Raw genomic sequence first — 131,419 nt, forward strand, 5'->3', positions numbered from 1 at the left:
CTCCCGACTCCGGAACCCTACTGCCTAGTTGGACAGCGATCCCAGAGGCAGGTTCTTTATTGGCCGGCTCACATAAGATTGCATCTGAAGTCCGTTGCCGCTGTGAAGAGGGACGGGACCTAAAAATGGTTATGACACCCGAAAATTTTCAGAGTCCGGATGATTGAACGCAATGTCTGAGCTTCACAGTGAGAAAAACTTTCAGCATGAAGTATGGCACTACCTACGAGTGGGACAGACTAAGGACAGATCTAGCAGCTCAATACTGTGCATTCATGAGATGCTACGGGCCATTAGCAGCAGCAAAATTGTATACCACTGCAATCTATAACCTCATGGCTGGGTGCCTTCCTCAGACCTGAATTATCATCAAGCTGGGAAACCAACCAAGTTTAATGTGAAGTGTGGAAGGGTGTGCCAGAAGATACACTAGACGTATTTAGAGTGGTGTACTCGCAATATGAAAGTACTATACAGGGCTATCTGCATACTAAACACCAAAAGCAGTTGTCTATAGACAGAGCTAAGTGGCCCCACAGCCATCAAAGTACCATAGCCCTATTACACACAGTTGAGAATGCTAGTGGAGAGCTAGGGAATGGGAGGAAGAGACTCCCATAAACATCCTATCCTAAGCGTGGTGAACCAAGCACGTGAGCGCAAGAAACAAAGCTGATGTATTCGTCGCATCCTGAGCAAAAACTGCAGAGTGGACAATACTACTCAAGTTTCTCCCAAGGTCCCACAATCATAATCTCAGTGTCCAACCAATTCACTCCTCCTCATGTGACATTAGGATGCTGCATTAGGACAGAGCAAGATTTTGGCCCTGAAAAAAATCAGGTCATATATCAACGATTTCAGTTCATGTGATGCCATATAAAGCTCTTTCTTTCTTAAGGAAACTGGGAATGGACAATAGATGCCATCATCAAGAATAAAAATGATGGTCTGATTAAAGGTTATTTATTTGAAATGTTAACTCTGTTTCTTTTTCCATAGATTTTGCCTGAGCTGGTGAATTTTTCCAACATTTTGGGCCAAATTTTCCATGAAGTGGCAATCATTGTTGGATTGGCACTCCCCTCCTTTTTAACTTACCTTAGTCTGGAGCTGCACATTTTTCACCCAGACTTCCGGCCTGGGCCTGCTGAGAAATGTGTAGTATATCTGCTCCTGGAGTCTTTCAGTGTAGTGCAGGATCGTCAGGGCAAGTGAAGCCATGGCTCCTTTTTACGGTACTAGCAGCCGTATTCCAGTAGATTTAAATGTGCCAGCCACATTGACAAGCTAGGAGAGAAGGTAAGTGTGTAAGGTAAGTGGGTGAGGGGGGAGTGTGGGTTTTGGGGGGTGGTCAGGTCAGGGGGTGGGGGTTAGTTAGTGGTGTAGAGGATAGTTGTGTGGTTGGGTTGGGAGGGTAGGGGTCAGGTTGGCGGATAGTCTGGGGGCGGGGTGGAGTTGGGGGGGTGGTGGATTAGTCGGGTGGTCACGAGGGTTAGACAGGTATTGGAGGGTTAGGGTAGAGGAATTAGTCGGCAGGTCGGGGGCTAGTTGGGGGGGTTGGGTAGTTGGGTGGTCAGTGGGTGTGGAGGTAGTTGAGGTGTCAGGGTTTGTCACGGGTGATGGGGATGTGGGATAGTAGGGGGTGGGGGGGGGATTGGGGGTTAGTCGGAACAGTGAGGGGGTTCGTTGGGGACGAGGGGTGTAGTCGGGGATGTCCAGTAGGGTTTTGGGGGGGAGGGGCGAGGTGTCAGTACCATATAGTTACCCAGGAGTTAGAACTGGTTTCAATCCTTCTAACTTTTCCTGGGTAACTATTCTGCTAAGAGAGCCAGAACCATCTGAAGTCCGCAAATTTAAATCAGAGTTTTGGAGGGTTCCAGATGCAGGCTAATTGCCCAATGCAAGTTGAAACTTCACAGGCAATTCCTGTGTAGTCCTTGTGTGGGGATCTCCAAGGGGACCCCAGCACACCATCTGGGGTATCTCTGGGGTACAACCCTCTAGAGAATGGAAGATTTCTTTTTTATTTCAAAGAAAAGAGTGATTTGGTTCACAGGGATAGAGACAGGCAAATACAAAATCAGTTTCTTTCCTCATTCTAATTTGATTTTAAAAAGATGATATTGCATTTTAAAAGCAAAGATGCCACGGAAGGAAACAGATTGGTAGGGGTGGAGGAAAACTAGCTGAAGTAGAGGGGGATTCTATCCTTTGGTTGTCTGCTCTTGAGTGAGTGACTGCATGTGAGTTGGACTGGATATAGAGTTAAAGGGAGGTGAATGACAATGGAGCAAGCGGGAGGGTGAATTCAGCAGTTGGTGGTATAGTTCAAAGGGGAAGAGGCAGTGATGTGAGCGAGTGAAGCAATGGTTGGAAAGTGATAGGGTATGGGACAAAATTGCATTTAGGATATGGGGAAGGCATAATTAATTGGGAGTGAAGATAGAAAGTGAGCTACTTGCATTTTTCCTACAACCCTCACCGTAAATACGAACTATATTAACTTCAGTAGCTAGAAGATCAACACCATAAAAAATTGGTTACAAATTCACTATGAGCCTGTTTTGCACTGCTGGCACAGACCATTTTTACCTACCTTACATGTGTCAGATTTATATTATATATTCTTGTATCTGTAACGCCACCATTGGCAGAGGGTGTAATTGCATCATGACAATTTTACATCAGGAAGTTTCCAGTAAAATGTTAGCGTAGGTGTTTAGAAACTAAAATTTAAAATGACAAGGACCAGAAGTCTGCCTTAACGTCTGCATGCCCTCGCCCAATTATCCCATCTAACCCACTTTACCAAGGGAGATGGTGGTGGAGTCACTTGGCTAGTCATCCAGAGGCCCAAACTAATGCTCTTGGGACATAGATTCAAATCCCACCATGAGTCTGGTGGAATTTAAATTCAATTAATAAATCTGGAATATGAAGTTAGTCTCAGTAATGTTGACCCAGAACCATTGTCAACTGTCGTAAAAACCCATCTGGTTCATTAATGTGCTTTAGGGAAGGAAATATGCCATCCTTACCTGGTCTGGTCTACATGTGACTTCAGACCCACAGCAATGTGGCTGACTCTTTACTGCCCTCTGAAATGGCCTAGCAAGCTAATCAGTTAAAGGGCAAGTTGGGATGGGCAACAAATGTTATGTCAGTGAAGTTCACATCCTGTGAAAGTGTAAAGAAAACCCAAAGGACTATACTTGGTTTTGGTTCCCAGAATGTGGATCAACTGGTATGCATTTTGCTCATTTAGATGCAGTTAGGGATATAAACAAAATCAGCAGAGATGCAAGGCAAGCTGCCGATTCATTATCTCACGGTTTATAGTATTGCTCAAGGCTAAAACCTTTGTAAATGTATGATGAGTTCTTCTTAATTAATCTAATGTTCCTTCTAGGTTCTAACCTAGCGTCAGAAGTAAATGAAATGGCTAGCTGCTGGATAGCCCTGTAAATACTCTAGAATGTAGGTGGCTCATTATCTCCTTCTGTGTGATTTGCTGTTACTGCAGGTATGCACCACTGAGACAACACACTGAAATGATCCACACAAAACCAGAGAGACTTGGTGACCAGGATTGTAGTGTCACTGCGCTGACCGGGCAGGGAAGGGAAGTTAAAGTAAACAGAAGAGGGGAAAAGAGAAAGAGACTCCAATTAGAGAAAGGGCTGTGGGTAGCAGACTTTCAGTGAAGTGGGCTCAGGAGAGGTAATTAAGAGGGCTCAGAAGAAGCCCTGAGGATACAAGAAGACAGCTGAAGGTTGTTGACTCCATGCTGTGGGCCACTGGGGTGAAGGTACCCATTTGGAGCAATAGTGTTCTGCTTGGCACAGCTATAGAACTGAAATTATGCTTGTGAGTTGGTGCTTGAGTGCAGACTCGGGAATCCAGGGGAACGGAATGGGTGGTGTGTATGTTGTTGTTTTAAGTTGGATTTCCCTCATCTGTGACACCTCCTCCAATTTCCCTGTGGCTCTGCACTCTCTCAGCATTTCCCATCATCTGTTTCGGGTTGGGGAAGGCACAGAAGTCTTCTGTGAGAACACTGAAGCTTGCGTCAAAATCCTGTCAACATGGTCTGCCCAGACAGAATCAAATGACAGATACCAGGGCGCAATGTCTCTATTGCATCAGTTATACCACTCCTAAGAATAGACACAGTGTGCTTAGGATTATTTAAGGGGAAGGGCCTCCCATGCAGATCTACAGGTATCATACACACTGAGGTGGATTACAAGTTTATAAAGCAATCATTTTACAGACATAGGTAGTAGATATCTGGAAATCGCTTTTCTGCCCTTCCGTGACCATGTCCATTTGCTCCTCATCATTTGTACTGTGCATTTTTGCACTTTACAATCCCTGATCTAATTCTAAAAATTCTGCTGACATGGATGACTATTACAGATTTCAGGTCTGCCTTAGATATTCTCTTGCATTAGTGTGACTGACCTCTCCCTTAAGCCAGCCTGATACCTTCATGATTAAAAGTTTACTTTCACTATTGCTATGATCCTTGGCCACATCCTCAAGTTGTTGGTGAGATCCAGTTTTGGACCAATAATAATAATAATAATAATAATATAAAAACAAAATAATACAGATGCTGGAAATCTGAAATAAAAACAGAAAATGCTAGAAAAACTCAGCAGGTCTGACAGCATCTGTGGAGAGAGAAACAGAGTTAACATTTTGAGTCCGTATCACCCCTTCTTCAGAGCTAAAGAGAAGTAAAAATGTGATGAAGCTTATGCTGTTTGAGGGGGGTGGAGAAGGTGAAGCTGGATAGAAGGTCACTGATAGGTGGGGGCTAAGGAGAGACTGACAAAGATGTGATAGACACAAGACAAAGGGAGTGTTAATGGGTAGTGGTAAGGGCTAATAATGGGGCAAATAATGTTTTGTTTAAAGTAGACAAAGTTTGAGATTCAAGACACTTACTAAGTGAAGAAAGCCACAAGATTCCACAGGTTTTGAACAAACAAAAATAAACTTTATTACACAAGGTCAGAAAGATAAAATAATTTACAATATCTATCTTATACTCTGACATTCGGGGTTAATATGAGGTACATATGAATTAACAGGTAAACTGTGGTCAAACACACCACACTGCACAATAAATGGCAGATGCAACCAAGACGGAGTCCATGGATTTCTTGACAACCCACCCAGACGTCAATAACACTGTGAGTCAATCAATCACACTAAAAATCTGTACCTCTCATGAGGGATTCCAATTGTCACCTTCGAATATCTAACCTTGGAATCCTCACCAAAAGTTGCTCTACTTGGACAGCATCGATAATGGCCCACCTTGTAGGGTTTCAATCTCATCTCCTGAGATTCCGTTCTCCTGGATTCCCAAGTCTGCACTCAAGCACCAACTCACAAGCATAGTTTCAGCTCTTTTGCTGTGCCAAGCAGAACACTATTGCTCCAAATGGGTACCTTTGCCCCAGTGGCCCACAGCATGGAGTCAACAACTTTCAGCTGCCTTCTTGGATCTTCAGGGCTTTTTCTGAGCCCTTTTAATTACCAGAGCCTCTCCTGAGCTCACTTCACTGAAAGTCTGCTATCCACAGCCCTTTCTCTAATTGGAGCCTCTTTCTCTGCTCCCCTCTTCTTTTTCCCTTAACTTCCCTTCCCTACCCAGTCAGCGCATGTGCAAAAGCTCCGAGGCCCTGCTGGGAGTTGAAGTTCCCAAAAGCCGCTCTCAACTTTGAGGGAGTATAGTTTTCATAATACTACCCAATGTCTAGAGGTTAAGACAGGGGGTATGTCAACAAAACCCTGTTATAATTAGTTGGCAACATTTGTTATTGTTCTTCGTACTTACTTTGGAAGTTTCTTGGATGTCCTTGAGCAGCTCTAGCTTGAAGACCCAGCTTCAACTGCATCACCTCAGCATGAACAGCAGCAGTCTGGGCTGGTTCACTGCAGAGCAACAGCAAGGGCACTAGCAAAGTGGCAATGGTGGGATTTTGAATGCTGTCATTCTCAGAGAGGACAGCAGGTTTCTGCTCAGTGGAATCACTGGCACTCTCCAGGGGTAGTGCTTCAGCAATCCTGGTAATATGTTGGAGCACAGATAAGTGGACTGCTGTGAGAGCCTGCATGTCCATTTGAGCATTGAGACCCACAACTGTGAAGGCAGTAGTCTGAGTCTGCACGGCAGCAAAAATGGATCTCATGATCTCCAGATGCTGTATCATGGGTGGGTTTAAGATTGATTAAGAGGGGAAAAATAGAGTATGAGAGTAAACTTGCAAGGAACATAAAAGCAGACTGTAAAAGCTTCTAGAAGTATGTAAAAAGAAAAAGATTAGTGAAGACAAATGTAGGTCCCTTGCAGTCTAAAATGGGAGAATTTATAATAGAGAACAAGAAAATGGCAGAGCAATTAAACAACTACTTTAGTTCTGTCTTCAAGGAGGAAGACACAAATAACTTCCCAGAAATACTAGGGAACCAAAGGTCTAGTGAGAAGGAGGAATTGAAAGAAATTAATATTACTAAAACAATAGTACTGGAGAAATTAATGGGACTGAAAGCTGATTAAACTCCAGGGCTCGATAATCTACATCCCAGGTACTAAAGGAAGTGGCCATGGAAATAGTGGATGCATTGGTTGTCATCTTCCAAAATTCTGTAGATTCTGGAACAGTCGTGACAGATTGGAGGGTGGCAAATGTAACCCAACTATTTAAAAAAGGGAGGGAGAAAACAGGGAATTACAGACCGGTTAGCCTAACATCAGTAGTAGGGGAAATGCAAGAGTATTATAAAGGATGTGATAACAAGACACTTAGAAAATATCAACAGGATTAGACAAAGTCAACATGAATTTATGAAAGGGAAATCATATTTGACAGCTTTTTTGAGTACATAACTAACAGAATAGTTAAAGGAGAACCAGTGGATGTGGTGTGTTTGGATTTTCAGAAAGCTTTTGATAAAGTCTCACATAAAAAGTTAGTGTGTAAAATTAAAGCACATGGGATTGGGGATAACATATTAGCATGAATTGAGATTAGGTTAGCAGACAGGAAACAGAGAGTAGGAATAAATGAGTCTTTTTTGGAGTGGCAGATGGTGACCAGTGGGGTACCATATGGATCAATGCGTGGGCCCCAACTATTCACCATATATATCAATGATTTGGATGAGGAAACCAAATGTAACAGTTCCAAATTTGCTGACGATATGAAACTTGGTGGGAATGTCAGTGATGAGGAGGATGTTAAGGGGCTTCAAGGCAATTTAGATAGATTGAGTGAGTGGGCAAATAAATGGCAGATGCAGTATAACGTGGATAAGTGTGAAGTTATCCACTTTGGTAGGGAAAACAGAACGGCAGAACATTATTTAATTGTGATAGATGGGAAATGTTGATGTAGAAAGCGACCTTGGTGTCCTTGTACACCAATCACTGAAAGCAAACATGCAGGTACAGCAAGCAGTTAAGGTGGCAAATGGTATGTTGGCCTTCATTGCCAGTGGACTTGATTACTGAGCAAGAATGTCTTATTGCAGCTATACGGGGCCTTGTTGAGACCACACCTAGTGTATTGTGTGCAGTTTTGGTCTCTTTACTTAAGAAAGGATATACTTGCCATTGAGGGAGTGCGGCAAAGGTTCACCAGACTGATTCTTGGGATGTCAGGATTATTGTATGAGGAGAGATTGGGCTGACTAGGCCTGTATTTACTGGAGTTTCAAAGAATGAGAGGAGATCTCATTGAAACATAGAAAATTCTGACAGGGACTGACAGACTGGATGCAGGGATGATATTTCCTCTGGCTAGGGGGTCTAGAACAAGGGGTCACAGTCTCAGGATACGGGATAGATCATTTAGAACTGAGATGAGAAACTTATTCAATCAGAGGGTGGTGAACCTATGGAATTCTCTCCCACTGAAGGTTGTGGAGGCCAAGTCATTGAATATATTTAAGAAGGAAGTAGATAGATTTCTGAACTTTAAAGGCGTCAAGGGGTACGCGGAGAGTGCAGAAGTACAGCGTTGAGATAGGGGATCAGCCATGATCATATTGAATAGCGGATCAGGCTCAAAGGACTGAATGACCTACACCTGCTCCTATTTTCTATGTTTGCAAGTGCTGTTTTGGAGTTGGCCATGCTGGAAATGATGGATTCCAAGCTTTGTGTGAAGTCCTTTACCAAACTCCTCCATATTGCTTGACAGTGACAGCAGCATCACAATGCACCAAGTTTCTCTGTATGCATGCTCATCAATCTTCTCCTATTGTTACAATCCCAGCTGATGTTAATACTGGACAAGTTAGAGCCTAGAGTGAAACCGGGCTTGATAGATCCTAACCTTTTCTTTTTAGAAATCGTGGAGGTAAGTTACTGAACAAATTCACAGGAGTCTGCTAATAAACCTTTAATGCAAAAAATAAAATATCTATTAAAACAAGAAAAGTGAATGATATTACACCAGACAAAAAGGTTGGAAAGATCTCAGTACAAACACAAGAAGAAGATTCAAATTCCCACTGTCCCTTTACCCCAACAATATCTTTACAGATACATAAACCAGTGAAGAGTTACCACTAGCTTGACACAAATACTTCTTGCTTAGGACTGGCACAGTTGCAAATGGTTTTCTTCCAGTGAATTCCTGAGCATTCACTTGATGCTTTTCATCCAACTCGTATCTCTTCCCGAAACATCCAAAAACCGCACTCTAAACTCACTGTTTCTTCAACTGCAGAGCAAACAAATGAGTTCCAGTGGCACCTCTGCTAAACTGGTCACTTTATTGGGTCTTGTAACTGATTATTCAGTTAACTACTGTCCCAATGGCCTGGTGTTTTTTTTCTTCTCAGAGAGCTTAAAATTCCTGCCTTCTCTCTCTGATACACAAACTCAACACTCCCATCTCAACTCCTGTCTTTTCTGTGTCTGTGTCATTGGGCACTGTCACTAGGCAACAGTAAAGCTTTTCTACTTTGTGTTCTTTTTCCAGAACCACTGAACTTTCAACACATTTTAACCCATTTCTTTAACTTAGGGGGCTGTAAGACTTCATTAAAAATGTATGTATACAAACAAGCCCAAAAGACCTGGGCCTGAATTTTTAAGTCGGTGGGTGGGCTAGGCGGGAGCGGTTATGGAGCTGACCGCTGCCCGCAATTGGCTCCGCGCCGCAATTTTATGTGGGTGTGCTAATTAAGGCCCGCCCAGCGTAAGACGTGAGCCATAGCGCTCAGTGCTACCTGTACGGGTGGGGGGAGGAGGGAGAGTCGGGGCCAGCGCTCTTTTGTGCATGTGCGCAAAGAGCACTTCAATCTCCCTGAGGCACGGAGCTGCCTCAGGGAGATTGAAGAGCTTTTGAAATAAATAAATAATTGGATAAAAAATTTAATTAAACATGTCCCCTCATGTGACTTTGTCACATGAGATGGGACATGTTTTTATATCGCAGAAGATTTTTTATTTAATTATTAAAAGCCTTAGGAAACCTCATCCCACTCGTGAATGAGGTTTCCTAAAAAACGTGAAGGCCGCTTGACCTTTTCGCCTGCCCGCCAACCTTAAGGTTGGACGGGCAGCATAAAGAATTACATTACTTAAAAGCCTTAATAGGCTTATCAATTATTGGTAGGTGTGCAGCCGACTCCGGTGTGCACCCGCTGAATGAAACATCGTGAGACAGCGCAGTGACATCAGAATGCCCACCTGACATCATCACGTCATTTTATGTGCCGACATGTTGGACCCGCCCCCACACGCCAACTGAAAAATTCAGGCCCTGAAACCTTTCAGTCATAGGTCTATTCAGACTTCCAGGTACCAAGGTTCATAAACAAAACCTAAGTGAAACTGAAACCATTTTAACCTTTCTTAACCCACATATGTTCAACTTAGAGCCATAGAGTCAAAGAGGTCTACAGCACAGAACATAAAATTGCGGCGTGGAGCCATTTGCGGGCAGCGGTCAGCTTCACAACCGCTCCCGCCGAGCCCACCCACCGACTGAAAAATTCAGGTCTACAGCCTTCGGCCCATTGAGTCTGCACCAGTCAAACAAGTGCTTAACTATTCTAATCCCATTTTCTAGCACTAGGCCCATAGCCTTGTATGCCATGGCATCACAAGTGCACATCCGACTTAATACATATAATTTAATACATATATTAACTTAACATATAATTCAACTTAAAATTACACAGTGTTCATATCAATATAGACAGACTGACAGAGGCACTCATCAAAGTCCCCAGTAGCAGAAATCATCTGCAACCCACCCTCTGGGGAGTTGGGCAATGAATTGTCCTTTCCCCGTGGCCTGGCTGCAGGCTTGTCCTGCCCAATGACTCACCATGGGCCGATCCTGATTCTATACTACCCTCTAAAGCATGTGCAGTGTCAGTACCTGAGCTAGTGTCCGTGGCTGTCAGGTGAAGTGTCGGTGCTTCTTCATCAGGGGTTTGATGCATCGCACCCTTCATGCAGAGACTGCAGTGGCTGGTCAGGAGGTGGTTCTTTTGTGTCTGCCATAGTTGAATAGCTGAAGGTCTGCACTGGTTGCGAAAGCTGGGCCTGAGGTTGGCATCATTGGAAGATGTTTGATAGTGAGGTAGAGCATCTGAATGTTAGGCATGAATTCTGATTGTTAGAGACTGCTGATGGGTCAATGATGGGGCTGTGGTGCATTGAGCAGCATGAGAGACTGGTAGTGCTGTGGATAGGAGAGGTCCTTTGAAGCTGCATTCACTTACCTTAACAACCCACATGAGGTCATTCAGCTTCTTACAGCACTGCTGCCAGGTCCTTGGTGCCAGACCCCTTGCATTGTCCTCCATTCCATTATCAGGGTGTATCTTGAAGATCTCCCAGCTTCCTGTGGAAACTGGCCTCCTTCTTCCTCTCAACCTCCTGGGCTAGGGCCTCCACTGCCACATCTGTGAATCTGGGAGCTCTCTCTCTTCCCCACTGCTCCATTAGGGGTGTTTCTCTTTATAGCTAATTCCTGAAGTGACAGTTATCAACTTCCTTACAATCTGTGCAGATCCACTTTAAGAGGACCAGGTTGCCTCTTGGAGACTGAAACAGATGCTAACTCCCAGGCTGCTGGGTCCCCTGTTGAGTGTTATCACTAGGCTATGCCCATTTATTTTTGAAAATATGGGCCAGCATTTTCCCCTTGGCGATTTGGGGGCAGGGCCCGGTCACCAAGGGGAAAATGACACGCGATGACGTCAGGAGGAATCCCCGATCTCATCCCAGTCCATTTAAATTTTTAGGAAGGTGGGTGGACAGCGAAATCAGCTGTTCGCCCACCGACCTGTCAATGGCCAATTGGGGCCATTGACAGGCTATTTAAAGTAATTAAAGACCTGCCCATCCAACCTTAAGGCTGGCGGGCAGGCCAGGAGCCCCAGCGGGCTCCAGATTATGGATGAAACTTCATCCACTGGCGAGATGAAGTTTCATGTTCATATTGTAAAAAATTAATAAAGTTTATGTGGTCTTCATTAACATGTTCCATCTCGTGTGACATTGTCACATGAGGGGGACATGTTAATAATTTTTTAATGTTTCTATTTTTAACGTTTTTTCCACTGTCAGTATTCTCCCTGAGACAGGACTTTGCCTCAGGGAGAAGTGCGCTCTTTCGCGCGCATGCGCAAAAGAGCGCACTTTGACAGCTGGGGATTCCCTCCCCTCCCCGCACAGGAAACGCATAGCGCTTCCCGTCGGGGATACTGCTGTGCGGGCCCCCACTTAAAATGGCGGCAGGCCCTGTTTCAGTGGCGGGGGTTGGCTGCCTGCCCGCCGCCAAGCCGGTGGGGCCCGCACACCATCCAAGGGCAAGATTCTGCCCATGGTTTTTCAACTTGGAATTTTGCAATTTTAACTGAGAGAGAGCAAACTGCTTAAAAATGCAAGGCCACATTCCAAGTTGAAGGTGAGAAAAAAACAAATCACCCTCAGAGAAGTGTGAAGAGAGAAACATTTCCTATAATCTAGATAAGAAACAAAACTTGTAACTGTCTAAGGGTTTGGAAAAGGCATAGTGTTGTGAAAAAGAAACGTAAACCTTTGTCATGACCAACCCAGGAGGTTGAATAAAGGGTAGCCAATTCACCCCTTCTCACCTGGTCATAAGGGTGTTCGGTCAATCAGCAACATGGGCCACACTCAGCTGACGCTACGATAGTTCCAGTGAGGAGGCAGCATGAAGTTTGCATGGTGCCTGCTTCAACGGGACTAGGGATCAGGAATCACACATCTTGCGTGTAAAAATGGGAACAAACCAATTTTTAGCCTTAGACTTTATACAATCAAAATATGCATACTTTAAATAAAAAGTGCACTGATGTACTGATATATTTTGCAATGTTTATTTATTCTGATGATAGTTTCCAGTTTCAATAAATAGTTGAAATCCGCATTGTTAAACTGAACTTTGAAAATGCCAACATGTTAAAGGTAAAACTAGATTTGATTTCCCCAGCACTATTGATTTAATATTTAACAACACTGCATAGAAGCAATGATTAATGGGAATACACTCCTGAGGGAGGGGAATGTCAAATTGCTTTTATTGACTTTCGTTTCTCCCAGAGTCCTTTGTGAACATATCAGTTTTTCTGAAAACTATAAGTAAAAGCACTCTAGAATATTAATAATTCTTTGTGTCACCCAAATTATGCCGCAGGATAGCAGAGTACAAATGCTTTAAGCATTGATCTGAAATTGCTCTTTCCTTTTTAAAATAAGTTGGTTATTGCCTCTGCTAAAAAAGAGGGATGCATTTCAGATGATTCTGTTCAGAATTATGTTAGTATCCCATGTAATTTCAGGGCTTAATATGTTTATAGCTGACTTTCAGATTTCATCCTCTCTATCTTTGTACCTTGCATTGCTGTGGTAGCCGAGCAATGTAGAACTTATTCAGTTTCATACTTGTGATGAGAATTTTTATTCCGCCACTTTTTAAATAATCATCAAATAGAAAGCTCAACCATAACTTGGGAAATTGACTGCGGAATAATGCTGCGTGCTATGTTTTATTTATTGGTTTTATTTATTTGAGCGGTTGTAAGAAGAAAGAAGTTGCATTTATTGTGTCCCTCAGAAACATCCCAAAGCAATGAATGAATTCACAATGAATTACTTAAAGTACAGTCGTTTTTAATGTGTTACAAAAAGAATTTTCCAATAATAACAAACTTGTAAACTAGTGATTATTTCATTACACATGCAAATAAAGAAAGAACTTACATTTATATCGTGTCTTTCACAAACTCAGGACATCCCACAATGCATTATAGTCAATTAAGTATTTTTTTTCTATTTACTCTTTCACAGGATGTGGGCATCGCTGGCTAGACCAGCATTTATTACCCGTCTGTAATTTCCCTTTAGAAGGTGGTGTTGAGCCTTCTTGAGTGGCTGCAGAGCATGTGTTGTAAGTACAACCAGTGTGCATCAGCTGTCCTTGGTCTTCTAGGTAGTAAAGGGTGCAGCTTTGGAAGGTGCTATTGAAGGAGCCTTGGTGAGTTGCTGCAGTGCATCCTTAGATGGTATACACACTGCTACTGTGCACCGGAGGTGGAGAGAGTGAATGTTTAAGGTGGTGGATGGGGAGCTCATCAAGCAGGCTGCTTTGTCCTGGGTGTTTTGAGTTTGTTGAGTGTTGCTGGAACTACACTCATCCAGGTAAGTATTCCATCACACTCTTGTCTTGTGCCTGCCTTGGACAGGCTTTCAAGAGGCATGAGGTGAGTCAATTACTGCAGAATTCCCAGCCTCTGACCTGTTCTTGTTGCCACTGTATTTATATGGCTGATCCAGTTCAATTTCTTGTCAATGGTAACCCCCAGGATGTTGATAGTGTGGGATTGAGTGATGGTAATGCCATCGAATGCCGAGGGGAGATAGGTAGATTCTCTCATGTTGGAGATAGTCATTGCCTGGCACTTGTGTGGTGCCAATGTTACTTTTTCTTACTCTTTCATGTGATGTGGGCACCACTGGCAAGGCCAACATTTGTTTCCCATCCCTAATTGTCCCTTGAATGAGTGGCTTGCTAGGCCATTTTAAGAGGGCAGTTAAGAGTCAACCACACTGCTGTGGGTCTGCAGACCCAGTCACATATAGACCAAACCAGGTAAGGATGGCAGATTTCCTTCCCTAAAGAATATTAGTGAACCAGATGTTTTTTTTATGACAATCAACAATGCTTTCATGGTTACTATTACTGAAACTAGCTTTCAATTCCAAATTCCACCAGCTGCCATAGTGGGATTTGAACCTGTGTACCCACAGCATTAACCTGGACCTCTGAATTACTAGTGTTATGACATGGCAAATGATGTGTGCCAGGCATCAAATCCACGAGGAAAACTTGATCACGCAGTTGCAATGTTTTTGCAATTTGTATTTTATTTCGAGATACGTACCCTGAATTCCGTAGTAATAACCAAGACTCTAGAGATTTTTACAAAACTAAATTAAACATTTATTAAAAGGTTTCAAACACACACATAGGTCTACAAATTACTACTATAATAACTCCTAAAACCCCTAATTAATCTGGCTTCCAGTTACACCCCCATTAAGGCAATGGTAAAAAATAAATTTAAACAGATCCAGGCAAGTCAAACACAATACCTTGGGCAGTAGAATTCAAAGTGGCTTTTCCTCGCTTCGGTTTCTGTAGACAGCAGGTTAATGCACAAATACTGGAAGCTTTTCACACTTCTGGTACATCTTACAATGCCTTCCTCTCTGACACGTAGCCTCTTCTCCTTTATACATGTTTCTCCCTTTTAATGCAAATTCCATTGTTCCCATATTTCTTTGGAACTTTACATTTCTCACAATATAAATCAAATCATGGTGCTAATACTAGCAGTAACCTTTGGGAAAAATAAACACACTACTTGGCCTAGCTTCTCTGGCTAGGTGTAACATCCTACCACCTCTTTGAAATTCAAACTACCTTGATTTATCTAAAAATGCAAATTCTCCTCACTTCACCTTCTAAAACTTCAGCAACATTTACTTATTTAGCATTTCAAACCAAGCTTCTTTTGATGAATCAAAAACTTCCAGACCAGCTGTCTCCAATTAAATCCCACACACAAAGAAACTATCCAAATCCCACTATTAACCGACTTTCACAATAAATCACAATAAAGTTATGAGAATTATTATACTTTCATAACACTAGTCCAATGACACTACCATTGCACCACTATTTCCCCACTTACCACTTATCAGCACAAGCCTGGATGTTGTCCAGGTCTTGCAGCATTTGGGCACAGACTGCTTCTGTATCTGAGGAGCTATGAATGGTGCTGAACATTGGGCAACAATGCTGGCCTTGCCAACAGTGCTCACATTCCGGGAAAGAATTTAAAAAAAGACAAGATTGATAACTTATTAAAAGGGGTTTTCTTTTGTTGCAGATATGAAACTAAAAAATGTACATTATCATTAGAACACAGCATAACCTCTGTATTATGACTTCGGGAACTGTTTGTGGCAGGATCTACCAAAACTGCATACAGGGGTGGGTTTTAATTTTTACTACACTTCTTAAACCGCAGCAAGGAATACCATTGAAAAAATTTCCAAAGACATTAATCTATAAATACATCTAGATGATTGATATTGTAACAGACAAAATTTCATATAAATATTTCTGACATTAAAACAATGAACAGCTGTTGATTCTTGCTTTGTCATTTTTTTTTGTTTCCACCAGCTATCATTGCATTTTTCCTTCCAGATGGTACATGCCTAGAGATATCTGGCATGGTATTCTGTTTAAATTCGCTTAAGCAATTTTTGTCTAATTTGAGATTTCAATTATAATTTATTTGGCTTCTCATTTACAAGTTTTCTTAGTTGTATGTATTTTCAAGCATTAAAAAAATGATAAAAATTATTTTACCTAAAAATGTAAAAGCATGTAAATATTTTTGTGAAGAATACTCTGAGTACATGTCTAACTGAAACATAAAAATAACGCTTATTGTACGATATTTAGGTGTGGTCATTGAGGTATATGTGTGGATGACAATTGCTTATTTTAAAACTGCAGTTTAAAAATTAAACCAGTACAAATATTTTATATATTTGTATGAGTTCATTTGTATGATATTTTAAGAGTCCATTTTAAATAATTAATAATTTAAAATGTGCAGAAGGAATATTATAAGAATGCATTCTCATAATTGAATAATAATTTGGTCTAATATTTTTGATATAATTTCAGTGGCAACAGGTCTAATAATTTGGATCCAGCTGTTACGCTAGCCATCTGACTTGGAATTAAGTATGAATAAAAGATTAAAAATCTAACTAATATTGCTATTCTTTTTCCACCATTGTTATTCGACTACCCAAAGTAAACGCTACTGTTGAACTTACTCTAACACAGGCTGCGATGTGATATATCAAGTGACTTGTGCTTTAATACACTGATCCAATAGAAATACGTAGATTTATCTTAAAGAAATATTATAATATGAAAAACAAAAATAATTTTATAAGAAGCAAATGTTTCTAAGCTAATTGCAACAAGAGAATAAATATGTCAGTTTAATTTTTCAGCCAATGCAAATATGTTGTGAGTTTATAAGTTAACTCCAACAGGAAATAGAAGGGCCGGATGAGTAAGCATCAAGTTTTAAAAATATAACTGTGGATCTATACGTTATTTGGATGTAGGGCAGGAATTCACTTTGTTAAAGAGTGCCTTCACTTTCCTTTATTATATACATATACAACAAATCTTATAAAAATTAAGAAGTCATATTATGCTATAAAATCTGAAAAATAACATTGCAAAGATGTTCACTGATCACTTAAACATAAGCAAATTCATTGCTTTAGAAAAATAACTTCAATTGAAAAAAAAAGGCTTTGGAAACTCAAACTTGCCAATGCTCTTTTAAATAGAGCAGCCAAATATCAGACCTGGTAAAGGTGAAAATAAAACTCATGATTGCAAGAGATAGACCATTTTTAGGACTGTTGATCTGCATTTTAAAGATTAGTTCAACCCCTTTCAGAGAGTAAGACATTTTAATAATTTAGAAACAACTGAAGCTGCCCTGCCCTGTACCACTATGATCTAAGTGCAGCAATGCGTCTCCCACCATCCCACCCACCCAATCCCGTTAATTTGCGTGTAACTGATTTACATGGGCTTCATGCTTAAATATAAATATTTACCCAGATCTTCCAGTCTCTGTATCATCGGAGACTGGATGTCCCATCCAAGATGCGCGTCGGGACCCTGCGGAAGTCCTGATATGCTGACCTCCATTGGAATTGCCTGGCAAGTTTTAACTTCCAATGGGTAATTTCCCTGCTCCCCGGGACCCACCGTGACTGTCTTTGACTCTGAGCTAGAGTCAGAGACTTTCAACAGTTCTGTGGTGCTTATTTAAATAGTTACCTAGGAAATGTTGGGCAGATTAAAACAGAGGTTCCCAAACTGTGGATCATGAACCCTAGTGGGATCGCAGGACAGGCAAGTGGGGTTGCAAGCTCTGAAGCAGCAATGGCGGCTGTGGGGTGGACACTGAGATTTGACAGTGCTGGGAATGCCTGCAATGCCCCTTTAAATGTGTGTGATTTTTCTCCCCATGGGGATGGTCAAATCCAATGAACTCTGAGGCTCGATCATTTTCAATAACAGAGCCTGCAAAGTTGTAGGTGTCTTGGGTTTTTTTTTTGTGCCTGTATCCCTGCTGTTTTACCCCTCAACCAGCTCAACAACTCTCCCCCTACGATTTCACTCTGGGATCATACCAAGTGTGAAGCATTAAAACAGGGTCACAGCAGAAAGAAAATCTTGTAAGCACTGGATTAAAATATAGTCTAACTCCTTGCTAACTCCAGAACTGACCCCCAATCACTCACACTGGCACCCCGACTCCTCCCGCCCCTAACACCCTGACTATCCCCTGACACCCCAGCTAGCACCCAAGACCCCCAACCATCTCCTGCAACCCCGACTACAGCCCTGACCACACAACCAAACCTAACTTGACTATTCCTTGAACCCCCAGACCTGACCGTACTACCTGGCCCAGCCTGACTACCCCTTCCAAACACCTAACCAGACCTGACTACCTGTCACCACCCAACTACACACCCAACCCGACCTGCCTAGTCCCCAACCTGACCACCCCTCCTGATCTGACCTGACTATCTCCCGACCCACCTATCCACTTATCCACCTACCACCATACCAATCTGCCAACTCATCCACCCTACTGATTCACTAACAGTCACAGTGAACCTTTAAATATGGCAACTAGTGCCGTAAAAAGGGGGGGTCTCAAGACTTCCCCCTGACTCTACAGCACTGCGATAGTGCATCCCAAGGAGGCTGAACTCCGCATTTCTGGTAAGGTTGGGCTCAGAACACCTGGCAAGAAATGCTGAGCAGCGTTGAGACGAGGCAAAGCTTGAGTGGAGCAGCAATCCAACGATGATTGATGATCCGAACCTCGGATGATCCGATCCTCGGACGATCCGGGCCATTGCTTTGTGTAAATTTCGTTGACTGTTTGTGCCTCTTCCAAAAATATGTTTGTTAGACTCCTCCACAGCTTATTGATATGGACATTGATATCGTTCCGACCTGTTGCAAATTGAGTCCCGTTGTTCCCTGGGTTTATGTGAATAATGTGCTGCCGTATATTTAAGCCAAAACATTTAGCTGCAGCATGACCTGAAGTTACCTGATACTAACTAAGACTCCTGGAATTTTTAAGTGATACCCCCCACAATTTAAAAAAAAATTATTGTGACCTGCACTGTGCTTAACCAAAGTGCCATGGTAGAAGACAGCAGCCCACTGGCTATTACCCCTATTGATGACCTTGCACTTGCACTTGTTTTATGTCAGCTTTTACATTCCGGTGATGACAAATGAGCTGCGCAGGAAATTCAGCTGCAAGTTCCTACGGGCAAGACTGTCGCTTGAACCAGTATTAATTTCAGCAGCATTTGTGTAAGTATGACCCAGAAATTTGGAACCGTTCTGTTGGCGAGTAAGTTACTGAGATTTACCACTCCATGATGAGGATTGATTTCTCCGTCAAAAATTATATACATTAAACATGCTAATCGCCGATATTAGCGGTGATCACTAAAAGCATATTTGGTCTCCATTAATTTAAAGTAGGTGTGTTAATGTTTTCATATGACATTCCTCTGTACATGTTACGTGTTCATCCACTAATATTGGCAATTATAATTTGTAGGCTATTTTATGTTCTATATTCCAGCAATTGAATTTAAAATGTCTGTAACATCGCAGAAGGCATCAGTGGTGTTTTTTCTAAAATTATCATATTGTTTCATGAGATTCATATAACTTGATTTCTCCATCCTTGTAAACACTCAACTAGAGTCCTGTTATATAGACCTCTTTTCCATTACCTGATGTTAGCACTTGTGTACGTGTACAGCTCTGCTGTAGTTCACTGATGCTTTCATAATAGTTTTCTGTTTGCCTCTCTTGAGTAATCTTTTGTACTTTGCCACTCTTAATAGCAAAATTAATTTTCTTCCATTTCATATTAATTGCTTCGTAGCCTGGTTCAGCTTTTTCTTCTTCTTCTTCATTCCTGCATTTCATTCCCCAGGTCTTTTCACTAACTGAAGCATAACCATGATCATCCCCTGTTATCTGATTGCCTGAATGCCACCGTGGACTCTTGATTGATTCATATTCTGATTCTTCTTCATTCAGATTCCCCGTTGACCAGAAGTGGTAATTTAGGTTGCCTTCTTTTTGAAGTCCCCTGTTTAGTGCTAATGGTATTTCCTTTCTGGGACCTTTTTTTGCTACCTTGGAGTACATTGCTGCAATCTATAAGAAAAAAATGTATATTAGGTAGAGAAGTGGAGGGGCACAGATTCCATGGAAGGAAATAATTAATATTTAAAATTGGTGGAATATGAGGTTCATATTTCATAAGCTCTCATTTCACAGGAGCTGACTAAAATTCCTCTCTGATATTTGCCCTGATATTGGGCTCCTTAATTAATGATGAACAATCGCTTAAACCATCCATATGAAATGCCACCATTTGATTTATGGATTAACAATGTTAAATGAGAGGGGTTAGAACCTCTATTAAAATAACAGAAAAGCAGTTTCTTACAAATTTGTTGTGAACACATGGCTCAATTTCAAAGCAATTATTTCTTTCCTTCCTATTATATGGAATAGTGAATGACCACTTCATAATATTTACATCTGAGTTACTGCGAATTGCACAAACTAAACAAAAAAACAAGGAGGTAACATCTAGTGAGGCATAAATTTGATGTTGCATTCCTAAATGCTTTTCCATTCCAAAGGGGATATGTCTTAAGCATGCAGGTGCAGCAGGCAGTAAAGAAGGCAAATGGTATGTTGGCCTTCATAGCGAGAGGATTCGAGCACAGGAACAGGGATGTCTTGCTGCAATTGTACAGGGCCTTGGTGAGACCACACCTGGAATATTGTGTGCAGTTTTGGTCTCCTTAGCTGAGGAAGGATGTACTTGCTATAGAGGGAGTGCATTGAAGGTTTACCCAACTGATTCCTGGGATGGCGGGACTGACATATGAGGAGAGATTGAGTCGATTAGAATTATATTCGCTGGAGTTCAGAAGAATGAGGGGGGATCTCATAGAAACCTATAAAATTCTAACAGGACTAGACAGGGTAGATGCAGGAAGGATGTTCCCGACGATGGGGGAGTCCAGAACCAGGGGTCACAGTCTGAGGATATGGGGTAGACCATTTAGGACTGAGATGAGGAGAAATTTCTTCACCTAGAGAGTGGTGAGCCTGTGGAATTCGTTACCACAGAAAGTAGTTGAGACCAAAACATTGTATGTTTTCAAGAAGGAGTTAGATATAGCTCTTGGGGCGAAAGGGATCAAAGGGTATGGGGAGAAAGCGGAAGCAGGAGTTGGATGATCAGCCATGATCATAATGAATGGCGGAGCAGGCTTGAAGGGCCGAATGGACTACTCCTGCTCCTAGTTTCTATGTCTCTATGTCTTAAATAGCTGACCATTTATCCTCAGCCTACTGACCACTAGTTCTAGGGGAAACTGCCACTCAGCATTTACCCTCTCAAGACCTCTAAGAATTTTATACATTTCAATAAGATCATCTCTTATTCTTCTAATGTCCAGATAATATAGTCCCATTCTACTCAATCTCTCCACATTGATTCCTAGGGTGAGAAGGTTGTCCAATCTAACAAACCTTTGTTGCACCCTTTCCTTGGGTAAGGGGACCAAACTGTACACAGTATTCCAGCTGCACTCTCATCAAAGCCCTATATAACTACAGCAAGACTTCCATACTCCAAACCCCCCCCACCCCCCTTGCAATAAAGGCTAACATACCACTTGTCTTCCTAATTGTTTGCTGTAACTGCATGCTGACTTTCCGTGATTCCTGTACAAGTGCCCCAATCCTTCTGCATAACAACAGAAGGATTTGGATGTCTGTAGCTAAACAGTTGAAAACACATGGAATTGTTCTCATGCATAACATCAGGTCTGGAATGTTGGCTTCTGGGAAGTTTGAACCTGATGCCCTAAACGTAATGAATTAATGCCTTTTGGATTTGCCATGAATTACACCATTGTTGGTGTAATCCTGCTTATCAATATCTGTGGCTTAGGCATTAATAAATGCTTAACTGCTTAAACACAGCAATTGTGCTGCATGTTTGTTAGTCTATTATCACATACTTATATTTAATGAGAAGTTACAAATTTAAGAATTCACCAAAATAATTAAATGGGAGATTTGAATTAATTTTTGATACAGATGGCAGCTATAATTTGGAATTCTCTATCATAAAATGTTGTTGAAGCAGACTCCATGGGCAGAATCTTCGGCTTGGCGAGCGGGGATGGGGCCCACTTACCGAGGTGAAAAATGACGCGTAGTGACGTTGGGCGTGCGTCCTGACGTCACCGCACGTCATTCCAATTTTCAGTTCGGCATACACGCACCCAAGTCGGCTGCGCATCCGCCGAACTGTCAAAGGCCTATTAAGGCCAGTTAACTATCAATTAATCAATAAACTGAGCTGCCCGTTCAACCTTAAGGTTGGTGGGCAGGCGAGGAGCCCAGGCAGCCTTTGCATTTTTCATGGAATCTCATCCACAGGCGGGATGAGGTTTCATGAAGGTTTTTAAAGGTTTGAAAATTTTAAAAATAAAATCCATAGACATGTCCCAGCTTATGTGACAGTTTCACATGAGGGGACATGTCCTAAAATTTTTTTTTTTCCCTTTAGTAAAATTTTTTACACTTAAACTAATCTCCCTGAGGCACAGAGCTGCCTCAGGGAGATTTCTGCGCTCTTACGCGCGCATGCGACTCAGGCAACACCCCCCGCCTGTACAGGGAGCACTCAGCACTTCCGGGCGCGCATCACGCTGGGCAGGCCTTAATGGGCCTGCCCATGTAAAATGGCGGCGCCCAGCTGATCGCGGGTGGCGTTTGGCTGCGCACACGCCCGCGCCTGCTCTCGCACAACTCCCCCCCACCCAATGGGGAGAAAATTTTTGCCCATAAATTCTTCAAAAAAGGAAAAAGTGGAATACTAAAAGGGTTAGGGGAATGAGCATGAGAATAAAACCATCTGCAGGCTTACATCACCTTTTTTACTTTGTAACATTCGATAATGTTTAAATAATTATATTATTTGTTAAGCTGTGAGTTTGAATTTTCATTTTTTTGGTTATTGCACAATGTTAGCCTAATTTTAAAAGAAGAACAGAATTGTCATTTGAAACAGAGTTTTTGAAACTTTTCTGTGTGGTGGATTTCCCGCTAATACTGTCACACGCCCAAGGACCCATGTCCTAACCAGCTGAGAACATGGTGTCAAATACCACAAAGAAACACTCTGCATAGAGTGTTTTTTAAATTTTAAATAGCACAGGACAATAATGTTAGTACATTAACATTAGTAAATTAATAATTACAAAAAAACACAATTCTAATTATAGAAATTTGATGATCATCCAAATCCCCTGAAACTTCTTTCCAAACGTCCTGAGTCCAGGGAACTAATTTGAAAAGTTACCCTTAGTGAGGTATTTTGGATGTTTATCTGACCGACTGAGCTCTTAGAACATCCAGGGACAGCTTGTCCTGAAATTTTGCATTGGAAGAACTTAACAAGTTTATGCTACAACTGATGCAACATTTGCTGCATCATGAACTTTTGCAAATACATTTTTGGATAGCCCATGTTACTGTTTTAAATACCGTCTGAAATAATATCAGCAAGAATGTTAGCTCAGCTCCGAGTTGTAGCTGAGGTTTCTCATTATTGATTATGAATCCCAGCCTTTGGATGTTGCTTAGTATCTGCTACATGGGGCAGGATTTCCCCCCCGTTGGAGGGAATCACAAAAGCCTCGGAATACCTTGTACTGATGAATTTTCTCCTTCAATTTGAGCCAAAAAAACCTCTGGGGGAGGGTAATATGAGAAAAGGACTGAAGCATGTTTAAAAAAAAAAGATTTTGGAAGACTTTTGAAAATAAGGAAGGTTTCTAAACCTTCTAAATTCTAAAGGGATGATAATGACTAAATTATTAATTTATTTCACTGGAGTAGATGCAGCAGAGAACAACCAGGGGTAATTTTAACCTAATCGACCCACTGGTTAACCGACATGAGCAGATCAGCCACACATTTTACACGCCATCTGACTTTACTTTCCATTGTCAGCATTTTTGTTTTTAAAATCACTTTGCCTTCCAATTAATTGTACTTTAACCTTTTAGAATTCAAATGGTCTCTCTGCCATCCAAAGTGACACTGGACACTAAGGACAAATAATATTCTGTGTTGGCAGCATTACTAAAGTGGATATGATGGAAAATTATTCCACTGGAAAATGTCAGAAGTGGAAGAGGCAAGAAGAGAGCCAGAGGAACAATTTCCTGTTAAGTTTCTGTTGTCTTCCTCTGGTGGAACTTGTGGAAAATCTAGGCTACAAATTTGGTGACTATCCATCCCAAAAGACAATGGTGTATGTATCAAAGAACATAAGAATTTTTTAAAAATTCATTCACGGGATGTGGGCATCGCTGGCTAGGCCAGCATTTATTACCCATCCTTACTTGCCCTTGAGAAGGTGGTGGTGAGCTGCCACCTTGGACTGCTGAAGTCCACGTAGTGTAGGTACACCCACAGTGCTGTTTGGGAGGAAGTTCCAAGCTTTTCACCCAGCAGCTGTGAAGGAACAGTGATATATTTCCAAGTCAGGATGGTGAGTGACTTGGAGGGGAACTTCCAAATGGTGGTGTTCCCATGCATCTGCTGAACTTGTCCTTTTAGATGGTAGTGGTTTTGGGTTTGGAAGGTGCTGCCTAGGGAGCCTTGTTGAATTTCTGCAGTGCATCTTGTAGATGGTACAATGCAGCCACTGCTTGTCAGTGGTGGAGGGAGTGAATGTTTTTGGAAGGGGTGCCAATCAAGTAGGCTGCTTTGTCCTGGATGGTGTCAAGCTTCTTGAGTGTTGTTGGAGCTGCACTCATCCAGGCAAGTGGAGAATATTCCATCACACTCCTGACTTGTGCCTTGAAGATGGTGGCCAAGTTTTGAGGAGTAAGGAGGTGAGTTACTCGCCACAGGGTTCCTAGCCTCTGACCTGCTCTTGTAGCCACAGCATTTATATGGCTAGTCCAGTTCAGTTTCTGGTCAATGGTAACCCCTAGGATGTTGATTGTGGGGGATTCAGCAATTGTAATGCCATTGAATGTCAAGGGTCGATGATTAGATTCTCTTTTATTGGAGATGGTCATTGCCTGGCAATTATGTGGCGCAAACGTTATTCGTCACTTGTCAACCCAAGCCTGGATATTGTCCAGGTCTTGTTGCTTTTGGATGTAGGCTGCTTCAGTATCTAAGAAGTTGTGAATGGTGCTGAACATTGTGCAATCATCAGCAAACATCCCACTTCTAACCTTATGTTGGAAGGGAGGTCATTGATGAAGCAGCTGAAGACGGTTGGGCCGAGGACACTACCCTGAGGAGCTCCTGATGTGATGTATGATTGATCTCCAACAACCGTAACCATCTCCCTTTGTGCTAGGTATGACTCCAACCAGCAGAGAGTTTTCCCCCTGACTCCCATTGACTCCAGTTTTGCTCAGGCTCCTAGGAGCAGAAATAGGCCATTCAGCCCTTTGAGCCCGCTCCACCATTCAATGAGATCACGATTGATCTTCTACCTCAACACCATTTTCCTGCACTATTCCCGTTTCCCTCAATGTTTTCAATATGTAGAGATTCATCAATCTCAGCCTTGAACGGACTGAGCCTCCACAGCATCTTGTAGCAGGGAATTCAAAAGATTCACCACCCTCTGAGTGAAGAAATTCCTCTTCATTTCAGTCCTCAGTCCAAAGCAGTTCAGTTACTTTGCCATGTTACAATCTCATGGATGAACAGTCCAATTTTCAAGTGACAGTCTTTGCCACAGATGTTCTGAACTACCAAGGGCAGTTAGGGATGGGAAATAAAAGCTGGCCCTGCCAGTGATGTTCACATCCCATGAAAGAATAAATTTTTTAAAAATGCTGCTGTTGGCAGCCAGACTGGGGCCACCTCCATCCGGCAAGAATGAAGACGAAACCATTGATACACCAACCATCTCTACTATATTCTAAATATCAATTGAGAAAAAGGTTCCTGACACCAAAGTACTTGAGAAAGCTATGTTGTCAAGTCTAATAACATTCCTAAAACATAGTCACCTCTGGTGACTTGGATGGAAGATGGGCATATTCCAAAAGATCTTTTATGTAGAGAAATTGTAGGTTTAGGCTCAAATTTAAAGATATTTGCAAATGGAACTTGAAAGCATTTAACACCAATTACAATAAAAATGAATCAATTTTCTCATGAATTGAAGAAGGAAACTCTACCTTAAAGTCTTAAGGGCCCATACATCTATAATGCCACTTCCCTGTACAGCTGTAGGTTCCTCCTAGCTGCCCCCTTGCTGTAGTCCATTGAAGAGGTCTCGTTTAGTAGTTAAAGAAAGTAGTGAGTGATAAAGGGATATGTAAAAGGAAGGCATATGGGGTTAGAATTCCTGCTTGTGTGGAAGCCAAACACCAACAGAGACTGCTTGGGCTGAACAGCTTGTCCCTGTGTTGTAATTTCTATGGGCAGAATATTGCACTCGTCAGGCAGGCATGCGCCTGACCCGAACGAGCATAAAATGACGCACGATGACGTCGGGTGAGCATCTTGACATCATCGTGCACTCGTGCGATATTTCGGTTGGGCGCACGCGGGAGTCGGCAGCGCGCCCGCCGACAACTCACAGGCGTATTAAGGCCATTAAAGTTCTAATTGAATGAAATTTTTCGCTGCCCGTCCAACCTTTGGAATTTTTGCAAAACCTCATCCAGGGGCAGGATGAGGTTTCGTTCAGTGATTTAAAAAAATAAAAAATTTTCAAACTAATTTGTAACATGCCCTGCTCATGTGACAGAGTTAAATGAGGGGACATGTTATTAACATTTTAAAATTCTTTATGTTTTACGTTCAGAAAGCTTTTACTGTGCACACATGCGCAAAGTTCCGCGCTCGCCCTCCTCCCCACCACAGGCAGCGCTGCAGCGCGCGATTCACGCTGGCTGGTCGTTAATTGGGTCCGATTCGCGGCCGCTCCTGCTCGCCCCTGCTGAGCCTGCCCGATGACCGGAAAATCCTGGCCTACGTAATTCTGTGTAGGTCAAATTGCTGGTTAAACAGCTCAAGATTTAACATTTGCATTTTGAATACTTTTATCTACAGCTTAAAGACATTCTTTTCCAAGCACAACAGTTCTTAGCAAATACGATTTATTCACAGAATTGAACTGCAACACACGTTAACGGGGTGCCTTAGTTGATAATGTTAATGGGATCAGACTGACTACAAAGCTGTCTGTTTACTTTTCAGTTGTAACAGGAATACTGAACACATTCATACTGAATTCCCCAGGCTCTGCTATTTTAGTGGAGGAATTAGCTATTTTAATCTGAAAGGGTTGATACCTCTATAAAATCAACAGAAAGGAATTTAGCATGTTGCATTTGAACAACAACACCAATAGCAATAATTTCTGTCCTTATGTCACAAGGAGGGACACGCATCCCTCTCTATAGCCAATAAGTCCAATCACTTTTAATAACCTATGTGACAATTTTGTTTTCCGTGCTACGTTGAACTTTAAGATATTCTGGCCCAGAGTGATTGGAAAATGAATCTGGAATGCTGTCATGTAACAATCTTGATGGTTTGATTGCACAGGCTCTTCCTATTCAGTCAAAACTTCTCCAAAAACACAAAGCAGTTCCTTAAAGGCTTTGATGGTACTGCAGTTCTGGTATGAGTGATGGCTCTAGAATGCACAGCTGACACACATTTTGTTGTGGGATCTTGGCAGAAGCATCATAGCCTTATTAGAACTTTGAAATAAGTCCACAAATTATGCAGGAAGTTCAATGTATTAATACTTGGATAGTTTTTTAAACCTGGCTTGCACTGTATCTAAGTTATCCTGCTCATGACATTAAAATCAAGTTCCTGCAAAGAATCCCAAATTGCTTAGCTCCACTGCTTTCATTCAAATAGAGACTTGATTCCATAGATATCCTGCTACTTATGTGGCAGTATGAAAGCAGTAGTATAACTACATCCTAATAATGTGAAATTTGCAAAGTTCACTGTTTTTCATATTGCTTGTGGCGAGGGCAAGTCAGAGGTAGGGCTATGATACTAAAACCCAAATTTTATGACCTGCACTTGCAACTAGAGAAGTTCTATAACTAAAGAAGAACTCTATCCTAGAGGTTCCCTGCGCTGCTAACTCATTGGTTTACACAGATCATGTGATCTTACAACACAGGATTATTCTTAAAGCTACAGTTTTACATTTATCAGAATTATAATTACTACATTCCTCCCCCTTTAACCTTTCTGTATATTTTGTATTTACAAGGATATTTATCTCATGACATTACAGCATTTACACAGGTCATGAAATTACAAGTTTTCAGGTGGTTTCCTGATCTGTGTGGAACATCATAGCTCCACGACTTCAGATTCTTTTGCAGGAACCACATCCTCTGGAACCGCATTAACATCAGGTACCTCATTAGGCACAGGCAGTTCAGTGTCTTCCACTCTGACAGAGACATCGGGCATATCTGTCCTTGGTTGAGTATCTTCAACAGGAACCATTATATTGGCAATGGTTACAGGCGGAACATCATTTTGTTGGGGTATCTCCCTTTTTCTTAAATCATTCACATGCTCACGGGTGATCCGGCCTTCCACCTCCAGTGGTACGACAATGGTCCGGTCACAGAGCTTACTTTACCAGGCAACCACTTCAGTTCTCCACCAAAACTCTTTACAGTGCTTCTCAAACAGTAAACTGTTGCTCACAACTATGCAAATCATGAGTTGCTTTTTGGTTTCCTTGACTTTTCTCTACCTTCCCCTCCAAATTGGGAAGTATTGGGCTTAATCTTGTTCAAAGACAGCGCCTCATCAGTAACTGTGTTGCTCCTGTCATAGTATGGGGGGTCGTTCTGTAGTGAAACAGGAAACGAGCAAGTCTAGATTCCAGCAATTCGCCTGTTAACTTTTTCATTCCCACCTTAAAAGTTTGTACTGCTCTTTCCACCAGTCCGTTAGAGGATGGATGGTATGGTGCAGTCTTCATGTGGTTGATATCATTGATGCTGGCAAATCGTTGAAACTCAGCCTCATTAATGTAGTACCATTATCTGAGACGATTACCTCTAGCAATCCATGGATGGCGAAGCTTTGGTGTAGTTTTTCTATAGTAGCGCCTGATGTTGATGACTTTATCTCATAAATGTCTAACCACTTGGAATGAGCATCTATAATCAGTAGAAACATGGTTCCAAGAAAAGGACCGACGTAGTCTATGTTCAATCTCACCCAGGTTTACCAGGCCACTCCCATGGGTGTAATGGGGCTGTCACTGGAGACTTTTATAGACATTGACATTGCACACAGCGTTGTACCACCTTTTCAATACCGCCGTCCATCCCTGGCAACCAAAGATAACTTTGCGCTATCGTCTTCATTTATGAGATTCCTGGATGGGCACTGTGTAGCTCTACCAAGAGCGGTTCCCTTCCTTATGAAGGAACTACTACTTGTGCACCCCATAAGAGAATACCATCTTGACTGCTCATCTTGTGTCTTTGGTTGAAAAATGGCTTCAATTCATCAGAGACTGGCTGGGACCAACCATGTAACACTTGGTCTCTCATTCGAGACAGGACTGGATCACAATTCGTCTGGTTTCTTATCTGCCTGGCACAGACTGGTGAGGAATCCAGGAAATTCATCACTAGCACAAGCTCTTTGGGATTGGGACATGGTCATTGTTCTCTTGCAAAGGAAGGCAACTTAGGGCATTGGCATTTGCTATATGAATCCCTGGTCTACGTACAAAGGTGTATTCATATACTGCCAAAATTAGGGTCTATCTTTGTATTCGTGCAGAAGCTATGGGAGGTATAGCCTTTTCCTCACTAAACAGACCCAAAAGTGGTTTGTGGTCTGGTACTATTGTGAAATGTTGCTCATGCACATATTGGTGGAATTTTTTTACACCAAAAATAATCGACAGGCTTTCCTTTTCGATCTGAGAATACCCTTCTTCAGCTGTGGTAAGTGTCCTGGATACATAGCCTATCAGCCGCTCTGTACCATCGTCCATCTTGTGAGGTAGTACTGCTCCCACTCCATAGGGGGATGCATCACAGGGTAGCACCAATTCCTTTGTCGGGCCATAGTGCACTAACAAATTTGAAAGTGCAAGAGCTGTTTTACTTTTATGAAAGCTTCTTCTTGGTGTGACTCCCAAACCCAATGCTGGTTTCTCTTTAGCAGTGAATATAGAGGGGCTAGAACTGTTGATAAATTTGGTAGAAATCGGCCTTAATAATTTACCATCCTAAAAAATTATTTAAGTTCGAGACGTTTTTAGGTGCAGGTGCCTCTTTGATTGCTTTAACTTTCCCTTCAACAGGGTGTAACCCTTGGGCAGCTACCCGGCAGCCCAAATAAATGACTTCATTTGCCTGAAAAGTGCATTTTTCCTTCTTCAAGCGCACTTCTGCTTCTAAAAATCGTTTCAGGACTTCCTTCAGATTAACCAAGTGATCCTTTTCTGCGAATCCAGCTATCAGTACATCATCCAGGTAGACGACAACCTGAGGTAGTCCCTGTGGCAAGCTCTCCATTGTCCTCTGAAAAATGGCATAGGCCGAGGAAACACCGAAGGGCAGGCACGTATATTGGTATAACCCTCTGTGGATTATTTATGGTCAGAAATTCATCCAGCTCCAGTTGCTGATATGTGTGACTCATGTCAAGCTTTGTATACATTGTCCCTCCTGTTAGTTTGGCATAGAAGTCTTCAATCTTGTCCAGTTTGGCTGCTTTGTTGACTGTTAGTTTATAGTCCCCACAGATCCGGATGGTCTGGCCTGGTTTAAAGACAGGGACTATGGGTGCTGCCTATTCTGAGTACTGAACTGCTTTTATGACACCCAGTCTCTCTATCTGGTTCAACTCAGTGTCCAATTTCTCTCTAAGGCGTATGGCATTGGTCTTGTTTTCAAGAAGCGAGGGGTTGCTTCTGGATCCACGTAAATCTTGGCCTGTAGGCCTTTGATTTTTCATCCATCATTCAGTCCGTCCTTGAAGATGGCGTCATGTGTTTTTTTTTAGCAGCTCTGGCAGTCCCCCTGCTTGCAACTGGAAGATTTCGGACCAGTTTAATTTAATCTCTTTCAACCAATCACGACCTAGAAGGCTTGGCCCTTTTTCACCTTCTACCACCATCACTGGTAGCTGTGCCGACTGGTGCCCAAAATGAACAGTTACTCTGGTGATACCTTTTACCTGGATTTCTTCGGCTGTGTATGTTTTCAACATAGCAGACGTTCATTCCAAATTTAATTGATGAGCACCTTTATTTAAATATCTGAAAGTGTGTTCTTCTATTACAGTAGTTGAAGGACCCATGTCTACTTACATTTTTAATGGTTTACCATTCACTTGCATTGTGACAATAATTGGCTCTGTCTTCCCAACATTCATGTTGAATAATGAATAAATGTCAGAATTGGTTGTTTCTGGCTCTTCTAAACTATATACTTCATTGGACTTTGATTGTTGATGGAAGCCTGTTTAAATCTCGCTTTGCAATGTTTCAACGTGTGTCCACTTCTGTGACACAAGTAACACTCTACCTTTTTAAATTGCCAATTGTTAGGAGTATGATTGTTTCTACATTGATAAAAATTAGTTTTTGACTTCGATGCTAAGCTGTTTCCTTTAAGTTTTCGGTTGGGGGGGCTGTTTCCCGCTTCGCGGTGGAGTCCCGGCTTTTCAAGCCACTTTCGGCTGACTGTTCCCACCCAACTAGGAGAACGGCGCCATTTTGCGCCCCTTGAATCGCTTGTGAATCCCTTACAGCACTTTCCATCGCAAGCGCTATTTCTAACGCTTTCTTAAAACCCAGATTCACTTCAGCCAGCAATCTTTGTGGAATAGCATCCTCCTGCACGCCACATACCAAATGATCCCTGAGCATGTCATTCAGGGTTTCAGGGAATCACAATATTCCGTTAGTTGTTTTAATTTCACCATGGAGGTAGCAATGGAGTCTCCTGAAATACTATTCCGTAAATTTAACCTGAACCTCTGCATTGTGACTGAGGGCTTGGGTTGAAAATGTCCCTTAATGAGGTCTACTAATTCACTGAAGGTCTTTGAATCTGGGGCACTGGGAGCCATCAAGCTTTGAATTAAACTGTAGGTTTTGCTCCCACAAATACTCAAGAGAATCGCTCTCCTCTTTTCCTCCCTCACGACTTTGCTGGCTTGAAAGTAGAATGCAAGACGTTCTATATATTGAGATCAGTCGTCTGTGACTGGCTCAAAGGGATCGACTCTGCCAAACTGTGGCATTTTGGATGAGTATATCTTCCTTTCATTTTAATGAACTTAGGTGCTCACAATCGCTGGGCGAGGTACATCACCGGATCTGATTTATCCTTGTCACCAGTTTGTTATGGAGTTGATCTTCCAGGCAACTTTTCTTGGTGGACACATTTAACTTTATTTCCAAACAGCAGCAGCAACTACATGTGTGCATCAAACTCTATAACTAAAGAAGAACTCTCTCCTGGAGGTTCCCTACGCTGCTAACTCATTGGTTTACACAGATCATGTGATTTACACACAGGATTACTCTTAAAGCTACAGTCTTACATTTATCGGAACTATAATTACTACACTTTTCCATACATTGTTATTGAAAAAGTTACAGCAAGTTTGGGTTGTACCTAGTACCCAGTATGGATTTATGTTGTGTTATCATAAAGTAAGGATGCAAAGGAATTGAGATAGATTAAAAAAAAGAAAAATATTGGGCTGAATTTTACGAGAGAGGGGTGTGTATTGTTTGCCCCGCCTGTTACAAAAGTCACTTTCAAATCCATCAACTTAAAACAGGCTGCCCCACAGCAATAACATGCTGGAGGAGGCCTAATGAGCAGAGAGTGGGACTTCTGCCCCACAGTGGGAGGATTGGCCAGCAGCTCTAACAGTCCCAGCAGCACCAGTACTCAGTAGTGGATGCTGCCGGGCCTGCAAGCAGGCCTCAGGTAGAAGAGCAATAGATCCCAGACTAAGCTAAGTCCCAGGCTTTTAGGGCGGGAAGGCATCGAGCACCCTAGCGGGAGTGAGGGTGGGGGAACAGATTTTGGAAGTCAGGTGGGGAGACACAAAGAGGGGATATCATTTAGCAGGGGGATGCCCCCAATGTGCTAAGGACAACCCAAAGCTCCCCACCTTCCATCCTGCCTTTTCACCAGTTGTGTTTAAAAAAGAGTTCTAACTCTCGTCCGCCTACCCATGCCGACCGTATTATGGTTTGGACAGTGTGATATTCAGATCAATTGGCTTGTTAATGAGCTTGACTGCCCGTTAATTATTTTTTACAAAAATGGCGGGCAGGGTGCCGATTTCAGCAGCTGTCTGCCTACCATATTTTGGGGACCGGGTTGGAGTGGGTGGGAAGGCGGTGGGCTAACCACTCATCATATTTTACTTGCCGCCCCTCACCGAAAACACACCCAGCCGAAGAATTTCCTTCCACACCTTAACGCACACAAATTAACCTTTGAAAACTCAGTAATGCACTGAAGTGCTAGCCTAGATTATGCACTCAAATCTGTGGCAAGGGGCTTGAAACCACACCTTTAGATTTAAGAGGCAAGTGTGCTACGATTGAGCCAAGGATGACACCTACAGACAAATAGATAGACAGGCAGAAACAAGAGCAATAAACAGAATTATATATTGATAAATGAGTATTGCTGAAAACAGATGCATGCTGAAGAAGTTTTTTGTCTTGCATTCATCAGGACAGGTGCAAGAATACCAAATTTCAAAGGGAATGACAAGTTATATTACATGAGAAAAGGGCTGCTGATTGGTTGGCAAATTGACCCTGATTGGTTGAGACATTGTCATGGTGAGTGCACCTGGAATTGTCCCCCAAGCTTTTGTTTATTCCAAAAAGGGTGTAATGCCTGGACATATTAATTTTTTGCCTGCAGAGGAAAGGTCCCTGTATATGAATACATGTAGCTTCTAGGTGAGCTACATTGCAAGCCCAATTGATAATCTTAAATTGGTTGTTAGTGTAATTCTCAAGCACACTTGGGATTCTTCAGTAAGTGCTGCCCAATCACGGATTCACATCTAATATCAGACTTTATTTTCTGAGTTGTGTAAGCACAGGCTGGTTAGGTATGGTCAGTTTTTTTAAAAATTCATTCATGGGATGGGGGCATTGCTGGCTAGGCCAACATTTATTTTCTATCCCTAATTGCCCTTGAGAACTGAGTGCATTTAAGAGTAAACCACATTGCTGTGGGTCTGGAGTCACATGTAGGCCAGACCAAATAAGTATGGCAGATTTTCTTCCCTAAAGGGTATTAGTGAACCAGATGGGTTTTTACAATAATCGACAATGGTTTCATGATCATCATTAGACTTCTAATTCCAGATTTTGAACTGAATTCAAATTTCACCATCTGCTGTGGTGGGATTCAAACCCCAGTCCTCAGAGCTTTACCTTGGGTTCCTGATCCAGTGACAGTACCATCATACCACCATGCTCCCTTGGCTTCAAGCCCCCCAGGCTTGAGGTAGATTGTAATAGAGAAATCATTAGCAAATTTCCCAACTAGCACGTTGAGGAAAGGGAGTTAGTTAGAGTGCTCCATTTCAAAGGTTAATTTGAGTGTGGGATAATGTGCGTTAAGGTATGAAAGGAAATTCTTACATGCAGCTGCAGATTCAAATATAGCAAACATGTCATCTACGTATCAGAAATATGCAAGGGGTAGGTGGTTAATGGGGTCATTCCATCGAAGATGTATTTCTCATGGAAACTGATGAAAATGTTAGCGAGAGCTGGGACTAGAGGGGGCCAATGACAACACCATCTATTTGGACATACAGTGTCATTAAGCTGAATTAAACTGCGCAAGTTGCCAAGCTCATAACCTCCTACCCCTTACATGTTTCTGATACTTAGATGACATGTTTGCTATATTTGAATCTGCAGCTACATATAAGAATTTCCTTACACACCTTAAATGCATTCCATCCTGTACTCAAATTAACCTTTGAAATGGAGCAATCTAACAAGCTCCCCTTCCTCGACATGCTAGTTGAGAAATCTGCTAATGGGTTCTCTACTACTGTCTACTACAAGAAATACCTGCACTGGTAAATTTAGGCATTGGGATTCCTACAGCTCTATGCACTACAGATTGGCCTTATCGATAATCTCGTAAACGAAGTCTGAGCTATTTACTCGCCATGGAACCTTGATTCTGAAGTAGATTGCATCAAAGCTAACCTGCAGGATAATGGCTACCCCGATCAGTGAGCATTGCTCACTGTGTATCGTGAATACTCATGAATGGTCCTAAGGATGCCAACATTTGGACCTGAAAAGTGCCCAGTCTACCTCAGGTTACCCTGGAAGAGTAAAGTATCACGAAATTTGAGCAGCAGGTGAAGCTAGCTGTTTCATGTTGCTACTAAACAGTGGCAACACCAGTTTTTTCACTAACAGGACGCTGCCGTCAAGCCAAACAGATGTTCTGCCTACCACACAAATGAGTAATGTGTATATGAATTTCAATGCCTGTGTGATGCCAGATATGTAGGCTGTACATCCCACTGTCTGGCAGATCGTATTGAACAGCACATCCCATCAGCTGTGCACAACAGGCAGAGTACTGACCATACACAACCAACCCGTGCTTATAAAACATAATAGACAACGTCGGATTTGGGGGGGTACTCCAAAGATGCGCTGGGGAATCTCTCTCGGAACTTTATAGGTAAGCATTTGCATGGCAATTGCCCAGAAGTGCACACTTCCTCTGGGCAATTGAGCTGCGCTGGGAGCCATCTGAAAATGTGATTTAAAATACAAACTTTGGATTGTTCTGACAGGGTTATACCAATAGTTACCCAGAAAAAGTTGGAAGAATTAAAACCTCTTCTAACTTCTGGGTAACAATTGTAAAGACCCAGACTGATCCCCCCCCATGGGACTCCCCCAACACCCCCAGCCCCCATGGGAATTCCCCACCCATCTCGCGATCCCCCATGGGATTCTCCCCCACCTGACTCCCCCCCCCCATTCCTCACCCGACACCACTCCCCCCCCACCATGGGCCCGACTCACCCCCCCGACCTGACCAGAACCCCCATTCCCCAGGTCTGACCAGACCCTCACCACCTCCACATCTCTGACCCTGCCACCCCCTGAAATTCTGACCTCCCTACGACCCCGAATATCTGACCCTCCCACCCCACCGACTATCCGACCCCCCCACTCCCTCCTGACTGTCTGACCCCCACTACTCCCTCCTAAATGTCCGACCCCCCAGCCCCCACAGAATGTCTGACCCCCCCCACCCCATCCTGAATGTCCGACCACCCCCCCAGCCCCTCCCGAATTCAACCCCCACCCCCCCCACCCCCTCCTGAATGTCCAAACCCTTCCGAAAACCCCACCTCCTAAATGTTATCCACTTACCTTCTCCCTGGCCTGTCAATTTCAATCGGACCTTTAAACTCACCTGCTTTACGGCAGCTAGTGCCGTAAAAAAGGGGCATGTCCTCCTTCAATTCGACAGTGCTGGACTGCGACGCTGGACTTTGGAGATAACTGCGCTGCCTGGATCTCGCCTGGCCTGAGTCGGAAGGTCGGGCAAGCAGGCACGGAAGAAATTTGGCATAGGTAAGTGGGCACAGAATGGCAATATGATGCTGATTGCCACTCCAAGGAAGTTACAGCCTAATGTCTAATGTTAGATGTGATTCTGTGACTGGGAAGTGCTTGCTGAACAACTCTGAGTGTGCTAAGAAATACACTAACAACTAATTTAAGGTCATCAGTCGGCACTTACGCTTCATACAAGCTACATATATTCAATATAGGGAGCTACCCTCTGCAGACAAAAGGAATATGTCCAGACATTGCATCCTTCTTTGAATAAACAAAAGCATGGGGGACATAAGCTCCCTGGTGCATTCACCATGGCAATGTCTCGACCAATCAGAACCAACTTGCCTACCAAACAGTACCTCTTTCCTCATGCAGTATAAGTTGCTGTTCCCGTTGAAATTTGGCATTCTTGCATTTGTCCTGATGAGTGCAAGATGAAAAGCTTCGATAGCATGCCTAGTTTTTCAGCTATATTCAAATTCTGCGCTACCAAGCGACTATTGATAAATAGATATATAAAGGAGATAATCAAACTTAAAATTATATTAATGGAAATAGATAAATAGCTTGGTGGATTGATAGGTAGGTAGATGGGAAGAATTTGCACAATTATAAAATACAAACCTCTTCATCTGTAAGTGATTGGAGTTTTTCATGAGATTTACTGAAGTTGTAGCTTTCCCTCTGTAATTTGGAAAATATTTCTATAAGTACAGTACAATATAACATTTAACACAATTTTCTTGTAGTCTGCTTTAAAACATATGTCATAGTTAATTACAGTCTACAGAGATTCAAATTTGACTACATCAAAAGTCATTATGTTTATATTAATAAATCCTGTACCGTACAGTAGTGCCTGAACTTTTGTCTATATAATCAGCTTAATAAAGTAAAAATCAGTACCAGAAACTATTTGAGAATAGTTAACAGGCAATTCAATAATTCCTGAAAGGATATTATTTATAACAGTTAGGAAAGTGCGATAATCTTAGCCCAGGATAGTGTTGCAGCACTGATGGGGACATGCTTGTTGACAAGTCTGGAAACTCCATTTCGAAGCCATTTAAATTATAGCATTGTTGTACAGGGCAGCAGAGAAAAACTTCCAGGGAAATGGAGGCTTTCGACTTTGCCCCGCTAGACTTGATCATACTGCAGGAAATAAGGACAAGAAACTGAACGGCACTCTTCAAAGAAATGAGACAGCAAGCTTGGCAGGAGGTAACAGATGAGGTCAGTGCCTCCTGTCAGTGAGAGGACCTGGAACCTAATATGGTAGAAAATGACGGACCTAAAGAAAGCTCCAAGGTAAAAAGCCAGAACAATTTTCCATGCCAAGTAGCTTCCCCAAGTACACACGCTACAGTGTTTCTTCATAATCTGTTCCTTCTTTCTTCCTGCTACATTCAAAGCACTCTTTGCATGCTTACCATGCAGGGTCATGGTGCCAGTGCACGAATATAACCTTACAACTTACATCTGAATAAGTAGTCAAACTTAAAGGGCCATCCACATAGCATAACCTTTTAAAACAAACAGAATAATGTCCTTTTGCTAACACAAATGATAGACAGCAGATTGGGAAATGTTTGTTGAAACACAGAAAAGTACAGCACCAGAGGCAGCCATTCGGCCCATCAAGTCTGTCCTGACTCTTTTGAAGAGTAATCCACTTAGTCCCACTCCCATACTCTTTCCTCATGTTCCTGCAATTTCTTCCCTCCTCACGAAAGCAAGTAATTGGAAAGTAAATGGAATGTTGGACAGCAAGTAATTCGGAAGGTTGGCCTTTATTGCAAAGGGGCTGAAGCATAAAAGTAGGGAAGCCTTTTTACCCTGTAAAGGCATTTATAAGACCACACCTAGAGTACTGCACAGAATTTTGGTCTCCTTATTTAAAGAAGTATATATTTGCATTGGAGGCAGTTTAGAGAAGGTTCCTTATGTTGACTCCTAGGATGAAGGGTTGGCTTATGAGGAAAGGATGAGCAGGTTGGTCCCATATTCATTGGAATTCAGAAGATTGAGAGGTGATCTTACCGAAACATATAAGATTCTGAGGGAGCTTGAAGTGTAAATGCTGAGGAGATGTTTCCTCTCATAAGGGAATCAAGAACCAGGGGGCACAGTTTAAAAATAAAGGGTCTCTCATTTAAGACAGGGATGAGGAAGAATTTTTTCTCCAAGAGGGTGGTTAATCTTTGAATTCTCTACCAGCTGAGTCATTGAACATATTTAAGACTGAGTTAGAAAAATCTTCCAAGGGAGTCATGATTTATTGGGGGGGGGGTGGGAGCGGCAGGAAAGTGGAGTTGAGGCCACAATCTTATTTAATAGCAAAGCAGGCTCAAGGGGCTGAATAGTCTGCTCCTGTTCCTATTTCTTATGGTTTCATCTTCCTAAATATTTATGCAATTCTCTTTTGAAAGCTACTAGTGAATCTACTTTCACCACCCACAGGCAGTGCATTTGAAATCTTAACTGCTTGTTGCCTAAGTACATTTTCCTTCATGTCACCTCTGGCTCCTCTGTCACTCATCTTTAATTTGTGCCCTCTGGTTAATGACTGTTCAGCCAGTGGATACAGTTTATTTTAATTTATTCTATCTTAACCCTTCAAGAATTTAAACGCCTTTATCAAATCTCCTCTTCACCTTCTCTACTCTAAGGAGGATATCCCTAGCTTCTCCACTTTATCCATGTAACCGTAATCCCTCATTCCTGGTGTATACTCCTTAAACTTGCAGTATATTGGAAGATAGCATATAATGAGCTGGAAGAGCCCAGAAATTAAAAACACTGATGCCTTTTGAGGTGGCCCTCCTTAGACATCATTGGGCACTGGGGCTTTGGGAGATTAGGGAAATGAGGAGCAGAGGCCACCCCCAAAGTCAGGGTCATACCATCCTGTTGTTATGCTTTGCCACAAGCCCCCCACACCCCCACAACCCACAATCACTCACACAAACATACACTCAGTCATTCAGAGAAACATTGCATACAGTATATTGCAATGCAATACCTCACAGCACCCTGAATCATTCTCAATAATTTTGTAAGCATCAGCAGAACTACAGACACTCGGGAAGATGTGAATAATGAAGTATGGAGGTGGTTCTAGATGAGTCACAGTATAGATATGAGGGTGATTAAGTGCTGATGACCGAGAAGCAGCATGTACCTGCTGCCAGAAATCCAATGAATTCCTTTCTTGGTTACAGTGCCCAGGGGCAGGATTTTCCCCCTGTCGGGCGGGCGGGGCAGGCGGGCCTGAGAGCGGCCGCGCAACTGACCGCCGCCCGCGATCAGGCCCTGACATTGATTTCACGCTGGCTGGCCAAGTAACAGCCAGCCAGCATGAAACGCGGGCTGCAGCACTCAGGGCTGCCGGGGTAGGGGGGGGTGAGAAGAGGGCGAGCGCGGAAGTTCGTGCATGCGCTCGAGTGCACACACAATGAAAGCTCCCTGAGGCACAGAGCTTCTTCAGGGAGTTGAAGATTTAAAAAATCAGAAATAAAAACCTTAGCAATGTTAAAAAACATCCCCTAATCTGACTCTGTCACATGAGCAGGGACGTGTTATAAATGAAATTTAAAAATTTTTATTTAATTTTTAATTGCTGTTGGAAACCTCATCCTGCCCGTGAATGAGGTTTCCTAAAAAATCCAAAGGCCGCTTGGCCTTTTCGCCTGCCTGCCAACCGTAAGGTTGGACGGGCAGTGAAAAATTTCATTCACTTATAACTTTAATAGCCTTAATAGGCCTGTCAATTGTCGGTGGGCGCGCTGCCGACTGAAATATTGCGCAAGTGTGAGATGACATTGGGATGTTTGCCCGATGTCACTGCGCGTCATTTCACACTCCAGTGCGTTGGGTGCCGGTCCACCCACTCTGCGCAAATTTCTGCCCTAGGATTCAGAACTCAGGATTTTAATATCAAAAAATTATGATCTTAACAGGATCATCTGCAGGAATCACAAGTGTTTTAGAAATACAATTACAAAGGATATACGCCACAGCAACAGGCCATTTACCTCAGCCAATCCATGCGGGTGATTATGCTCCACTGGAGCCTCCTGCCATCCTTCCTCATCTAACTATACCAGCTATGCCCTCTATTCCCTTCTCCTTCATAAGCCTGAATCTTGCGCTTGTCGGGCACGTGCGATCGGTGGGCCTGGAAGCAGACGTGATATGCACTTCCGGCCGCGATCTGTCCCCAACCGTGATTTCACGCTGGCTGGCCAATTAACTGGCAGCCAACGTGAAACACACACTGAGATAGGCTCAGCACTTCTGGGGGATGTGGGAAGAGGGTGAGCGCTAAGAAAAGTGAGGGTGCAGATGGGTGCTAGCTGAAGGCTGTCAGCTGCCGTGGAGCTGCCTCAGGGAGCTGCAGTACTGTAAAAATGAAATTAGGTCAATAAACTGCTGCAAACTGTGTAAATACTGCAAATTCAAGCACCTGACCACAGGCTACATAACACCTCATTCCTCAAACGTCTTTTTTTATTTTACTTTACCCCGGACAGTTTATCCCGCCCTGCATGTAGTTTGTAGTGTAAAATCACTGACAACTGGCTCTTTAATGGGCTTGATTGCCTGCTTAATTGCCAGTGGGCATGCTTCCGACTCCCGCTCGTGCCCACTGACTGTAATGTTGCGTGCGAGTGTGATGACATTGGGACGCGTGCCAGACGACTTCTTGCAAGATTTCGGGTCAGGCATATGCCCACACGTTCAATGTAAAATTCTGGCCATATGCTTACCTAGCTTAAATGCATCTATACAAATCACTTCAACTACTCTCTGTGGTTGCAAGTTCCACATTCTCACCACTCTCTGGGTAAAGAAGTTTCTTACAATGCAAGATCTGTATAGGTATATGTTGGAGTTTGCTAGCTGCATAACGTTCCAAGCCTAATGGCAGTATTTTTGTGAATGCTCAGACTGCTACCAGAATCCCTGATCTCCAAACCACAAGATGATCAGTTGTCCAGCTTCAACATGCTGGATGGTTGAATGGACTGAATCTTGACGAAAGCTGTCACAAAGCCTCGGCAGCAGCAGATATCACATGAACTAGTACATGGGGCCACCAGAAAAACTAATGCTCCCATTGAAGGCCAGCAGCCAGGCAGACCATTTAAAGATTTCTGAGGAGATGCATTCAGAAAATGTTAGAAGTTAGAAGTCACATCAGATGAGTAGAGGTATTGTGGGGAAGTGGACTGCAACACTAAAACATGAGACAAATAGATTAATAAATTGCTAACATTGTATTTGTTCAGAGTTTGTATCTGATTGTGTAGAACAAGCGACCAGCACAGCAAAGAAGGCTATTGATAATATTTGAGGAAGAGCAGGGGCAGTGTTGCAGAAGATGCTTGGAGCTTTTTTTGGTGCAATACAGATAGCAAGGAGCAACTGAGGCATGTAACTGACCTTAGACAGGTGCCTAGTGTATCAGTCTTCTTGGTAGTGTTTGCAGCAACATCCTCTAACTGTTTATAGCATGTAATGGCAGTGGGCTAGCAATACAGAGGTTGAATTCAAATCTCACCATACCAAATTATGAAATTGGGTCAGTTGAAAGATGCTTAATTGTGTTAAAGCCCCAACTATTATCCTTCAGGGAAAGGACCTGTCATCCCTACTTAGTCTACCTTGACTCCAGGCCCATACTATATAGTTGACTCTTGATACTCTCAGTACTGCATTGGAATGTCAGCCTAGATTATGTGTTCAAGGTCTGAGTGGGTACTGAATCCACAAGTTTCTGCCCTAGGGAGGTTTATGTTAGCTTAGATCATTGCAATTAAATTGCACAAATACTGCTTCTTTGCTATTTCTGGGGTAGGGTATATTAGTATTAATGAATGGAAAATTATAAGCTGCGTGCACAATTCCCCTCTTAGGTGGATGTAAAAGATCCCATGGCACTATTTTGAAGATGAGCAGGGAGTTTTCCTTACTGTTCTGGCCAATATTTATCCCTCAACCAACATCACCAAAACAGCTTCTGACCCCATTACATCCTTGGTTCAAACATGGGCAAAGGAGCTGAACTCCAGAGATGAGGTGAGAGTGACTGCCATTGACATCAAGGCAGCATTTGACTGAGTGTGGCATTAAGGACCTCTAGCAAAGCTGGAGTCAATGTGAATTAGGGGGAAAACTCTCCGCTGCTTGGAGTCATACCTAACACAAAGGAAGATGGTTGTGGTTGTTGGAGGTCAATCATGTCAGTTCCAGGACATCACTGCAGGAATTCCTCAAGGTAGTGTCTTAGGCCCAGTCATCTTCAGCTGCATCATCAGTGGCCTTTCTTCCATCGTATGGTCAGAAGTGGGGGTATTCGCTGATTATTGCACAATGTTCAGCACCATTCGCAACTCCTCCAATACTGAAGAAGTCCATGTCCAAATGCAGCAAGACCTGGACAATATCCAGGCTTGGGCTGACAGGTGGCAAGTAACACTCATGCCACACAAGTGTCAAGCAATGACCATCTCCAACAAGAGAAAATTTAACCATCAACCCTTGACATTCAATGGCACTACCCTCACTGAATCCTCCACTATCAACATCCTGGGGGTTACCATTGACCAGAAACTGAACTGGACAAGCCATATAAATACTGTGGCTATAAGAGCAGGTCAGAGATGAGAAATCCTGTGGTGAGTAACTCACCTCTTGACTCCCCAAACCCTGTCCACCATCCACAAGGCACAACTCAGGAGTGGAATACTCTCCATTTGTCTGGATGAGTGCAGCTCCAACAATACTCAAGAAGTTGACACCATCCAGGACAAAGCAGCCACTTGACTGGCACCTCTTCCACAAACATTCACTCTCTTCACTGCCGACGAACAGTGGCAGCACTGTGTACCATTTTCAAGATGCACTGTAGAAACTCACCAAGGCTGCTTAGGCAGCACCTTCTAAACCTACAACCGCTACCATCTGGAAGGGCAAGGGCAATAGATACATGGGAACACCACCACCTGGAGGTTCCCCTCCAAGCCACTCAGCATCCTGACTCGAAAATATATCACTGTTCCTGCACTGTCGCTGGGTCAAAGTCCTGTAACTCCCTCCCTAACAGCACTGTGGGTGTACCTACACACATGGACTAAAGCGGTTCAAGAAGGCAGCTCACCACCACCTACACAAGGGCAATTAGGAATGGGCAATAAATCTTGGCCTAGCCAGGGACACCCACATCCCCAAAAATAATTTTTTTAAAATCACATTGCTGTTGTGGGAGCTTATTCTGTGCAAGTTGGCTGCTGCTTTCCTGCATTATAACAGTTAATACACTTCTAAAATACTCACTTGGCTGCACAGTGCTTTGGGATGGCCTTAGGGCTGAGGTAAAAGGCTCTACATAAATGAAAGTTTGTCATTCTTTTTCTCTTAAATGCCCACGGTACAACATTTTAACTTCAATTAAGTTCTAGTAAAGCTGACATTTGGGGCAGAATTTTGCCCTTGGCGGGGGTGCTCGGCAGGGGTGCTCCGGACCCGACCACCGCCCGTGATCAGCACCACACCGCGATTTTACGCAGGTCAGCCAATTAAGGCTTGCCCAGCATGGAAAGCAAGTGGCACCTGTGCAGGCAGGGGGAGGAGGGCCAATGGGCCTAGCGTGAACTTTGCGCATGCGCGCGAAAGAGCACTTCAATCTCCCTGAGGCATGGAGCTGTCTCAGGGAGATGAAGCGCTATTTTAAAAAAGTAATGAAGAGAATAAAAATGTCATAAAACACTTCCCCTCATGTGAGGTAAAAGGTGTCACAGACTCTGTCACATGAGCAGGGACATGTTTTTAATTAAGTGCAAAATTTTCATTTTATTTTTATTTGCTTTAGGAAACCTCATCCCGCCCATGGATGAGGTTTCCTAAAATGTGCAAAGGCCTCTTGGCGCTTTCACCTGCCCGCCAGCCGTAAGGTTGGAAGGGTAGCATAAATTTGAAATTAACGACCTTTTTAATGGCCTTAATAGGCCTTTTAATTGTAGGCAGGCGGGTTGCCGACTCCGGCATGCACCCGCCAAATGAAATACTGTGGGACGCTTGTCCAAAGTCATCATGCGTCATTTATGCTTGGCCAGGTCAGGAGATGCCCACCCGCCGAGCTCAACATTCTGCCCTTGGTATTTCACACATTACCAAAATTCATGATATAAATATTCTTTCCACTAAGTCTTATCAAATACAGTGTAAACATCTGTGGTTAAATTCACTGATCCTGTGTCCTAGTGGAGAACTAAGCTTAAAGGGAGCATGAGTTGGAGATAGGGTTGCAACACTTTAGTGCTGATCCCTGACCTTTGCTCCTTTTGAGTCATGTTCCTTGCAGGGTGGATAAGATTTCTGTATTTATCCGATAGTACTACAAGAATCTTATAATCTTTTACACAGAGACAAACCAAAAGCACATTAGCGGGGCAGGCTAAGGCTATGAAAACAAGCATTGCATGATCATATTGTCCTTGTTCCTCTATTTTCATTTTAGTCGTTGAGATAAAATGGAACTTATAATTTTGTGACATTAATTACTGTGGTCATACCACAAGGTACTGTGATTATACCACAAGGTCAAGATTAGCTTAGTTGAAAAAGGTTCTGTGGCCTATCTTGTCTCATCCTATCATAAAATCTACCTCTTTGACCAAACTTTTAGTCATTTGCTCTAATATCTCCTTATGTGGCTCAGTGTTATATTTTGTTTCATAATGCTCCGATGAAGTGCCTTGGGATCCTTTAGTACATTAAAGGTGTCATATAGATATATATAAATATATAAATTTATATATAAATATACAAGTGTTGGTTGTTGTTTTGTTATGATAGCAACCTCGCTGTCTCTTCATTAGAGCATTTTACTGTTTCTTATTTGAGTCCAGCAACCTGCCCTCGACCACTCTTTTTGGCAATTTATTCCAGCTGTTAAATCTATCCCTGTGGAAAGAAATACTCCCTGACATATGTCCCAAATTTGCTTTCACAAACCTGATCTTTATCTGAGGCTTTGAATGTAATTTCACTTCTGACACCAAGATCCATCAAAGTATTCAAACAGCTAAGTAGCAAACCGCAGAAAGGGTGGCAAAATTGTCACAACTTAAAATGGTGAACAAAAAGCATGAGGTTACAAAGTGTTTCTTACTTATTTAGAACAACAGAGCAGGAGCTGGGTAGGTAAAGTCCTTGCGAGACAAGCAGTGGGGAGTTTACCAGTGATCCTCTGCTAAGTGTTGTAAATTTTAGCTGCGTAAACTTCACCAGTATCCCTACACAATCTTGGGGAACCCCCAATACATTGTTCTTCCAACCTGCACCTAGCCTCTGTGGATTTGAGTACGTAGGCTGTATCCGTATGGGTAGTGCTTGAGCACTCCATATTAGGAAAACGGTAACCCAACAGGCAACAAATTGGAGACTATTAAACATAGTTATGGGTTTGTATACCCAATGAATGCCTGGCTGACCAAACATAAGGCCAGTTGGTAGTTACAGTACTAGAGTGCCGAACTCCTACATGAAATTGGTCTAAGTTTGAATTGGACACATGGCTACTTTGTTGTTAGAGCTAATAAATTGTTCAATGATTCCATTCCAGAATCAGTTCTGGACCAAGGATGTACACATATTGGGCTGGATTTTATGGCTCCCATTGGGAGTGTTTTTGACAGCGGGGGGCACGTAAAATATGTCTGGTGGCTAGCCCACCGTCTTCCTGTCCCCACCCAAACTGACCCCCATAATGCGCTAAATGGGAGTGTGCCGAAAACAGCAGCCTGCCCACCATATTTAAATGAATAATTAAAAGTCAATAAGGCTTGTTAACAAGCTTATCGACCAGGGTAATACGCTGCCCATGCCTTAATACAGTTGGTGTGGGCAGACGGGCAGGAGTGGGCAGTACACTTTTTCTGAAAAAACGGCAGGAAGGACGGGGGAAACCTCATTCTGTGTGCATCGGGGGGCAACCCCCCACCCCCCCAAACAAGATGTCACCCCGCCACTCCCTTCACCGCTGCCTGCCTTCCAAAACCCGGGCCCCACTCCCCCTTTCCCTGGTCTCTGGGACCCATCCCCAAACTAAAAGTGCACAATTTTCTTTCTGTGACATCCATTGCTCTCCTTCATTCTCCTTCCTGCAGCCCCGGCAGTGCCCACTACTGAGCTCTGGCATTGTTGGGACTGCTAGAGCTGCTGGCCAATCAGAATGGCTGGCACTTCTTAAGGGCAGGGCTTCCTCTCATGGACAGGTGGAAGTCCCACTCTCACCTCACTTAGACCACCCCAGCGTTTTAAAGCTGCGGGGCCGGCTTCTTTCCGGCCTGTCAGCTGCCAACTAACTTTCCTTCCGGGGACGGGGGGGGTGGGGTTGTGGTGGTGGGTGTGGTGGGACGAGGGGCGGGGAGTAGCCATGCCTTCCCCCCACCCCCAATAAAATGCAGCCCACTATTCAGGCTCACATGATAAGGCATTGATATTTAAGCACATATGCATAGATCATACCAAAAGCAAGCAGTACAAATAAAGTTTCAAAGAAAAGTCATGTGGGACTCGAAACATTAACCCTGTTTCTCGCTTCACAGGAGCTGCCAGATCCTGCTGAGCTTTTCCAGCAGTTCTGTTCTTATACTTTATACATATTAATACTTAAGGAACAAACTTTTGCTCGGTGCATGGAGCCACAAAACTGACAATTTTTACATCACATTCGAGGCGGAATTTTATGGCCCTGTTGGGGCGGGGGTGGGGCCAGAAAATGTGGCGAGCCATTCAAAAATCCATCGACTTCGGCAGGACCGGAAAATCCCGCTGGTGAGAGGGGCCATAACATTCCACCCTGTATTGTTTTAGGCTGATCACTCCGAACTTTAAAAACATTTTGAAACGCCAAACTGCAACAGGTTTCATCCCCCTTACCGAATCACCAAATTTAGTCTGGAAATCTATTGTCGTTTTTGTGTTGCTTTGAAGTGAGGAGCCCTTTGCAGCAATACAAAAGTGGAAACATGAGACAGCAAGTTTGAATTGAAGTTCTGAATGATTATTACACTTAGTTTAACTGGGTATGGTTCACCAATGTTACCTAAGTTGAATGTCTCATCTCGTCAACTAAAGAGTGACATTGACATCAAATGAGGAGACACCTGCAGACTAGATTACCTTGCTTTCCAAATCAATGAAGGTAGAGTGGATACAGTAGACCAATGAGTGATAACGAGGGAAATTCTGACCATCAAATATGTACCCGCCTTGAAAATAATCCATTGCTGATTTGCTGCCTATTTCCTCTCAAAACAGCACCGACCTCATCCATGTATCATTCCACTGTTGCCAAGTCGCTTTGTTACCCATGTGTTACCTCCAGACATGAGTTCACCATTGTTTTTCTATCCACCTCACCCTGCTATCCGAGCACCACACGACATAAATTCAAAACTCTTCCGTCTGCACCCTGCCCCGTAATAAGTCTTCTCAGCCACTACACAGGTCTTTAACAATTTCTAATGGCCCTCCTCGCGCCAACTTACTTCTATAATATTCTTCAATCCTACATCCCAGCTTACATTCTATGCTTATTGAACCAGGATGAACCCTGTGCCTTCCCTTGCGTTCTCCACCTGTCCCCAAAACAACTCCACCGTCATCACTTGCAGTGCCTTTAGTCATAAGGGCATGCGTTTTGGAATTTTCTTCTGAAACCTTTATGCCTTGTTACATCCCTCGCACCCTCAAAAGCTACCTCAGAGCCTACCTCGACAACTATGTCAATCACCTTCCCCAACCACTGCTTGGGCCTACCTCGTCAACTATGTCAATCACCTTCCCTAACCTCCTGCTTTTTGGAGAGTGTGTTTGTATTAGTCACGATGTTACAGGCACTGCAATTTACTTCTGTTTTCAAAGTCTCACTATTTATTTGACAAATAAAAAAACTACAGAGCAGTTAAAATTTATGACATCCTCAAAAAAATACAGTAGGTTATATGAGGTATGCCATTATCAGTAAAATAATGTAGAACAATTATTCCTAAATGCATGCATTATTTTGTGCAGATTTTCAAAACAGCACAAAAAACTGGTATTACAGCACTAATAGCAGACAATTGTTGAAATTAATCCATTTTTTCTGAGGTGGGTACTCCAAAATGGATTTTAGGTTTGTATATTGGAGTTAGCATTTATTGTAGTTTAAAACCACTTTATTCAACCAGGCATGGTCTCTGATTGGAATAATTATAATGCTATACTAGGCTTGAATGAGATGTCTACTGCAGTACATCTGGAATTTAACCTTTGACACAAGTAATTCTAGTGCTGCCAAATTGTATTTTGATATGGCTTGATTAATTGCTATGTTTTTAAAGGAAATGTTTTCTTCATTAGTTATATTTTTATTTTCATGCAGCTATTCCAACTAAGCAATTGCACCGTAATACTTTAATTCTGGATTTAAACTTGAAGGTTATGACAACAACTTGAAGTTATATAGTGATTTTAATGTAATAAAACACCCAAGATGCTTCACATGAGCACAATCAGCAAAAAAAAATGACATTTGCTTGGTGGTGCAGAACTTGAATATTGCTGTAAAGAGAGACATGTTGCGAAATCACATCGAACAGCAGGCATTTTGTTTTGCAAGTGCAGACTGGTTGAGGACGGTTTGCGAGCTGCCCGTTAGGAACAATTGAAGGAACATGCTGTTTGATTCGATCAGCCAATCGTTGGGGCGTATGGCCTACATTACACTGGCACTGAGATTCATACACAAGGTAGCTCAATTGTATGCTAGGCAGAATGTCTTTTTGGACTGATGGCAGCATCCTGTTAGTGGAAAATACCACATACACAGAAGCCACATAGCACATAGAAGCCGTGTGAAACATCTTGCTTAACCTGTTGTTCAAATTTTTGAGATACGGTGCCTTTCCAGGGTAATTTGTGGTAGACCAAGCACTCTTCAGGTTCGAAAGTGGCAGCCGTTGGCCCATTTGCGAGTTTGCACGATACACAGTGAACAATGATCTGATCAGGGTAGCCATTGTCCCACAGGCTAGCTTTGATGTTCCCTATTTCTCTATCAAGCTTGCAAGGTAAGCAAATAGCTAGGGCCCTATTTACAAGATCGCTGAAAAGGCAAATTTTATAGCATATGGTGCTACACAGGTTAAGCAAGACATTTTTGAGTAAACATTTCCTTTAGTTTTCATAAATAGTTAAAACTGCAATAGGATTTACTCATTTATCTCTTCCTTTGGCACCAACAACACTTGACCCTTTCCATGAGGCCTTGAAGGTGCTGAATGTGAATTATGGTGTCAAGAAGGAGATATCATGAGGGAAGAGGGGGTCTGGTGGTGAATCTTTGTCCCGTCACATGCTTTTTGTTGCTTCAGTCAATAGAACAAGTTGCTTGTTTGGATTCTGCAGCCTCCTGTGATCTGAGATGTAAGGTTCTGTGATTGAAAGCTAGTTTGATGGCACAAATTGTGGTCAGATGGAGTTGTGATTAGAATCTCAAGGCTAGGGGAAGGAATTGAGCATGAAATGGGGCCAATTATTGATGTTGCATTTATGTGCGGTAATCTGATCCAAATCGGATTAACTGTATTTCTACCTAATTTATTGCAAATAATTTATTATATAGGTTCTGGTGACTACAACATCCATCATACATGTTGCTAGCAGTTGGGCAAATACTGAAATGTGATAGATTTTGATAACCTTATTCTGAAACCTTCCATATTAATTTGTACGCCTGAAGTAGCTATACCCAACAATGGAAGATTAGAAACATGAACCAACTTCCCAATTTTTATGGTCATTGTATTGAAAAATTGAAAATATTTTATAAAATATCAAATAGATCAAATCTTCCATTTGGGCAAGATGCTCACTTGATGCTTGTGACACATATCCTCTAAATTCTGTAAATAGCTGATCATTTATGAAAGACGAGCATATTACTTGAGCTTTAATCTGCATGCCAAGTAGATTTGCAGATTAATATGCCGCCCAAACCAACTGGCACTGTTCTGAGTTCAAAAGATACGCACATTTGGTTCATAATGGAGGTACAGTTGATCAAGGACATCTCTCATATTCTAACCGATTTCCTGAACTAAATTTCTGATCAGTACGACATCAGGAATGCTGGAGACAACATGACCTAATGGTCCACTGTATATCAATGCCTTTTGATAGTTCCAAAGTTTCAGTAAGGTTTTGAAATGATTTAAAAATCCACTCCAACCTTATTTTCCCCATTTCTAAATAAATAATTTAGAAAATAATGTGGGGCTGAATCTTATGCTTTCTAGGAGGGGGTTGGCAGGTGAACTGACGAGGGCAGGGCATAAAATTGAACACAATGCCATCACCTACCCGCTCACCCCTTGCAATTTTACACTCAGCATAGGGGGCGCCATGTGGTCCATCTACCTGTGGGCCAATTAATGGCGGCTTAAGGGCCTCTTCCTGCCCAGCTGCATTTTTGTCGCACTGGGCGGAGACCATTGGGCAGAAGATGAAGCCAGGCAGCCTTTACTGCTCAGGCTAGTGGCTGGCAAGGTGGTAGGTATGTACTTCATGGGGCCTGTGGGCCCATCAGAGATCTCCCACGTCAAGGTCCTCCCTGTCCACCCTGGCTCCCTCCCAGGGGCCTACCAGGAAAAAGATTTATTTTTGTCACCATTAAGTCACTATTAAGGAAGAAATACCTTAGAAGGAAACAAGGGGAAGAAACTAGACACTAATAAAAGCGGGATGGATTTGGTTTCCAATATTTGACTGTTTAAATAAATGTATTTTTTTTTCGGTTTACAGTTCCCTAAATTTGAACTTCTTTGAAGACAGGTCAGAGTTTATTTACAAAAATAGTGCAATGCTCTAGTACAGTTTGTACGGCTGCACAACTGCAGGCAATCATTTCTGCGGTAAACATACATTTCCCCTGCCAACTATATTACTGAGAGTTGTCAAATACATTTTGCGAACAGCTGTAGTCTAGCAACAAAAATATGCTTTGGCATACTAAATAAATATATATAATCTCAAATGAAGGCAGGCTTGGTATCCCACAGGTTGCTTAGATTGGCATCACTCCTTTTTCCACACACATCCCACATTCACACACTCAGTGGTACCCTCATACGATTTTTCAACACTTGCTGTGGAATCTTGCATTCCCTAACATGATTCAGATTATCTGGTTTGGGGAACCCTGTTACACAATGCAGCAGTGGAAGTCCTAAAATGAAAATGTGATAACATCAATTTGAATGTTTAGAAAGGAGTTTTCAGGTCATATTTTGTCATCCAACCTTTACACTGCCTACCATTGCTACCCAGAAGGATCATCAAGTCTCCATCAGATTGTCATACCATTGCTAAACCAGGAATAAATGCAGAACTGTAACAAGAGATTAATGAGGTGGCAAGTTCCAACTAATTAGTCAATACATTTTTATTTACTCTTTGATATTAAACCTTTGATGAGAAATGACAATGGATTTGCAGTTTAGTTCTTTAAGCGAGTAAATTTAATGTAAAATGTAAGTTTAATGCTTAAATTGTAGGTAACAATTTACTTTCCTTAACCAGCAATCTTTTCAACTCTCCATTGGCATAATCCCTATTCTTTGAGTTTGTTTACAACCAATAATGTAAACAAATTCTTACTTTATATTTTACTTATGATCTCTTCATTTTGAAATCATGCGCACCGGTTTCTCACAAAAACCCCCCAGTTTCAACTTGAACAATTGATTCTCTTCAGTTCCGCTTTCATTTCTTTATGCACTCAAATGTATTCTATTTGACTATCAGATCTTCCAACTGTTTCAGTTGCTTAGTAACCACCTCTTTCTGGTCTGTCTTTTATGGTTATTGATATTTAAACAAGCTCAGGAACAATACCAAAGGATTTTATTTGCATGTTCTTTCTGATTTTCACTTCTATTTCCCTGCTCACCTCAGCTTGGGAACTGATAAGTTATTCTTCTGTCTGCCAGCTTCAGGAGGATGTGTGGGGTCAAAATTTAAAAAGATTGGCTAAACAAATATGCTAACCTGTAATGCCGACACATTATAGCGAACTCTGAGTGGCTCACTTTCTCTACCTTGACATAGGTCTTTTTGCACCCTACTCATTTTTGTGCATATATTCTCAATCTAGTATGTTCTGGACTACTGGTGTATTAATACTAGCAGCCTGTTCTATCATCTTGACAATGTGATGACACATCAATTACTTCTTGTGTTATTGTATCTCTTGTCCCAACATACTCAATGCAAAATCCTTGCCTTCATTTACAAATCCCTTCACGGCCTTTCCTCATCCTGATTTCTGGAACCTCCACTCGGCTGAAGTTGCAGCCCATGCCTGATACTCCTTTGACTCCAGATGCTTGTGCATCATCCCTCCCAAAGTTTCTCATCTGCTGTCAGCACATTCAGCTTTCTGGCTCCTACCTTCTGTGAATCTGACCATTAATGGATGGAAATCAAGAATAGCAATCCCATAATTTCCTGAGCTGTCTGACCAGCAGCAAAACACCCTGAAGCATGGACTTGGAAAATTGGCTCTTATGCATCGAATTAATAAAAGGAAGATTATGTTCCTCAAGCAGTTTGGAAACTGTACTGTCTAGTTTGCAAAGTTAGCAAATGATGTTCATATGATATTCTTCTGACCAATATATTAGCAGAGGCAATATTAAGGTAAATTGATGAATACTTCTATTACAGTGGTTAACAAATTAATATCATAATAGTGTATTAAGAATTTATTCACTAATCTCACCAACAGTAAGTTCTAGGCTTATGTGGCTTTTATAATTTTATTTTGAGAAATTGTAGGTGACAGTTTGATTGTCATTTCCAAATTGATCAAAATGTAATGGAGGACAACAGAATGGGCTGGTGATCAGCCTGTCACTGCTTCCCAACTTCTGTTATCCATCAAATTTTCAAAATGATAAAGCGTGACAAGCAATTAAATCAAATTGAATACAGCCAGTAAAATATAATTGCCTGCACAAAAAATCTTCAAAGGATTGAAATTATAATATAAAAATAAGCAATTTACTTGTTTGTGCTGTTCAGTTCAGTTAAGTCAAAACGATCAGCAATGTTTCTTAAAAGTTCTTGTCTTATTTGTGCACATACCTTATAACAGGCATTATCAGCATTTGGCTGTCCTTCGGTTAGATTGACATATGCAATCCTCTCCTCCCTACATTCTTCCAGTGATTTTGCTGCTTCACACTCTGTGATAGACTTCAGGCTGCCTTGTATCCCAGAACTGTGATTCTGGAATGTAAAACAGATTAAAGGGTGCTGCCAACATCTGATTGCCATTTTAACAAAAAAGGCACTATGCCAAAAGGAAAAAAATTAAATTTATAAACAAGTCTGCCTTTTAAAAGCAAAATACAAGTTTAAAATATAAATGCATTAGAGCTACTCAAATTGGCTTCTTTGTTTTGAGGAGATTTTAATTGTTTCAATACAGCAGATTTAAGAAGATATTCTAATTCTTAAAATATAGAAGGCAAAGGCTTCCCACTGGCCATTTTTAAAAACTTAACTTAATTTCAACATGGGTAGTATACACACACACTCTGTGGGAGAATAGGTGAATGATTGTGTTGGACTAGATTCATACACCATGGTTCAATCTTAATATTTTTGTCTATACAAAGAGCTGCCATCTTCGCAGGGTCATCAGCACTTCAATTTATTCACCATCACCAGGGAAGTGTATGCTTTTGCTGTTACATGATTACAGAGGTTCACTCCTGATCTAGAATTTTAAATAAACCATGTTGCATTTTGAAAAGCTCCCTTGTTACAGGAAATGGAGGAGGAAAGACATTTCTTCCCAGTTAATTTGATGTGAAGTAACAAGACATCATTGGAATCATCTTGCCATGGATAATGGCTATTAAAAAAATAAGAAAGACAGTAGGGGAATTAGTTTGCTCAAGGGAGAAAGGTCTAATGTAAAAGGAGCATGTTGCTGTATGAATTCCTCTGATAGGTGTTGTCATTTTTTCAATTAAGTAGTGGAAATGGCAAACACAGCCCCTGGTGAGTCTGTAGCGAGATGGCGAAGGAATGCTGTTTGTGTTTCAGAGACCTTTGATATGCTTCACTAGACCTGATATGTCTACGTTAAGAATATTACATTAAAACCATGTTGAGAGCAGGGACATAAAGGTTTAGTGAAAAACTCAATAATATGTTCCTTTTGGTTACGGAATGTCATGGTTCTGAGAGATGAATGTGTCATGTATCATCCATGACCAATGGATGAGATTGAGGATATAACAGAGATTTTTAATAATTCAAGAGTGTTAGTTACATTGTGTATGCTCTGTGAGGATACATCATGATTATTAAAGAATCCTGACTGCATCATATGGCTGTGACACCTTAACATTGTTTGGTATAGCCATTGAAAGGATGATTTGGTGTACAATTGGAAGCTTTCATTTAGGAAAAATGAAATAATTTGTGAAAAACCATAGATTTGTGATTTTAAGTAAAGAGGAAAATTATATACCTCAGTCTGTGAAAAGGCAACAGATTTTCCTTTCTGTCTTAATTGTTCCCCATGGTTACTGGACCCTGGTAACAATACACAGCCATTCTTTACATTTCTCCTTGGTTGTTTTTCCCGTGCACCCTCCTGATTTGGGATCCTTTCTTTCTTCTTTACTTTCCAAATTGAGGCATACTCTGGTGTGTCCATGTTTACGGCTGGTTCCTTCAAACCCTGCGCCAGTTGCCTTTGAGATATTAAAGCTGCTTCCATTTCATTAGCCTCACATTCAGATTTTGATTGCCTATCAGGTTGAAGGTTAATATGATCTACTTCATATTTTGTTCCAACACTCTCATAAAATGAGTCTTCAATAGAGTTCTCCTGACAAGGGTATTTTTTAACTTGTGAATGAACAGAATTCATATCACATGCTTTTCTCAATGTAGGCAGCTTTTCACCAGTGTAGTTATTCCCAGGAATTTTGGGCAGCACTCTGTTCTGTCGAATTCTTGAATTTCCTGCCTCGTCCTCTCCCTCCTCCAAAGGTTCTGTTCCCGGCAGGTGTATATAGTCCATACTGGCTTGCCAGCTTCTGAGGCCATCTACACACAAAGTGATAACATCAAATCATTACATCCAGAAATTCTGTGGACATTTTTCTCCTACATCATTTTTAGGGATGAATTTATGTCAAACATTATTTACTCATATACAGTACTTTTACTATTTGGATATCAAGTAGAATTTGGCAAGAGTGTTTGCGGAAGTGTCCAAAGGCTGAAGAGATAGGCTTTGAGGAGCTTTTTGAATGAATGAAGAGATGAAACAAGGTGAAGATGTGGTAAAGAATTCCAGAGAGTAGTATCATGACCATAAAGCTCTCAAACCGATGGTTTGGTAGTGGTTGAGGGAGTGATGGGGAGGGGGCGGGGGCAAGGCAGCACATGGATGTGGGAGTGCAGAAGATTAAAGCACCCCATTGGTTATGCACCCAAAATCAGGCCATAACCAATTTTTATCCAACAAGACAGCAACTATTCAATCCTTTTCACTGAAAAAAATTAAAATCAGGGCAAAGGGAGGTGGTGTAATATGAATAATGAAATAAATCATGTATCAAGTGTGTTGACTGTGAGTTTGCACTCAACACTGTCACTAGCTGTTGCATTCATTCAAAGTTAAGTTGAGTCCAGATGACAGAGGCCACTTGATCCAAGTAGTTCATTCGTAAAAAGAAACCCAAAAACCTCCTGTGATACCATCTAACCTCTTCACTTCCTTGAATTTTTGTTTCCACTGCCCTAGACAGAAAATCATTTCAGATATTAACTCCATCTGTATGAAGAACAGCTTCAGACATTAGTTCTGAACTTTCCTTTTACCATGTCTCCTTGTCCTGTAATCTTGTTTTAACTTAAAATAGTGTTTAGAATTTACCATTTTTATTCCACTGAGTATAATATGCATTTCTCTGGTTCACTTCCTTTCGAGTACAAAGAGTTCAAGTTTATTTTAATCTTTCTTTCTAACTTAGCCCTCTTACCTCTCTCTATTTGTAACTGTGCTAGGGAAAGTGCAGTTTATATAAATAACAATTTTGTATTTTTACTTACTTTCACCATAGCAAGATATTCTGTTTGGATTGTGTTTTCCCATTTCAGGCGTATTAACAGGTCGAAGCTGTTGTGTATGCCCTACAGACTGAATACAATAACATTTCAGTAAAATATATTTGACCCAATGACTCTACACTATGGGTGGGTTTTTCCAGCCCCACCCGCCGCCGGGATCGTCTGGTCCCACCAAAAGTCAATGGGGTCTCCCGCGAAAATCTTGGCCTACGTCATTTTCACTTAACATATTTTATTATCAAACTATGAGATATTATGGATCTCCTAACTTTTAATAATATAAAGTTAACAATTATATCCATGAACAATATGTTATGACTTACATATGGCAGATTTCGCAAAGCATCAAAAATAATTAGCAGCTTTCTAGCTGAAGAACCAAAGATCCTGTCTCTCAACTACATGGTCATTAGTTAAGGCCTAGGCTTGTCTATTACCAGTTGCCATAACCACTGAAAAGGAGTTTAATCTGATTTAGTCCAGAAAACTGGAAAGACTCTTACAATAGCGAGATGTACTTCATCAAGGTTGTTAGCTTGAATTAACTAATAGCACTTACACCTCGGAGTCAGAAAGTTGTGGGTTCAAATCCCACTAGTACTTGAAAATTTACTTAAGGTTTCAACTTCAATGCAGCACTGAGGAAGGATTGCTGGAAGTGCAGTCCTTCAGGTAAGATAGTAAACCAAGGCAATGTGCGACTTTGGGTGGCTGTCAAAGTAAAATAGAGTTCTCCTGATGTTCTGGCCAACATTTTTCTATAACCAAAACCACCAAAAACAGATTAACTTGACATGCATTCCAACGTAGTTAATGGGACCTCACCTGGCTGATGTGTTTGTCTATAAATAACAACAGTGATTGCAGTTCCAAGTAATTCAGTATGCGTGAAGTACTTTGGGATATTTCTGAGAGACATGTGAAGGGCCAATGTAAGTTCTTTCTTATCAAAACTGGCAAAACCACAGAATAACATTCATGGCATTGGTGGAGTGTAACGCTGAACAGTTTAGTTAGAAATATTGGAAGGGGGACAAAGACGCAAATAGATAACAAATCATTTGATCGCTCCAGGTTTTAAGGTTCAACGCCAGACAACGACCCCACAAATCATCTTTTGCACAAGTGCTGCTATTCTAAGCATTTCTAGTACACAGTGCCACAGCTTTCAATCAATTCACTGTTCTTTGATGAACAAGGAGGTCATTATGAAGGTGTAGGGGTGTCACCCTGCTTTAAAATGGGTTGATGACAGTACTCAACTGTGCCACAAGGTGGGGCTAAATCTCATTCAGCCCAACATTCTGTGATTTAGTTATTCATCCTCTTGAGCTAAGCTCAACGGAGGCGAGTTTCTGTAAAAGCTATCAAAATAAAACAGTGGTTAAACAAAATGGAGAAGTACTTTACTTCTGTCAGATTCACAGTTAAAGTACTTACCATACCAACTAGCTTCACACCATCAATCTTGATTTTCTTTTCTTTGTTGTTTCTGCTGAATTAATACAAGGTATACATTTGTTTGGACACATGCAAAAAAGTACAAAATAATTTATTTCTCCCTTATTTAAATACCAAAATATTCTCTCTCGTGTTTAACCCCTTATTGGGTTTTGCCTAACAAAAGTGCCTAGGGAATCCAAAGGTCTTCTATAAACATAAGAGGTATTAAAAGGATAGGTTGGGCCAATTGCGGACCAAAAAGGGGATTTACACGTGGAGCTAGAGGACATGGCTGAAATATTAACTGAGTACTTAGCTTCTGTATTTACCATGAAGAAGATTCTGCCAAAGTCATCGTGAAAAAGGAAGTACAGTAGGTGAGACACTTGATGGGCTAAAAATTGATAAAGGGGAGGTATCAGAAAGGAGGCTGTGCTTAAAGTTGGTAACTCACCAGGACCAGATGAGATGCATCCGAGGATGCTGATGGAAGTAAAGGTAGAGATTGCAGAGATACTGGTCATAATCTTCCAATCATCCTTATATATAGGGTGATGCCAGGGAACTAGAGAATCGCAAATGTTTACACCCTTGCTCAAAAAAAGGTGCAAGGATAAACCCAGCAATTACAGGTCAGTCCGTTTATCCTCAGTTGTGGAAAAGCTTTTAGAAATGATAATCAGGAACAAAACTAACAATCACTTGGTCAAATGTGGATTAATTAACGAAAGCCAGCCAGCATGGAATTGTTAAAGACAAATTGTGTTGAACTAACTTGATTGAGTGTTTTTTTGATAAGGTAAGAGGGAGGGTTGATGAGGGTAATGCAGTTGAGGTGGCCATGTGTAAAGTAAAGGGTATAATTCTAAAATAGGTGCAGGATTAGCGGGACCCTGAGGATACATGTGCATAAATTATTGAAGGTGGCAGAGCAGGTTAAAAAAATGTTTAATAAGGCATACGGGATCCTGGGCATTATAAATAGAGGCACAGAGCACAAAAGCAGGGAAATTATGGTGGACCTTTCTAAAAATACTGGTTTGACCTCAACTGGATAGTGTCCAATTCTGGACCCCCCTTCACCCCTGTCCCTTCCTGATGCTGGGGCCCACAATCAGGCCCTAGTTCCCTTGAATGACAGACTGTCCCCAGAAGACTGCTTCAGGGTCCCAGCGTGGCAACACCCCTACCCGCTGCTCGATGTATACCAGTGGCAGTCAGACAAGGCCATTAAGTGGGCATTAATTGCCCACTTAAGTGCCCACTTGGGCCTCAATTAGCAGCCGGGCCGTCCATGAGCCTTCCCGCTCTGGAATTAATAGGGTGGAAACGGGAAGGTGGTGGGGTCCCCAGCCCACACTCTCCCACCCGATAAAGTGTTCCCCCCTCCCCCTCCAAACTCACCGCTAGGGGTGGTGGTGGGGGACATTAAATTTTGCCCACATTCAGCACAAAATGGGAGAAAGCAGACCCTAGAAAGCATTGTTTCTCCTTAACTGAACTGCAAAATCACTAATGACAATAATGTTTAACTGTTAAAAGGTAAACATATATCAAACTGCTTATGCTTTCAGCATATTTCCTATGTTCTTTTTGGTAAGGATCATCTGTTTGAGAGAGTAACCTGCTTGCAGAACTGCTAGCACTCAAGCTAACCCCAAGGTAGTACAGAAGAACAGCCTGTCCTGACTTGCTTTCCAATCGCTCTCCCTCACTGTTGCATGAGAAATGAGGCTGCAGTCTGCCAGGCAGCTCCCAAGGGAACATGGCATGTGAAAAACCATTGGCACAGATCTGCATTATAGTATCACCCACACAGCCTTCCTTTAAATTAAAAATTTAAACTTGTTAACGCTATTCATATATGTGGCATTATTGTATTTGAAAACATTTTCTGTGTCTTTTCTAATTCTATGTTAACATCCAATTAAATGTTCTACATGGACAAATTATTGCAGTTGCAGACTTTAGCGCATAGTGGCTCAGTATAGTCTACACAATCCATTCAATATATAAGATGTTACATTCATTATAAACTTCATGATCATTACTGTGAGTACCCCTCCCTTTAAACTGTTACAAAATGTGATGTCAATTTTACAGACTGTTACATCATTCATGAAATTTGCAGCCAACAAGTCTGGGTTGGAAAAAACATATAGATTATTTAATGGCTGTAATTATTTGGCCTTCAGTGCAGTGCAGATAGAAACCCATAGAACATTTTCATATAAAGTACAAAAGAAACAATTATAATCTCTGTAGAGATAACAACAGAATTCCATGCTATTATAATGCAAAAATCAATGTTGGCTCAGTGGACTATATGAAACCTAACTATGCCACTACTAAATAAACCAGCAAAGATCTCATTTTGAACTCCTACCAAAGACAGCAATTAATGAGGGATTTGCTTTCAGAACAGTTGCTGGGATTTGTGGGCCTCTTCTAATAGCTGCTGTGTCTTCAATGCCAATTAACATTTTGTTCAGTTTTGCTCAGTAGGAAATATTGAGTCAATTAACCTTAAAATGCAACTGCTGTGTTCTGAGTGTGTTATGTTATAGGCAATGGAAAAAGTACAGGCAATGTTTTTCCCTTTTCTCTCAAAAACTTAACTTCTTTATATTGACTTGATTGCCATGCCACTGATGTGCATCACACTGTTCACCGCTGTCTAGGCAACTGTCTCTGCTTCAATTGCCTGGAGTAATTCTGAAGCTGAATGATGCCGCTTCTGCTGAAACCTAGGTGTTGTCTTGTTAATGGATTTAGAGTGCAGTCATTATTGCAATTAGTTCTGTAATTTCATTGTTTTGATCTAGTGGTAAGCCTGCCTGACATACAGGGGTAGATTTTGTGAGACAGTGGGTGGGATCATCCCAGAATTGCACTAAGTGCAGTAGCGGGAGTGAAAAACGACGTTTTACCCGCCGGCCGCAATGGCGGGTTTTCTCGCCGTATCGACTCCTCCCCTTCCATACCGCCCTTTTCCTCCCTGCAAAAGATAAGTAGAAGCATTTGCAACAATCTTCAAGCAGCAGTGCCGAGTGGATAATCCATCTTGGCCTCCTCCAGAGATTCTCAGTATCACATATGCCAGTCTTCAGCCAATTTGATTCACGCCACGTGATACCAAGAAATGGCTGAAGGTACTGGATACTGCAAAGGCTATGGGCTCTGATAACATTCCAGCAATAGTACTGAAGACTTGTGCTCCAGGAGTTGCCGCGCCTCTAGCCAAGCTGTTCCAGCACAGCCACAACACTGGCATCTACCCGGCTATGTGGAAAGTTGCCCAGCTATGTCCTGTACACAAAAAGCAGAACAAATACAACCCAGCCATTTACCATCCCATCAGTCTACTCTCCATCATCAGTAAAGTGATGGAAGGGATCATTAACAGTGCGAACAAGTGGCACTTGCTTAGCAATAACCTGCTCACTGACGCTCAATTTGGGTTCCACCAGGGTCACTCAGCTCCTGACCTCATTACAGCCTTGGTTCAAACATGCACAAAAGAGCTAAACACCCAAGTTGAGGTGAGAGTGACTGCCTTTGACATCAAGGCAGCATTTGACCGAGTTTGGCATCAAGAAGCCCTAGCAAAACTGGAGTCAATGGGAATCAGGGGGAAAACTCTCCACTGGTTGGAGTAATTCCTAGCATAAGGGAAGATGGTGTCTTTGTTGGAGGTCAATCCTACAGGACATCACTGAAGGAGTTCCTCAGGGTAGTGTTCGACACCCAATCATCTTCAGCCATTTCATCAATGACCTTCCTTCCATCATAAGGTCAGAAGTGGGGATGTTCGCTGATGATTGCACAATGTTCAGCACCATTCATGACTCCTCAGATACTGAAGCAGTCCATGTCCAAATGCAGCAAGACCTGGACAATATCCAGGCTTGGGCTGACAAGTGGCAAGTAACATTCACGTCACACAAGTGCCAGGTAATGACCATCTCCAACAAGAGAGAATCTAACCATCGCCCCTTGACATTAAATGGCATTACCATCTCTGAATTCCCCCACTATCAACACCCTGGGGGTTAACCATTGACCAGAAACTGAACTGGACTAGCCATATAAATACTGTGGCTACAAGAGCAGGTCAGAAGCTAGGAATCCTGTGACAAGTAACTCACCTCCTGACTCCCCAAAGCTTGTCCACCATCTACAAGGCACACGTCAGGAGTGTGGTAGAATACTCTTCACTTGACTGGATGAGTGCAGCTCCCCAAACACTAAAGAGGCTTGACACCATCCAGGGCAAAGCAGCCTGCTTGATTGGCACCACATCCACAAACATTCACTCCGTCCACCACTGATGCACAGTAGCAGCAGTGTGTACCATCTACGAGATGCACTTCAGGAACTCACCAAGGCTCCGTAGACAGCACCTTCCAAACCCATGACCACCAGCATCTAGAAGGACAAGGGCAGCAGACACATCGGAACACCATCACCTGGAAGTTCCCCTCCAAGCCACTTACCATCCTAACTTGGAAATATATTGCCATTCCTTCACTGTTGCTGGGTCAAAATTCTGGAACTCCCTCCCTAACAGTGTGTACCTACAGCACAGAGTCTGCAGCAGTTCAAGAAGGCAGCTCGCCACAACCTTCTCAAGGCAATTAGGGATGGGCAATAAATGCTGGCCTAGCCAGTGATGCCCACATCCCCCATAAATAAATTTTAAAAGATTATGCAGTCACGGGAATCACGCCACCTTACTGACGAGCGGCCTACAATTTGCCCACTAGACCGTTACCTCACCACTTCCTCACTCCGGGTGCTATATTTAAACTGCAGCCTTGCACACAGTTCTCAGTACTTGTACAGGACTGCTCCAGTGAAGACACGGCCCCAAAAACCAAGAAGAGGGCAGCCCTCTTGATTCAGTGATTCAGCTTTTTGGATGCTGTGGAGGCATGCTGCAAATTCCTCTACCCCCACTCTGGCTGCAAGAGGCCCATCAGTCTCACCACTCCGGCTTGGGAGGCGGTGGCAGAGGTGGTTAGTGTCAATGACGCACATAAGAGGTCGGCCATCCAGTGCAGAAAAAGAATGAATGATCTCATCCGCGCTGCCACAGTAAGTCAACCGTCTCATCAGTCTCAACTCACCCACTTACAAGCCCATCACACATTCACTGCCATCTCACTAACTTCCAGCTCAAGGGACATCACCACTCACTCTCTCACGCACACACTCACATCTCCATCTGGCCTCATCTCCTCTGGAGACTGCCTCCTCATCCCATCCATGGCTCCACTCAGCACATGCACACCTGGCACTCTTCTCATCTGGCCTGGCATGCACCTTGCTTACGCTCGCTCCATCTGTCTTCATGCAGGACAAGATTGCACACAATCAACAGGAGAGGGACCAGACTGGGGGTGGAGTGCCAGGTGTCAAAGTCCACACTCCGTTCGAGAGTCCCACGTTCGAGCTGGCCAGAGAGGATGTGGAATATTCCTCCGACAACGGTGAGGCCGACGGCAAACATCAACGTGAGGATTCTGCACCAGATCATCCCTCTGTCAATGCTACTCTGAGTGCACTGTTCTGTGTGTAACGTGGCTGCCAAGCACTAATAATCTCCACTTCCTCTTGTAGGCACATCTGTCATATCCACCTCAGGCAAACTTGACCCTGACTCCAGCACTGAGAGCACCTTGAATGAGGACCCTGAGGACAGCACCGTTGAAGACCCATCACAGTGCTCACTCATACCCTCCAACAGCGCAGCAACACACACCTCGGCGGGACCTAGATATAGAGCAGCCTCGGGATCACAATGTGATGAGCACAGCACACAATCTGTTCCAAAGCAGGCAGAGGCAGGGACAATGGAGGTCATCACATTTGGTGGACTGCTGGAGGCAAGGAATCTACTGAGTCAGAGTCAGATGACTTGATCCTCAATCAGTTGTTGCAGCTGCAAAGACAATCACAGGAACATCAGGGAGGGATGTTTGGTGCACTCTTCAGATTTCAAGGATGATGGAGGAGTCTGCCTTAAGTCTGAGGTGTTCCCGCCATCATGCTGACACACCGAGGTCAATACTGGCAGGATGGTGGCTGCCATGGAGACCTTGGTCCAGGATGCTGGTGCTGCATGGCTGAACTCTATCGCTGACGCCATATTTGACCTCCAACAGTGTCAACGCGAGAAGGGTGCGGGGCAGCTCGATCTCACTCCAGCTTCACCTTCTCCACAAAGAGTCAGCCATGGGCTGTCAGGCACCCACATGGAGGAGCACCAGCAGCTCGACACTCTGGGGCCATCCACCCAGGTGACTCCGGCAATGGCCAGCCGATCCAAATCCCCTCTTCCTGTGACCCCATCATCTCCAGCTCCATGGGCTGAGGAGGGTGCACCTGGCCCACAGCAGGATACACAAAGCAGGCTGGGGCCCTCCAGGACTCAGCCCTCCAGAGAACATCCGCCAAAGTCATCACAGACAGGGTGTGGCAGTCAGCAGGCTGCCTCCACCTCCGCTGTCGATGTCAGGGGAGCACCCAGACGTAGCAACAGGGTTAGGAAGGTTACGAAGATGTAGTTGCACCGCGTGGGCACAAGTGTTAATCACTTGTACATATTGTTCACTATTGTAAATAAACTCCCAAGGATGTCTCCTTGCCTATGGCTCCTTGTTATGATGAGCAGTGTTCATGTCATTCAAATTTGAAACCTTGGTTCCTGTACAAGATAAAGGCTAAAGACTAAAAGAAGTCCAGGGCCTCTTCCCTGTGTAACCTTTGGAGCAAAGTGATGGTCCAGCTTCACACTCACTGGACACATCAGTGATGCCTACACCTCGATGGTGCTTGTCATTGCTGTCAGAATGTCTTGGGCAGGTGTCACAGGGTTCCGTCATTCTCTTTGTGCTCTCAGCACGTTTGGGGTAAGGCTGGACCCCCATCTCTTCAGCATCTGTGTCCGGTGACGGTGTGGTCCTGAAAGGTACAGGTGATGAAGGCTGCCAAAGGACCAGGTGCACTTAAAGTTTCACAGCTCCGTCTCCATGATATGACCCTAATCACACAGCACAAGCGAGCTGCCATCAGCCACACAGGGGTTAGATGTTCGCAGGAGCAATGTGAAGATCGATGGAGTGTCCTCACTGCACGCCTTCATCATCCTCCTGGAATCTTGTGGCTATTAGAGCCTCCGCTGCATCTCCATGAAATGAGCCTGAGCACTGATGGTATGTTTTTTTTATTCATTCATGGGATGTGGGTTTCACTGGCTGGGCCAGCATTTATTGACCATCACTAGCTGCCCTTGAGAAGGTAATGGTACACCCACATTGCTGTTAGGGAGGGAGTTCCAGGATTTTGATCCAACAACGGTGAAGGAACGACGATATATTTGCAAGTCAGGATGGTGAATGACTTGGAGGGGAACTTCCAGATGGTGGTGATCCCATCTATCTGCTGCCCTTGTCCTTCTAGATAGTAGCGGTCGTTGGTTTGGAAGGCGCTGTCTAAGGAGCCTTGGTGAATTCCTACAGTGCATCCTGTAGTTGGTGCACACTGCTGCTATTGTGCGTTGGTGGTGGAGGGAGCGAATGTTTGTGGATGTGGTGCCAATCAAGCGGGCTGCTTTGTCCTGGCCGGTGTCAAGCTTCTTGAGTGTTTTAGGAACTGCACTCATCCAGGCAAGTGAAAAGTATTCCAACACACACCTGACCTGTGTCTTGTAGTTGGTAGGCAGGCTTTGGGGAGTCAGGAGGTGAGTTACTCGTTGCAGAATTCCTAGCTTCTGACCTGCTCTTGCTGCCATAGTATTTATATGGCTAGTCCAGTTCAGTTTCTGGTCAATGGTAATGCCCAGGATGTTGATAGCGAGGGATTTTGTGATGGTAATGCTATTGAACATCAAGGGGTGATGCTTAGATTCTATCTTGTTGGAGATGGTCATTACCTGGTACTTGTGTGGCGCGAATGTTACTTTGCCACTTGTCAGCCCAAACCTGGGTATTGTCCAGGTCTTGCTGCATTTGGCATGGACTGCTTCAGTATCTGAGGAGTCACAAATGGTGCTGAACATTATGCAATCATCAGCAAACACCCCCACTTCTGATCTTATGATGGAAGGGAGGTCATTGATGAAGCAGCTGAAGATGGTTGGGTCGGGGACACTACCCTGAGGAACTCATGCGGTGATGTCCTGGAGATGAGGTGACTGACCTCCAACAATCACAACCACATTTCTTTGTGCTAGGTATGATTCCAACCAGTGGAGAGTTTTCCCCCAATTTCTATGATTTACTGCTTATGCTGTTTGGCATGCAAGTAGTCTTGTTTTATCACTTCATCAGGTTGACACGTCATTTTTAGGTATGCTGCTCCTGGCATGCCCTCCTGCACTCTTCATTGAACCAGGGTTGATCCCTTGGCTTGAAGGTAATGATAGAGTGGGAGATACGCCAGGCCATGAGGTTGCTGATTGTGTTTGAGTACAATTCTGCTGCTGATTCAGTACAATTCTGTCTACAGCGCCTCATGGATGTCGAGTCTTGTGTTGCTAGATCTATTTGAAATCTATCCTATTAAGCACAGTGACAGTGCCACACAACACAATGGAGGGTATCCTCAATGTGAAGCCGGGACTTCGTCTCCACAATGACTGGTGGTCACTCCTACTGATACTGTCATGGGCAGATGCATCTGCGGCAGGCAGGTTGGGGAGGATGAGGTCAAATATGTTTTTCCCTCTTGTTGGTTCCCTCACCACCTGCCGCAGACCCAGTCTATTAGCTATGTCCTTCAGGACTCAACCAGCTCAGTCAGTAGTGGTGCTGCCAAGTCGCTCTTGGTAATGGACATTGAAGTCCCCCACCCAGAGTACATTCTGCACCCTTGCAACCCTCAGTGCTTCCTCCAAGTGGTGAGGGAGGGCGCTGGTTTATCAGCTGAGGGAGGTTTCCTTGCCCATGTTTGACCTGATGCCATGACTTAATGTGGTCCGGAGTCGATGTTGAGGACTTCCAGAGCAACTCCCTCCTGACTGTATACCACTGTGCCACCACCTCTGCTGGGTCTGTCCTGCCGGTGGGACAGGACATACCCAGGAATGGTGATGGTGGTGTCTGGACATTATCTGTAAGATATGATTCTGTGAGGATGACTATGTCAGGCCGTTGCTTGAAATGGCCTAGGAAGCCACTCAGTTGTATCAAACTGCTTCAGAAAATTCAAACAATAAAACTGGATAGACCACCTGGCATCGACCTAGGCAGCAGAAATGACATACATATCCTGTGCAGTTGACCATGCACAGTCCCTCTCACCAACATCTGGGGACTAGTGTCAAAATTGGGAGAACTTTCACACCAGCAGGGCAAGCCCATCAGAGTTGGGAGAGAGTGGCCCTGGGCATCCTCAGATTGTGTCTGGACCCCAAGAACTCTCATTACATAGGGTCAAACATAAAGAAGGAAGCCTCCTGCTGAATACTACCTACTGTACTGCCTAGGCTGATGAATCAATGTTCCTCCACATTGGGCACTATCTGAGAAAAAACACTGAGGGCAGCAAGGGCAATGAATGTACAGGTTGGGGAGACTTCAATATCCTTACATCCCTGCCAGACTGAGCCTGTAGCAAGTGGTGAGAGAACTGCCAAGATTAGAAAATCTACTTGACCTCGCCTCATCAATCAAACTTTTGCAGATGCATCTGTCCATGACAGTATTGGTGGGAGTGACAATACTATATTCTTTGTGGAGACGAAGTACATCCTTATACTGAGGGTACCCTCATAATGTTGTGTAGCACTACCAACATGCAAAATTGGCTACATTTAGAACAGATCTAGCAGCATCCATGAGGCGCTGTGGGCCATCAGTAGCAACAGAATTGGATTCAACCACAATCTGTAACCTTGTGGCCCATCATATCCCCCACCTTACCAATACAATCAAACTAGGGGAATCGACCCTGGTTCATTGAGGAGTGCAGGAAGCATGCCAGGAGCAGCATCAGACATACCTAAAGATGAAGTGCCAACCTGGTGAAGCAAGTCCTTGGTGAGACTGCACCTGCAGTATTGTGTATAGTTTTGGTCTCCTTATCTAAGGAAGGACATATTTGCTATAGAGAGAGTGCAACAGAGGTTCACCAGGCCAGTCTCTGGGATGGAGGGATTGTCTTATGAGGAGAGGTTGAGGAAACTGGACCTGCAGTCTCTATATGTTTGAAGAATGAGAGGTAATCTTATTGAAACTTACCAAATTCCTACAGGGTGTGACTGGGTAGATGTGGGTAGGATATTTCCCCTGGCGGTTGAGACTAGAAGCAGGGGACAGAATCTCAGAATAAAAGGCAAGCCATTTAAGACTGAAATGAGGAGGAATTTATTCACACAGGGTTGTTCACCTTTGGAATTCTCTACCCCAGAGGGCTGTGGGAGCTCATTGTTCAAGACAGAAATTGATAGATTTCTGGATACTAAAGACATCAAGGGATATGTGGATAGTGGGGAAAAATGGTGTAGAGATAGATGATCAGCCATGATCTGTTTGAATGGCAGAGCAGGCTCAACTGGCCAAATGGCCCACTCCTGCTCCTATTTCCTATGTTTCTAGAAACTTAACCGGACCAGCCATATAAATACTTTGGCTACAAGAGCAGGTGAGAGGCTGGGAATTCTGGGGTGAGTAATTCACCTCCTGACTCCCAAAAGCCTGCCCACCATCTACAAGGCACAAGACAAAAGTGTGGTGGAATACCCTCCACTTGCCTGGACGAGTGCCACCCAGAAAGCAGTCAAGAAGCTTGAACCATCCAGGACAATGCAGTCCCCTTGATTTGTACCCCATTCACCACCCTAAACATTCACTCCGTCCACTACCAATACACGGTAGCAACAGTGTTGTGCCATCTACAAGATGCACTGCAGCAACTCGCCAAGCCTCTTTTGACAACATCTTCCAAACTTGTGACCTCTATCACCTGGAAGGACAAGGACAGCAGATACATGGGAACACTATCATCCCCAAGCTCCCCGCCCCGAGCCGCACACCATCCTGACTTGGAACTATGTCATCATGTCTTCACTGTTGCTGGGTCAAATACCTGGAACTCCCTCCCTAACAGCACTGTGGGTGTACCTACACCAGATGGACTGCAGCAGTTCAAGAAGGCAGCTCACCACCACCTTCTCAAGGGCAATTAGGGATGGGCAATAAATGCTGGCCTAGTCAGCCACACACATTGCAAGAACAAATTTAAAAAAAACATGGTTCTTAACGCACCTTGCTATCCTCCTTTAACACACTCCTTAAAACTAACCTCTTTGGCCAAGCTTTTGGTTATCTATTGTAATATCTCCTTATGGGTCTCGATGTCAAGCTTTGCCTGTCTTAAACTCCTGTAAATTGCACCTTAGAACATTTTATTCTTTAATGGCGCTATATAAATGCAGTTGTCATTGGTTCCCCTTCTTCAGTTTAAGCTAAGTTGCTGCCACTGCTGAATATTCTGGCAGATGATTCATTGGCTCTGATATCTTAATTATTTTAATAAGTACACATATTCCCCAAAGACTTCCAGATAAACACATTTTACCAAGAGAAGTAATTGGACTTAATGCTGAAATCAAAGCAATTACAGAATGAAAATTTCGAGGTCTGTATGATATACACACCCCCAGTAAAAATTTTAGAATGTGAATTAGTCTTCAGATTACAGTTGGGCTTCAGGGGTTCAAAGAACGAATATAAGAAATAAATGTGCATGTAGCTCCAACTGTGAAGATCCCAAACACCACAAATTATTTGGTTAGTTCCAAAAACCTCCATCTACAGAAATCAAATAGCAGTTAGTTTTGAGGCATGTCACAAGGCTTTAACAGAATGGAGGAGTTCAGCTGATGCAATAAGCAGCAAAAACTCTTGCTAGGGCAGATTTTAAGGGCCTCTTTCTGGAATAAACAGGGCAGTAGAATCTGAAAATGACATTGGGTCGCTTACCCCTCATTTAACCTGACACTATGGCAATGCCATATTGAGTAGGATCCTGAGATAGGTAGCTGGAGAAATTGCCCATTTCAAGCAGCAGACCACCTGCAATATGTAAACTGGTGTCCTTGGCAAACATATAGGATCCCAATTGCAATTTTGAGGCACAAAGAGCCAGTGAGTGGCCCAATCAGCTGTCCTTGAAGGGGTCGGTGGAGGCCATTCAAAAAATTGCTGAGGTTTCTTTTTAACTTCCACTCTTGAGGGCCAGGAGGAGCAGAAGTGATTTTCTTAGGCTGATTAAAAACGCCTGGACTCTGCAGGCCCACCAGGCATTAGGGTTGCCAACTCTGGTTGGGGGCATCCTTGGAGGTTTAATTACATGACATCTGACCAAGTAGCTTATGATCATGTGACATTATGATCATGGCATTTATGTTATAATGGCTGTGTTGCTGTAGTTGTCTACCTTTGCTTGGGGATTTGTGACAGCAGCTTTTGTGCGTGAGGTTCAGAGAATTGCAGGAGCTCAACAGTAAGCAGGTGAAGAAGGAAGGCTAAAGCCAAAAAAGAGAGGAAGCTGAAGGTGGGGGTTGGATTCGCCGATGTGAAACCAGACAGGAACTTTGATTCCACAGCAACTAATAGTAATTCACTAAAATTGCGCCAATAACTAAAAATGCTGTTAACACTCAAATTCCCTTCATGCCAACAGTAACACAATGACTCACTGGCAGATTATATGTAACTGGTGGTATTCTACCTGTACCTAGTAGTAAACATTTAGCCGTCTGATATTGACCTTGAAACAACAACCAGGAATTCCTTTGCATGGCACAATGTGCAGTCATGTGACCCACTCATTGCCATCATTATACTTGCCCTAAACTCTACTCAGCACCAACATTTCTAAATCACTCCCTTAGCTCAGATTCAATTAAGGAGAGTCTTCATAGAATTATAGAAATTAAAGCAGAGAGAAGTCCATTTGTCCCCAGATGCTGGCACTCTCTCCAGTGACCAACCTCCCCACCCCCACCACTGATTCTTCTATAATCCTCCTTTCAGATATTTATCCCATTCCCTTTTAAACTGTGTTTTGATATCTACATCAGTATCCCATGCTTTAATATCCCTCAGTTCAAAATCAATGGGTTACCATTGACCAGAACCTGAACTGGACTAGCCATATAAATATTGTGGCTACAAGAGCAGGTCAGAGGCTAGCAATCCAGTGGCGAGTAACTCACCTCCTCACTCCCCAAATCTTGTCCACCATCTACAAAGCACAAGTCAGGAGTGTGATGGAATACTCTCCACTTGCCTGGATGAGTGCAGCTCCAACAACACTCAAGAAGGACAAAGCAGCCCACTTGATTGGCACCCCTTCCAGAAACACTCAATCCCTCCACCACCGACGCACAGTAGCAGCAGTGTGTACCATCTACAAGGTGCATTGCAGAAACTCATCAAGGCTCCTTATGCAGCATGTTCCAAACCCTGACCACTACCATCTAGAAGGACAAAGGTAGCAGATACATGGGAACACCACCGCCTGGAAGTTCCCCTTCAAGGCACTCTCCATCCTGACTTGGAAATATATCGCCCTTCCTTCACTGTCGCTGGGTCAAAATCCTGGAACTCCCTCCCTAACAGCACTGTGGGTGTACCTACACCACAGGGACTGCAGTGGTTCAAAAAAGGCAGCTCACCACCACCTTCTCAAGGACAATTAGGGATGGGCAATAAATGCTGGCCTAGCCAGCGAAGCCCACATCCCGTAAATGAATGAAAAAACAGTTTGCAAATTTTCCTTACCCCTTCTTTTTGGTCCTTCCTATGTAAATCTTTGCTCTGTGCCCACTTGTATTTGGTGGGAACAATCTTTCATTAAGTACCCATTCTAAATCCCAGCTTTCATTTGCCTCCTTACAGGCTGTTCCCCTCTGAATGCCATACACGCCCCACATTGCTGCTAGTCACGGGTCTACAGAAATGACTAGATCCCACGCCCACCCCATTTTCCAATTCCACCCTGTCTCCTCCAAAACTTGAGCCCCAATCTCCTTGATCCTCAGTCTCCCTTTCTTCCAGGCCCACATTCCCTCTTTCTGCCTGACCCATACTCCCCAATATCATCATTCGCCCCGTCCCATTTTCCTCTGTCCTTGACCCCCATCCCTCACTCTCCCCAACACCCATCAACTGACTCTATTCCCATCTTCCTTATTTGCAAAGTGGTTAAGTGGAAAAGAGAAGGTTAAATGGCAGAAATGACACAGGCATGGGACAATCGAGGCAGAATGAAACAAATTAAGATATATGTAATATACACGAGATATGGAAAGGATGCACAGTGAATGGTCAGGTTCATCAGATAATTTGGTTTAATACTATTGTACTGTTAAGCTGGTCGCCAGAAGGTATGTGAAAGTAAGGCAGTGTCACAATTTCCTTAGTTCTGTTGAAAGGTGTCTCATTCGGCTGAACTGGCTGAGATTTGGTATAGATTGGAATAGAAAACTCATATGCTACCTGAAAAGAACTTGGCAATCCTTGAAAGATTGGTAATCTTTTTGTTATTTGCATGGTATTTGCTCAACAGAATTGAATTACCATTAAAGGCCAGGGTTTAGAATTACTAGAAAATGCAGTCCAGCCAAGTTAGGCATTTTTATGGCAGTGTTTTGGAATGAATTCCCATAAAGCTTCAGTCCCAATTATCACTATACAAATTTGCTAATTTTTGCAAGCATCAGTTACCAAACCTTTTAACATAGTAATTAAAATCAACATGAAAATAGTCCTCAGAAGAGAACATAACTGTAACTTCAGATGATAGAATTGGCAAGAGATCAAAATCAAAACTGTTTATTACTTTTGATATTTGTGCAACTGTAACTTTTCTATTTTTTCATAAGAGGGATTATTGGAAACAGAAGCTACTGCCTTGAACCCTTTTACAGTGTCAGCTGTGATTGTAAAAGTGTGTACTTTGTTGGGACAGAAGTTTAAGCTTTCTTCGCTGTTCTTCAATATTTTTGATTGGCCTAGAAAAAAAAATGAAGAACTATTGCCTTTGAACAATGGCCCAGAGTTTGCGATGGTAATGATGGTGAAACTGCCAATGTTTGCTGCCATTATTCCACTGAAATTGACAACAATTTCTGGAGTCTGCACATGTGCAGAATAATATGGAGTGATTCTATGCTTCTCCAGAGCATGCGTGGTTCATGCACTCCCAGACTGCAGTCAATGGGAAATCTATAAACTAGTGTGTATTTTCACTCTTACACAGTTGGTCTCGCTGTAAAATCCCTTGAAAATGTTACACCTCTGGAATGAAGTGTAACTGGGATTTGAATGGCTTACTAACTTCCTGATTACTGCTAAACACTCTCATTGGCCTTGAGAAGCTAATTTTATAATTGTGGAATGCCAACTGTCTCCACAATGAGTAAAAAAAAAACACATCTTTTAAAATTTTGCTTTAGTTTGTTTATGTTTGTTTTGGCTTCCATCGTAATCCAAACAGTATCATTTATTTTGGTACTTGAAAATTTAAATTAAAACTGAAGGATATTAAGTGCTTTTAACTTTCCAGTTTGCAGTGTGTAAGAATACTTCAAAGTGATTGGCTGTTTACCTGCTTGCTAATGTCACAACTGCTGCACACCAAGCCATCTCCTTGGCTTGATGCCAGATTTAACCTGCTGCCAGGAAAGGGGAAAATCACGCCACAGAGACTGCCAGATCTTTATGGGCAGCTTCCTTCAAGGATTGCTTTGTTGCTAACAGTAAAATCTACTTCGGGATTTTATCTACTTATTTACCTGGAGGCTTTCTTGGCTACTAGCCTTCGTGAATCTGGCAAGTTTACTTTGGTGTTGCTACCAACTGCATGACTTCCACACATTAGGAGCCATAGGTACTTGCACTGGAACAATATAAAAACGATTGGAAGAGATTTCAGGCCAGTAGGGGAGGATCTTCCATCCTGTGCTATGTAATAGTGCCCCCAGGTGGCTAACTCAATTCTCACTAACTCTCAGGCATCCGGAATAAAAATCAGTAATGAGATCTGAAGCTTCATTTGCCTTAGGAGAAGAGAAGGAATTTTTCTTAACATAGCTATTACAAAATACATTAGAGAAACTTCAGATTTTTATACATAACAATTACAAAACAACACTTTTGCTTTCAGACCCCTATTATGTATCCTTTACTCATTTTTCGCCTTTTGAAAAGGAATTTCTATTTTAGCAACCTTGGGCCAACTCAGCCAATCAACTGCCATTTTGTCTTCTAAAATCCCCAATTCCTTGCCTTTCCTCCATTTTCTCAAGGACAATTAGGGATGGGCAACAAATGCTGCCCTCGCCAGTGACACCTACATCCCATGAAAGCATAAAAAAAAGTTAATATCCTTACTTCCCAAGTGTCTAGATTCTTACAAATACCTCAGTAGTCATAATTCCATGGTGTTTTGGAGCATTGCATTTCACATTCTCACAACATTGTGTGAAGATTTTTTTATATGGATTTCTTTTAACTGGTTCACTGTGAATTTTAAAATTTCACAGATTAATTCTGAAGTACTATTCTGGCCCAAAAAAAAGGTCAGCATTCAAAGTTCAGAAAGGGCAGAAATCTAGTCATATTTCACATACCAGGCATTACTTAGGCTACAGTTGTGTGGCTCTTTTAGGAAGTAAGATAAGCAGGCATTCCTGATCCAATGAAAAACTGCCCTCATAGCATCAGTGTATCAATATCAAACTTACTTCGTATCAAACACTTTGGATGCCACTGCAGATGTTCTGTGTGCTGGAGATAAACCTCAGGTAGAAGATAATGATCATAGCCAGTTACTATGTGGACCATAAGAAAGACTTAGATGACAATGACTTGTTTTTCTTGATGAATCTGATGATGATTCTGACTTTCAGAGTTTTTCAACAGTATTGTTCATTTAATGTTTCAGCATTACAATCATTTGTTCACATTTTCTGTTGTTATACTGTTTTAATCCAGTACTGTGCTTCAGGTAGCTTAATAAACATTAGCTCTCCATTACAAAAACAGAATTACCTGGAAAAACTCAGCAGGTCTGGCAGCATCGGTGGAGAAGAAATCAGTTAACGTTTCGAGCCTTCATGGCCCTTCGGCAGAACTGAAGCATAGTTAGGAGAAAAGCTCTCCATTCCTGAGTCACTGGTACATGGTTTTCATTTCAGTTCCCAAGTCGAATATGCTTTTGGACAATTTTTTATGCAAAAATAATGTGCAATCTATTGAATAATTTATCATTTGTGCCTGCTTCAAATGTCTAACAGAAAGAGTGAACACTTTTCTTCAATAGCCAGTACTGTCCTCAACTCCTTGCAAGCTTTGGACGCTTTCATCCTGAAATGAGGTGACCCTGCATTTAAGAGGAAGATTGCATTGACCTGATTTAGAAGACGCAAGGGAAATAGGAGCTGTTACATAGTCACTCCATTCTTCACCAGGAAAAGGTTATGATTCATAGGAAGCTGGGGATTATATACATGCAAAATTTGCAAAACAGATGGTTTGCCACTAGCCACTAAAACTCATTTGGCTAGTCATATGATATCAGGGTTATGGGCATACCAACACTAAGAGGATTGTTTAATGTATCTGAGTAGCACCTTTTTTCCACAATACATAACACTGGCAACACTGTTCCCTCTGCCCACTTTGCAGGTTATGATAGAGGGTGCAGTCCAAGCATATGTGGTAGGCCTTAAGACCATTAGCATTCAGAGAAAGAATGTATTATGTTTAGGCAAAGGCCTGCCACACCCAGAGATCTCTTTGGCTGCATTTTCTAATTGTGTGTAGTGTCCTGCTCATCGGTTTCATATTTCTTTTTGGAAACATTCATGTTGTTTCTTGTCACTGCAGAGTGCACGGTTTCTGTTTTGCAGCAATGTTAAATTTGTGGAATAAGTCTGCAGTCAGGTACTGCCCTGATCGTGAAGAGAACTGATGTGAAGTCGAAAGCAGAAAATTTCAAACCAATTGAGTTTGACACCATTTCCAGTACGATTCCAGTTTAATAGGTGCTCAGTGAGTTCCTTTGACCTCCTGAAGTTCCTCTGCTTTGCTTTCAAGTATTTACATTGAACTGCAGATACAACGCTACGTAGACCTGTTCTGGTCAGGAGAATTTCAGTTGGAATCAGGCATATTAAAGGGAGTTGCTTCAATATAAACATGCTATTTACATATATGCAACCAGTAACCCTCCAAGCTGGTATATAGGACATATGTATGCCAATAAACTCTTGTGTATTCAACCAACTTACAGGGACAGGTGTCTGTATCATCCCACTGGTGCTGGGGATCACATCTCCATCCTGAACAGTAAGACCCATATTTTTGCCCCTGGGTCAGGTGCGCAGATTTGATATATGTCCCGGCTGCAAATCCAACCTTTAAAAATGTCCGCCTGCAGGAGGGATTTTCGGTTGGGATTGGGAAGTGCGTGGTGGTGGTACTATGGGGGAAGAGGCTGGGTGGTGGTGTCGGGTGCAGGCTGAAATAGGAGTCAGGGCAGGTGACCTCAGAAGGACAGTGGGGGCTGCTGGATGCGGAGGTGGGCTGGGCGAAATGACTGCCTCTGTGCACCAGCACTGAGTTTAACTAAATAAAAAAGGTCAAAACCAAAAACATCCCTCCAGCTCTCACCCCTCACCCCACTGAAACCACCCACACGCTCCCTATGCCTCATCCATGCCAACCTGTGCCAACTGATTCCTCCTCTCCCCATGGCCTCTCATACCACCTATGCAAACCCATGCCCTCCACTTACTACCATATGCCCTTACCCCCTCCATGCCAACTCACCTAGTATCCCTGGACACTTCCTTGACAGCTTTGACACTTCCCTGACAGTTCCTTGACCGCTGGACAGTCCTTTGAAATTTGGACAGTTCAATGACAGCTGGACCATTCCAATTAGTTTGAGCGTAAAAAATGCATAATCATGTTTAAATTGAACAATCCCAAAGGTGCCTTACCTCTCCCAAAGTTGGCCTGGGATCCTATCCAAAGGGTTACCTTACCTCTTCAAGGGGGTACCTTGGCTATCTAAACAAATTCACCAGATTCGGACCTCCTTTTACCTGTCCTAACCTGCACACTCTGGGTTTCAAACTCCTGGCCTTCCAAGATCCCACTTTAGTAGAGGCAGCTGGTGATTTAAATGACCAGCTGCCTCCATGAATCACGCAAGTGTGAACCCCAATACCATCCCCGCGAAGATAAGAAATGCTGTGTTTGGGGGCCAGGCTTAGAATTTTTGCCCATATCTGTGATTTTCGCCATGACAGAAAGCCTCTTTGTTGTGGCGAAAATCAGAGCCTCAATGTATTTCCTCACACACTAAACAGACAGAAATATAGACTGAATGAGAAACAGTTTACAAGAAAATAAATATATGATCAGCAAAAGTGATAATTATTCCTTACCTTTGGCAGCTATTACAGAGGAATGTGAGAAGCACCAGTAGCAGGAAGGCTCCCCCTGCCACTAAAAAACCACAGAGAAGGACCTGAGGCTGGCTGTCCTGCGTAAAGCCTGTCTCCTTTTCAACCCTATGCCGAGGAGGAGGAGCCATGATCTTCCCTCAGTTGAAATCTTTTAACTGTGAAACAATAAAACCAAGTGTCACGAGGCTGCCAAGTAGTCATATTTTACAACTATCACATGTATATAAACATATAACCTATAAGCTTTATTGCCATTTTTGGACACAAACGCTGACAGTGCAACACTCTCTCAGCACTACACTGGGGTTTCACCCTTGATTTTTGTGCTCAAGCCCTGGAGAACTTGAATGTCGAGCCTTATGACTCAGAGGGAAGAGTGCTAACATCTGAGCCATAGTGTCTCACTAACTTGATCGAGTTTTTCGAGGAAGTGACAAAGATGATCGACGATGGAATGGCAGTGGATGTTATATACATGGATTTCAGTAAGGCCTTTGACAAGGTCCCTCATGGCAGACTGGTACAGAAGGTAAAGTCGCACGGGATCAGAGGTGAGCTGGCAAGATGGATACAGAATTGGTTTGGTCATAGAAGACAGAGGGTAGCAGTGGAAGGGTGCTTTTCTGAATGGAGAGCTGTGACTAGTGGAGTTCCGCAGGGATCAGTGCTGGGACCTTTGCTGTTTGTAGTATACATAAATGATTTGGAGGAAAATGTAACTGGGCTAATTAGTAAGTTTGCAGATGACACTAAGGTTGAAGGAGTTGCAGATAGTGAAGAGGATTGTCAAAGGATACAACGGGATATAGATCGGTTGGAGACTTGGGCGGAGAAATGGCAGATGGAATTTAATCCGGACAAATGCGAGGTAATGCATTTTGGAAGGTCTAATACAGGCAGGAATTATACAGTAAATGGCAGAACCCTTAAGTGCATTGACGGGCAGAGGGATCTGGGTGTACAGGTCCACAGGTCACTGAAAGTGGCAACGCAGGTGGATAAGGTAGTCAGGAAGGCATATGGCATATTTGCCTTCATTGGCAGGGGTATTGAGTATAAAAGCTGGGAAGTCATGCTGCAGCTGTATAGAACCTTGGTTAGGCCACACTTGGAATATTGTGTGCAATTCTGGTCGCCACATTACCAGAAGGATACGGAGGCGTTGGAGGGGGTTTACCAGGATGCTGCCTGGTCTGGAGGTTATTAGCTATGAGGAGAGGTTGGAGAAACTCGGATTGTTCTCACTAGAGCGATGGAGATTGAGGAGCGACTTGATAGAAGTTTACAAAATTATGAGTGGCATGGACAAAGTAGATAATCAGAAGCTTTTTCCCAGGGTGGAAGAGTCAATTACTAGGGGACATAGATTTAAGGTGAGAGGAGAAAGCTATAGAGGAGATGTGCGGGACAAGTTTTTTACGCAGAGGGTAGTGAGTGTCTGGAATTCGCTGCCAGAGGAGGCGGTGGAAGCAGGTACGATAGTGGTGTTTAAGAGGCACCTTGACAAATACATGAATAGGATGGGAATAGAGGGATACAGACTCCGGAAGTGCAAAATATTTTAGTTGACGGGCAATATGATTGGCGCAGGCTTGGAGGGCCGAAGGGCCTGTTCCTGTGCTGTAGTTTTCTTTGATCTTTGTTCTTTGTTCAATGAAGATGTTGCAGTGAAAACATTAGTAGATCTGTAATTTTGATATGATGCTGTCTAATATTTGAAATAGTGCTTAAGTTGCCATGACAGAAAGCCTCTTTGTCGTGGCGAAAATCACAGATATGGCCAGAAGGAGCAGGAGTGCTTTTCTAAACCCCACAAGAAACGCTTACAGCCTCCCACTTCTTTCCAAATTGTAAGGCCTCCCAAACCCACCACGCTATGATTTACCTGCAAGTTCCCCTCCAAGTTACACATCCTCCTGGCTTGGAACCACATCATTTTTCCTTCACTGTCGCTGGGTCAAAATCCTGGAACGCTCTTCTTAACAACATTGTAGGTATACCTACACAACATGGACTGCAGTGGTTCAAGATGGCAGCGCACCTCCACATTCTCTGAGTTTTTCGGGTATTGCTTTTTCTTTATTTTAAAATATTACTTTTTCCTGTCATCTGTTTCTTTATTTTTTTGAGGCTCTTAACCTTGCCCCTTGTTACCTGACCATACCATGTGTCATCTGTGGCTAAATGAGTGGGTTCCTTGAGCACATATGAAAGTTACCTGTGTCAATGCCACTTCCTCCACTCTGTAGGGAGTACTTGCCCTGATTTTGACACTTCTGCCCTTTACCTTCTCGCTTGACTCATTCTGTTCCAGCTGCCGTCATTCTGTCCAGCTTCACCTGCACCAGAAATATCCCCACAATATCTAGGCCTGAGCACAAAACAAATAGAATGCAGTTGGCACTTCTCCCACTGCTGCTACAATACTTATATGTTTTTCAAAGTTTGAAAGCAAGACTCTGCCCTATTTTCTCCCCATGAAATGCACTAACGGTGGTTGCCTTGCAGGCAAATGACTAATACCTGCACAACAATGACACAGTGCGTTACTATCTCTAGCGGCCCTCTCCCACCAAAGTCTGACTTAACAACAAATTTATTTTTAAGCAAACTCCATAAATATACGAAGTGATAGACAAATAAGTGAATTCCATGTTCTTCTCCTTTATGGGCGGTCAGGCAATCAAAGAAAGAATTATCAGCAAGAAATGATTAATTGAAGGTGAAGCACAATCTCAGCATTCAAAATAGTTTGCAAATTTCTGAATTTACATTTCTACTAAAGATTTGTGAGAAAGCTGAGGTAATAGTTATTCTAATATGTAGCAAATGCTAACCCAACTGAGCAAAGATATTCAGTCTATTGCCTTTGTGGACTATGCAGGTGCATAACATGGAAGCTTAAGGGACACATAAAGTTTAAATCCATGTTCCCATTAATTTGCATGCCCAAGCTAACAATCCTGATGTACAGATTTAGGGCCAAATTTTTGCTCCCGGCAGAATCAGTAAAATTCCCAACTCCACAAACCTGACTCGGGAGCAAATGCCCCGGATGGTCTTATTTTCGTTCCGGAGGACGGGTTGTAAATTTCAGGAAATTTCATTTTTCCCCGAATATTACTGTGGGATACTGAAGCAGGCTTGTGGGGGCTGTGTGCGCGTGTGTGCGACTAATTTAACTAAACTGAAGACAGTCAGGGTGCAAGGTTTAAATCATCAAAGGAATGTTAAAGCAGCCAATTTGAAAATGGAAATGAATGAGCTAACATTTGCGTCTTCAGATAAGTTGAGAGGATTAACAGGAAGTTTTACAACTAGCGAAATCATAAATAAATAAATAAGGCAAAGTTATTAAGTTTAGTTTTCCCATTAATGTTGGCCATAATGACAACATGGAAGATTTTTATATTCTGGGAAAGGGAACTTCCAAAGAAAGTTTAGAACAATGGAGTTAAAGATCAAAAGGGGAGAAAATATATTTAAGGAAAGATTGAAAGCTGTATGGGGAGTGGCTATGTGAGAGCTTGAAAGGTGGGCTGTGCGAAGACAAACTTGTGAAAAGCAGCCTCTAGACACCCCAGAGAAGTGCTTGCTTGTTTAAGAAAGCAAGGTGTTGTTAAAAGTCTTGGAATTCCATTGTCAAGTGAGAGGGAGAGAAGCTGTGAAATACCTCCCTTATAGCAACAGTGGGTGCCTTGTGAAAATATTACTGGATGTTTTATAGGTTAAGAATCAATTTGGACTGTTGTCTGGAAAAAGGTGTTTATTTGGGACAGTAGCTAAGTAGAAATCTTTTGGGAAATATTGTAAGACTAAATGTAACTGTGTAACTACAATCTTGTGTGTTTAAGTTTTCTTTTCTTAATAAATGTTTCAATTTAATATTTAAAATCTCCAAAGGTGGTAGTGGAACCTTTGCTTCTGACTTCAGTGCACATACCTTCTCGTATTAAAAATACGAATTGCAAATCGTTGTGATAGCCTGACCAAGTTTCCCTTTGGGATTTGGTCAGTCCGGCAATTACCAGCTGCCATATCATAACAGGGTGCTGACTGGACTTGGGCCCACTCTAGCTGCAAAGAGTTTGGAGGCAGCCACAGGTGCTGTCTGGTGCCAAGGTGGCCAGGTTACCCCATCTGGGACTTTGTTCAAGTTGTAAAAAAAAAAATAAAACCAAAAACAGCCCTCAGGCCCTCACCCCTCATAACCCCTCAGCCCCAACACAGCCCCAGTTCATGCCACCTCAAGCCCCCCACTCACCCCATAGCTCCTCATACCCTCCATGCCAACCTATGCCCCTCTACCACCCCATCATCCCTCATACCCTCCACGTCATCTCATGCCAAACGATGACAACCCCCATGGCCCTTTATAGCCCCTATGTAACTTAGCTTCAACTCATGCCAACTATGACCCCCTCTCATCTCTATGGCGCTTTGTACCCCATACTAACAGTGCCAACACATTCCAACCCACATCCCCCACCCTCTTTGTCCTTATACCCTCCATACCAACTCACCCAGTATTCACCATAGGCAGACCTCAGGAACCATGATGAGATGGTGAAAATAAAGTGTATATTGCACACCATGATTTAAAAAAAAACATTCATGCATAAAAACCCATTCAATATATTTAAATTCTTTCAAGTACTTAATACCTTAGAAAAATAAACATTTCCTTCAAGTAGTTAATCTCTAATGAAAAAAATGTATTCATAGTCCCACATCAAAACAGTTAATCTTAGAAGCATTTGGAGCTATCAAGCAACCCGTGAGCTTACAGGGCCCCCACGGTAATAATGATAGGCTGTGTAAGCAGTCAAGCAGCACTAATCCTATAATGAAATCCTTCAGGCTTATGTCAACAAACACTTAGTGAAATTGCAAGTAGAATCACATCAGGCTGTCTTTTATTCAAAGATTTAAAGGGTTTGGAGAGTTAAATGACTTTGATAGCTACACTGAACTTATCCACTTTTTACAGATAGTCATGTCTAATTTTAACAATCCCAAAGGGCACCTTTCTTTTCCCAAATGGTACCTTACCTCCCAAATAACTTCAGCAGCTTTAGACCTTTACTTCACATGTCTAAAGCCCACGAGTCATGTTTTGGACATTCCGGTAACAAAAACTGCATCTATTTGAAAGCAACTGCACTTTTACATGTACAGCTACCTCTCTGAACTACGGATGGGCAAACCACAACCTGCCCCTATCCTCCCTGCCCTCCTGGCAAAAATAGTGGGTGGCAGGTTCGCAGGTGGGATTTCTGGGATCGGGGCTGTGACACCATTTTGGCTAAGTCTTGGAGACCTTCTGGCTTTGCAAAAAAATTCAGGCCTTAGGTTTTATCTACCAATGAGATAACAGTGCTAAAAATACCTCTTTCCAAACTCCAAATACACAAAATGCAAATAGGACAAACCTGTAAAGAATATACAAAAACAAATAGGACTTCAATGGCCAGCTTGCCAGGGCCCATGGGCAATATTTAGGCACTCCTCATTCAGCAAATTATCATAAAACTTTAGTGACAGATTTGAAGGCCATTACTCATCTTTTTGAACGTTCCAGATGATTTTTTTCTCAAACAACTTCAAAATCACAGGAAGTTAATCTGATCTCAGACAAGATTAGATAGGATTTTGCTGTTCAAATAAATATTTACGAAAGTGAATCCTATGATGATGATTAAATGTGTATTATTAAAAGCTTACTGTGGTTCTGACTCGATAAAGAGGTTCACAATTAATAAGGCCACGACAGAACAACAATATGAGGTACACTGATTGTAATAACCTAACAAATCCTAACAAAACATTACACCATAATTGTACCAAATAACATCTAAGAAAATGAAGTGGTTTTCCCAGAATCCTAATAAATCCAAGAATAAATACACTTTATTCTGCTTGGTATATAGTTCACAGCTTTCAGGGCAAATCCACAAAGTTGCTATTAGAGTCTGTGCACTAAGATAAATGATCAGGCACTATAATCCCTGGCCACAAGCCAACACTAAACTGCCCAACTACATAAAACCAGCAGTCCAATGAAGCAGAACAACACAGCAGTTGGGGATTGCATTGATTCAATGAAACCAACCTGAACAAAGTAAATGCTTATTGAATGATGGGGTTCAGAATGTACGTGTTACCTTGACATCTCCAAAGATAATCATTGCCATTTCAGAGTCATAGAAATTGCAACAATGAAGTTAACCATCCAATTCATCATGCCAATGCCAGTACTAGGTCTTCAACTGAAAATTATCTATTCTCATCCTAATTCCATGCCCTTTGACTGTACTGTTTTGTATTTTTCCTTTACAGGAACTCACTCAAATCCCTTTCAAAGGGCCTCAATATCCACTTGTGGTAAAGCATTCCATTTCCTGACCATGTGTGGAATCGTTTTCCTAACCTTCCCCACTTTATTCTTCAAGTGATAATCCCAAGTCTATAGCTAAAGATAATTCCGGAAACTGAACATATTAAAAAGAAATAACATTGCATAAGATTTTACAAGCAAATAAAAAGCTTTACCAGACACAGGAAAGGAAAAATTAGTCCTTGATATTATTTCGAAGAGGAGCAGGGGAGACATTATCACATTTCCGTTTGTGGGAGTTTACTGTGCACAAATTGGTTGTTGTAATGTAGAAAATGAGGCAGTGATTTCACTTCAAAAATACCCCATTGGCTGTCAAACACTTTGGGACATCCCGTGGTCATGAACAGCGCAATATAAATGGAAGTCGTTCTTTCCTTTCTCCAGGATTTTGCCAAGAGGAAAATGGATAATGCTCAAAATAAATGATAACACTCAAGCCTACTGTATGACTCCTGAAAGTTAAAGAGGTTCAGTTTGTACAATTGGTTCTTCACATTCTAAATATTGCAACATACTGTAGGCATAACGATAAAAAAATGAGAATGCTGGAAACACACAGCTAGCATATGAAAAGAGAAAAGACAGGTTTCAGTTACAGGTGTACACCATCCATCACACTGGCAGTGTTCTGATGAAATGTCAACACCTGAGACGTTAACCTGGCTTTTCTTTTTTTCCCAAATACTGATAAGACTAGCTGCGGATTTCTGATTTCCTTCCTGTTTTACTTTTAGGCTCAGGACTTTTCACAATGCAAGAACATATCGGGAATTTGAGTGAGATGATCCATGAACCTGATTTACAGCTTGCATATTAAAATTAACATATGAAAATCATGCCGATCGCGATTCCTTAATTCCCAATATTCGTTCCAAGTGCCAAGAAAATTACATTTTGCCCCTTACTGTTCAATACATGAAGCAATACTGACATCTGTGGTCTGAAAGGAGAATAGCACCGTTAGATTTTATTTCCTGCCTTCAGGAGTCCTTTCAAATGTGCATGAACTGATTGTTCAAGCGATGTGATTGAAAAATAATAATTTTGACCAAATTACTGCAGTTCCACAATGGCTACAAATAAATATGACGGACAATTCCAGCTCATTTCAGGAGTTCTAATGTCATGTTATGTCAAAGCTATTTTAAAAAAAATCACTTGAAGAATTATTTTCTGACTAGGTCGACACATGATTACTTGGTAAGGTCTTAGAAATGACAGAAACAGAAATTGTTTAGAGTAAATTCCATGAATTATTTGTAACTTTTCTATTGAGATAACTGTCTAGATTACGGAGGTTACTGAATCCTGACCAAATCACTAAAAGTCTTATCCATGGCATTATGCAGATGTCTGCCACTAGGAAAATATATTCAGGATTTCAGTCTTGGAGAGCATCAAAAATGAACAACTTCCCCAAGATACTTCAAGGTTCATAATGCTCTCTGTAGTAAATGTCCCCAATTAAGGAAGTTCACCTGGACCACTAACTGACAGCAGCAACAACTTGCATTTATATGTCATCTTTAACACAGTAAAACGTCCCAATGCACTTCTCAAGAGCATTATCAAAATTTGACACAAAGCCACAGAAGATGATATCAGGACAGATGACCAAAAGCTTGGTCAAAGATGTAAGGTTTAGGGAACACCTTAAAGGACAAGAGAGGGGTGAAGAGGCTTAGGGAAGATCAGAGTTTAGGCCTAAGGCAGTTGAAAGCAGAGCTGCTGATGATGGAGTGATTAAAATCAGAAATGCACAAGATACCAGAGTTGGAGAAACCCAGTCTCAAAGTCTTGAAGGGCTGGAGGACAGGGAAGGGCAAGATCATGGAGGAATTTGACAACAAGAATAAGAATTTTCAGACAAAGCCATTGTCAGACCAGAAGCTAATGTAAGTCAGTGAGCAAAGGGCTGATGGTTAAATGGGATTTGGTGTGATTTAATAAATGGACAACATAGTTTTGGATAAACTCAAGCTTATGGAGGATGGAAGATGCAAGGCTAACCTTGCATCGTAAAGGCAAGCATCATAATAATCAAGTGTATTGGTAACAAAGGCATGATGAAAGTTTCAGCAACAGATGAACTGAGGCAGGGTCAGATGTTAGAGAACTGGAGTGGATATGTGGCCAGAAGCTCATCTCAGGTTCAAACACAACACCAAGGTCAGAATTTTCGGGTCAGCGAGTGGGGGCAGGGCCCACTTGCTGGGCGTGCATCCCAATGTCACCGCGCGTCATTCAGATTTTCAGTTCGGCAGGCGCGCACCTGAGTTGACTGTGCGCCCGCCCAACTGTCAAAGGCCTATTAAGGCCATTTAAATATCAAGTAAAATAATTAACAGAGCTGCCCGTCCAACCTTAAGGTTGGCAGGCAGATGAAGAGCCCAGGCGGCCTTTGCATTTATCATGAAACCTCATCTGCGGACAGGATGAGGTTTCATGAAGGTATTTAAAGTTTTATAAACATTTTTTATAACATTCATAGACATGTCCCAGCTCATGTGACACTTTCACATGAGGGGACATGTCAAAAATTATTTCTTTTCCTCATTAAAATTTTCAGAACTTAAACTAATCTCCCTGAGGCAGCAATTTTGTTTCAATGACAAAAGCTTTCTAAAAAATGATAACTATTACCAACTAATATTAGGGTAAGTTGACCACGTCTTTAACAAAAGCTCAGAAATGTAGAATTTATGTAGAGCTGTAGTGAAAATGGAATCAGATCACATCATCAGGATGGGGGAAATTGCAAACGAAAGTAAGATACAATTGTGAGGAATGGTCAGGGGTGGGAGAATAGCTTTGGCTCTGGATTTCCTTCAGAACCACAAAATTTGATATCTGTAAAACTGGCAGTAGCCCATTCTAAATCTCACTACCATGAGTGCCTCAAAATGACAAATAGATATTGGTGGCAATTTTAATCCTGCTCAGTCAGCACAAATTGCCTTCAATGATGTCATCAGGGCCCAGCTTCTATGGGGTCCTCATTGAGAAAGTGGTTTTTGCTTCCCTACCAGGACAACCGTATATGAAAATGAGTTGGGGCCAAAAGAGGCTCACAAAGTCTTTTTTCCTCCTTTGTACTTTCCTTATGGGGCCAGGAGGAGTACAAATGCACACTTGGGCCTCAAAATGAAAGTTTAGACCTTCCCTGTCCCCCACATTTGCCCAAAAATGAGGCCCTCCTGTAAACGCCTTCACTGACATAGCTGTCAGCTGGGATCCTTTCCTAATGATGGCTTCATGTTGCCCTACACTGCATTACCTCCTGCCAACCAGCTGCAGCTTCTCACAGGGAAACTAACTGAAGGCCTGCAGATCTGGCCCGAATGAGTCCGGACCCTCATATTGCTAACGTCAGGACAGTTTTTACCAACCTTGGCCCCCACCACATGATTCCTGCCTAGGATTAAAATTGGGGCTACTGATACTCGTTCCCCATTCCCCAAACACATCACAAGGAAGATCAGATGGTTAATCACCTCAGTAGCAACAGGGATTAGATGTAGCTACCCAGGTCCTGTATCAGCCCCACTCCATGACCAACTGGATTACCAACACTGGCACAGAAATTAAATGGTTAATTCACCACTGAACTGGAATAGATGTGTAATGATATCAATGATTTTCCACTGCATCATTAAATCTAATAACTTGATATTCTCACTTTTGTTGCTGTTTAAATCTGTCACACACTGAAGTCGCTTTATTGAATGTAGTTTGAGCCACTTTATTTTTACAGTCACTCATTAACTATCACACAAAGTGAACATCTACCTCAATGGGTACTTTTACTCAATATATGTGTCCTTTTGAACCATTAACAGTATAAACAGGATGTATCAGAATTGAATCACCAATGTATGGCTTTGAAGTATCAATTCAAAGGGAAAATTGATGGGAGGGCAGGTGCAAGGGAGAGTAAAGGAGAATAATATGGTGCCCTGTGTTCTATGTTCATCCATTTTCCCAGTGTCACAGAATGTCTGTGTTATAGTTGCATTAAACATTTATTTGACTATTAAAGCGATTCCACTAAATGGCAATATGCTAACAAATATGAAATGCAGTCAATAGATAGCTAATCAGTCTGAGCTAATTCAGATGCTGTTAGCAACCCAATCAGTCTCCACCCTTTATCTGCATTGTGCATGATTATATCCACTGACTGTGCAATGGCGAAAAGATACAAAACCAGAGATCAGAACACAATTTTAAAACATGCTGTAGTTGGGATAACTCAAACTATCACTGCAAAGACACTATGATTCTTTACTTGTTATATTAATGGAAAGTTCCTTGAAGTGACACAGGCTGTGCCAATACTGCACATCTTGTCGGCTGGTATAAAAGGCAATTGCTTCAGTATTCTGAAAAATATCATTTCTGTCAAGTTGTACACTGCTATTCGGTACATATGTAAAACCTACTTTCCAAGTGTGCGGTTTTAGCTTTGCTGTATTTAGAAACATATGAATTTGGGACAAAACAAGATGATTGCACAGATAGGGTATGATAAACCATACCTGCAAAAAAGCTAATGTGTGTGAATGTGGTCTGGTTTCTGCGCAGCCCTTTCAAAGGCTGGGTTGATTTCATTGTGATCTGTATACAACCACTTCCTCTGTCAGAGAAGACATATGGAATGAATTTATCATAATGGAAAAACAACCAATGTTCAGTTTCTTTGAGCACATGTATTATCTTACAGCTTCAGTATTTGTGTAATGGGAATATTGAAGAATTCATGATAATAGCACAGTTAATTGGATACAGGGAGAAGTCAGGGAGATGGGATTTAAGTGGATAGGTCCACTTGAAGAACTAGCACTGCCTCGTGTACAAGGGGTCTAATGGTCTCCTGCACTGCAACTTCTATGATGAAAATAAAAGCATTGAGAACACAGGGGGCTCATTAGCTCAGCTGGCTAGATGACTAGCACATGGTTTAGAATGGTGCCAACAGTACAGGGTTTGATCCCCGTTCTGGCTAACGTAGTCTTGGGGCCTGCCTGCTCACCCTGCCCTGCAGTAAAATCACACCATAAGCCATGGTTTGGTGACCCTTGGATGATCAAGGGTGTTACCTGCAGAAGAATTGAAAACACAGTTAGCAAAAAGATATTATTTTGACCATGAAGATAAGATTGATTGATTTTGCGCTAAGTAATATGCCCACCACATTTTAAAGAACGTGGGCATTTTCTGTCATGAAGAAAATTGTCCTTGGATGAAAGCAGCCTGAAAACTGATTTGCCAATTATAACACAACGAATCAGTCTACAACTACTGGGAGCAGGTTTCTCCTTTTGATCAGTTCAGGCACCAAATTAAATATCATTGGAGAATGATTTCCTCTGTGCAGTAAAATCATAATCTAATTAGAAATATATATGATCATTCTTTTCCCTACGCTGAACACTCTGAAAACCATCTCACAATTTGTATGTGATTTGCATCCAAGCATTAAGTTGATATTGTCACTTCTGTTAAAAGTCTTAGCAGTACATATCCTAAAATACGAACAAAAATTGAAGCACAAATGTATGCATTAGTGCGTCATCAAATTGAATTCCAATCCCAAAGTTACTCATGTTGGTATATTATGCAATTATTCATGAAAGCCTGAAATTTGGGCACTTATGTACATTTAAATTCTGATTGGTTTGTTCTTCTTTGCAATTCCTAGTGCATCTGTAAAAGACACAAATCAGGATAAACATTTTCCTTTGCGAGCGCATTGGGGGTTCCCTCTGCTATTTGTTGCAAGTTGTCATACTGCACCCGTTTTCTCTGATGTATTTGGTATTTCTGGCACTGTCAGTAGGCTGATCAGTTACGAGGTCCTTTTGGTGTAGAGGTGAGCAGGGTCACCTGCTTCAGCATAAATGTGGAAGAAAGGGTTTGCTTTGCAAGGCTGGTATGGCAAACTTAGATTGGGTTATTGGATTTAATTTTTCTGAATCCCCAAAGTTTGGGATCTTCATGGTAACAATTTTGGAGAAACTCAAAGCCTTGTTCTTAATGGATGCCCTACCCAAATTAAAATTAATAGTTCACATTTGCTATATGCACCAGTGAATCTCCCACAGCCACACTCATGTTTGCTCAGAGGGAGTGGTATACCCTTCAGCTGTAGCTGTCATAACAGCCTGACAGTGGTTGCAGTGAGGATGAATAACAGTGGTTCTTGTGATAGTTCTTTTTTTTTGTGGTTTCAGCCCCACCTACAGAACGGCCACAAATAACAGGCTATTTTTACAGTGTAACTGTTACACGGCTACCTGTTGGTTTCACTGGACTACAGTGTGTCAGCATTACCAACTCAAGAATTTTTATAATTTACCAGTGGATCTCCTGTGGCATCACACCCAGTAAGTCAGCCAGAAAATACAAGTCTACTCATTGGATCATGTCTGACTTTGGGTGTGAATCCAGCAACAATAACGAGCTGCCATGCAAGACAGCAACATGAAATTGGTCATATTGTATCATCAGGATACAACCACTATGCTGGGCACTGGCCGTACCCCAAGAGACTGTACGCTGGTGGTGAAGACATCAAAGATTGGCCAATGGTTGGGGGGGGGGGGGGGGGGGGATAGAAGGTGAAATCAGGAGGTGATGGGGTAAGCGGTAACTCGCAGCAGCTTTAGTGTGGAGCCAGGAGAAGTACTCTTGCTCTTTCTGCCTCGACATTGAAGGAAATAAAATATTCTTTACTTGTCTTTAGAGACCCTAATTTGGTTGCTGGTTGTTGGACAAAGCTGACCACTGCACGAACTGCTTGCTGCAGCCAGTCACAATACTATATTAGAATGGAGTCAAAAAATAGGTGTTAAGAGTCCCAATTTGAAAGCCAGAGGCCTAATGCCCATTCCAGGTGGGTGTTCTGGACAACCACAGGTCACCCTAACCAATCTAGCATACAATGCATGCTTGCCATGGAATGAATGTACACTGCACAATTCAATTCAAAAAGCCATGGCCCCTATCTTACCTGAAATAAAACCAGTAAATGCTGGAAATACTCACAGGCAGCAGCTGTGGAGAGACAGTTAACATTTCAGTCTGTTGACCTTTCATCAGAACTGGAAAAAGTTAGAGATATAATAGGTATTGATGTTTGATGTTAACTCTGTTTCTCTCTCCCTCTACTGCCTGAAAAGACTTGCGAGAAATAGTGTGAGGGGGGAAATGGATGAAAGGTTGAGGTGAATGATAGAGATCAACGGAGAGGGGTGGATACAGGAACTGAGCAAACAGTTCAAAGAAGAAATGATAAGGGCTGTATTTTTCAACAGCAGTTGCACAGAAAATGTGGCCTGAAGCTATCAGCAGCTCCCTTCCCCATTATTTGTGTTTCGCCCATCCCTTCACGCCCCTGTCCCCTCACATATCCAACCCTTTCTTAATATTTCTTTCTTTTTAATCGCACCCTTTCTTCCGCTGCTCCCTTATCATTTCCTCTTTGAACTGTTTGTTCAGTTTCTGTACCCTCCCCTCCCCGTTGTTCGGCTGTCACTCACCTTGCTCCTTCATCCATCTCTCCCCTTGTTTTTATTAAAATATCAGTGAAAGCATTAAGAGGCACAAAAAAACAATTCAGTGGATAAACTGAATCAGTAGGCCCAGATTTTTGCCAGGACGGAGAGGCTCTTTGGAGAGGTAAAGTACCCCTTTGGAATGGGTCCCAGGAAACTTTTGGGAGAGGTGAGACACCCTTTGGGATTGTTAGAATTAAACATGATTATGCACTTTTCACACACAAACTTATTGCAACTGTCCAGCTGTCCAGAACATGTCAAAGTTGTTCAGGAAGTGTCAAAGCAGTCCAGAAAGTGTACAAGGATGCTAGGTGAGTTGGCATGGAGGGGGTAAGGGCAAATGATGGTGTGTGGGGGGCATGAAATGAATTTTGAAATTAATTGCCACTAAATTGGCACAGGGGTTATGAGGGACCATGAGGTTGGGTATGTGTTTGGGTTGGCATAGGTTGGCATGGATGGGGCGTAAGAAATGAGTGGGGGGGTGAGGGGTGGAGAGATATTTTTGTTTTAAACTTTTATTTATTTAAATACAGTGCCAGTGCACAGAGGCAGACCCAGCCCCCCTCTGCACCCAGCAGCCTCCACACTCATCCTAGAGTCACCCACCCTGACTCCTATTTCAGGCCTCTGCTCCTCCCCATCCCCCCCCGACCAAAGATTTAACCAACGGGTGGACATTTTGAAAGGTCAGGTTCGCAGAACTGGGAAACCTCTCGATTCTACGCACCCGACCCGGGGATGTCCTGTCAGTGTAGGCCCCGGAGCAGACATCCTGTCAGTGTAGGCCCGGGGCGGACGTCCTGTCCGCGTAGGTTGCCAAACATCCCATCAGGGGAGGCTCCCGAGCAGACATCCTGTCAGCAGAGGCCCCGGAGCAGACATCCTGTCAGAGGAGGCCCTGGGGTACACGTCCTGTACATGTAGGCCATGAGGGCAAACATCCTTTGAGCAGGTCACTGGATAAGATTTTCTGTCAGTAGGAGCATAGGAAGATAGGAACAGGACTGGACCATTCAGCCCATCAAGCCTGCTCCACCCTTCAATTAGAACATGGCTGACTGTGTAGGGTACGTACTTTATATACTCTCTGTGTATGCCATGGAGGGACACTTTCAGTCACACTGAGATTTTTGACTACTTTAGTCTAGAAAGAATTTAAAGTAATTTATATTAAGGCTTTGTAATTATGTTCAGTTCTACAGAGGTTAAATCTACAGCATACGGTTTTTAGGAATGTGGAGGTGATTTAGCACATAAGGCATTAGGATTCAGCTGAACTGGCTGAACAAATGAGGACTGATTTTAATTACAGCCCGCCCAATTTATTCTCCACCCATTTGTATTTCAAAACTACAATGATAGTCTTACATACACAAAGGATCTAGTTTTCATACTACAAGTAGCCTCCCACCTGAAACAGCGGCTATCTGGGTCTCGCATCTCAGGATACTACCCGAGATGGTGGAGGCTGGATCAGCAGCATAAACAGGAGGGAGGTAAATGACCAAAGTCATTGTGAGCCACTCCTGCTCCACTTGTGCAAGGCAGATGGAGGTAAAATTGGCCTCCGCTGTTTCCACATATCAGATCATTTAGAGACAATGAAGTCGCAAAAGATGCTATATAAATGGAGCTGCTTTCTTTGTTTCTTGAGGAAACCTTTTCTTCCAGCCTAACATTCTACATAACACATCACCAAGTTCCTGCAACAAAGTCACATATTACATTATATTTGCAGCAAATGCTTCTGTTAGGTAAGTATAGCACATTGATATGTTGTGTGCTGCAAAGACATTTAGCTTCTGATTTGTATCATCTCCATTACAGAATTTGCCCCAGGTGTCTGTTATATGTGACTCAACTCGAGGGGTGACAGATAACCACAGAGTCATGCATCTGCTGTGAGGCACTGCACACTGAGCTGCTAGTGTTGCAGATGAAAATGAGAACATTGTTTGGTGCATGGAAAACAAGAATCTTCACCTCGGCACAGTACAATTTTTATCTGAACATTCATAAGCACCGCTCCTTTTGTCGTTGGTGATTGGAAAAAGGCACTTTATTTCTAACAATTTCTTCTTCAGAACAGCGTCACAAACACTGTACTGCTTCCAAGTTCATTAAGAGGGATTAAATAGTCTTTTCCGCAGATTAAACAACACATTTTCAGTAATCCTATCAGGACTTTTTCTGCTGAGAATGTTTTTATGTACCAGAGCTATAGTACTGACAGCACAAGCACTATGTGGACAAACAGGATAATTGACGCTGTAATATAAACATGTGACAATGTATGTATGTACATATCCTCTTTCTGTCCCATAAAAATCATTACAAGTGCTTACCTGGAGCATTTTCAGAGTTGCCTCCAGCAGTCCCTTTAATCAGGCCCCTGATTTGCATAGTGATGATGTCCCTGCCTGTTGTGGGTGGGATTGCTGGATGACTATTCTCTGACTGACTCTAAAATTGTGCTGGGTGGGAAGAGGGTGGTAGGTACTGCACTGTTATTTTAGTCTCACTTCTGTCCTGTTTCTATCAAAAGCAGGAGCAAAATCACTCTCGATATCTTCTCACTACAATTGCCATCTCCAACACCACATTGTGTCCACTTTCTTAAAAGACACAATTTCTCCAAGTTCCCATTAATAATCTGATAGGAGATCCACTAGTATATGCGTAAACATGGCGTTCATGCAGTGCACACCCCATCCACATTATGCTTAAATGTGCCACAATATATTACAGATGGCAAAAAAAAACCTTAAAATAAAAAAAAGGCCGTGATAGATTCTCCTGACATCATATGAACCCTATCTATAAGGAGTTGAGCTAATAGTCTAGACTGACACATCAGGGAATGTTGCGTGGTTGGAGGTGTCATCCTTTGCATTAGGCAGTAAACTGAAGTTCCGTCTGCGTGTCCAGTTGGAGCTAAAGATCTAGGGTATCATTCAGAAAAGAGCAGCAAGACCTCCTGGAGTCCTGGCCAAAATTCTTTCCTCAGCGAACACAAGCTAAAATAGATTAACTCATCATGTATCACATTGCTATATGTAGGATCTTGCTGTCCACTTGTGGGTTCATCTTCTCAACAATAACTGCATTTTACATTAATGAATTGTAGGTGAAGTGGTTTGGGACATCCTGTGAGATGATGGGGCACGTCATACATTCAAGTTCTTTCTTTACAAAGAGTTACCACTGCCCTCTAACTGACTGTGAGGATTGACTGCAACGGTTTATAAAAAGCAACAGTTAGTTGGATTAACTTTTTTCCCTCCATTTCCCACAGGGAATAGTTGTTCAATAGTGTTAAAGGTATAGGTCAAGTTAGTAACTAAACACAATGGCCCAGAAATTCTGGGAGCCCTCACTCAGTTACCATAAGGTGTCAGGGTGGAACTTCTGCCTGCCCTTCTGACCTTACCTCAGATCCTAGGAGCAGGTCATTGACTTACAGGGAAGGGTACCCCTGCCACTTCTGGTGCTACTGGTGTGCCCATCCTGTAGGGGCACTGAAATCCCTTTCCATTTCATCAGCTGCCTAACCCATGTATCTATGGGTAAGAATTTCAGTAGACAATTACTCCAATGTTTTACCATTACCCTAATGGTAATCATTTTCTCTAAGATCGGTTGCTGCTTGGAAATGGCACCATAAGTTTCACAGGCCGCAGCTTTAGAGCAAGCCTGCTTGCTTCATGCTGGCTGTGTGCTGAGCAGAACTGTTGAGAATTCCAAAGTTTGGCATTCAACCAGTCTTACATTCAAAAGCTACATAATGATGGAGCAGGGTGGGCAGAAGAAACACCCCCCCCCCCCCTGCCCTGGGTTGGAATTTCTCAGTGAGCCCAGGAAACGGGCTTCACCCCAAATTCCATCCCTCTACCCATAATGTGCTAATTCTGTTTCAGAATTTTTACCTCCACTGCTGTGCTCCAAACCTCAGATTCTGCATAAGCAACACTACAAAAGGTCTGCTAGCATTATAAATAACAGATGCTAAAGCAGTGTTATCCACCACGTTAGCCACAAGCCATGTGTCGCTAATTGGGAATCCAGATGTGGCTAACTGCATTGCTGATTAGTAAATAAAAAATTAATAATAGACTCTGTTGTTGGGCATGTGATCTCAATTCCTGTATTTGCATGATGTATGCATCTCAACTTTAAACTTTTTGTGAATTTTTTTGGTAAAATCATAGGGCAAAAAACAGAGTACTTGAGTGCTTGATTGTTGGGTGGTTTAGTTTCTTGATTGCTGAGCATTGATAGATGTTTGATAAGTAAATATACATGTGAAATGCACGTGTCTGTATTGTGTGAATGTCTGAGGTGTTTTCAGCTGAAATTAATGCGTGTGGCTATTTTGGTGTCACTAGTCAGTGATTTCTGCTGGACAACATTACGCTAAGGAGTGATTTTGAAACTGTCTGCAATGTTTGTGCTTTTGATTATTGTTCTAAAGCATTCAAACTCTCAATTGTAATTCAAATCTGCCAGTAATTTACTGCCTGGTAATCACTTCCAGTTCGTCACTTTCCCACTTGCACACTCATAAGACTTATTGTGAATTGGTATTGTACTTAATGTCATTCATGGTTTACTATTAATTGAGGGAAAAGAAATTACAAATAAAATGAACAATATTAAACAAACGTATCCACATAACTCATTCCCCCTTCTACTTTTACTGAAAACTGTTTCATTCAGACCCCACAGTAAATAAAACTCTGACAAGTTAAATATATGAAAAAATTGCAAGCACTAACACTATTTCTAATGTATTTGACCCCACAAATTTAAACTTTAATTAAACACTTCATACTACGTGAATGAGGCTCTAATACAAATGTTAATTTGCTGTGACATTCCTTCTTAATGTTGACTTTGTATGTGGTTACATGTGAAAGGATGGTTCATTTTAATAGCATGACTTACATGTAAGTAAGCCATGGGGCAGAAATTTGCGCTGAGCGGGCGGGCGCATGCCTGACAAGCTAAAAATCCTGGCTCATATCAATATGCTTTCAGTTTAGTGGAGGTAACACTTTAATCACAGTGTACAAAACACTTTCATAATAATCTAGATTCAAAATTATTTGGAAAAATATATCCCTGCTCTTTTTAATACTCTGCTCAATGGCCAATATGAAAAAATTACAAAAAATATTGTTTTCTGTTCTTATTTGCATTTTGTTTCCAGCTTTTGATTCCCCAGGTTGAGTGCAAATAAAATTAATATGTGCGGAAAGCATCAGAACTTATTGGATTCACGTGCAGTTTCATACTCAGTTAAACTTTGCACATTTTTTTTCTATTAATTTACAACTTATATAATTACACAGTCATCTTTATGAATTGAACTATAAATATTCCTTCTGACAATGTTAAAAATACATCCCTTGATGCTGGCCATAGTTTTTGTTTACAAATTTTCCAAAGCACTCATTGCAATCTTGATTGATTGATTATAATTTCTTCTGCATGCCATTTGTTTACTTTTAACATACAGTGGTGCCCTCTTAAAACTCCTGACATTATTCCAGATAACAACAATGACAATATGGTGAGAGGTTTGTAGAAATGCTGCAGAAAATTACCTCCATTCGCAAGTCTGTTCGCCAATTCCACCAGGTCACCTGACCAAGATTAAGATTCAAGAGCCTCTCTCTCATTTGGGCTTGCATTGTAACCTTGCAGTACTCCTTCCCTCTCACACCATTGCTATAGTAATATTTGCTAATAAGCATTTTAGATTGAGCAGCACATGATACCAGAATATATTTGCTGGTCTCGTGTGTATTAAAAAAGGTTTTACAACATCAATGGCAAATTGCATTATTAGACTGCCTTTAGCAAAAATTCAGAGACATAATTACAGAAAATGGATGTTAAACCAAAGAGGAATATACTAGAAGGCTTGGTCAAAGAGGCTTTCTTGTATTATTAGGTGAGTCTTAAGGGGGAGGGAACTCAAGAGACAACAGGGTGTGGGAGAGCATTCCAGAGTGTGGGGTGGGACTGTTGAAGGCATGGCCATCAACGATGCGATGAAGGGGGGAATACACAAAGGGCCAAAGCCAGCGGAAGTGAGAGGTTATGGGGCTGACAGGGAATATAGAGAGGGGCAAGGCACGAAGGGATTTAAACATGAAAATGGTAATTTTAAGGAGAGTGGAGTATGGGCCAAGAGATCATTGGAATAGTCAAATCTGAGGGTGACAAAGGCATCGATGAGGGTGGCACATGGGCCGAGGTGATGGAGGAGAGTTGGAGGCAGGTGGTTAGAGTGTGGAAATAGGTGGATATTTGTGATGGAGAGGATATAGGGTCAGGAGCCCAGTTTGAGGTCAAATAAGACACCAGGATTTAAAACAGTCTGGTTCAATCTGAAACAGTGTCTGGGAAGGGGATGGAATCATTTATAAGGGTACTGAGTTCTGGCAGGGAGAAAAAATTATGGTTCTAGTCTTTCCAATATTTAACCACAGTGAACTGCATGCAGCTCATTCAATACTGTATGTCAGACAAGCAGTCTGACAACATAGAGACAGTGAAGGGATCAAGAAATGTGCTTCAGAGATAGAGCTGGGCATTGTCAGCGTTCGTTTGGGAGCTTCATGGTGCAATCAAAGTGGTACCTGTTTTATTTAGTTGAAGCAGCCCAAGAGGTTGCTGAAGAAAATGAAGATATTCAAAGTAAATGAGGAGATTGTCCCTCCACTCTCACACAGTGTAATCCCAAACCAGAATGGGTCCTATAGCGTTTTCTTAATTCCTAATGTTTTTAAGGCTTCTAGAATTTTACTTGCGCATGCAGATTTTTAAGCAAATGCCCAATTTTGCACCTTGAGTTAGGGACTGAATTAAGAGATTATCTAAATTTAGAATGTCGATAGCTGGTGGACAAGATTATTTCAAACCATTGGTTTTGGCTGGATTCAAATTCGCTGGGTAAAATTTTTAGCTTGGTAGGTAGGCGGGCGGGGACCCGACCTGGCCGAGTGTAAAATGATGCGAAATGACGTTGGGCGAGCGTCCCGATGTCATCGCACACTCGCGCAATACTTCGATCAGCGGACGCGCGCCCAAGTCGGCAGTGCACCCGCCAACAATTAAAAGGCCTATTAAGGCCATTAAAAAGTTAGTTGAAAGAAATTTTTTGCTGTCCGTCCAACCTTATGGTTGGCGGGCAGGCAAAAAGGCCAAGTGGCCGTTGCACTTTTTTGGAAACCTCACCCAGGGGCAGAATGAGGTTTCCAAAAGCAAATTAAAAACAAATAAAAACTTTAATTTTTCATTAATAACATGTCCCTGCTCCTGTGACAGTCACAGGAGGGGACACGTTTCATTACATTTTAATTTTTTTTCATATCTCTTCATCTCCCTGAGGTAGCTCTGTGTTGCGCTTGCGCGCATGCGCCAAGGTCATGCTTGTCGGCTCACACTCCCCCTTCCCTTCCCCCCCCCACCCGCACAGGCAGTGCTGAGCATTGCCACTCGCGTTTCGCGCTGGGCGGGCCTTAATTGGCCCACCAGCATGAAATTGCCTTTCGGTCTCGATTGCGGGTGGTTGGCTTCCCAACTGCCCCTGCCCGCCGAGCCCACCCAACAGTGGGTGAAATTCTGCCCCCTATGTCACTTGTCATGATAATAGTTGATTGTGGTAGTAGACTCCAGTATTAGATGCTATACGGTACTCTGTACTGGGAATGGGGTCACCTGACCTGGGGGTTGAAGGTCAGATAGCACGTGTTCGAGCCTGTCTTGAAACTCAGTTACTGCAGATATGTGTTTATGTTAGGAAAAAATGTTATCGATAAAGTTAGCTCAGCTACAATGTCGACAGCCTGTGTGCATCATTGAAACAAAAAACAAGACATGACTTAGTATTCCTACCTTAAAAATATCAATAAACCTACAATATACATGTCCTCCAAACACAGATTTTGCTGGGGAATACCTGACTAGAATGGGCTCATCAGCCTTGAAAGAGGCAACTGGGAGGAGACCTTGTAGAGGTTATTACATTACATACAACAACAACTTGTATTTATGTAGTGCTTTTAACGTAATGAAATGTGACAAGGTACCTCACAGATGTGTTACAAAGCAAAATTTGACACTGGGCGACATAAGGAGATATTAGGGCAAATAACCAAAAGCTTGGTCAAAGATGTAGGTTTTAAGGAGCGTCTTAAAGAAAGAAAGCGAAGTGGAGAGGTTTCGGGAGGGAATTTCTGAGCTTCAAAGGTGGAGCAATTAAAAGCAGGGATGCTCAAGAGGTTGGAATTAGAGGTAAATAGATATCTTGGAGAGTTGAGGGTCTGGAGGAGATTATAGAGATAGGGTGAGGCAAGGCCATGAATGGATCTGAAAACACAGATGAGAATTTTGAAATTGAGGTGCTGCTTATCCAGGGGTGTGTGTAAGTCAGTGAGCACAGGGATGATAAGTAAACTGGACTTGGTGCAAGTTAGGACATGCAGAAGAATTTTGGATGACCTCAAGTTTATAGAAGGTAGAATGTGGGAGACCAGCCAGGAGCATGCGGAACAGTCAAGCCTAGGGGTGAATTAAGGCCTGCACGTTTTAGCAGCATTGAGCTGAGGCAGGGACAGAATCGTATTATGTAACTTAAGGAGAAATAGGTGGTCTTAGTGATGGAGTGCATAAGTGGTCATAAGTTCATCTTCAGGGTCAACTGTAATACTAAGTTTGTGAACTGTCTGGTTCAGTTTCAGACAGTTGGGAACTGGGATGGAGTCAGTAGCTGGAGAACTCAGATTTTCAAGGGCCTTGGCCTTCCCAATATTTAATTGGAAGAAATTTCTGTTCATCCAGTACTGGATGTTGGACAAGCAGTGTAACAATTTAGAGGCAATTGTGAGAGGTGGTGGTAGGTAGTGTTGGGGACATGAGCATTTATGCTGAAACTGATGCTGTGCTTTTGGATAATATTGCCGAGGGCTTGTGAAAAATAGGAGGGGATCAAGGATGGATCTTTGGTGGACATCAGAGGTAATGTTCTGGGAGTGTGAAGGGAAACCATTGCAGGTGACTCTCTGGCAATGATTAGATAGATAGGAATGGAACCAGGCGAGTACACTAGATGGTGCACTGCTTGAAGTTAAACTTTGACAGTAAGAAAAGAAGTACAGGTTCAAATTTTGACAAAGTAAAAGGCCAACTTTAAGATTCCTGTCTGGGATTTCTTCATATAAAGAGTGGTTTACTCCTGAATTGCATTTTTAGACAAATTAGTGGAAAAATCAAGAAACAGTTGGATCCAATGATTCTTTGCTACTTGGCATAGCTAAATGGGCCTGAAGGTCATCTGCACTTACGATATTTTGTGATTTTAGGGTGAATCTAGTTATATTAATAATGAGTATAATTTGCTGTAGGAACGAATATAATGGTGCCTCCTATTAGTTAGACTTCACTTTGCAGGTTTAGTTGTTTTAATTCTTTTCATGGTAAATTTCTGAAAGTTGAAGATGATAACACTGCAGCAAGTCAAACAAGTCGTGTGGCAGCCAGGTGAACAGGGCAAGAAACTCTATGGCCCCTATTTTTGCTGAACTATGGAGACTCTGTGCCTTATCCAAAATGATGCCGGGACCCTGAATACAGAAGGCCCACACCCATCTCTGCCAGATCCTATTTTCACCAAGAAGTGGGGGAGGGTGTGTGTGTGTGTGGGGGGGGGGGGGATTTTTAAGAGTAGACATGATTGTACACAAAAGATTGATAAGGCCTTTGGAACTATAAAGCTGTCAAGTTATTTAGAAAATTAATTAGAACAAAAAAACCTGCTACATCTCGAGTTGAAAATAAAATCAGCGCTTGCAATTTCAATAGCTGGTTGTTTGACATAGGCATAAGGGCTCTCAATATAGCTTGACCGCTTCCACAACCTGTCATTCTCACAGTGGAGGGTGGCCGGTGTGGGAGGGGGGGACGTGCAGGACGGGTGCTGTAAATTCACAGTTTCCTTAACAGCTTCAAGGGATTATAAAGTCCCTGTCTCTGATGAGGGGTTATGAATACAAATGTTTGTTGTTATAAGGGATTAGGTAGTTGAAGCGGTTTAAATATATTGAATGAGCTTTTATCAATGACAATTTTTTAAATATAATGTAGTTTGCAATGGCTCTGGGAGCTTTATTTTATTTCATCTCAGCATAATTCCTGAGGTCTGCCCATAATGGATATTGAGTGAATTGGCATGGAGGGAGTAAGGGCAAAAGGTAGTGCATGAGAGGTCATGGGTTGACACTAAGTTGACATAGGGACTATAAAGGGCCATTGGGATGAGTGGGGGGTCATGGGTTGACATGCTTTGGCATAGGGGCTATAATAAGCCAAGGTGGGGGCATTAGTTGGCATGTGTGGGGCATGGGGAATAGACGGGGGGGTGGGGGGGTGGTGAGTGGATGTGAGGGGTGAGGGCGAGAGGGTCTAACTCCTTTTATTACAACTGGGATGAAGTCCCAGAGCAATGAGGTGGGCCTTTTAATCAGCCCGCTTCGGTATTCAGCAGACCCTGTGACCACCTCAGAAGTGTTTCCGTGGTGGTGGGCCTGGCTCCAGCACACACCTGCCCCCATGGAACAAAAATCCAGCCAATCGGGGCTGTTTCTCCCGAGATGGGTGCACCAAGCCAGGAATTTTCTAAACACTGTGCACCTGTTTCGGGAGCTAAAATCTGGGCTTATATCTTCTTAATCAATTTAAGGGCTGTGAAATGAACAGCACAGGAACTGAGAAGAAAGTGTAAGCTCGAGTCGGTGAATTCAGTGTCAAATCAGAAAAAGGAAGAAAACTGAAGAGAAAGATTGGATTAGGAGAGAGAGAGAAAATGACAAAGGAAAAGTAATATTTTTTCAATTTTAATTTCTACATTTTTAAAAACTCTAACAACAATTAGAACCTGAAGAAATGAGACTACTTTTATAATAGCTAATTTTCAGTGCTGGAGAGGTTGACTGGGGGTAATTAACAATTATTTTGTTAAAGGGTGTTAAGGACTAAAATGGAAAAACTCAGCAGGTCTGGCAGCATCGGCGGAGGAGAGCACAGTTGACGTTTCGAGTCCTCATGACCCTTCAACAGAACTAAGTAAAAGTAGGAAAGGGGTGAAATATAAACTGGTTTAAAGACCCCCCTCCCCCGCCTTAAACCAGCTTATATTTCATCCCTTTCCTATTTTTACTTATTTCTGTTGAAGGGTCATGAGGACTCAAAACGTCAACTGTGCTCTCCTCCGCCGATGCTGCCAGACCTGCTGAGTTTTTCCAGGTTTTCTGTTTCTGTTTTTGTTTTGGATTTCCAGCATCCGCAGTTTTTTGCTTTTATCTAAGGACTAAAATGGGCAAGACTTAACTTTCAGTGAGTAGTTTAGCTCCTATCTACCATGCAAAAGCAGCAACTACACACCAGTTAATGAGTTGCAATGGTGAACCAGACACCAGGAAGCAGTTTTTGTGAAGCTAACAACGTGGAGTAGCAGAACTCAAACAGCAACTTGTAGGTATTCATGTTTAACTTCACATCTGCGCCTCACCAGAAATCCCTGTAATATTTGCATTTAAGTAACAGCAAGTATCATGAACATCACTGTTATTTTTGACAACAAATTATGAGCCTATGTCCATACTTATCGTAGATACAGAATTCTAGTACATAATTAGATAAAAGTGAGAATGTTTGCTACATTTTCATGGATTAAACCTCCAGAATGATCTGTCACTGCAAACTACCAGCCACGTGCAAATCATTTAATGAATATTTAACTGAGGGGAATTGCCGAAGAAAAGTCAGTATTTTATGTCAAGAAAAAAAACACAGGTGATTTTTATTTCTCTTTAAAAACACACTTTCTAGGAGACAATGGCGAAGACTGGCACTTATATGTTTTGTAGCAGCTATGGAAATCTAAACAACTCTTCTTGATCAACTGTATATTCTTCAGAGTTCAGTTGCACAAGGATTATTGGTTGCCTACACATGGTTTGACAGTTGAAAACTTGGGTATAATTGAGAGGGAATTGAAAGGAGATGGCTTCTTTAAAATGTGTGGAGGCTCATGTGGAGCAGAAAACACCGCAGAGACCCGTTGGGCTATGAAATTCTACATAGTTCTAGCAATTGTAGAAGTTAATTTCCAGTTCCAGAAAGTTTATTTGGCAGTAATTAACACTTAGCATACCTTTTAAGATAGTATTTAACTTCTTTATCTAATGCGAAAAGAATCACTCTAATTGAAATAAACTCACGTTGTTGCATTCTTTCATTATCACAATAATCATTGGCCTATAATCTGCTTCATTTTGTATCCAACTGAAAGTCTATGCCTTGTTTAGTGCTGACTGCACTCATTCACCACTTCAGTTCTTCCCCACCTGTTTGATTACACTTTGCTTTTGTAAAGTAATTGATATCAAAAGTGACAAAGCATCAGCTAACTCTGATGGAATGCATGGCAATTGCCTTCATGTACACTAAACATTAACTCATCAGGACATTCAAACTCAGCCAATATTTTAATAGTTAGCTTTTTGTCCCTAATATTTGTTCATGTCTTCTGAAGGAGATATGCATAGGTACTGAAAGGTCACACTTTTGTGAAATAAGATACTAAATACCCTGCTACAGTAGTTAATTTTAAAGAATTAGAAAGATAACAAGATAATATCCAGTTTCTCACAAGACAATTCAATTCTCCAACTCCTTTAACTTAGGCTTTCTGAAACCTAACAAAGATATTACTGTAAACTCTACAGAGGTTCAAATGGAATGGCAATTAGCTTTCTAGCAAGAACATTTGCTAATCTCCCTTAGGGGCTTCATAAGGCCAACTCAAACTGCAGCATGACTACAGATTACCTTTTTGTTTAAAATGAGATTCCTAACCCGTGCCCCACAAGCGTTAAACCTTGCCTGAACTCAGACCCAAATGATATTTCCTCATTAATAATCCAAAACTTCAATCAATGAGTGGCTGTCATCAATCAACAGTAGAATGAAGTCCTTATTCCATGAAAATGCAGGGAACAGGATGTGACATAAAGACAATGCTGCACATACTACTTTTCTGGGTAGAAGATACCATCTTGTAATCTGGATGTTCTGTCACAATGAAGCTCAATAAAGTTCTATGAATGACAAAAATTAAGAGAAAAAGATAGAATTACTGCCTATCTTTACCACAAGTGGCTTTGAAGCACGAATTGTATCTTAGTTTAAAAGGGGATTGGATAAGTATTTGAAAATAAAGAGTATAACAGAATGTGAGAAAGGTCAGGAATTGAATTTGAATGGATAAACTCCAGCTGAAGGGCTCAGGCAGAATGAGCTGGTGACTTTCTTCTGTGCTGTAAGTTTTATATTAATATAATGTTTTTTACTAACAGATAATCGCCAAAAAAGGGCATGCTGATACAGTAGACTAATGAATTTCAATATAGAATTCTTAATTGAATTTCTTGTTCTTTTTGAAACAATATTCCTTCAAAATTGTTAGTAATGTATCTTAGCATTAAGTTAGTAATTGATAATATCCACACTTTGGTGGTGTGTAACCCTGCTTTTCTCACTATGAAGCTAACAATAATGCACCTGTTTTTCCATTAAGCTAGATTAATGTAAAATTATTTCAAATTGTGACCTAAAGATATATTTGGTTACAGGAGAAAATCTTGCTTAGACTGTATGGTTGTATTAATTTCTAGTTTAGCATAAATGTTTTTCAATGTATTAACAAAAAGCTTCAATACTATTTTTTAAAGAACAGTAATTAAAATAAACCCTACCTAAGAATCATTATGGCTGATTTTGCAAAAATGTGTAAACGATTTGTATCTGACTTTTCATTCTTCATTATAATGAAGACACCAACTCATTTAGAATGCCATTCAGTAAAGAGAGGAATTTTATACAAAGCTGTGAATTTTTCACCTGGTTATATCACCTACAGTAATTTCTAGCCTACAGTGGGGAAGCCTGGATTTTTAAAGGATTTGGTGATTTGATATTTCCTAAAATTCTATAAAGAAAAATATTTTATTTAGTGTCATAGTGGTGTAATATATTGGAGCACCAATTCCTTGTTTAGGTCCTAAAATCCACCCGACCTTCAGCTTCGCACATCACTATACTAATACAATGGAGATTAGCAACTCAGCAGCACCATCATTAACAGCATCTTCACTCTTGTCTGTTTCTTGATGATTAGTTAAGAGCCATGCTGGAAGTGACCTGTAAGTGGGCTATACAAGAGCGTGGACTAAGGAGGGAGAGCTTGAGAAGGAAAAAAATGAGGTTAACATCCTTTACTAAGAGTGCGCAAATCTTAAATAAGTATATTTTTTTCTCAGAAGTATGACAGGCCTAAACTTAAATTAAACTCCAAGTTAAAAATTATAAATTGGTAATACATACAACAGAGTTATGATGGAACTGGAATTAAACTATAGGATGTGATTTTGAAGAATCTGCCTTTATATAACAGTATATAATGTTGTGAGAACATCTCAAAGCACTTCACAAACAATAAATTAGGATACAATTAATAAATGCAAACTAGCTTATGAATACTTAAAACATTCACTTGATTTGTTTTTAATGAATTGGCTAATGCGTCTGCTGAAATAGCTGAGGTGGAATTTCAGACAAAAGCATCTATATGCCAGAAAGCCATACTATTAGTTCAAAGCTGTAAAGTTTCCAAATTCAAACAGTTCAGTTTTCCAGCTTCTCATATTCTGTCTTGTCTGTTTGATATTTCAGAGAATATTTCTGTGTTCTTGTTCTTGCAACTGAGCTGAAATATACTTATTTCCATAACCTTCTCAGCATTTTTCAGATATATGTCAATTGCAGTCCACATTCAGATTCCCACAGTTGTCACACTTTTTTTCCCTGCTGGGATAACCATTATACAGATATTTAATTTTTTTTCCAGTAGGGTTTAATTCCAAACACTCAAGGACTGAACTCTGCTCTTCTCCCTCATGCTCTGTAGTAACCGAAGACTGGCAAAGTGAGCTTAACAGCCTCTTGTGTATAATTTACATCATCCTGCAACTGATGTAAAAGAAACTTGACTACCTTCAAGGTGAAAACACAAAGGACAATCCCCACTCCCCAGAAACTGACCTGCTTTCCTACCTTCCGGCCACTTAAATCAGGAAGTACATTTTGCTACAGCCATGAATCATTGCCTGTTTGAACCCCCAGAATAGGCTGGGCCTAGTCTATAGAATAGAGAAGGCTGAGGGGTGACCTAATAAACATCTTTAAAATTATAAAGTGGCTTGAAAAAGCAGATGTAGGGAATATGATTCCATTGGTGGGAGATTCCAAAACTAGAGGACACAAATATAAGATAGACACTAGTAAATCTAATAAGGAATTCAGGAGGAGGTTCTTTACAGAGAACTGTTAGAATTTGGAACTTGGAAATTTGGAACATCACATGGAGTAGGTGCATTCAGGGGAAGCTAAATAAGTACATGAAGGAGGAAAGGATTATGATATGTAAATAGGATTGGATGAAGTAGGGTGGGAGGTTCCTTTCAGCATAAACACCAGCATAGACCAGAATGGCCTGTTTCTGGTCTGTAAATTATACGTCGTTTAAGATATAATATTTTCTCTATGATTAAATGGAAACTAACATTCAGTTGAGAAACTGACATTTCCAGACCTCAGATAACTGATTGGCTTGATTTGAAAACGGATTCAATTATACAGAAGCGGAAAGTATTTTTCAACAGTGAACACCTGAGCCTTTGTTTTAAAAAGGTTTGGTTATAAATGGACGGAATGAACAATACACTGAAGGAACAAGTAGATGGAAGGGGAACAATATACCAGCAGGCAACAGCTGCAGATGAAAAACGCTGAGAATTATTGAGCACTGATCAGTGAGATGGTGTGATTACAACAGTTTTATTAAGATCTCAAAGCCAAAACAATTTTGACAGTTTCAAGTTCGAGCGACGTCTTTCTGATTTCAATCAAAATACTGGACAAAAATCAACCTTGAGCAGCTTCTGCTTGCTGGCTGATACCTTAAATCGTGTGCTAATCGTTTTATGTGCATATTGTAAGTTAACGACTAGGGATTTATTTTACAACGTTCATTGACGAGATTAAATTACATTTTTGCATAAAAACAAATTCTCCCCGATTTCTAATCTAAAATGGTCAATGCGGTACTGCAATTTTAATAAAATCCGTTGCTTTTATATGTATCATCACTATCTGTGCTTTTTATGTGTTCACTTTTTTTCAAAAACGCGCTGGCACAGCACATCTTGCTCTGTCTAACACACACACACACACATGCGAGAAATGAGTTGACAGTAATTGTCCGGATTAGCTACCTGATGACATTTCCCCAACAGTTCACTGATACCATGGCATCAGCTCGTCGTATTACATGAAGAAAAGAGTTAACAGGTTAAAAACAACTTCACCTCTCTGTTCAGGCTCAATTTAAAACGGTTCGTGTGATTGTTAGAAAACTGCGCAATGCAATGCATAAACGATTGTTAAATAGAATACTCACTCAGAAAAAGAAATCCTGCAAAAGTAATCTATTGCTTCTTGGTTTCTGTATCATGCGCCTGTCGGTCTCCCTGAAGCGAATATTCCTAATGCAACAGCAGCATTGTCCAGCATTGGTTCCAACACATTTATTGCATCGCATTCTGGGGCTTCTCAAGTAAGGAAAAGAAAATCAATGCTCTTTAAGCGTTCTAGGCGAATAATAATTATTTCACGCCGTATGGATGTTCAGCTTACAGCTGACATACTCACTCTGCTTTCAATAAAAACTCAAACTCTGGCAACCTCGAGTTTGAGCCGTGTGATGAAGCGACACCGTGACTGAGAGAACTGCAGCGTCCTCTACAGTGATTTCTACTGGAGGTGACCCAACTATTCAAAGCAGCCGCGACCAAATGGAGAACTGGTAGTGGTTTGTTATCCCGCCTTCTTAACTGATGAAGGGACGCTTTCAGTTTGATCAATCTTTATCAGGTTGCATTGCACACTTACTTGCAAAAGGCATTTGATACACTGCCACACAACAGACTTGTGAGCAAAGTTATAGCTCATGCAATAAAAGGGACAGTAGCAACATTGACACAAAATTGGCTGAGTGGCAGGAAGCAGAGAGTAATGGTTAATGGATGCTTTTCGTGTTGGAGGAAGGTTTGTAGTGGAGTTCCCCAGGGGTCAGTGTTGGGACTCTTGCTCTTCCTGATATATATTAATTACCTAGGCCTTGGTGCGCAGGGGTCAATTTCAAAGTTTGCAGATCAATGCAAAACTTGGCAGCATTGTGAACTGTGAAGAGGACTTAGTGTAGAAGTCAAAAGGACATAGACTGGAATGGGAGGCCAGGCGGCAGATGAATTTCAATGCAGAGAAATGTGAAAGGATTAATTTTGGTAGGAAGAACATGGAGAGACAATATAAAATAAAGGGTACAATTCTAACGGGGATGCAGGAGCAAAGGGACCTGGGTGTTTATGTGCTTAAGTAATTGAAGGTAGCAGGATAGGTTGAGAGAGTGGCTAATAAAGCATACATTAGGCTAGGCTTTATTAATGGGGGAATAGAGGACAAGATCAAGGAGGTTATGTTGAACTTGTATAAGACACTAGTTCAACCTCAGCTGGAGTATTGTGTCCAGTTCTTGGTGCCGCACTTTAGGAAGGATGTGAAGGCATTGGAGGAGTGCAGGAAAGATTCACGAGAATGGTTCCAGAGATTGAACTTCAGTTATGAAGATAGATTGGAGAAGTTAGGACAACTTTCCTTGGAGAAAAGGAGACTGATTTGATAGGGGAATCATGAGGAATCTGGATAGAGTAGATAGGGAGAAACTGTTCCCACTCATAAAAGGATTGAGAATGAGAGGGCACAGATTTGAAGTAATTGGTAAAAAAAACAAAAGCAACATGAGGAAAAACTTTTTCTGGAATGCAGTGCCCGAGATTGTGGTGGAGGCAAGTTCAATTGAAGCATTCAAAAGTGAATCAGTCTGTTGTTTAAAAAAGGAAGAATGTGCGGGGTTACAGGGAGAAGGTGGGAGAATGGCACTAAGTGAATTGCTCATTCGGAGAGCCGGTACAGACACAATGGGCTGAATGGCCTCCTGCAATGTAATCATTCTGCGGTTCTGAAAAATATGAAAATATCATAATGTATAACTAGAACAATTTGAAGGCAAATAAATATAGGACCATGTAATGTAATGGCTAATATGGCACTGGAGATGCACACATACCCTTTAAGTTGGTCAGTGGTAATTGAGGCTAATGAAGTGCTCTTAATACTCGAGGATTTGCCTTTCGTCCCTGGGCATTGAGAAGAAATTTCACACAGCCTAGTTTAAATGCTTACCATGTTAGATCATTGAGTGGCTGAAAGAGAGCATAGAATAAAGGGTAACTGTGCACAGATGTGTGGAGGAATTGGGCTCCATAAAACAAAAATAACAACTTGCATTTGTATAGCATCTTTATTAAAGTGTCCTGGGATATTCACAAGGCAGAGACAGACCAAGCGGTAGCAGAAGAATTCAATAACCTGAGGACTAAGTTTTGACAAAGTGATTGAAAGCAGAGGTTTCCATAAAGGCAGTTGTAGAATCAAGATGGTGATGGAGAGAAACATCTGGAAGCAGGCGCTGTGCCTTTAAAGAGCCTCTCAGTGACAATGTACAAACAAGGAAATGGAAGAGCCTTCTCAAAGCCTGTCATGACAATTGTAAGGTAAGGTGCTAGATAAATGTAAGTTCTCTTACTATCGGTCTCTGTTCATGCTTAGCAAAGAAGAAAAAATTACAGTTATATAATGTATTACATGTCTCCCCAAAATGCCTCAAAATGCTTTTATGGGATATAAAAATGAACTGGACTGGGAGAAAAACATTACAACCTATCTGTCCATTCCAGCAGCACCCAATGAATCATTTTGAAGAGCACTGACTACTGTTATGTAGGTAAATTAAGCAATTTAGGCACATCGCAAAATCTCAAACGACAATGTAATGGCCAGTCAATCTCTGATCTGGAAAGCTTGGAATGGAAAAGAATCAAACTAGAATGAATGGCAGCACAAAGTTGGAATGTAAAATGATCAGTAAGCTGAAAGCAGACATGTGTGCAGGTGGGGAATGAAAAACCAGAAAAGGCCTAACTGAAAGTTCATATGTGCTATATAGTTCCAGTGACACATAACTTTCAAAAAACATACACCACAAGCCACTAACACAGATGCAGTAGTGACACCCTGTTGCGAAACTATGCTTTAAAGTGATGTTTTAATTTACTGGCTGCAAACCCCTAACTGATTTTTTAAAAAAAACTAAAGCCACACTCCAATGACTTGGGATCATAGTCAAAGATTTGCATCACATTTGCATCACTGTACCTTCTACGTTCCAAAGCTCATTGAAATGGAGACCCCTGTCTGAAAAAATGCACCAGGAAAAATGACCTTGAAAGAGGATGAATCGGGGCCTTCTCTAATTCCATTAGAAAGCTTCCTGACAATCACCTGGGCACTCAATTCGGTGGACATAAGCTATTACACATATTCACTTGGACAATAGGACTTTGGCAGAGTGAGGAATTCCCAGCCATGACCTAATAAAGTCATAATTGGAATATACTATCCATGACCTTATTTGGATCACTGGGCAGTTGGAGAGACCCTTTGAGTGTTTTAAGCACCTGCTTACTCTGCAGAACAGAACAAACAACTGAGATACTGAAAAAACAAGACCCGGAGTAGGCTCCTTTTTTCTCTCTCTCTCTCATTCCACCCAGCTTGTAAGTTTTTGAATCCTGACTGCTGATTTTGATTATCCATGTTCCGCAGACAGAGATTTTAAAGAGAACTCAACCAAGCACTGTTGTCGCCAGAGAACAGATAAATCGTCTGACTACAACTTTAAACTGTCTCGATGCCGAAAACAGCAGGACCACCGAGTTCAGCTTGAAGCCAACCAAGTCACCAATCTTCTAGAGCTGTATACCCCTTTAATTTTATTGGATTCTAAATTACTTAATCTATCCTCCTCACTCCATAATCTATTTCTGTTTGTGAAAGTTTTTAAAATTATTTTATTTAGACCGGATTAAGTACAATAAAAACTATCCTCCTTTTCAAAACTCAACAAAACCTGTCTGATTGTATCTCTTATGGCCATAGCACATAAAAAGTTAAACACTCTCAGAATTGGAAAGTATACCTATCCTGCAAAACACCTGTTGCAGTCAAGCAAGGAGAGGGAAAAGGAGGAAGCCATTCAGCCCCTCCTCAATTGATTTTAACTATCTTAGTATATAATACATATTATATAGATAAATAATTATACATATAAACATAAGCAAGTAAGCTCCCTGCCGCTTCTGCTCAGTAGCTCTATGCCCCAAGTCTTCCTCAGCTATTTGGCTTGCAACCATCTACCAAATAATATTAACAATCCTGTTATATGTAGTGTTACCTAACTGAATGTATCTTCCTGTGTACTTGTGTAGATGATAAATCAATTTGTTGATAATTTCAAACAGCTATCCTAATTGATAAGTAACTTAACAAGTGTGACGTGTGGTTTCTACTTCTGCTCAGTTGAGACTTAAGCAATAAAAGGGCTCTTTGGATAGCATACTTTAGAAAGTTTATTAAAGAAAAGATACATTTAACAAATTTAGGACAATTACTTTTACAGCTTCAGCCAGTTGCGCATTTTGTTGAAGTATCACACTCTCAGAACTCTGGTCTCAAACCCACTTGTGGAGATTGACATGTGGTTCATTGTCTCTAGAGTCTCCAAAATTTGACTAACAATGAAACCTTATATATACCTTATAAATACCCTGTATTTACCACCTGTAGGACCATCACGCTATGTTGGAGACAGGCTTTAGTTGATTTAATGATTGCTAAGGACATTTTGTTGGCTTTAACTTGCATCTTCCCTCCTGAGACCATTTGGCCTCAGTACCTCAGACAGAAATGCAATGGGGTTATTTCACACTGTTCCTTAATCTGATTCTGAACAACTCTCTGCTCATTAAGCTAGACTCTTGCAAGGCCATGGTGTACAGTCACATGGACCATATCAGGGTTCCAGAAAGATTTTTGTGCAATTCCAGGTGGCACTTCATTTTCTCATAACAGGGAGAGAGACTTTCAACTTATAGTGATTATTTATTAATACTTGAATTAAAATTCAGTCTTTCTGATATGATTATCACAAGCCATCAATCATAATATTACGCAATCAAGGTTCATTATTTTTACTATCGTCTATTTTGAGACTGGCTGCTACTTAATAGTGATATAAAATAGCTTCTTTAGCCACACATTAGTGTAAAATGGCTTCCTTGACCTTGTTAGTTATTACAGTGAATATAGTGTAAAAATGATCAAGTTGAATTAAAATCTAACTACCCCAAATCTAGGCCTGTAACTTCCGTGCTCCCCAATGTCGGATTTGGGGGGGTCCCCCAAGGATGCTCTGGGGATTACCTCTGGGAAGTTCTCAGGTAAGGGTTTGCACGATAATTGCCCAGAAGTGTTAACTTCCTCTGGACAATTGCGCTGCGCTGGGGACCATCCAAAAATATGGTTTAAATTGCAAACTTTGGATGGTTCCGCCAGGGTTATACCAATAGTTACTCAGAAAAAGTTAGAAGAATTAAAACCTCTTCTAACTTCTGAGTAAGTATTGTAAAGACCCAGATTGACCCCATGGGACTCCCCCACCCACCCCCACTGGTTTAATAATGTTCTATAGAAAAAGATACCTACTGTCCTTATCCAATCCATGTGACTCCCCAATCTCACACTAATTGGTTGACTCTCAATTGTCCTCTGAAGCGGTCTAGCCAGGCACTCTATTGTATCAAGAAGCTACAAGAAAGATTCAGCATCACTCTTTCGGGTCAGCTAGGCTTGGGTAATTGATGTTAGCCTTTCCTGTGACGTTCCCCACAACCTGAGAATGATTACATAAATCATAAAATATTAAAGATACATGCATGCAAATGAATGGAAATGGGTGCCCAACCATTCTGTTGAAATGCCTTCCAAAATGCTTTACTCAGCCTGCCAAATCCAGAGAAGTTGTACAGAAGAGCACTAGAAGCTCTATGTCATATTTGTTGACTTGACAAAGGCCTGAAATGTGTTGCACTGTGGGAGATTGTTCTAAAGCTTGAACTTTGCCACTTCCCCCACCTCCATTTTGATACCACCGCCAAATAAACTTTCCCTCTTCCCTCCTCCTTCAGCCTACCAAAGGGACCATTCACTGTATGACACCCTGCTCCATTTCTCAATCACCCCCAACATCTGCTGCCCTTCCTAGGGCACCTCCCCATGCAAGTGCAGGTGATGCAATATCTGCCCTTTTACAACCTCCCTTCACACTGCCAAGGCCTAAAATACTCCTTCCAGAGAAACAGCGATTTACTTGTACTTCTTTCAGTTTAATATTCAGTTGATGTTGCAATCCTGTTACAATGAAGTGCATGCCATTGTTGTAAGTGAGAGCAGCTGCAACTAATAGGGGAACGGTTTGGGCATTATTCTTCACTGTATATAATCTGTTTCCACCTGTGGAGGGGGAAGGAAAAGGGAGTCTGTGCCTGTGTTCTGAGTTATGTGAATAAACCTATGTTGAGGAAAGACTGGCTACAGATTTGTCCTTTACTTAGTGAATTATAACATAGTGTATTGTATTCGCTGCTCACAATGCTGTCTTTTCTACACTGGGGAGGTCAAATGCAGATTAGATGTCTGTTTTCAGGAACATCTCCATTCAGTACATAAGTGTGCCCCTGGAAACAGAGTTGATGAAATTTTGCAGTTCAAGGTGAAAGCAGGAAATGGCATGATAATAGTATTGGAACAAGAGGTGAGGCTTGGGGACATGAGTAGGACTGAAATAAAGAATGCTCCGCAAAAGCCATGAAAAGCCAGGAATGGCTATGACCCATTTGGGTTCCCGTAGCAACAGCATCTATTTGGAGGAAGTGAATGGAGTTAAAAGAAAAGTTGTTCAACATGAAAACAAGTTCAGCCAGGCAGAGGAAGGCGGCAGATGGATGGTAACTGGTTGAGTCTCTGTTCAAGGAGGAAGCAGAAAACTCTCAGATTGTCCTAGTGGGGACTGGAGGAGTAAAGGGGATAGATGTCTATGGTGAAAAAGAGATGGTTAGTGCTGGGAAACTGGGAACTGTTAAGATGGCAAAGGACATTTGACAATGCATGGATGTAGGCAGGAGGAGACTGAAAAGGGGGGGAAAAAATTGTCACCCTTCCCATTTACACTTTTTCTAGAACAATTGGTGATGAATTTGTTTTTCTCATTTACACCTTAAACATATGTTTGTTCCTTTACGTGTCACATTACTATTTCCATTTGACTTGCACAAATATCCTTTTTGTCGTTTGATCTCTTCTACCCACCACTCTAACACAGACATTCTCTTTTATACTCCCTCCACACCCCATCCCCCAGCTTTCCTTGCCTCTGTACTTGCTTAAAGCCTGTTACACCTCTGACCTTTTCTAATTCAGATGAAAGGTCATCTGCCTGAAACATTGGCCTGGATTTTCATCCTGAGGGAAGTAGCAGGAATTGGGAATGAGTAATAAGTGCGGTGCAGGCTGGAGTCAGGCCAGCTGCCTTGGGAAACATTCAGAGGCAGCCACAGGGGCTGCCGGTTGTGGAGGCATGCTGTTTAAAAGACCTGCCTTGGTGCAATGGGACTTCGTCTCAGTTATAATAAAGCAGAAAGGACCTCCAGCCCTCAGTCTTCATGCCCCCTCACACACTCCCTATGCCCCATCCATGTCACCTCCTGCCCATCACCCCCATGGCCCCCCATGCCAATCTGAGGCATTTCCATGATATACTACATAGAAAAAATGAATGAAACCTATAGTGACCAATGAACCATATAGTGACAATGGGATGGGTAAAAAGGTTTAAAAAAGTAATTCATTCATAACTTTTCACTATGTTAAAAAAGCCCTTTTACTACAGGATAAGACAATGTCACTCATGCGGACTCTTCAAAGTTTCAATAGCTGAAACTTCAAGCACATGAAGCCTCTTAACCTTATGCAAATAAACATTGCACAATTGACAGCAGAGATCAGAGAGCCAGAGCTGTCAATCAATCAATGTTTTCCCTGGGGCTTAGGTGTTTCAACATAAAAATGGATTTCTGGGCTATGAGCCAAGCCTCATTATGCATTCTTGGCTAAAAGCCTAAACATCCATTAGAGTAATAAAATACCTGAACCCAAAGAAAATTTTACTTGATTGACAGCTATTGGTCTTTGATCCTTGCTGTCAATGTCACAATGTTTATTTGCACAAGATCAAGAGGTTTCAAGTGCTTGCAGTTTCAGTTATTGAAACTTTAAAGACTCTGGATGATTGATATTTTTGTTGCCCTGTAGTAACATGTTATGATGTGGCAGATGATGAATGCCAGGTGGACCAAATCCACAAGGGTAACTTGGCCACGCTATCACAATGGTTTGGTAAATTGTATTTATTACAAGAAGATGTGTACACTGAACTCAGAAGTAATGAGTCCACTAAGACCTTTAGAGATTTTAAAAATTAAACTAAAATATTTATTAACAAAATAAAAGATTTCAAGCATGCACATAAGACTACAGTTACTTCATACTATAACAAATCCTAAAATAACCTGAAAAATTAACCTGACTCCCAGTTACCCCCTTTAAGGAAACAGCCCAAAATAGATTTTAGATTAAAAAATAACCCAGAAAATTAACACAGTACCCATTTGACAGTGGAATTCCAAATGGATTTCTCCATCTTCAGTTACTGGACACAACAGACTTTTGGCTGGATGCTTCTTCAAGGCTGTTTCACACACTCCTCTTAGGTCTTACATGGCCCCCAACATAGCCTTTCATTCTCCTTTATATATGTTTCTGTCTCTTTAATATGTAAGTTCCATTGTGCCATATGTCTTTGGTACTGTGCTTTTCCCATAATATAAAAACTTTCATGTTGCCAATATTGTCAGTAACCTTGGGGAAAAATAAACACACCTTAGCTGTGATTATCTGGCTAGTTGTAAACAAACTAACAACCCTTTGAAATCCAAACAATCCCTTCACTTATCTAAAACTCCCTTCACACCTCACATTCTATGGCAGCATCCATGTTTACTCATGAGCATTTCAAGTACATTTCTACACCGAGCTTCTTTTGATAATTTCAAGCTTGAAGTCTACCTGACTCGAAATGTCATTAAATCGCACAGACAGAACCATCTACACCCACACCCATAAACCTACTTTATAACAAAGCAGAAAAATATTATGAAAATTATTATACTTTCATAACAAAAAGGAAATTTTTTTAACATAGTGGAAATTCTGAATTAGTTTTTTTTGGATCTTTTTTAATACCTTCTAATGTCACTATTGGGTGCATTGGTTTTATAGAGTGTGGGCACAGAAGCTCCACAGCTTGGCATAGGGGGCATCAGGGACCATGGGGGGATGGGTGGAGGGCATACCTTGGCATGGGGTGCATGAGGAGCCATAGGGGTTGTTTGAGCTGGCATTTTTTGGCTTGGGGAATATGAGGAGGACCTTTTGAACTTACATTTTAAAGGGTCCCCTCCATGTAGACTATGGTTCATAGCATTCTGAGGCACCATATGTAGTAATATCATGACCGGGCTTTGGGTGCCTTTCAGCTATCGAAAATTTAAAGGCTCTGGATGCCTTTGGCGGAAGAGAACTGGAAACCACGCTCTTGCAAACTAGTGAACATTTATTGACTATTTACACTATTTACAGAGACGGACTTTATCAGGACTCCATTAGAATTAAATTATTTACAATATATATTAATGACTTAGATGAGGGAAGTGAATGTACTATTGCCAAGTTTGCAGATGACACAAAAATAGATGGGAAGGCAAGTGGTGAGGATGACTCAAGGAGTCTATAGAGGGATATAGACAGGTTAAGTGAGTGGGCAAAAACTTGACAGATGGAATACAACGTGGGAAAGTGTGAGATTATGCAATTTGGCAGGAAGAATAGAGGAGCTGAATATTATTTAAATGGAGAAACACTGCAGAAGGCTGTAGCACAGAGGGATTTGGGAGTCCTTGTGCATGAATCACAAAAAGCTAGCATACAAGTCCAACAGGTAATAGGGAAGGCAAAAACAATGTTGGCCTTTATTTCAAAGGGAATGGAGTATAAAAATAGGAAAGTCTTGCTAAAACTGTACAAGGCACTAGTTAGACCACACCTAGACTACTGTGAACAATTTTGGTCCCCTTATCTAAGGAAAGATATATTGGCATTGGAGGCAGTCCAGAGAAGGTTCACAAGGTTGATCCTGGATATAGAGGGATTTTCTTATGAGGAGAGGTTGAGTAGGTTGGGCCTGTACTCATTGGAGTTTAGAAGAATGAGAGGCGACCTTATTGAAACATATAAGATTCTTAGGGGGCTTGACAGGGTAGATGCTGAGAGGTTGTTTCCCCTTGTGGGAGAGTCTAGCACCAGAGGGCATAATCTCAGAGTAAGGGGGTGCCCATTTAAAACAGAGTTGAGGAGGAATTTCTTCTCTCAGTGGGTAGTGATTCTATGGAATTCTTTACCGCAGAGGGCTGTAGAAGTTGGGTTGTTAAGTATATTCAAGGCTGAGATAGACAGATTTTTAATCAGTAAGGGAATCAAAGGTTATGGGGAAAAGGCAGGAAAGTGGAATTGAGGATTATCAGATCAGCCATGATCTCATTGAATGGTGGAGCAGGCTCGATTGGCCGATTGGCCTATTTCTGCTCCTACGCCTTATGGTCTTATGGTCTAGAACCTTCTTCCCTCAGGTTCCAGTTATAAATATGAAAAGAACTGCTATGTTTAGGTATGGGCACCATACTGGAGCACCAAGACATATGCTAGGTGACAGGTGATATCACCCGTGGTGTAGCATGACGTTTATCTCCCTCCTGACCTTTTGTAAGAGAGGGTGCAAAATCGCCCATGGGATAAATAAGCACACTGGCTTAACAGTTGGTTTCAAAGTGATGTGGTATGCTATTTTAGCTTCCCCAGTCCAGTGATCAATTTAGGGAATTCTCTCTGGCAATTGTCAGGTGATCGATCAGCTCATCTATTTTGCAAAAAAGGTGCAAGTCAATGAGAGCTCTGAGGCTCAATAGGGAGGATTCCTGATTTTGGATTACGTAAGAGACTTCATTAATTTCTCTTCCTTTATAATGAAGAGTGGCAGTCACCTGGCCTTGTCCCTTCAGTGGAGTGCCCCTTAGACCATGGCATTGGATGGTGGATGGCTGGAGGTATCCAGGTTTCGGCCAGGGTGGTGTTATCAGAGAGAATGGACACTCCATTTCCTGTATACAATTTAAAAGTTGTCTTGTGGTTATTAACCATTATTTTGGCGGTCTGAAAATGCCCTTTGGATTCTGTGACCTCAGCTAAAAAATGTGGTTGAGACTCAGTTTTTAATCTGGAACTGAAAGCTTCCTGTCATGGCAGACCGTTCGAAAATCATTCCTGTGGCAGGATTGGCACTCTGCGTTCATGGGTAGACAGATGTGGCAGCAATGAGCAATGTGATAGTTTCTTGCCACAGTGGAAACATTTAACAATAGCTGTAACCGTGCCCTGTCTTTTCCCCCACCCTGCTCGCTGGTGGGTGTTCTGGGTCCCCTGTCATATCCCCTGTGAACTGGCAGCCAATAGCGAACATTTTGAAAGGAATCAATACTTGCTGCAGAGTTTTGGGTGGCTCTGTTGAAATTTTCCCAGTCTGTACCAGTATCGCGTTTCAATCAAAAGAAGGAATCGAAGACACTGAGGACTTCTATGTATCCATTAGTTTCTTCATCAACCCGCTGCTGTATTAAAATGTCTTCCGCTCTTCTGCTGATTGCGTATAGTAGCACACTGACCTGATCCTTATCTGGTTTCTCTGTGAGTCTGGAGGTGATGCAGTAACGGTGAAGTGGTGATGCCAGTTGATCCAGTGCGTGACCTGGTTGAGGCCCTCTGTGTGGTCCAGGGGCTCAGGAAGGGGAAGGCTTTCTCTAAATCTCTGCGCACCTATTTTCAGCTGCCGCGGGACTCTAGTAACAATTTGTCGCTCCATTTGCTGCTACGGGCGTTTTTCGAGTGTGCTCTGCTGAGCTGACTGTTTCTCTGCCTTACCGTCTTTCTCAGAATCAAGGGGACTCTTAAAATCCTGTTCGCAGACCGCTGCCACCATGTATTAATGTCATGACCAGGCTCTGGGCATCTTTGATGGAAGAGAACTGGAAACCATGCTGTTGTAAGTGAGTGAACATTTATTGACTATTTACACTATTTGCAGAGACGGAATTTAACAGGACTCCATTAGATCCTTGGAAAAACTCAACAGGTCTGACAGCATCTGCGGAGAGGAATACAGTTGACATTTCGAGTCCGTATGACCCTTCATCAGAACTAAGGAAATAGAGAAATGGGGTGAAATATAAGCTGGTAGAGGGGGTTGGGACAGGTAGAGCTCGATAGGGGGCCAGTGATAGGTGAAGGCAAAGAAGAGATTGCCAAAGAAGGAAGACATGTCAGAGGAACTGATTTGGAAAGTGGCATCACCTTTCCAAATCAGTTCCTCTGACATGTCTTCCTTCTTCCTTAATCGAGGTTTTCCACCCATGGTGGTTGACAGGGCCCTCAACCGTGTCCAGCCCATCTCCCGCGCATCTGCCCTCACACCCTTCCTCTCCCTCCCAGAACCATGATAGGGTCCCCCTTGTCCTCATTTATCACCCACCAGTTTCCGCGTTCAAGGGATCATCCTCCGCCATTTCCGCCAACTCCAGCATGATGCCACCACCAAACACATCTTCCCAGGGTGGCCGCTTTGCGGAACACCTTCGGTCTGTCAGCAAGCATGACCTAGACCTCCCTGTCGCTTGCCATTTCAACACACCACCCTGCTGTCATGCCCACATGTCCGTCCTTGGCCTGCTGCAATGTTCCAGTGAAGCTCAACTCAAACTGGAGGAACAACATCTCATCTTCCGACTAGGCACTTTACAGCCTTCCAGACTTAACGTTGCGTTCAACAATTTCAGATCATGAACTCTCTCCTCCATCCCCACTCCCTTTCCGATCCCGCTTTTTCCAATAATTTATAATTTTTTTTTACAAATATATTTTTCTTTTCCCACCTATTTAAAAATTTATTTCGATCTATTGTTTTATCTGCACCTTTTAGCTCATTTCAATCCCATCCCCCCACCCCACCCCCACTAGGGCCATCTGCCACTAGCTTGTCCTGCTTGCTACCCTTAATGTTCCCATTGGCACATTCCTTAGATAATATAACCACTGTCAACACCCCTTTGTCCTTTTGTCTATGACATCTTTGGCAATCTCTTCTTTGCCTTCACCTATCACTGGCCCCCTATTGAGCACTACCTGTCCCATCCCCCTCTACCAGCTTATGTATTACTCCATTTCTCTATTTCCTTGGTTCTGATGAAAGGTCATAAGGACTTGAAATGTCAACTGTATTCCCCTCCGCAGATACTGTCAGACCTGCTGAGTTTTTCCAGGTATTTTTGTTTTTGTTCTAGATTTCCAGCATCTGCAGTATTTTGCTCTTATCCATTAGATCCTTCTTTTCTCAGGTTCTCACTACATGTGGTCTGACATCATCTGACATCACTGATGATGCACTCTAGTTATTCGCATAATAGCTATTAACCCTTAACAACACCGCGAACCACGACTCATTGAAAACCTGGCCTGACTGCGTGAAAATTATGGAAGACAAGGACATGCTTATCTCTGCAACGGAGCTACCAAATTGGGACTGTAGCGTGCAGGCTTTTGACCCAAGCCAGCCCTCACCCTTAAAAAGCATTCTCGAAAATCAGACACCCCCGAATGGGGTGGGGAGTCCCAAAATTGGGCCCCGGCCACCATTTTTAAAGGGCTTCCGAGTCATCCCAACTCAGTGAAAATCCAGCCCATTAACACTATTTATCTCTCTATAGATGCTGCCTGACCTGATGGGTATTTCCAGCATTTTCTGTTTCATTGGTCTGCTGTTTATTTAGCTCAGATCATGGGCAGCCAGCATTGTTTAGTTAATTCTGCACCTTACATTGTTAGATGGAGCTCCCTTGGACCAATGCATAAATATGTGTACAAGTTACAAGAAAGAAACAGATCATTCAGCCCAACCAATCCATGCCAGCATTTGCTTTTCATACAATAAATAGTTTTAATCACTTTTACCCTCTCTGTTCCCTTATCCCTTCATCCCCATTCCCTTCGTATACCATCCCAATCTAATCTTGAATGTTGACCTAGTTACTGCCTCAACCACTAACCCTGGGGGTGAATTCCACAGTCTCAGAAACCTCTGTGTAAAGAAATGTATTTTGCTCTGTTCTAATTTCTTGCATTTAATCTTGTATCTATTTCATTCTAGACCCCTCAACTAATGAAACAGCCTACTTTTATTTAACTGTCCCATCCTTTTATAATTATGTACACATCTATCACATTGCCCTGCAATGTTCAAATAGAAAGAACAACTTTTCAAGTCTTTCTTTATATTTGTATTTCCCCATGACTCTATATTTCCTAATGAATCTATATTGTACCCTCTCTAAAGCCTCAATATCCTTCCTGTCATAGGGAGCCCAACACTTTATAGAGTTCTCTAGTTGAGGTCTTGTTGAGTTATTATCTGTTGGTGTTATGTTCTATACATCATGAGATAAGCCTAGAATCCCATCAGCTTTATTATGGCTTTATAAATCTGAGTTGCTGCCTTTAATGTCCACTGAACCTCCACTCCCAAATCTCTCTGCCCCTCTACAGTATCAAGCTGTCTTCCATTCATTAAATTATTGGTGTTTTTCCCTCTGCCAAAATGTATCACCTCAGATTTGAATTTCACCTATCACTTTTTAGTCCATTGCTTCACTCATCTTCCTTTATAGCTTTCCTCGGCCTTCAAAAAAATTAACTATAGGCTTAATTTCAAAATCACCTCTAGGCCTATATCAAAATCAATTTTCCCTAAATTTCACTGGTTTGTTTATCTCTTCGAACCAATTTTTAATCCTAATTCAATTACCCTTTAATTTTCTCATGTGGTACCGTGTCAAAAGACTTTTGTAAAGTGCAGTACACACTATCCATTACATTTTCTGTCTATTATGTGTGTTAACTCCTCAAAGAATTATATAAGCTTTATGAAGTATGATCATCCCTTTTGATCTCTGTGCTGCCTGTTTCAAACTATAGTCTCTTTATCTAGATAATTGACAATTTCAATCCTAATTAAAGACTCTAACATTCTCTTTACCACAGATGTTAAACTAAATAGTCTGGATTAGCTCTGTCTCCCTTTTCGAAAATGGATCCTACATTGGCCATTCACCAGCCTTCTGGTGAATATTCACATTCAATTAAATCCTGCACTATAGTCTCTAGAGAAACAAATTCATTGCATTTGCCCATCACCACCCCCCTCAACTCCTTCAGGATCCCAGGAGATATCTCAGCAGGTTCTGGTACTTTCTTTTCCCTTCGCTTAATTAATTTATCTAAAATTTTCATCCAAATCCACCACAACATTGCTAATTTTGCTAATCTCAATCACTTCAGGATTCACCTCCTCTCCTTTTTAGGAAAGAACAATGCAAAGTACTTATTCGATATTCCTGCTATTTTTGATCATTCTCTACAAGTTGACAATTATCTCTTCTCATGGGTCCCACTTAACTTTTGACAGCTCTCTTTTTACTGATATATGTGTAAAATATCTTACTGTTCTTTTGATGCCTTTGCAAACATCTTTTATTTCTCTAGATGACTCTCATGTCCTTTCATTTTCCTGTTATTTTTGCATCTTTTCATCTCTGATCTCTTTTCTGTAAGTGTTAAGGTTATTTTAACCCTACCCGCACAACAGAAACCAGACAGGTGGCCAGTTAAAATGCCACTTACTGACTTGCAAGAAAGTTGCCTGCATTCCACTGACAATAATTTTTAGTCAGGCGATCTGCCGTGGCACTTGCCCAAAACTGGAAGAGAGCTTCTTTACGTATGTAAATAGGGGTCTGATAACATCTTTGGGCCCTGATTGCAATTTTAATTTACAGCTTTACCGACCAGCTCAAGAGACAATGAAGAGGACCAAACCGGTAAGTTTGTACTTTCCTTTCACTTACCTTTATGGAACCAGGGGGAGCGAAAATGCCATCACAGTGTTCAGTGTCATCACTACTTCAAGTTTGTATCACACACACTCTGGAGCGTTTTAATGATTTAGAAGAGGAAACACAGGGTAAAGCATTTATCAGAAATGTGGGAAGGGCAGTGGTGTTGGCTAGAAACTGTCTACTTGCTGCAGAATAGAGGCATAATATGGCAGAGGTCCCTACTCAGTTGCTTTGTGAATTCTGATCTCACAAGGCCAGTGATGAGATGGAAAATATTTCAGTAGCACAAACAGGTGCATAAGTCGCTTGTGAGATGCACAAGCTTGATGCACAGTTAGGCAATGTTGTGCAAAAGATTTTTTGTTCTACAGACTGCCACGAGCAGCATGCAGCACCAGTAACATCTGCAGAGCACACCACAGGCATACAGGTGGTGAGCACAGTTGCAGTGTCTGTTACAAATGCACTTACTGATGCTGTTCAGTTTTTGTGGGCAGGTTTGAACTGCCAAGGGCAGGCGGGTTTGGAGGTGGGTGGGGGTGTTAAAGTGCCGAAAAGTGGCAACAGGTCAGAAACCCAACATGACCATGCCCTCTTCTGGGAGGGTTTGCCGGCAAGTGTGCTATCAGGCAAGTAATTAAAATATTCAAAGAGACAATTAACTCAGCATTTAACTCAGTGGGCAGAATCGTCCCAGGTTTGCACTAAGCACAGTAGCGGGTGAGAAAAACAATGTTTTACCCACCAACCGCAATGGTGGCTTCTCATGCCATATCATCCCAATCCCACTGCATTAATTATGCATTCCCGGGAAACATGCCGTTTCAATGGCAGGCGGGATCTGACTTGCCAGCCATGCCATCACCTTGCCACTTCATCATGCCTGGTACCACATTTAAAGTACAGCCGCGCGCACACCTCTCAGTGCTTCCAGCCCAGGGCCGCTGCAAAGAAGACATGGCCCCGAAAGGCAAGAAGACTGCAGCCCCCAGGTTTAGGGACGTTTCCCTCGAGCACCTTTGGATGCAGTGGGGGCCCGCTGTAATGTCCTCTACACCTCTGCTCTGGCTGCAGGAGGGGCAGCAACATTACCATTCCACTTGGTAGGCGATGGCAGAGGCGGTCAGTGCCAATGTTGCACAGAAGAGGTTGGCCATCCAATGAGGATAGAGGATGAGCGATCTCATCCATTCAGCCAGGGCATGGCAACCATCTCATCACTCTAAACTCACACACTCAAGCCCATCAAACATTCACTGGCATCACACTCACTGCCAGCTCAAGGACATCACCACTCACTCTCTCACACACACCCTCACATCTCCTTCTGGCCTCTTCTCCTCTGGAGACTGCCTCCTCAGCCCTCACCATCTTGAGGCCACTTGCACAGACCAACTTGTGCCCCACACAAACCCCGGGATACCCCCTTCCCCAATACAGCCATAGCGCTGCAGCCGTGGAAAAGCCACCCCCACCTTATGGCTGGTCTGGTAGGTAGAGACCTGCCTGTGAGCCCCCTAAAAGTGATGTGGTGCTGCCTGTGAAGCCTGGCGCTGCTGACTGTGAGTGCTGCCCAAAGCAAGGTTGGCAAACAAACCCTTGAAGTCTCAAGCAAAGTGCAGCTCACCAGGCACACGTCGCTTATGTGCTGATGTGAAACAAATCGGTGTGATTTTACGCCGACATGGCCGTACGATCCAGCATTGGGGGATGAGTCCGTTGGGCTGGCCTTATAATGATATGTAGATGTATTGTACTGTGGTTCCCAACGTTCGATGGCAGGAAACACATCCTGCCATCGATGGGCTGAGCGGATGATCACAAACTAATTTCATGACATTGTGAAACCGATTTTTAGCCTTCTCGCCATATTGTCCGCTCAAACTGCCAAACACACCCAACGCCAGCAGGCATGGAAAATTCCACCCAGTATTTTGGCTTTAAGGGCCAGTGCTTGGGTTTCCCGAGTTGTGTGGAGCTTGCCAGATTCGACCAGGTGAGAGTACATTGGGAAATGCTACATCAGTGAAACAGAGAGGCTGGGAAGCCTTCAAATGGTTAAACTGGATAACTGCAGCCATCCCTAGGCGAGAGATTGTTGATCACAACACCACTTCTGAGAGTGTGCTTTTACTGTTTGACAGGTGATTGCCAACTTCTTGGAAGTCAGCTCACAGCCTTGGACCTCACTCACCCTTATTTGCATTTCCCTGCTGGAAAGCAACTTACACAAGCGACCCTGGACCTCTGATGAGGAACAAGATGAGCAGCAACGCCAACACCAGCAGAACCAGGAGCAGCTGCTGCTTTTTTCCCAACCACATACTACCCCACAGGACAGAGGGATTGGACACAGAGATTTAGTTTGAAGGAGGCGAGACTCCCAAGACAGGATATCCAGGCAGAGGATCAGCTCCCTTGACATATGTGAGCCCCAGTGCCTCAGGAGAATCAGGCTGTCATGGTAGGTGGTTCCTGACAACTGCAGCCTGCTGAAACAAGACCTCTTTTCCACTGGGCCAAATGGCCATCAAGGTGGTTGTCACTGGAGGCCTTCCCCCACCTCCCTACCCACCGTTCCCCCCATTACCCCCTGGGTCTCTGTCTATCTCTGGAGTTTTGTGCTCTCTTCTTCCGCAAGGAGAGAAAGCAGAGAATTGGGAGTGTGAGAAATGTATTATGTGGAGAGAAACAAAGGACAACATTTGTGGAGGGTGACTGAGATGGCAGAAAGATGAAGGTGAGTGTGAATGTTGGCTGTTCAGTTAGGGATGTGAGGATGTTCTTAGAGAGAGGGGAATGAGTGAAGCTGCAAGAAGAGGAGCGTTGTGCAGGAGAATGATGGGAAAGTCAGTGTGGGGTTTGGCTCCTGAAGTTGCTATGCCATTCACCTTTCCTTCCAACCTGAGATTCTTAAACCTCTTGGAGCACTGTATCTAGATTTGAGAGACCACACTGCTGCTGCAGACTTCCCTGGCCACTTCCATCTATGTCTGCTTGGTTAGAGCGGCTGGCCTCTTCCTCCAGCCCTTGGCAAAGCACCTCACTTTAAACCTTCAGATCCCAGAGCAAGACCTCCAGGTAGTAGTCTGAGACGCAAGGGGGCAGCAATCCCTGGCCTCCTTTCCATTCCAGTTGTTGCTGAAGCCATAGGAATCAAGGTACAGTTCACCCAAATCTGATCCTTCTCAGAGACTAGAAATCCTCTTTTGACAGATTTGGTACATCTCTGATTTGTTTGGAAATCTGGAAGTGGGATGTTTATGCCGTGGCTGAGTTATTGAGCTATGATAAAGCCCGCTGACAGAACCAATGGGTTCATGACCCACTCCTGGCCTCCCAACTCTGTGCGAGTCCATTATGAAAAATTCCAAAATTGCCTTTCTGACCTTGTACTGTAATTGCACCTACTCACTAGTGGTAACGCTACAGCACCTAAATCACGTCTCCCTGTTCCCAAGCCTATACTGCAGTGGAACTGCTATATTTCCCAGCCAGCCCTGTTTCTTGGCTTCCCAATTTCTCTAAATTTTGCAGTTTGACTACAAATAATAATGTAAACATTAACAAAATCAAAGTATTATATTAATAATAACATATATGACCTTAGAATGGGAATCACTCTCCAAACCTGAATCCAATAAAATGTGTGTGTATGTAGACCTAGCACATCTATTATTCTTCTGGTTTATTTTGCATCAAACACAAACAATCAAAACAGAGCAATCTTTAAAATAAGAGTATAAAAAGAAGAAAAACAATCATTTCCACTGGTTTTACTGAGTTATCAATGACTATATTTCTCCCCAATTAGAGACCTCAATCAGTTACTAAACAAGAGAAAAATCTAAGGAGGAGGTTAATGAAAGAAAGAAGGAAGTTGCTTGTATATAGCAACATCTTGGACAAGATTGTAAAGTCAGTGACAAATAAATAGATAAAAGCAAAAAACTGCGGATGCTGGAAATCCAAAACAAAAACAAAAATACCTGGAAAAACTCAGCAGGTCTGGCAGCATCTGCAGAGAGGAGCACAGTTAACGTTTCGAGTCCGAATGACCCTTCAACAGAACTAAGTAAAAATAGAAGAGAGGTGAAATATAAGCTGGTTTAAGGGGGGGTGGGGGTGGGACAAGTAGAGCTGGATAAAGGGCCAGTGATAGGTGGAGATAGCCAAAAGATGTCACAGACAAAAGGACAAAGAGGTGTTGAAGGTCGTGATATTATCTAAGGAATGTGCTAATCAAGGGTAGAAAGCAGGACAAGCAAGGTACAGATAGTCCTAGTGGGGTGGGGTGGGGTGAAGGAATCAAAAAAGGCTAAAATGGTAGAGATAAAACAATGGATGGAAATACATTTAAAAATAATGGAAATAGGTGGGAAAAGAAAAATCTATATAAATTATGGGAAAAAAAGGGGAGGGGGGAATCGGAAAGGGGGTGGGGATGGAGGAGAGAGTTCATGATCTAAAATTGTTGAACTCAATATTCAGTCTGGAAGGCTGTAAAGTGCCTAGTCGAAAGATGAGGTGCTGTTCCTCCAGTGTGCGTTGAGCTTCACTGGAACATTGCAGCAGGCCAAGGACGGACATGTGGGCATGAGAGCAGGGTGGAGTGTTGAAATGGCAAGCGACAGGGAGGTCTGGGTAATGCTTGCGGACAGACCGAAGGTGTTCTGCAAAGCGGTCACCCAGTCTGCGGTTGGTCTCTCCAATGTAGAGGAAATCACATTGGGAGCAACAAATGCAGTAGACTAAATTGAGGGAAGTGCAAGTGAAATGCTGCTTCACTTGAAAGGAGTGTTTGGGCCCTTGGATGGTGAGGAGAGGGGAAGTAAAGGGGCAGGTGTTACACCTTCTGCGGTTGCATGGGAAGGTGCCGTGGGAGGGAGTTGAGGTGTAGGGGGTGATGGAGGAGTGGACCAGGGTGTCCCAGAGGGAACGATCCCTGCGGAATGCCGCCGGGGGGGGGTGAAGGGAAGATGTGCTTGGTGGTGGCATCATGCTGGAGTTGGCAGAAATGGTGGAGGATGATCCTTTGAATGTGGAGGCTGGTGGGGTGATAAGTGAGGACAAGGGGGACCCTATCATGTTTCAGGGAGGGAGAGGAAGGTGTGAGGGCGGATGCGCAGGAGATGGGCTGGACGCGGTTGAGGGCCCTGTCAACCACCGTGGGTGGAAAACCTCGGTTAAGGAAGAAGGAAGACATGTCAGAGGAATTGTTTTTGAAAGTGGCATCGTCAGAACAGATGCGACGAAGGCGATGGAACTGAGAGAATGGGATGGAGTCCTTACAGGAAGCTGGGTGTAAGGAGCTGTAGTCGAGGTATCTGTGGGTGTCGGTAGGCTTGTAATGGATATTGGTGGACAGTCTATTACCAGAAATTGAGACAGAGCAGTCAAGGCAGGGAAGGGAAGTATCAGAGATGGACAATGTGAAAATGATGGAGGGGTGGAAATTGGAAGTAAAGTATTTCCATCCATTGTTTTATCTCTACCTTTTAGCCTTTTTCGATTCCTTCACCCCACCCCACCCCCACTAGGCCTATCTGTACCTTGCTTGTCCTGCTTTCTACCCTTAATTAGCACATTCCTTAGATAATATCACCACCTTCAACACCTTTGTCCTTTTGTCTGTGACATCTTTTGGTTATCCCCACCTATCACTGGCCCTTTATCCAGCTCTACCTGTCCCCCCCCTTAAACCAGCTTATATTTCACCTCTCTTCTATTTTTACTTAGTTCTGCTGAAGGGTCATTCGGATTCGAAACATTAACTGTGCTCCTCTTCGCAGATGCTGCCAGACCTGCTGAGTTTTTCCAGGTTTTTTGTTTTTGTGACAAATAAATGGAGCTCATTGTCCCTTACACTTACAATTGTCTCTTTTTTTATTCATTCATTGGATGTTGGGTGTCACTGGCTAGGCCAGCATTTATTGCCCATCCCTAATTGCCTTTGAGAAGCTGCACTGTTCTTACACTATGGCTTGCAGTAATTAGAGAGCCAAAACAGAGTGGCACACTCTACAGGGGATCTTGGATCTGTGTGAACGGCAATTAGCATGTGCCTCCTTAAATAATCAGATTGAAAAATCTGGACTGAGACAAGCAAAGTTTGAAAAGGAAATGGAGGTTAGCATATTTAATCGAATGCCAAATCATGTATAGGAAGCGAAATAAAAAAGGGGAAATAGAGATGGGGTTAAGAGAGAAAGAAAAGAGACAGAAAGAAAAAGTGAAATAAACATTTTGTTTTTTTTTAATTGTTTAAAATCTCCAACATTCATTAAAATTTGAACAAATGAGATTCCACATTTGTAAAAGTTAATTTCCAGTGCCAGAGGTGTTGCTTGCTAGTAATTAAGACTTGCCACACTTAAAAAACTCAATTACATTTGAATGACAAGTCCATCATTTTCTGGCGTGATTAGTACGTATTTAGTGGATAAGTACAGCAACTTCACAGCCTTCCCATATTTGAATGCTTTAGCTCTGAGAAAAATGCCAGCGTAACAAGCAAGGTGCAGGACCGCAACTCCTGATTTCCATGGTTAACAGTACATGTGTGGACACTGGGTGTTGCTATCTAATTTACTCCTTAATAATGGTGAGTGCTGATCACAGTGACCAGCGAAAATTTAAGGGACACTTTTACATGGCCACAAGCCTGTAAGGGTGGGGAGCGGTGGATTAGGGGGCAGGGGTGAGGTTTGCTACCACAGAAACGAGTTAAAGCAGAAATCCAGGACAAAACACATCCCAGGAAGGCCTGATCCAGGATGCCGGGCAAGAGTCTGGATTACAGGACAATCCCAGAAAATCCAGAACAGTTGGTCACCCTGGTGCTGACAGTTTCCCTATTATTCTTATCACAAATGCAGGCTATTTCACCTGTAGATTGTGCTAAACTGCTTCACGACCAATGAAATACTTCTGAAGTAGTCATTGCTGTCATTAATAAAAATTAGTCTTTTGTTACAGACAGGAGAGAGACAGGCAAACTGCACTGGTTTTCTCTCACCACCTGTCCATAAGCAGAAGATGTTTTGAATTATTTTTAAGGTATGGGGTGGCATATTTTCCCAATCCCTCTGTTTGTGTGATCCAATTTACTAATAATCTGCAGCATTATTAATTAATGTTATAATTAATTCAGAAGGTTAGTTTATTTCACATTCAAAAAACACGGGGGAGGAATTTCTGCAACTTCTCACTCCACTACACACACACGCACACACACACATGCACATATAGTACCAGGGGTGGGGGAAGGGGTCGTGGTGGAAATAGAAAAAAGGAGTTTTATGGTACAACAACCACAGAAATTAATATCAGTTGATGTGATTTCCACGATCCAAAGTCAGAGTCTAATGAAGAATTCTTTCTTGTAGGAGTTCGAGTTCAACTGGCTGAAGACCAGAGCTGTAGTATTCGCTTCTCAGTTGGTGCTTACAACAAGGTGAAGTAGATACACAGAGACAGGGTTGGGTCTGCAGGTGATAGCGGGAAATCTTCCAGCAGAGACAGGCTTGGAGGAGCTGAGAGAGGGTGGCTCAGCTGGGCA

At 42.3% G+C, this 131,419-nt stretch overlaps 1 protein-coding gene across 3 annotated transcripts; it reads right to left on the minus strand.

The window, feature by feature from the left end:
- Positions 1-19,310: 19,310 nt before the first annotated feature.
- LOC144688519 (phosphoprotein associated with glycosphingolipid-enriched microdomains 1-like) lies at positions 19,311-108,457 on the minus strand. 3 transcript variants are annotated; one of them, XM_078555198.1, is made up of 8 exons: positions 108,132-108,457; positions 77,564-77,739; positions 58,090-58,141; positions 56,632-56,719; positions 55,037-55,620; positions 53,638-53,781; positions 37,060-37,119; positions 19,311-19,895 (listed from the first exon to the last, which is right to left on the minus strand). In XM_078555198.1, exons 2-8 carry the CDS (start codon positions 77,710-77,712, stop codon positions 19,428-19,430), a joined length of 1,545 nt encoding a protein of 514 aa, XP_078411324.1. In that variant the 5' UTR covers positions 77,713-77,739; positions 108,132-108,457; the 3' UTR covers positions 19,311-19,427. The 3 variants fall into 3 exon arrangements, with proteins under 3 accessions (XP_078411324.1, XP_078411323.1, XP_078411325.1); XM_078555197.1 differs by having other exon boundaries at positions 58,090-58,144; positions 108,132-108,409; XM_078555199.1 differs by lacking the exon at positions 37,060-37,119 and having other exon boundaries at positions 58,090-58,144; positions 108,132-108,409.
- Positions 108,458-131,419: the final 22,962 nt, after the last annotated feature.

The sequence above is a fragment of the Cetorhinus maximus genome, chromosome 13 (assembly GCF_964194155.1).
Source record: "Cetorhinus maximus chromosome 13, sCetMax3.hap1.1, whole genome shotgun sequence".
Lineage (NCBI taxonomy): Eukaryota > Metazoa > Chordata > Chondrichthyes > Lamniformes > Cetorhinidae > Cetorhinus > Cetorhinus maximus.

Bases quoted from the DNA above. Each gene is read 5' to 3' on its own strand.
- LOC144688519 (XM_078555197.1), bottom strand. From the start codon at position 77,712: ATGGCTCCTCCTCCTCGGCATAGGGTTGAAAAGGAGACAGGCTTTACG. The intron at 53,782-55,036 runs GTATATAATTTT...TTTACATTCCAG, and splicing joins TTGCCTTTTCACAGACTGAG to AATCACAGTTCTGGGATACA. The intron at 37,120-53,637 runs GTATGTGCACAA...TCCAAATTACAG, and splicing joins CTGATAATGCCTGTTATAAG to AGGGAAAGCTACAACTTCAG.